This window comes from Candoia aspera, chromosome 3, assembly GCF_035149785.1.
Source record: "Candoia aspera isolate rCanAsp1 chromosome 3, rCanAsp1.hap2, whole genome shotgun sequence".
Classification (NCBI taxonomy): Eukaryota; Metazoa; Chordata; class Lepidosauria; order Squamata; family Boidae; genus Candoia; species Candoia aspera.
Window position 1 is genome coordinate 121,717,282 of NC_086155.1, and position 144,179 is coordinate 121,861,460.

The window sequence follows — 144,179 nt, forward strand, 5'->3', positions numbered from 1 at the left end:
AAAACTGACCTGAACCAGAAACCCAGTGATTCAGTCATCCTTACTTCCAATTCATTTATTGTTTTAAGTTAAAAGGTTTAGAACTAAGTGATTACTCATTGTGTCCTATTATATGATATGTTGAGTTCATATTTAATGATACTATAATGATCTATCTTTAGAATAAATACTACCTGAATTCTCTGCATGCAGTTCCAGTGTACTATTTTTAGATACATCAAAAAACAAAGTGATATAGTCTTTTATATTATAATCATTTCACAGCAAAATTTGTCCTTATATTTTTCTTTTAATGTCTCAGTCACCAACACTAAACACTTTAGAAAAAAATAAATATTTAAATTATCAAATTTAAGTGCCACCACCTGCATTTTATTATCATGCCTCTAAGATGTTTCTAAAATATAAAAGAAATTTGGAGGATCATATAGCTGCCAAAAATAGATTTTCAATGCAGAAAAGTCCATAATAACTACATATGGATTTCAATGCCTGCTGGTATTCCAGAAGAATGGGTTGAAGATAATATAGTTCTTCATATAAAAAATTATTAAACAGTTGCTTGCTTCAGATCCAGAGATTATCTTGATCAACCATAAAATTAGATTTCTGTATCAACTCCTCTCTATAAAAAACCATTTCTGGTGTGCTGAATTGGAACATGGTCGTAACAAAGGTGCTGGATATCCATTCTCTACATCAGGTTCCGCTTGCAGACACTTCTGGGTCTGCATATGCATTAAAGTTCCATCCTACAAAACAACAAATAGTATTTTATAATTTCTGGTAAAGATAGAGTACAATAGCCTTAGATTTGGAGATGCAATTCAGAGGTAAGAACATTCACTCATATGGTTAAGTACTACATTTTTGCAGTATTTTTCCCTGAAATGTGTAAAAAGCTGTCAATATAACCTTACAGTGATTACAAGTTGTCAAAGCTACAGATGCCTTTCTTGGCTACATCCCAAGAATATGGAATTTATCAATGCATCAAGAGTTGCATAAGAGTAATCAAAATAAGAATTATACAGTAGACAATTGAAAGGGGGATTGTCAATATCTGAAGTAGGACTTTTTTGAAACAAGGCAAGAAAGCAAATTTTCAAGCAATTTAAACATTTAATCTTTTTTTTAAAAACAGTTGCTTATTTATTTCTATTTTTTTCCTTTTGCTTTAAAAAGTATTTACTACATATAGTGCTTGAAGTTGCTAACCCAGCAATTTAATGTATATAGTCTGGTAACAAACTTTATAGTTGTATTTCTCATTGCTGTTGCTGTCATTGTTATTTTGGAGGGTTTAATAAAGCAAAACAAAAACAGTATTTTTAAAAACAGAAATGTCTGTTTTTTGAGGTAGAAATGTCAATGGTTGCAGAAAAGATGGGAAAAATAGGATGGAGGAACACAAGGCACTGAAGCACCCACCCCAAGAAGCAATGGGCAGAAGTACCCTTTTAGTATGAACCAAGAGGTGCCATTCAATATGAACCTCTACTGTTTTAATAGCCCATCTTCACTGCAGCTCAGACTTTTTGTTAACAAATCTTACTATTCTTACCTCTCTAAGGGTAAATTTCTGATTTTCAGGAATATTTTGGATACTGTCTTCACACAAGTACATTTTCAAAAAATCAGTTCCTGGATCAACAGCTGCACAGACTTCTGGATGATGGGTATTATAACGTATTTCATTGTGGGAGGTGTACTCAAAAAACTGTTAATCCCAAAATTTTAGAAAAGGGTAAGTAAATCTCAAAGTTTAACAGGCTATGCATTTCTATAACCAGAAGCACTGGAAACACAAGGGAGAGTAAAAGTATAAAAAGCCACATCTAGACCAAGTCTGAAATCCTTCAGATAATAATTACAGTGACATTCATTTATTTGTTTGTTTGTTTGAAAATTTTATATGGCCACCTCTATTATATAAAACAAAACTACAAATAATGAAAATACAAGATTAAAACTCGAACATCATCAGCACCATAATGGTACCCTCTCCAAAAATATGAAAAATGCCCAGCTCACCTCTCATCCTTACCCAACAACTGAAGGAAGAGCAGGTCTTTTGGTAGGCAAGGAAGGTAGGGGCCCTCCAGTTCTAAGGGGAAAGGCTGTGCCATAGGGTAGGCACAGCTACAGAAAAGACTTACTTCCTAGGTCCTACCAGATGACAACACTTAACAGAAGGGACCTGGAGCAAGCCCATCCTATCCAATATAGTAGGACGGGTACATGCTCTCAGAGAGAGGCAATCCCTCAAATAACCTGGCCTTGTGCCATACACGGTTTTAAAGGTGATAACCAGCTCCTTGAATTGCACCTGTAAAGGAACTAGGAGCCAGTGCAGCTTCAGCAGTAGTATCGTAAGACTAGTGTAAGGTGAACTGTGGGGCACCCAGAATTGCTTGTACCACTGCATTCTGAATCAGCTGAAATTGATGGGTGGTCTTCAAGGGAAGCCCCATGAACAGTGCATGGCAATAATCCAAAAAAGAAGTGACTAGGTGATGAGTGACAATAAACAAACAAATGTCTTCAGATCCAGGAATGGGTGGAATTGGTATCCAAGATGAATTTCTGCATGGGTGTGATGGATTTCGGGCCAGAGGAAGGAGGGAGCGCATTCCAAGGAGAAGACGCTGCCAGTCCAGGAGGGCCCCCAGTTGCACACCAACTCTGTCTGGGGGAGTGCACCCCATCAAGAGTTAATGATGACAACTCTCCAGATCCAGGGGACCCAAAAACCCAAAGTGACTCTGTCTTGCTAGGTTTTCTGTGCCAGCACTGCTCTTAATAAGCTGGGTCAGGTCCACGGTTGCCACGGTGGCTATAAACTCCCACTCCAGGCACAGAGAAGGCAGGTTGAAGTCCCCCAGAACTATCCATCTAGGGAACTCCACTGCCAACTCAGCCACAGGCAGAGATGTCACTACACCACAGGGAGGGAGGGAGGGAGGCAACCAGCAGCCCCAACTGACCCTTAGGGCCCAATTTCATAAGCAGGGGCTCACATCCAACTATGTTTGGGGCAGCACCCCAAAAGGCTACTAGAGACTCCCAGATGACAACAACCACATCCCCAACCTTGGAGTATTTTTAAAATTATTTGCCTTATCATATGAAAAATCTTCTTATAAAATAGTATTTCTTTCAGTAATAATAGTTCTTTATTTGTACTCTGCCTATCCCTGCTATTGTTTTGTGAAATGCTGGCTTCAGTAATTTTCAGCCTTCTCAAGCGGACCTTTGGGGCAGAATTTATGAGGACCTGATCAAATCCACTAAGAACAAACTTAGCCCCAACTTCCCAATACATGTGCATACCCAGAAGGTTCTTTGAACTTCTATTTAATTCTGGAAAGGGTTATGATGCAAGACTAGGTTTAATATAGGAGCTTATGCTCAAATCTGAGGAGGTTAGTATACAGTTAGATTAGGAGAAACAGCAGGACCACGCATTTAGAAGGAGAAAACTATTATCTGACACTTCAACAGAAATGAAAGTAGTATCTTACCTGATTTTGTCCCATGCCATGACACGGATATAATATGACTTTCTGTCCTGTTATTTCATGGTCGCTGGGAGGATTGTAATCGAAGCAATAATTTACCATCCCTCTATTTTTCAGCTAAGAGGCAACAAAATGCCATTAAAATACATCATCTCACAATCCAAACAACCCACCACTTATTGTGTTTGAGACAGAGACAGAGAGAAGTATAAGGTTCCCAATATAACTGCCTATTGAAATGTTGTAAATTATTATTGTATAACTTGCTCATTCTAGTTCTAGGTTCCTTGTATAAGAATATATTATTATCATTATTATTATCATCATTATTGTTATTATTATTATGAATTACAACTTTATGCTCATTGAGAATATATCCATGACTTAGGCAATACTTTGCTAGGAAAGTACTGTGCTGTAAACATAGTATTTCCCACTAAAAACCACTGCAGCATGAGCTGATCTTTTATTTATACTGAACTCAAAATGTCAGCCCCAAGAGCTATATAAAAGCAAGAATAATTTTCCCTTCAAGAAAATTTACAGTATCATCATAAGCACAGAACTTCACAACACGAGGATCTGCCAAGAACTGATAAAACTAATAGGGAAAAGGAACAGTAATATTAAGTGTGCCTGGATAAGAGCCTTTCAGCAAGATGAAAGACACCCCTGAAAAAATGGGTGGTGACCTTCTTGGTACGCAGCAACAGGCAAACCATTGTAGCCAGTTATATAGCCTACAACTGAATTTGATCAGTTGGACAAATATGACTTAGGGCAAATTTGTAAGTATGTTCACTCACTGTGGTCCAGATTTTCTTTTCCTATGCATGAATCATTTAGGTAGGCATAGACACAAGGGAGTAATTCCCAGGAAAATACCTTTCCTTTTAAAGGAGAGAATCATCCCTATGTCAGTATCAGAAATTATTTTAAATGGACCTTCAAATGTGAACCTATATCCAACAAGTGTTACATATGTCTTTATATAGTGGCCAGTAGGAAAGGACACGCTCAGCAAGCGTGCCATGAGATCTTCTTATACGTCCCCTCTGAAACAGCAGAGGGGAAAACTCCAGGTGTACCAATGTAAAAGTCCTCTTTGGGACTTTTCATGAGATACTCTGCCAGCACTACAGCGTATCTCCAGTTCTCAAGACAGAACAGATTAGGCACCCTTGCTAGATTGGACTACCATTCAGTGACTAACGATTGCGCAATGAAGTAGAAGCTTTTTCGTATCTCACAGAGGGCAGGCATGACAGAGAAAATGTGCTAATTTCATCAATAATATCTTCTTCCATGAGAAGAAACCGACATCAGGAGTTGTGGCGTGTGTGGGTATGTGTGAACCTACATCCTTTAAGGAAGGATGACTGTGAGCAGGCAGACCTATGTGCTTCAGTACAGAACAATTACTGGGAGGCACTGTGGTCTTACTTGTGGCCAGGATCTGGCTGTTTGCTGCTGAAAATAGGATGCTGCACTAGGCTGGGAACAAAAGCTGTTTTTATTCTTTCCAGCCTAACAAAAAGTTGGATCAAAGGTTATGTGAAGGGGGTTTGGACTGTTATTTGTCCTCCTTGTCAGCAGGATAGCTATCTTAAAGGGAAAAAAAGGCACAGGACCAAATCCAGAAAAAAATCCTCCTATGAAAGAGGCAGGCGGGCAGCAGTTCAGAATGCTGCCAGCTACTCCATTCTGAAGCCCTCCTGCTGGTCACATGACTCAAGAGTGGATCTACTCTGAAGTGGTTAGAAAGAATCCAGAAGGCATGCCCTATACCAGGGTTCTCCAAAGTGATCAGTATTGACCCTCAAGGGTCGATGGGACTATCTAGGCAGTCAGTATTGTTGTCGTTATTACTTATTTATTTGTAGTACTATTAAAGTAGTATTTATTAAATTATTTTTATATAATAAATGCTTGTGGGTCAATAAACAATCTGAAACTTCATGAAGGGGTTGATGAGCTAAATAATTTGGGGACTCCTGCTCTACACACTCTCCCTACTTTAGGTTTAAAATGTACTATATGTGAATCTATCAATTACACCACCCTCATCAACATTTAGAACTTATATACTTTATAGAAGCTCTAAAGCAATAGTTAGAATTATTATCCTAATGGAGATCAGTTACTGAGGGATGGTGACTTACCTAAGGCTACTTAGCATGTTAATGGCAGAAGTGAGATTATAACTGAGGACCTTTTGGCTATTGTCAGAATTTATTTATTTATATTTATAGTCATTTATTTGTACCGTGCACCATTGTAAAGGCACAGAAAAAGAAATAAAAGAGAAGTTTTTTCTTAAGCGCCCACAATAAAAACTTTCCCAGAAAATCAGTATAGCGTATAAAAGCAACAAACTTTCCAAGTTGTTTTTGGCACAGAGATACCTCTTCTATTGTGCCAGCTTAAGCAACTCTGCAAAAGTATTTTTGGGCGGCTAAAATCCATCTACCCAATAATATCATTTGCAATTCTCAATACTCTTTGTTCAAGTGATCCTACCTGTCTATCTTGAAGGACTATGAAAGCTTGGAACTTACTGAGATTTCCTTAAAAAGTAGTGTTTCACTTACCATCCCAAAGAAGCCAGGTCTGTCCTCTGGCACATGAAGTTCAGGATAAATATTCTCTAAATACCATTTAAAAGCCTTGCATTTTAGCTTATCTCGAAGCAGTTGTCTTTCTGTCACATCTCCGTAAGGTTCCTAAAGTTAAAACCCAGCGTAAAATTTCAAGAGAACAAGTTATATATTCCAGAGAAGCAAATGGGACCCTAATACAGTGAATTTTGCATTGAGTATGTCACATTTGTGCAATTTATAAATTATTAAGCTGGAGATAGCCCACTAGCCGTACGTTAAAGAAATTAGCCTAGTCAGCAGTTATTTGAGTAAATACATTAGCATTAAATTTTACTCTCAGAACTGCAGTCATTGGAATTATAATTTTGTCATCAAATTATTTACATTACTGTGCATGTTATTCATTAAAAAGCAGCCTATCATTTTTTAGCTTTCCAAGTAAGCCTTAAAAAAGATGGCATACTTTAAGCAGTTGATTCATTAAAGTCAATGCAACTCTTAAGACTGGCATAACTTTTTTCTAGCTTTGTGCAGAAATCAGAAAAACAACAGGCTGCTTTAGCAAGCAAGGCCACCCTACTGTGAGGTCCAAAGAACTTCTCATGAATCATTTTCCATACACAAACAGCCTTGCTACTCACAAGGATTATTTTTGTTCAAAAGGGCGACATTTTAATGTATTTATTCCTCTGGAATATTACCACCTTTGTTGAATAGACTAACAACATTTCAATCAGTGGTCAGTATATAATATGGTAGGAAAAAAATGCATTAAGGCAAATCAAATTGAATACCAAATGCTAAGAAATGTATTTTTTAAAAATTAAGTTATCTAAGCAAATTTCATACTCTTAGTTTGAAATATTTATTCTGCCCTTTCTATTATTTCATATAATTCATTCCAATTATGCAAAATCAGCCTTGGAAGGTTTAGCTACCTCACCAGCTTCAAAAAATTTAGGAGTTGTTTTTTCTTACATATACAAGCTTATCTTTAAAATTATAAGGGCTAGAAACTGCTGTTCTGCATTCCTGCAAAACATCAGCATACGCAGCTTTCTGCCAGTAATATTTTTCTGCACTCATCCTGCAAATTTTCAGCATATGCACTGTTCTCTTTGTTATTTTGTCGTTTTTTTTTAGCTTTGCCCTTTTATATTCTGAGATTCTAAATTTAGGCTCTCAGCTTCTCCAGGAATTTATCTATCTTCTGTAGTTATGCCTACAGTAAACTTACCAAGCGTGCATGTGGATTCCTGTGGTAGTAAAGTTCTTTGTACGAATCCATCCATACTTCTGCAGCCCGGACAGAGTTAGCTAAAGCTTTTGCCCGTGAATATGGAGCTTGCTTTGGAAAAACATGCCCTACATGAGAACAAGGATGGATTTCAAGACTTCCTCCACATTGCCAGATCTAAGAACAAAATCAGAAAGCAGATCTGTTATATATGCATAACTGTGCATCATTGTGGCATGCCTTCACCTTGGTGGTAGCTGTTCAAGAAAGTACTGTATCTCTGTGGTCTGGAAAACTGATCCTGTTCCTACCCTACTTCATTTCATCAACTCAAGGAATATACAGTGGTCCAAAAGTCCTAGACTTCTGGGACACCTTGTATATATGCATTTGACTACAGACATTAAGTATCATGCACCAACACTCTCAACTAATTATTCCATTATTTAAAAATTGATAACCCTATCCAGACAATATCATGAATAATGTTGGTAACACTGCATGCTGGTATTTCCTATTCTTGGATTTTTTTCCTCATGGGTTTTGTACATGTCAGTTTTTAAGTGAGATACAGTATGTAGTACAGGTAGTCCTTGGGGTACGACAGCAATTGGGACCGGGACTGCTGTTGCTAAGCGATGCAATCGTAAAGCATGACATCATGTGACTGCATTACTTAGCAACAATCCTGGCAGTCCTGGTTGCCGTCGTAACCCCAAGGCATGTGGGTCGTTAAGTGGGAAGCGTCAGGAGTCCCAAGTAAGGAGTGCAGGGTTGCCCCGGGGGTGGGAATGCTCTGGGGGGTGGGGGAGGCCAGGAGAGGGCTTGGAAGGCCTGGCGCAGGCCATGTGTGAGCGCAGGAAGGCTGTGGGAACTTACCAGAGAGACTTGCGACCTTCCCTGCCCATTTCTCCATTGAATTTGCTTGTGAGAAGTGGGCAGGAAAGGTTGCAAATGGTGATCACATGACTGTGGGATGCTGCAGCTGCCGTAAGGGCAAGCCAGTTGCCAAGCACCCAAATTGCCATCACATGACCATGGGGGCACTGCAACAGCTGGAACTTTGAGGACTGGTCATAAATACCACTCATTCAGCACCACTGCAACTTCGGTTGCTGAATTAGTGGTTGGTAAGTGAGAACTACCTGTATACATGCTGCTTTTAACATAATTAAAACTAGCCTTGAAAGGAAAACACAGGAGACATGGGCAGAATCATTTACAGGTAGTCCTCATTTAACAACCACAATTGGGACTGGCAACACTGTCACTACGCAACATGGTCATTACATAAAACACCACATGACTGCGCTGGACTACATGAATTCCGCTGCGGTCGTAAGCCAATCATTCGCAATCATTAGACGAGACATCACGTGACCACGACTGGCGATTTTACTGCCAGCTTCTCCATAGACTTTGCTTGTGGGAAGCTGACTGTGAAGCTCACAAATGGCAATCACATGACTAGGGAAGCTGCAACAGTCACTAGTTCAAGGACTGGTTGTAATGATAGTTTTCAGCACTGTTGTAACTTTGAATGGTCACTAAACAGGGCAGTCGTTAACTAAGGACTACCTGTATAATCTTTACAAAGAATGCATTAAGTAACTTAGCGATCAGAACTGCACATACAAGTCAACAGGTGATCAGGCTTCTGGTGGGAATGGCGAACTGAACAGCTGTGCCCGCGGGTTCAGTGGGTGGAGCTGACAACGCAGTAACTTTTTTCAGGCTCAGGCAGGTTTGCCTGAAACCCAGAAACGTTCTCCAGCTCAGCCTGGAATCATCCCACCTGTCCTCTGGACGGCTGCTTGCAGCCAAAAGATTGCAAACAGTGTTTGCGTTGGACTGGTAAGAGCCAGCTGGGAGGTGGGGACATCATCATTTTCCAAGCCATGCTGTAGCCTTAAAGGGGCACTAAGACCGGCCACCCCATTTCTAAATCACCAATTTGTTTTTTGTTTTGTTTTTTAGTATACGTACCCTGAGAGGCTTTCTACAGTGAGAAGCTGGCTCTCTTGGTGCTTAACATTATTTTTGGGATTACTTTTTAATTTTTTTTTAAGTTTTGGATTTCGTTTTCCTTCCAAATATAAAGGAGGATTGAGAATAAACAATTGTCTTCCTGTTATTACTTTTGAATTAAATTTGATGATATTTTCCTACACGTTGAATTGGCTGATTTGAACCTTCAGCTTTCTGTTTTCACTTTCCCTTGAGAACTGTCTGCTATCTCACTCTCACTTTATGTAAACACACTCTGGAACTCTTCCGTATCTTCGACTTTCGCTGGTTAAGCTCCTGGGGGCGCCATAATCTACTGTGTGAGACAGGGAGGATTTCAGACAGATTCTTTCTGACTTCCACCAAGATTTTAAACAGATTTCTTCTAACTTCTATCAAGCTTTTATGCAAGATATCCAGGACATGGTGGAAAACATGAGATCTAAAATGTGTCATCAGGTTGGGGATGTGGTGGATGAAACTGAGGAATTTAAGAGCAACAGAAAGGGTTTTTTTGAGACTGAGATTGGAATTTTTATCAAGATGCTGGATGAAGATTGTATAGTGGAGTTGGAGAGTCTAACAGAGTGATCTGCAAGCCATAAGTAAAATTGACTTTCTGGTGGAATGCCATGAAAAGAACCTGGAATCTTTGAGGCAGGCAGTTGGGCTGTTTGATTATTTCAAGAGGAAAGCTCTGCGCACGTTGTGGGGTTATGTAACTGCTCTGGTTTATTTTGAAGTGGGATAAGGGTTGAAGAATGTTCATCTGGTTTGCTTGAAGGATTTGATGGATGCTATTTGCTTTTAAAGATTTGGATTTCCTGTTTTGAATTGTCTTTGTTTTTTTGGGTTTATTGAGATTAAAATTATTAAAACTGTTGTATTAGGGTTAAAGAATGTTATCTGGTTTGCTTTAAGGATTTGATTAATGTTATTCCCTTTTAAAGATAGGGAATTACTGTTTTGAATTGTTTCTGTTTTTTGGGTTTATTAAGATTGGGATTATTAAAATTGTTATATTATTAAGTATAATAGCAGTCAATTTATGTGCTTTTTAATTTGATTCTTATTATAGTAGAAATGAATAGAATAGTGGTAGGAAGGGAATAATTAAATAGGTGTTATCTTCTGGAGGGGAGAAAGATGTTTAGGAGGTTTATATGAGCTTTTTTTTCTTTATTTTAATATAAGGGGGAGGAATAACTGTACTTAGTGATTTCTATTATGTGTTAAAGTGGAATGATTTACAGAAATAATGTGATTTAATATAGAGTAAGAGATTGATTATGGAAATTTTTGTATATCCTTACTGTTAAAAGTCGGAAGCCACATCTTTTTGTAAATTTGAAAATTTTTTCTCTTGTGTTTCCGAATCTTTTTAGTTTTTTTCTTTCTTTGCAGTTTGTAGTTTTTTGGTAGTTTTTATTCTTCTTTTGAAACTTAATAAAATTTGCTATGAAAAAAAGAACTGCACATACAAGTCAATAGGTGATCATGAAGATAAAGGAGATAGGAGAAGTTGCCAGGCATTTTACAATATTAAATATTAATTAGCTAATGTGTGCATCAGATGCATTCAATTAGATGTTATCTAAATTTCAAAGAGTATCAAATTAAACCTGTAACAGACTGAAGAGTTATAGTATGCATTAGTTTTTCTTTGAAACAAGATGAAATATAATTTCTTAAGCACTTAAGCACTCCATATTGAAGTTCTATAAGAGAAAACATCTAGACAAGCATTTCCCTCAATATGTGCAACTAGATTTGTGAATATCAGGGCTTAGCGTAGATGCAAGTAGAAATTGAAAGCTTTTGATGACTTTCCTGCTCAATATAAGATTTCAAGGAGCCTGGGACATTGGGCAATGCTTAATTTTTTGTATTCCTTCCCATAGTTTTAGCAGAAAAAGCCCTCAAATTCAAAACTTCTAACTCTGGTATTTTGAGATTCTGTTCTGTTCTCCCCTCTTTGTTTGGGAATTACAAATATTTTGCCATAAACCTAAATTATTCACCTATGGTCAAGTTCGATCAAATTTCACACTACCTAAGGAGCTTCACTTATTATGAATTACAAACACTTGTGTCTGGATATTACATTATGTAATAGGAAGTCTGCTATACAGTATTTATATTCCATTAATTTTAAATATGGATGATGTGCATCTATCACAGAGTTTGGAAAGAGTAGAACTGGGAGAATATTTTTACACTGATTAAATTGGAAGGACTGGCAGGAGCCAAATAAAACTGCTTTGATAGTCATGCTAAGCCTGTTGATCAACAAATAACCAATGACCTATTTAGACTACTAAAGTAAGATGTTATAGCTGCTTAGTTCTAGGTAGCAGAGGCAGAATAAATACTTGAACCAAACTTGAAAATTCATTAACAAGAAGGAACTGTCTTATTAACATGTTAGACTATATCACACCTTATCTTCTTTGAAAGAATTCCCTTTGTTAAGAAGACACACAGAATGAAGTGAGGCAAGGTGAAGAGGGATTGATTCTGGCAAGATTTCCAATATCATTACTTACCCGAAATGAAAATTCAAGGTTTTCCCCTCCCCAGACTTCCATGCCTGTGTCATAAGAGCCAAGATAGCTAAAATAATTCTTATTCACAGCAAAGAGTCCACCGGCCATAGTTGGAGACCTAACAGAGAAAACATGACTCCAGAATTAGTTGACACACCATTTCTCTTTACCAGGTTAGTATCACATATGAATCCATGTGTAAATACTATCCTCAGTGGTATAATATGAAGAGTACATCTATTTAACAAAATCTGATTGCTCAGTAGCTCAGAATGAAATAACAAATAGTCATGTTTTATTCAGAAAATAGGAAGGAAGCCTGGCAAGGCAAGCTTTGGTCGAAAATCATTCTGAAATTACATTATGCAGTTGCTAAATCATTTGTGATAGAATTCTTTAATAAGCTCTGGGATTTATTTTTCAGTTAGTAAATCTAAGTTGTTTAATATATGAAATGGGTAAAGCAGAAGTGAAGAAACTGGCCCTCAAAATATTGCTGAACAACATCTCTCAGCAGTCACCACACATGATAGCTGGACTACTTCTGGACAGAAGTAGGTATAGTAGCTCAACAGCAATCAAAAGGCTACAGTTTACTCATCCCTGGAGTAAGAATTACAAGGTATAAATGTGAAACGTGTAAAAATGCCTTTTATATATAAATGATGTATATATTCAAATTCTAATGATCCTCCAAGCAAATTAGGAAAAAGTAAATATGGCATTTTCCAGGACAATTTATAAGCAGTAACATGATAAAAATGATTTGGCAGGCTTTGGTGAAGCAGAGACACTTTTAAAAGAGAAAATGTACAGAAAACTGAAAAAGGAAGATCAGATTATCAAACTACATGTATTAATTTATTACTTAGTTATATTCCCATTCCTCTGGAGAAGTGTTTCTTAAACTATTTTCTGTGGAAGAACAGTGTTTCCTTGAAGATTTGAAGGTTTTCTGCAGACTAAAAATAAATAAATAATGCAACATTGGAAGATAATATCAGTTTTTAATTGAAAAGACAGTTAAAACCTTCTACTTTTTTTCAACATCTATTTCTGAAAATGATTTTCAGCACTCACCACAACCAAGACTAAATATCAAAATAGGCAGAGGCTGAGTATTATGCTGACTCTAAGACTTTCTTTAACAGAACATATGATTGCTCAAGAAATATGCCATCGTGTGTAAGCTCATACATCCTATTAAAATTTATAATTGATTCATTTACTATTCACCAATTATAATGGTTATAAATTATACTTAATGTATAATTCATGTAATTTATTATAAACCTCCTAATGTATACAGTGAGAGACAAAGTACTGCAAAGGACCTAGAATAGACTATATGGTTTATCCATTCCTTTTTTTTTTACCAGCCGCTAAAATAATCATTTGTTTTCATGACTGCACATAATGTTATGTTTTATTTTATAGAAAAGTATGGTTTTTTTTATAAAACTACAAAGTAAATTTTTACAAAAGCTTTATGAGGTTAGGTGGGATTAGAACGCTTCAATGTGCATATTATGAGTGATTGGGGAATTTAACCTACAATCTTCTTGGACCTAATAATCATACTAGCCATACAAGGAAAAAAGAGAAAAGTAATACTTTTATGTACCTTAATTTAAAAAAAAACAACATGATGGGGATGAAAAAGCAGGAGAACTAATAAAACGGATTTATTTTGATCTTTGCAAAAATGAAAGCAGTCCTGAACATCAATTCCAGCAAGATCTTGAAACATTATCAAGATTACTGAGATTTACAAATCACACATATACTCCAAGAAAATCATCATACATCACATTTAAAACTTAAGCTCCTGAATCCATATTTTAATAGTATATTTCAAAAACCTAATACACATACATACATACATATGTATAAACTTCATGTTTATCAATACTTTAAAACATTTGGCAATTCTTCATATCTGAATTTATTTTGAACTCAAGACAATTTTTTGAAAGTCAGAAAAGTTCCAAAATCCCAAATGTTCCAAAATCTTTGTGGTTAGCACTTTTAGTATCTTGTTACTGCTTGCAACTTTCCTTGGCCTGAGAATTTCTTGTTTCTAAATTATTATAGCTGAGCTTATCATTTTTGTTTTCCCTGGAAGATGTATTTGGGTAAGGAGATTATTGTCCCTCCAAAATGTCATAAGCTACAATAATTTAAGAACAAAAACAAATTAATAATAAAGAGATAATACCAGAGGCTTTTTGAAGTCTGCTGGCATCACCTCCTCCCACAGAGAGGGGTAGACAGTCTCCTAGACCCTTGTTCTCTGAAGGGGCCAGGAAGGACAGAAATCATACTCTCTCAGCCCAAACCATCTCACACGGTGGTTGTTGTGGGGAAAATAGGAGGCAAGAACATTATTTATGCTGCCTTGAATTGCACAAATAAAGACAGGATATAAATCTAATAAATAAAAAATAAATAAATGCTGGAAAACATCCTATCCACTATATCGGTGTCCACAGGCAAGAAGTGTGTCACCCAGTCACCTTATCAGACCCTACCAATGAAGAGTCAAGATTTTGGCAAAATGTTGCATTGAATGATTACAGTGGCCAAACAAGACATCACCCAGCTTAACTTTCCCTAAATGGGAGCTTATAAACCCAAACAAGTCCACAGACTGATAGTCTATCAACGGAATAAGGAATAAGTAAAGCCACTTCTCCTGCCTTACTGCCATACGTAGCCCTGAATTTGGGCTTGCCCCATGCTCTGTTTGTTTTTCATCTTCCTCCATCAACATTCCAGTGTAACAGTTACCACTTTCTTGGATCTGCACTGTAAACCAAGGGGCTAATTTATTGAGAGCGTGAACTGCATCCTGTTGCAGTGACTATCCAGGCAACTGCCTACCAAATCACTGCGAAAATCCCTAAACACCTTGTGGAATCCATCCAGATCTACAGAGGCCATAAAATGCTGAGCCCTCTTGAATTCACCCCTGAATGCAAGGGGAGTCAAGCACCCACCCTAAGCCCAAATCCAGCAGCTTGGGAAAGGATCCTGCTGGGTAGAAAAATCCTTAACTTGACCCTACAGCCCAGCTTAATATACCAGCATCCACACCCCATGAATGTACTGTATTTATGAATAAACATGTATACATACATATATATGAGTGTTTGTATATATATATGTATATATACATACACACAGACACACAAACAAATTTTAAGAGAATTACAACTCTTGAAACTGTATAGATATGATGATAATCTATTAGGAATTACTTTATTGGTAGAACTAAAAAACAGACAAAATTTGAATAATATTTAAAATATTATCTTCACTGCTGTTTAATTTTAAGCCAACACTGTTTCCTATACTGTTAAATATTTTATTTAAAATTATGTGAATATATAGCACTGTTCTTCAAAAAATATTCCTAACTAGTAACCAAATTGGAGCATGTGATCAATTCTGCTGCAGAATATATTCAGCTGAAACAGTCTTACCTCAAAAATCATGTTTCTAATCCTAAGAAGTCTTCTGTCTTCCCATTCCTTGAACTATCCAAGGAAAACATCTATTAAATTATTAACCTGCTTCTGGATCAGATAGGCAAGAATCCAGTCTGCCAAAGGCTGTAGATGTGCCAACATATAATTTTAGATTAGGAAATGCCCCACTTCCATTCCTTTAAAGTTATATTGTGTTTGAATATTAACATTGCTTGTCCTTTCACTGAAACAAGGAGAGATGTTGAATAGGAAATAAAAAGTCATCTAAGACTACTCAGTAGAAGATATCTCAAAACATGAAAATTTTGTTATTTCCAGGACTAAATTTTTACTTATTTCTCCCTGAATATAGAAGTGGATTTAACTCTAAGTAATCAACATCATGAGAGGCAAGAGATCTTACAGATTTATCAATTTATTGTTTTACAAATAATTACTGATTATGGACTTTTTTTTCCTAAATGAGGGCCAAAGATTTATTTTGGCAAAGGGCCACACTACTGCTTTCTCTATTCTGGGGAATCTCAAAGTTCAGAAAGTGACATGGAAGTGACAGTGGAAAGTTACCAATGGAAAAGGAACTTCAATTTTTGGCTTTCATTTTGCTTAGATTTGTGGTGATGTAATGGTATGAGGGAATGACCTTGGGAGACAGAAAGAAGAGCCTCAGGCTAAACAACCATTATGCAACAGTTACCTCAGTTCACAGAAGCAGAGGGAGCGTGGGAAGCATTTCAGAAGGGACCCTCCCTAGTTTTCTGGAGAGTAAAAGGAAAGGAGGGGAGGAATGCTTTCAGACTTGCAAGATTCTGTTCATGTAACCTTACAATAAAAACAGAGCTAGTATTCATTGTTATGCTTCTTGTCTGGACTATCTTGAAGGGCTAACAGATAGGTTCTGGATAGAGTTATATTTTTATTTAAATGAAATTTGAATGAACAAACTATAATACTGTGAACTTTTAGGAGATTGTAGGAGCCACAAAAATAGGGCTGGGGCCACATACAGTTGCCCATCCCTAATATACAGGAAGTGAACCCTAATACATTTTGCTTTTGACTCATTTATTCTACACCTAGAAACCACACTGGTTGAGTAACATTTTTACTTACTAGTTCTATTAAACCAAACATACCAATTGTAGGAAATGCCATCTTAGCTTTAGACTTAGTGTTACATTTTATTGTCTATAATATATCCTGAATTACTTTTTCACAGTATCTGACCTATTTCATAAGTAAACTATATTTCTAAAGCATGAGAGAAAATAAATCATTTGCCATAAGCTGTATTGATGCTGAACAGAGAACTACGTATTCAAACATAGTGAAATAAAGGAGGACAAAATTAAATTAGAGCTTATCAGCAGTAAGCAATTATTAACAGCACAGTGTTCAGTGGCAGAAACTGTGTACAATGATCCATCATTCTGACAAGGAAATACCATTTTTAAGAATAATTCGCCTGAGAAATATTACAATGAGTTCTAATCTTCAGCTACCAGTGTCTGAAGGATAATTTGACAGGTTTTAAAAATTCTTTTTATTTCAATTCACAACAACTTCCCACTACCTTAGTATCTCTACAGTATATGCTTATATGAAAAACCATGAATGAGGATGGCTGGAGCAAAGCTACCTTTCCCCCTTATGTTTTCAGAAATGTCTAGAAAAACCTAACAGGGAACATTTGTTAACTAACTTGCCAAATGAGCTGGGAAGTTAGGTTGCTTAATCATTAGATCTGTTCATAGATAAGTGTCCCAATACACCTTTACAAGCCTTCTAACCGCCTCTGAAAACTATTTTTATTCAATTTAGTTCTAATCCTTAGGGAAAGTACCGCAACGTTTTTCACATTATGCAAGAGCATAAAAAGTGCAAAACGCAAGTGCTACCTCCAAGAACTGGCTTAAAGAAAGGATTCCAGCCAGTCATGTCAAGCAGTTATTCTCTCTGATAGTTGATCTAAGTTTCATAAGTGGTAGACTGAAATGCTTTTACTCAATTCTATTGAGTGCTGAATACATTCAATTACTGACTGTACTGGGGTGAATAAATGAAATTAAATAATAAGGTTATGCTGCTGATCAGTAGGAAATCATGGGCTGGAATTGGGGTTAAGCTTGCTCTGCACAGTGCTCCACTTCCCTGGAAGCAAAGGACTGTAGAAATTCATTTTTCCTAGGATTTAAGCCCAATTCTCCAAAGCCCTGAGAGAACTGGATCTAGTAAGACAAAATTGGCAGAGAAAGTACAGTCACATCAATACACTTCTTTGATTTTATAACTCAGCTTTATTTTTGCTGTCATTCTCTGTCCCTCTCATTCTTTGTTTGTCTTCTCACTTTATTTACAGACCTACCACTCATGGACCTTGCTGCAAGCAACCTTATTTTGTTGCATTTAACAAAAGAAAAATCCTTTATAACTACGGTGTTGGTAGTACCACACATTCCAAACTTGCTGGGAGCCTATCCCCCTAGCAAAAGAGAAAAGTAGAATCACTTATTTAAAAGTTCAGTCCTGGAGAAATGTGAACTTCCTGTTCTATTCTATCCAGATACCAGGTGAGGGAAATACCTACTCCCTTAGACATAGAAGGCCAAACAGAAATTGCTGCTTTTTCTCATAATATGTTAATAACCAAATCTTAGTGCCTAAACCAGCTTCATATTTATATTATATTAACGATTCCCAAATTCAGGAAAGCCCCATCTCTAGCTCGATTTAATGCCCTCCCCACAGCTATTTTGGAAGGGAAATAAGGAAAACCCCATATGAAACTTGATATTGCCCCTTGACACGGGTGTCACAGAAACCACGGCCCATGTTCTTTTGTACTGTCAGTTCTACTGGGACATTAGCCACCAGTTGATTACCCCCCTCCCCCCTTTATTTAAATTCCCCGGGCACTCTGAGGACTTTTACTTGCATTATCTGTTAAATAACCAAGATAAATGTATTTCTCTGAAAGTAGCAAAATTCAGCTACATTATGTGTAAGCTTCGCTCATAAACGGTTGCCAACAGTTGTTGATATTCAGGGATAATTTTGCTTTGTTTGTTTTATAGAATGTATTTTTACTGGTCAATGATCGAAATAAAGTTTCTTTCTGTCTACTCCCCACTCAAGAACAGCCACCTGCCTGCATGAAACTCTATCCAGGACCCCAGGACCAGGGAAGAGGGGTGATAGGGTAAAGATCCTATGAAGGAATCTCCAGACTTGTGTTGGCATTGTGAAAAGCCTCTTCCTTCTTACTGCACATAGATTAACCATTTTTAGCATAAAGACAAAAGTAGGCCATGGGGCAAGAAGATAGCAAATTAATTTAACAAGCAGATTGGAAATACTGTTTCATCAATTCTCACTTCCACGCAATAAACAGCACAGAAGCACATTTTTCTACTCAGTGATTTTGACAAACATCCTTTCACCACAACAGACCACATACTATTGATTACCTTTCTATCCATATACTATATTACATGTCTTAAGATTTCTCCATCCATGTCCTCATCTTTAGTAAGCATTTTACCAAGGGATACAAATTCATATTCTTGCTCTTTGTCAAGCCCCACACAGTTGCACAAGATCAAGGAACCAAAAATTATACAGACTTTGGTAAGGTGCCTTAAATGCTAGTATTATGGGAAAATACAGAATCTTAGAAACTGAAAGAGGAATTTCCAACTCTTAATGAATTCATTAAGGCAGAGTCTCTTGGAACATTTTGAATTGAATGGTGTTCCCCGCAGTAACATATGGCTGCGAGAGCTGGACCATAAGGAAGGCTGAGAGAAGGAAGATAGATGCTTTTGAACTGTGGTGTTGGAGGAAAATTCTGAGAGTGCCTTGGACTGCCAGAAGATCAAACCAGTCCATACTCCAGGAAATCAAGCCAGACTGCTCACTTGAGGGAATGATATTAAAGGCCAAACTGAAATACTTTGGCCACCTAATGAAAAGACAGGACACCCTGGAGAAGATGCTGATGCTGGGGAGAGTGGAGGGCAAAAGGAAGAGGGGCCGACCAAGGGCAAGGTGGGTGGATGATATTCTAGAGGTGACGGACTTGTCCCTGGGGGAGCTGGGGGTGTTGACGACCGACAGGAAGCTCTGGCGTGGGCTGGTCCATGAAGTTACGAGGAGTCGGAAGCAACTAAACAAATAAACAACACAAGCAACAGAGTCTCTTGGAACATTTTGAATTGTTTCTCCCCAGATTTCTCCTAGTTTGGTGAGTACCCAAGTTAGCTGATGAGTATTTTACAATGTTGAATGCAAATACCAATTGTTATGAGAATATCTTATGAGTAAAATGTACTAGCTAAAGGGTTTTGCAATCACCTAGAAACACAACATCAGAGGACTGAAAGCCAATGGGATAGTTTCCCAAAAATCTAAGACCTTTTGGGCACTGGTGTCTTGATAAGACTCAGGCATGAATGCAGTAGGTATATTAGATGTGGATTACTCTCCTGAGTCCAAAGACTGAACATTTCATCAGCTGAGAACACTGAATATAAGTGAACAGGAGCTGAGGGACTTAGCACAGGAACAGAACAGATCAGACTTGCAAGAAAGAAATGCAGAAGCAGAAAGATCAAGTCCTAAGGGAAAAGTTGCTGAAGTCACTCTTAGCATCAGGAGACCAGTGGAAAGCAATGTAATCTGAGGACAAATCAAATCTCACCAAAGCAAGATGAGGCAGAAGAATCCTGAGAAGTTGGCACAAAGAAATTTCTTATACAAAAAACATCAGGCAGGGAAAAGAATCTTTGTAAATCTGTTTCCCATGAGAAAGCCTTCACGTCTACAAAGAGATCTTCATGGATTCTGTATTTGTGTCAAATGGGAAGAAGAATAAGAATTAAAGGAAAGGATTTTTGTGGGAAATTCCATAAAGAATTAGGGAGAGGGAACTGGCCTGTAGAACCAGATGTAGCAAGAAAAGATTTGTTAATTGCCCCATTAACAATTCCAGAACGTTATGCCTTTAAGTAATAGTTAAAAAGCTATGAATAACCTCTGATGCTATTACTAAAATCCACATTGTTTATTCCAATTATTAGTGCTGATCACACAAACTAATAGTAGTAATGGAACAACTAGGCCAAACTGGGCAAAAAATAAGTTAAATGTTTTTTTTTAATTTGTTCAATCATGTCCGATTCTTGGAGTCTCCCTGGACAACTCCCTGCAGTTTTCTTGGCAAGGTTTTCAGAAGTGGTTTGCCATTGCCTCCTTCCTAGGGCTGAGGGAGGGGAGAGCCCAAGGTCACCCAGCTGGCTTTGTGCCTAAGGCTGGACTAAAACTCCTGGTCTCCCGGTCTCTAGCCTGATGCCTTAACCACTACACCAAACTGGCTCTAAGTAAAACATAGCGAGGGCAAACAATCACAGGTCTGATTTTTAAAATAAAATTGCTAGTATGACAATCTAGCATGACAGTATTGGGTTCAGTTATTATTCATCCCGACGGGTTTATCATGATATAATTCAATTTCAAACAGAACTGAAAATCAACGTAACCTGATAACATCAGTCTTGGATCTTCGACGTTGCTGCTCCCGCTCTGGTATCACATGCCAAGTAAAGACCAGTCTCCAGTCAAATCCACCAATCTGTGGCTCTCCAGCATTTCCCAAGTATTCGAAAGTGTTCCAGTCAATCACATCAATCACAGGACAGACGACAGCTGTTGGCTCTTCTTTAATTCTATGCATGTTTACAAAGAAATATTGTTTGTATCCTAATGGTAGAAACTAAGAATGTTGAAAAGGATTGTAAAACACCATTAGCACAAGTATCCTTTTTCTACAGTAGTTTTCAGTTTTCCAAACTATTGCAGACATTTTATAATATTTTCCTAATAATTAAAGAAGTACTTAACCAATTTCTATCTTCAAAGTAACTAGTACAAAGATGCTTATGTCCAAAAGGTGCATTTGGACTGCACTCCCCAAAATTCCATCCAGCATAATTCCAAACAGATTTAGGTTGGGGGGAGACTAGCATATAGCATGAAAGAATAATTCTTGTGTATATTTTATTTTTTGTATATATTGTGTATATTTTCTGTGTATATTTTAATTTTTCTCAGCATTTCCAAGTATTTTTCCTAAGTATTCAATAGTTTTGGGGAAAAAACCACCACTCTCCATGGTGTAAGAAACCTTACATGTTTATTGTACCCCCCCATTGGGTTGGTCAAATAACATGCAAAGGTTTTCAAAACAGCTGAGTATATGGAGCCTCACGGCCTGCATAAGGAACTATGGAAAGAGATGAAGAATTATGTTTGCCCTTACACCCTCACACACAGCTGCTCTCATTAATAAAGGTGAAGGATAATTAAATATTACCTTCCATCCACTATTACATTGAGAATTTGACTTCAGTGCTATTGCAAGAGGCAAACAAGCATACATGTGCACATATTCTTTCAGCCAAGACTGAATAAACTTCACCTGTTATTTGTCTGCTGACATCAGCAGATCAGTTCAAAACTCTCAATTATCCCCTCTCTAAACTCTTCTATTTTACAGTTTACCCAAGGCATCTTACTACATAATCTGAGAGACTGGTTCTAGTCTAATTAAATACAACTGTGCATGTGTAATTAGTATCATACGTTCTAGCAATAAGTTTGGGTATGTTAAGCGGCTTAAACAAAGGACACAAAACCATCAGCAAATATATGAATGCCTGCAGGAGAGTGACAAGCAGAAAGCTTGTAACAGCCACGCTGTGTAAAAGGAAGGCAAACATAATACACTACTGCTGGTGATTTGAGGTTTTTTTTTAATTTAGTCATCCCACCATAGGTTTTTTTCTCCTTCTGAATCCAACAGAGCAGCCAATGTGACAAAGGGAACAACTCATCAAGATTTTAAATTTTAGAGGCAAAAATAATGTGGAATATTATTTCTCACTGACCGTTGCCTCTCTTCATCAAATAAATCAAGCTGGATCCAAAAAAAAAAAGAAACTTGTCAACCAATGTCCTCAGGTTTCACTTGGAAGATAAAACCATTATATTATGGATTACAGTAATTTGCTTTGCAGTAAATGAACTAATTAATAACTCAAACAGGTGCAAACAAAAACAAAAATGGAAGGAAATAAGTTATTTAGGTTCTGTCGCTATACATTTATTATGATTTTTATAATCATCTTTAAAAAAAAAAGATGAAAGGGATGAAAATTTGGAACAGATAAAATGAAACAAAGCTGAAGAATAATAGAACTTTCATCAATCCTAGCATTCACAAGCACTAAGGCTCATGTTACTCACTCTCCAGTCCAAGCAACTTCAAGGGTTCAGTGGCCACTCCTCCTGACGGTGCCTGTCAGTGAAATGGCCATACTCCCAGCAAGCTGCAGACTAACTGCCAAACAACCAAAGACAAAGATGAAGGACACAAAGGAGGAAAAAGAAGATGGAAGTCACAGATGGTGAAGAAAGAAGACCAAGTGAACTTGTATTTTATTAAAAGGATCCAAGCAGTTGTATTGGATTAAATTATGCATCTAGAATGCAAAAATCTGTAGCAGTATCTCAATAAGAACAGATTGGTTATCTTTTTAACTTCTCTCCCAATTTTTACTAGATAGCTGAAAGCAGCAGGTACAATTATTTCCAACATCAGGGTCTTATATTCTATCAAAAAATTATTTGCTTCCTGACCATTTCATTTTATACAAAGTTAACACTACTCTACAGCCTCTTTCCAGCTCATTTCTAATTCCAGCTCATTTTGTACAAGAACTCTATTTAAACAATAAGTCAATAAATCCTGCAGTTCTCAATCCCTCCTCAAGCTTGCAGTCAATTCATTTAAGTGAAGTTTGCACTGAGGGAGCAACAACAGCAACTTTAAAAAGGCATTTGGGCCAAACATGTACTTGCGTGGCATAAACCACCACATAGCACTATGTAGTTTGTGAACTGATATTGGCCTGCCAGGACTTCCCATATAGCCCACAGAGTGTCCAGCGGTGGCATTTCATCTACTCTTCATCTTATACTCTTGCAAAGGGGACATTAAGGTAGCACATGCAGGGCGCCTCTTCAAGACCTTTCTAGCATTCTGAAGTGTCACATCTCAGGAAGATGGTTATAGAAAGGACGAATGAAGCCAACTTTCTCAGAGTGGTCACTTCAAACATCTAGGTACTCTGGAAGCACAGTCTCCAGAACTTGCTTGCACCTCATCTTTCTCATCAGGAAAAGCAAGAATTCAGCAACACCAATCTAAGAGAGCTGCCACTTCAACATCACTGTAGTGGTTTCTCATGGGCAGCTATGAGATGTTAGAAGGCAGAGCTTTGGGGAGAGTATCTGGGGAATAATTTGGATCTTGAACACAGCTCCTGTACACAATGATGCAATAACTCATGTACACAGTGATGCAATAATGTATTGCTTTCAGGAAATGGATATTACTATTACAGTTTAATGATTTACCATTTAACACAAGTATATGGAGTTTGTAAATTTAGAAACCATAACTGGTAATATATGAATTATTCCAGATGATAGTTAAGTATAAAGAATGTAAGTAACTTTCATCCTAAATCTTACCCTATACTGCCATCTTGTGGAATATTCACATCATTAAGAATAAAAGTTATATCTTTGGTTATTTCAAAAAGGCTTCAAATATAAATGTTGTAAAATAAGACTCTACTAATATTCACTGGAGTCCATTCAGGTAAGTAAAATAATTAAATAAAATTGAACTATAACTTAATATAATTTCTACAAAATATTACATTTAATTATTACAGTAAGATTTAACAGACTAATCAGGAGAAGGGGGTATTGTTCCACCCAAATATCCATTAAACCAAAATAAGTCATTTGTGGTGACCTATATCATTTATAATGATGTCATTATACACGTGATGCAAACTGACACAAATGACATAAATATAATGTAATTTAGTGTACAATTACGTGCCTTGTCTGGGCTATTTTGAATGCAGTAACTTCTCTGTTGTTATTATTACATATATTTGGATGGAAATTTTGTTTGTTTCATTCAGGTTTGCTAAATAGGGATCCATTAAATCAGAGGTTTACAGTATTAACTATATGTGTGATTGAATACAGCCAGTATTCAGAAAGGAATTCACTCAAAAATTCCACCTGCCTTCTTTTTTTAAATCTCCACTTTTATTGCCACATGCTACTAAACCCACAGACTCTTTGTTTTGGTTTTTGGTTATTGAAAAGTATCTTAATTTCATGTTTTTGCTATTAGTGATGTAACAATATATGGGAAATATATGATGTGACAATATATGGGAAACCCTGCAAATGTTATACAAATATTGTAATTATCCCATACGTATAATGCATTTGTTTTCCTTCTTTCTTAAATCCCTTTCTCCCATGACTGTTATTCTCACACTGTCACACACTGTCTCACGTTCACGTAATGCAACATCATTATAATGAAGTCTCACTCCCTCAACACCAATAACCTATTTTGAAAACAACAGCATAGTATCTGGAGAATGTACGCATGACATGAAAATGTATACAACCTACAGCTACTCACTAAAATCATTATGACAGCGTAAACCAAGCTATACTTCTTTATTTTACACTGTCATAACAATTTCAGTAGATTGATTACACCTGAAATATAATATTCCCACATCATTTATTTATGTAACATGTTGAGAAGGTTATGTATTTAATCTTTTGAATCTTATTTGTGGTGCCCGTCATATTTTTGTTCACCATAAATCTGTTGTTCTCATATAATGTAAATAATTTAAGCACTAGTATCATGTATTGTAAGAAAGTCAAATGAAAATAAGCATCAAGATCCTTGTAGTCTAATATATTCTGTATTCATTAAAAGTAAAAAGAACAGAATGTGTAAAATACAAGGCATTCACTTTGGCTGTCACAGCCTAAAAAAACAACACAAATTATCAAACGTTTCTAATTTTGGAATTAATATGAAAAACATTTATTTATTTACCTTTCTAATAATGGTTCAAGCCACTCTTCATGGCATTCACAATGGCAATCGAGAAATGTAAGAACATCCCCTCTTGCTACTGACGCTCCCAGGAGCCTTGCTCGAACCAGCCCTTCTCTTTTATTTGCTCTGATAAGCCGTACCTTGCGCAAATTTGCCAGATAGTTTTCCAAAGATTCCTTTAAATGTTCTGTTGCAGAGAAATAACAATCTTACTGTTATCTAAAGAACTCATAGTAAACCAGTATACTTCTGCATGCACTTCGTTCCGCCTGAGCAGAGACTAAGCCAGACAAACAGCTTCCGACAGGAACGCAACTGAAAAAGCTTGCCTTGCCTGTCATTTGCAGCGGTACATTCAAAACACAATGTCTTTGAATCACCTGGCCCTCAAAATGGTTGTTTCAAGTGTTCTGAGCCTAAAACAAAATTTTCATGTTCCAAAAAACATTATTTTGTTGTTGGAATAACATAACTTGTTTTATTTAGAATGGCCAAAATAACTTGACCATTCAGAGTCCTCCTGCTGTGATTGGGCTGTTTTTTGTGACATCCATTTCAATCGTTATCAACCACCACTGTACGTTGTGATGAGAGGAAAGTAATATACAGTATGATGCTGAGTAAGTGTCACACAAACTTTTGTTCAAAATGCTCAGCTCTCTCTCAACCAGCTTGTACAACTTGTAGTGGTTAAGGCACTAGGCTAGAAACCAGGAGACTGAGTTCTAGTCCCACCTTAGGCACAAAGCCAGCTGGGTGACCTTGGGCCAGTCACTCTCTCTCAGTCCTAGGAAGGAGGCAAGGGCAAACCACTTCTGAAAATCAGCAGGGACTTGTCCAAGTAGTTGCCAGGAGTCAAAAAATGACTCGAAGGCACCAAAAAACCAACCAACCAACCAACCAACCACATACGCACAAACAAGAACTGTAATTACAATTACATCCCAAATCCACCTGATTTTGTAAGTCTTTAAAAGGGGAGACTAAGCTTTCAGTGTTGACTGATCCTGTCCATGATTTTTTTCCAAAGGAGAGGTAATGTCACATTTTCTGATTAACAGAATATACAATTAGATTTCAGAGATGTGTGATTTAGTAATTTTTTAGAATATTTACTTCTTGTGAACTCCCAGTCCTGCAACATCTTTCGACCTGGTATTCGGAGAACTGTTCACAAGACTTATTGGTAAACCTGCTTAATTCCTGTGCTGAGCACATATTTAACAAGGTAGTATTTAAAATGGATGGAAGATTAATACCATGGCATACAAATGATACTACATCATGGAGCATGAAAAATAATTTGCAATATTAAGCAAAGCTACATTGAAGGTATGTCATTTTCAAGATATCTCAGTACAAGCCCATTTTATACATAAATATTTAATCTTAACAAAATACTCTCAATCTTCATACCAATATATAATAATTAGGTAAAGGTAAAGGTTTCCCTTGACGTAAAGTCCAGTCGAATCCGACTCTAGGGGGCGGTGCTCATCTCCGTTTCTAAGCCTTGGAGCCGGCGTTGTCATAGACACTTCCGGGTCATGTGGCCAGCATGACGACTCGGAACGCCGTTACCTTCCCGCCGAAGCGGTACCTATTGATCTACTCACATTGGCATGTTTTCGAACTGCTAGGTGAGCAGGAGCTGGGACGAGCAATGGGAGCTCACCCCGCCGCGCGGTTTCGAACCGCCGACCTTCCGATCGACAGCTCAGCGGTTTAACCCGCAGCGCCACCGCGTCCCTTTTATATAATAATTAGCATAGGGAATTATATCTTGCTTCTTCAGACTTACAGTTTATGATGATAAAACTGTTGTTTCTTTTGTGAGACAGTTTTTTTTTCTTAAATTAATGAGGTAGCCAAATTTGTTTATGCTGTTCAAGAAGCAGAGAAAACTATTTTGGCTCTCTGTTCGGTTTGCTTATTTATTTATTCTTATTTGTAATAATATATTGTGCAATAATACAATGTTTATGATTACTCTTCATTTTTAAATGGGTCTGTCTTTCCTACTAATGCTGTTGGACTTTTTCCTTTCACTGGCAATCCTGTACCAGCAAAGTGTTTGTAGAAATACCTCCTCAGCTTACCTTTATCACTGTAATCATCTACAAGGATAATTTCCTCTAGAAGAATATCAGGAGATGTCTCAAGAACACTATGAACTGTCCTCAGAAGCGTTGACCAAGCTTCATTATAAAAAGCTATTACAACAGAAGTCTTTGGCAAGTTATAATAATCATATTTTTTCTCTTTACATCTATAAGAAAAGCACAAAGTATTACAATAATGAAAAACCAGGCATAAGTGTTCATTTTGTTCCTTATATTCCAATAACCACCTCATCAAGGTACTATAAAATTACACTGGATTGCCTTTAACTACAGAAAATAAATTATTATACCTATTTATAGCCAAATAGACAATCAGAAGCTGCACTCCAGTTCTACAACAGAATAGTACATGATTTATCTATGGTGAATGCGTTGTACTCTAATGTTAGCAATTTATACTCCCAAAAAGAAAACTGATGTGGCTAATTCTTTTTCTATGAGCAATCTTAGATCTTGCTATTAGAAAGTTCTGTAAACAAGAAACAGAGCCAAATATGTATAATGTAGGGTACTGAACTTGCAAAACTGAAAAAGTAGAAAACACTGTCAAAAACCACTACTAAGGCTGGATGATATCAGTCAAGAATAAGAAAACATTTACGAACATGTTTAAGGATCTGACACAATTGACACAATAATGACCTGACTCATGCATTCATGTAAAATGCAGATTTCAGATTTATTGCAGATGTGTACAGAATGAAAACACGATCAAACGATCTGCCAGTTCTTTGATCGTGGGTTCTGACAACATGGTTCTAAATGCATTTATCCAAAAGTCAGTCCCACAAATTCATTTATGTTTTACTGTTTTATTTAAACTTAAGACTACAATCAGAACTACAAGTCTTGAGAACTATTTCAATGGAATTGAGCTATGGAGTTTGCACAGGTTTATGAACATTTAAAAATGTCCTACTTCTCAAATCCTTAGACTCTAAAATATGAGGAAAATATCCTTCCCCAGACTTCCAGGGAAGCAACGATGGACTGAAGAGTAGAGCCGACAACCGCAGCGGAACAAGAACCTACCGAAAGGCAAGTTTCATTACACCGTGCATTTCCTTGTATCGTTGATGAAAGAAGTTCTACGTAAGCTAAGAACTTTAAAAAATTCTTATTTTTGGAATAAATAGCAAAAGGGTGATTAGAACATTGATTTTGGAAAGTTATAAACTAACTAAGGGGCCAGAGAGACTTGGAATAAAGTTTTGAAATTAATTATAAGAATCCTTCCTATGGGTTGTTTAAAATTTTAGAAAAAAAATATGAAGATTTTGAAACTAAGTGTAAGAAGTCTTCCTGTGGGAAAATGTTGTTGATTAGAAAAAAATATATAAGAGAGGACTTTGAAGGTTGGACTCTAGAGGGAACCAGAAAGAACTAAGGTTTATATTAAAGGAGAAGAGACCCATTAATACAGAATGGAGCAAATTAATCTGACTTTGAAAGAATTCTAGGATATTTGGGAACAATGCACTCAGAAATTACTCTTAAGATTGCCTGTTATTGTAAAAACAGATCTAAAAGAAGTTATAGAAGAAGAACAGATTCCACTGGACAAAGCAGACTAAGGCTGATTCAACTGTGGATCTGAAAGTGGATGTAAAAATGTCAGCCTACAAGAACAATATGGAAAAAGATCTCACACTGGACTTACAAATGAAACCAGCTGTCTTATTAACTAAAAGGGACATACAAGTAATAAATCAGAAGAGTGGCTTGGATAACTTTCTTATCTTGGATTTACAAAAGAGATGTGTTAAACTTAGGAAGGAATTTCTGAGAGGAGACAAAGTGAAAATGAAAAGAATCCTTCTGGGACACTTTTTAAAGGGATTAAAATTAAGATTCCTAAAATTAAACAGAAGGAATACAAAGTTGATTTATTTGACCAAGGTTAAAATGTTGTTTCTGGTCATTTTTTAATCGATTTATCTTGACTAAGACCGAATGATGAGGCTTAAAGATTTGTTTCTAGATAAGAGATAAAATACGGGAAGAAGAGATCCTTTGTTGAATTTTTAGAAAAAGTGATTAGTTACTGTGTTAAAAGTAAAGGAAACGAATATAAAATATAAAACTGGGTTATTTGGTTAAGGTTAAAATATTTGTTATTTCTGGTAACTCTTAATGGACTTTTGCTGATTAGGACTGAGTGACCAGGTTTTAAAATTTATTTATAGATAAGCGATGAAATATGGGAAGATTTATGGACTGAGGAATGTATGATATGAGGTTTTGCATCTTATGTTTTTATATTACAAGTCTGAATATAGGAACTGTCAAACTACTCTGTCAACTGCTTTGAAAGGCTTTTTGGCAAAAAAGAAGGTAACCGGATTACAGAAATTACTTTGACAATCCTGTCTGGATTTCATTCCTAGGGTCTGGGTTCACACAACAGTCTGGCCTACGCTGTGTTTGTACGTTGTGCATAGCCAGACAGTTAGGCTCATTAAGAAAATCACGCTTCAGTTAAACATGGATTAGCATGTTATATGAATGCATCTTTAACGTTGGGTTAGCTTGCTGTGTGAACCCAGCCAAATGCCCCCGAGAGGGTGAGCTCTACTTTGCAATCCTTGGCTTAACCTCGCTGGGTGCCTTTCGAGGGCGCGCCTCTCCCTAGTTCAGCGCCTTTGCAAATGCAATCACGAACTACGAAAACTCATCTTAAAAGTGCCCCGAGATGCTTCGCCGGGACTACGACTGCTAAAGTAAGTCCAGCAAGTCTATGTCTTGGCATTAAGCACAGCACGACTAAAGCACAACGGCCCCTCTCCTTGGGCCTCCCTCCCCCTCCTGCTAGCTGCGCCTGACTCCGGGGACGGAAGCGTCCTCCCTCGCGCGCTCCCCGGAATCCCGGCGGCGGCGGCGCCTCCTCCTGGCGCCCTCTGCACTCACAGCGGGTTGCGGCGCTCGGGCAGGCGGCGGTGGAGGGAGATGCGGTCGCTCAGGTAGATGTTGATCTGGTGCAGTTGGACGCTCTCCTCCTGAAGGCGTTGCTCGGCCTTGCTTAACCCCAGGCGCACCGGCCGGCCCAGCTCGCCCACCTCGGTCTCCCTGCCTAACGGCGGCTTGTCGTAGACAGGTCTGCGCAACCGTCGCTGGGCTACTTCGGGCGGCAAAGAAGGGGGCGCCGCTGCTTCTGGACTCTTTTCCGGGCCCGGCAGATCCCAGTGCCACAGCAACAGCACGCCCACCGCGCCGAGCCCCGAGAAGAGCGCCACAACGAGCGGCCATCCTCCTCGGCCGGCCCGGACTCGCCGGCCACGCCGCATCCCAACTTGGGCAGAAACTTCCTCGCCCAGGACCTTTCGGTGCTGCCCGCAAGACAAGTCCGCCCGGGCAAGGGGGGGCGGACCGAAGCAGCAATAAAAGTGAGGCAGAGAAGGACCGCCCCGCCGTGGCTGCTTTACCCGAACTAATCGCGGAAGCGGCTGCTGGCCTCCGAATCCTTGGCTTACAACGTGGCGGTGCAGGGCAAGCAGAGAAGCTGCGGCAGCGCGGCCTGCCCAGGGACGCTTGCTTTCTCCCGCCGCGGAGGAGAGTCGCCAAAGAGGAAAGCGAGGGTAAAAGGGAACTTGCTTTTATCTCTGAGCCTCAAACTTACCTTCTAGCAAACCTCACCCCCCTTGATGAATAAAAGATGGTCCAGGTTGAATTGCCACATAGAGGAGGAAAACCTTTTTCAGGAGAGGTCAGCCGGGGAAGGAAGGTAGCGGCTCCCTCTCCCCCCCAGCAGTTAAATTGGGTGGAAGGACCTTTCCAATAATGTTAAGGGGAAGGGGTTTTTAATGGGTGATTTTTGAGAAAGAGTTTAACCCCCTTCCCATGATGCCTCCTTTCCTCTATCTTAATGCAACCATCCAGTGGCACCTGTCTGCACATTCCATGGCTGGGTTCACACATCATGGTTATTTTTGTTGTATTAATCTTAGTGAGAAGCCAGTTTGGTGTGGTTAAGGCACCAGGCTAGAAACCAGGAAACTCTGAGTTCCAGTCCCACCTTAGATACAAAGCCAAGGCCCAAGGTCAACCAGCCCTTGGAAGGAGGCAAGGGCAAACCACTTCTGAAATCTTGCCAAGAAAACTGCAGGACTAGTCCAGGCAGTTGCAGGAGTCAACAATGACTCAAAGGCAGAAAAAAAAAGTATTAATCTTAAGTATTGCTTCCTATGTCATCATCTCAAAGTGGTGTACAAAATACAAGTACAAATAGCAAAAAGGTTGTGTGTGTGTATGTGCGTGTGTATGTCTATGGAAGGAGAAGAAAATTAGAAGCAACAACAAAATCCAGAAAAGACTTCAGTGAAGAATTAAGTTTTCAACAGGTACCTAAATGGTGTAACAGAACATGCCATGTGAATCATTCTAAGTTGTGGATTGCATAACAGTATACTGACAGCAAATTTACTCAGTTCATGCACCGTGCTAAACCGTAACCCATGATTTACAAAACACAATGGCCCTCATTCACACCACTTGAATGAGTCTCCTGCTACTCCCAAATTTGTCTGATGATCTGGTGGCAAATGACAGATGAAACCCTGGTTAAATGGAGAGTTAACAGAGAGTAAACCAGCTACCCTGGTTGCTCTGGGGAAAAAATCTGAAGTAGTCTGATTGGGGTTGGAGCCACCAAAGACAGAATGAAAAAAACGTCTTTTCTAATACCACCTTTTCCTCTAAAGGAGAAGAGGTGGGGGAAAAATATATGCTATACTATATTTGGCTCCCTTTTCAGCTTCATCCCCACTTTTCTAAACTGCCATAGCTGAGATCTACTGCATTTGCACAACAGAATTACTGCAGTAATTCAGTTTCCTGGGTTCACAGAACTTACTAAACTTACTAATATTCACATTTTAGTCAGGCATGTATTATGAATCTAGCTGAGCAGAATTCCTGTGTACATACCCTATGTTTTTATGCTGTTACAATTATAGTTAGAATTTTGAGTTCTGCTATCTAGGATATGCTTCTAAAACTTCCTACTTCGCTGCTTAAAAATGGCTCTTATATCTCTCCCCCACCCCCCATTGTTAGTATCCCAGACTGAGGGGGAAGAGAAAATTAAGCACAAAAACTTTTGTACTTTTTGAGAAACTTGAAGGACTACATACAACATAATCTTCATAAAAAGTGGAGCCATGAATGTAAAGAGAACCAAAGTTTGTACTTTGAAGACAAAAAGTGACAGGAATCCTTGAAACTAAAAGGAGAAGAGGGAATGAGAGGAGAAAAATGCAGAAACATTTAAAGGAACCCCAAATCTTTGATGCAGGTTCCTTTTTCAAATAGAAACAAAGATTGAACCCCTACTTACAAATGTAGGCCCAAGCCCTGCAGAGCCTGAGATAATTTGCAATCTGCAGGAGCAAATATACCCAGTTTGGTAGAAATTGAGCAGGGCCTGGAGTGTACAGATCTAAATGTACTTGTTTTTGCAGATTAAATTGCACAAACATATTAGCCTAATCCTGCAAAAACAGTTGCTTTAGCAGCAACTGCAGCAACATTTGATATGGTTGCAGAAAATAAATTGTATTGCATTGCAAATATTGCAAATTGGCTGAATGAGGTTTTTTTTAAAGAAAAATATTAGGCTTATTTGGAGCAAACCACTGAACAAGAATGAGGTTTTTTTATCTAAAGAAACATACAAATAGAGATGATCAATTGTAAAAGGAAATTGAAAAAGCACTGTGGAGTTACTGAAATGGAGATGCAGTGACTCAAAAGACTGATAGTCCCTCAGACCAGATCTTGCAAAAAGTCAACAATACTAATTTTATTAACAATACTAATAGCCAGGTTGGTCTAGTGATTAAGGTACCAGGCTAGAAATCAGGAGACAGAGAGTTCTAGTTTCACCTTAGATATGAATCCAGCTGGGTAACTTTGGGCTGATCACTCTCTCAGCCCAACTCACCTCACAGGGTTGCTGTTGTTGGGAAAATAGGAAGAAAGTATGTAAGTATGTTTCCCGCTTTGGGTTATTTATAGAAATAATGAAGGTGGGATTAAAAAATTTTTTTAAAAAAAAAACCCTAAACCAGTGGTTCCCAACCTTTTTGGCACCAGCGACTGGTTTCATGGAAGACAATTTTTCCATGGACCGGGGGGGATTGTTTTGGGATGATTCAAGTGCTTCCTCTTTTTCCTGACCTTTTATTATTTTTTCTTTGCGCCGTTTGGAGATAGCAGCCAATGGACTTGCTTTCTCTGACAGGAGGCGGAGCTCAGGCGGTAATGCGAGTGATGGGGAGCAGCTGTAAGTACTCAGGCTGTAAATTGGCTCGCCCACCACTCACCTCCTGCTGTGCAGCCCAGTTCCTAACAGGCCACGGACCGGCAGCAGTCAGCGGCCCCGGGGCTTGGGAACCCCTGCCCTAAACAATACTAAAGCTGTTTAAAAAACAGATTTTCATGAAACAAATATTAACAGCACACAAAACAGAAAGCTCTTCAAGGGACAATAGCTAGGAAATTTCTCCTTTATCATTAATAATTAAAATAAAAAGATTGTGATTACCTTCATTTACCATCTATTCAATAGCTTAGAATTAATAAGGTCCGTGAGACACTTATCCTGAGGTCTCTGCCTTAAGCTGCTTGTCTCCTGTGCTGAATCTGGCTGGAAATGAAACTACCTAAAGAAATTGCTGTCCAGATTTCAACCCATTTTTTTCTCTCAGTTGCCAGATGTTCTTTCCAGAGGGTGGTTACCACAGCTTCTGATTGGTGGATTCCCTGCTGCTTTATTCTGCCCACCCCTGCCAAGAAATCAAGTACTAATTGCTTTCCTTAGTGAATCTTTGAAGACATGGTTTCCATTGATAGATCTTTTATATGGCCCTCATCTTGGTATCTGCAGCTTATACTCATTATTTTTGGTCCTAGTTTATGTGGCAATGGGAAATAGTTAACTGAGCATATTTTATATGGCATCCTTTTCTGTACCTGAACAGATATCTTGGCTCCTCCACAGTCTTCTTTTCTCCAGACAGAACATCTTAAGATCTTTCAGCTTGGCTTCATAGGGCATGACCTCAAAGTACTGTCATTTTTGTTGTCTTTCTCTGAACCTATTCACACATATTTGATATAGTGCTGTTTCTGATGCAGCCCTAAATGGTGTTAGCCCATCTAGCAGGTATCTCACACTGCTGGTTCATGTTCAGCTTATTCTCAATGGCCAAGTCCTTCTCTAATATAGTTCTTCCAAGCCATAAATTCCCCATCTTATATGTGCGCCCTACATTTTCCCTCTCTAATAACTTACATGCTCCTTGTTGACTGGTATCTATTTTCCTATCAGCCGGCCTTCCAACCTGTCCAGCTTGGACTGCAATCCTATTCTGTCTTCCTGCTGAATTTCTGAATGCTATGGGCCAGCCAGTTGTGAGCCTTCCTTATGATAGTGCCATCCAAACCAAATTTTAACAGCTTGTTGGTGAAAACATGTGGGACCCTTATCAAAAACATTGCTAAAATCAAAGTCAAGAGACTGGAAGAATATGTTTACCTTTTTATGTGAAGACTATGCATGCTGTGCTTAAAAACAATGATATCATAGATGTGGGAGAGTCCCGTTACCCTTGCAGAGCAATCTGTTCAAATATTTTACAAGAACTACTTTAAAAAACCGAAATATGTACCATTCACGTAATAATCTGAGGAGTGTAAAATTTTCTACCCTGTTTTGTAGGAGGACACAGCGGGGGAGAAGGAAAGTTGTTATTAGCATTGGCACTACGTGCCTGAAGTAGGGAGGAGGGCTGTGTTGCAAGCAGAAGGCTTCCTAGGCTAATCCCCTTTCCCATATTAATTGAAACCACCCTTGTCTCTCCCCCCCTGCCGAAGGCCTCAGCAGCGCAGGAGCTTCGTCCGGATTCCTCCCTCCTCCTCCCCACGGGCGGAGCGGAGGAAGACAACAGACGGGTTCGGAAGGGGGCCAAGTCCGCCGATGGGGGAGTGCGGGGTGCCCGCTGGTGTCCAGTTGCTGCTTCGCGCTTGTGATCAGGGAGACTGCGAGTGCGCCCGACGATTACTAGTGGGACCTTCGCCAACCGCCGGGGCCGCTGAAGAAGCAGCGGCAGAGGCTGGGAGCGGCTCGGCCAGCGGAGGTGGGGTTGGGGCTGCGGCGGACATTCTTCCCGGCTCGGTGCCAGTGGACTGCACGGACGAGGCGGGCAACACCGGCCTGCAGTTCGCAGCGGCCGGGGGACACGAAGAGCTGGTGGGCTTCCTGCTGAGGCGGGGGGCCTCGGTGCAGAGCCGGAACCACTGCGGCTGGAGCCCGCTCATGCAAGCAGCCAGGTTAGCGCGGCGGGAGGAAGGGGGGTGGCCTCAGCTCGGCGGTCCGGGCTTGGCTGCGCTGGCTGCGTGGCTCGAGCGTGCTGCCTACAGCTCAAGCTCGGGATAAAAGAACGGGTGGAGCAGCTGATGGGGACTCCCCACAAGCCGCTCTTTCCCCAGCCGAAGGAGGATCTTGGCTTTTTGCGTAGTTTCCAGACCACTCTCCTTTGCCTTTTCAACTGGATTTTCCTAGGTCTTTGGTTTCTTCTGCGCCTGTTGTACAGTTTTATTCTACTGTTACATGTTCTGTTTTTTTTTTATTGCTTGTGTTTTCTTAGTACGGTAAAAAAACAGGTGAAATGTAGTATACAAATGCAACAATGCAGTGACGCAATCACATGTAAACCAACTTATATATCTTCATATCATCAATATCTAAAGTGACAGAAGTCACTATAGACTTCTAATTGTCACTTTAGATATCAAGCAGATACAAGATTTTATATTTTAGGTATATTGCCTGAACATAATGTATGAGCAAAGCAGATTGAAACACCACTGAGGATCTATTGCAACATTCAGTAGATTTGTGTCTTATTTTAGTTTCTTATAAAGCATTAGAGGGAGGCATTTAAATCTCAGATTCAGTGGCATGGAGAGGATTCTGGATCCTTATATAGTTTGCATTTTGTCCTGAGATCATTTCTTTCCAGCCATTTTCTCTTCTGCTAGTCTGAGAGTAGACAAAAATAGCAAATGAGAAGCAATTTTGGAGAGGAATCAGAGGCTGAAGGAGGATTCAGCACACTTCCCATCTATGCATGCTGTGCCTTAATGAAACTCCCAGGGTACTTAAGTGTTGTAAATAAAAACATAGAAACTCTGCTGCTGCATCATCTGGTTTGACACTGAAAGCCAAAACTATTGCAGCTCTGTTGGGTATAGTTTCAATTTCAGATCTGGTCATGCAGTCACATTGTGTTTCAAATGATCCTGAGATAGTGAAGAAAGCATAATAAAAATTTGAAAATATAATAAAACATGTAATATAATAAACTAGTACTATTGCTCACTGTTAAAAGAAAAACGGTGTTTAATGTTTCTTTTCTTTTTTTCATTCCATATAGTAGTTTCACACCGCAGAAGTAAAATATGCACAAGCCGAGCTGCTGTTTTACAACAGGCCTTAGCCCTTTGGGCAGGGTTTTAGGATCATTTACGGTAGCATGTGAAAGAACAAACTGCTTTTATGATAGTGGCCTTGAGTTTGTCCAATTTCTCCATCGTTACCACTTATCAAGATAAATGCCCAAAGACATCATTCTATCAAAAAAGTTTGATGCTTCCTCTGCTTTTCAAACATTGGAACATTTCCAAAGCTTTAGTTCATTTGGAACTAAAGTTGACCTTTGCTTAAAGAGTTGTGCCTCCTGACACCACAAATATTGCTGTTCTTAAATGTTCTTGTTATTATGTATACAGTTATACAAGGCTGCTATTCCCATATTTTTGGAACACACTGTATGAGCTTTAAGTAATATAGAAATTTATTCAAATGAAATGCCGCATGAGATATGCTGAAGCTGAGGCAAGCATGATGTTGAACCTGGCCACAGTATTTCTAGTTGGACTGAGAATCAAACTGGGGAGGTCCTTGTACACAAATATTCAGTCATTGAACTATTATAGTCTTCTACATTGGTAAGGCAGAATCCTTTTAAATCTAAATAATGCATATTTATTTTCTTGGATATTGTAATTTTTTTTTTCTTTTTCCCCAATCAAAGGTTTGGACATCTAAATGTGGCTCGCATCTTGCTGGAAAATGGAGCTGACCTTAATTCACAGAATAAATTGGGAGCCAGTGTACTCACCATAGCGTCCCGGGGTGGCCATATCAGTGTGGTTAAGCTGCTGCTGGAATCTGGTGCTTATATTGACAGTTATGATCACTTGAGTGTTAGCTTGGACAGCAGTAAAGAAGAAATGCCAGCTGTCACTCCCCTCATGACTGCTGTCCAACATGGACATGAGGCAGTAGTCCATCTTCTATTGGACTGGGGAGCTGATTGTAGTTACTCAGTGAAGACTACGGGCTGGACTCCCCTGATGTTGGCAGCTGTTAGTGGAAGAGTTAGTTTAGCCCAACAGCTTATGAACAAAGGAGCCAATCCTGATCATCTGAATATTCTGCATAAAACACCATATGAAGTATCTGTTGATTTCAAACATGAAGATATGATGGATTATCTGGCACCTTTGACAACAGTTAGACCTCAGACAGGTATGAGCTGCTTTCACTTTACCTTGAAGTTGAGTATTAATTTTTTTTTAATCAGATGACAGCAAAAAGGATACAGGTAATCCTCAACTTATGGCCATTTGTTTAGCAACTGTTTGAAGTTACAATGGCACTAGAAACGTGACTTGTGACCATTCCTCACACTTACGACTGTCGCAGCATCCCCACAGTCACATGATCAAAATTTGGGTGCTTGGCAACCAGCATGTACTTAAAACAGTTGCAGCTTCCCAGGGTCACATGATCATCATTTGCGACCTTCTCAGCCAGCTTCTGACAAGCAAAATCAATGGGGAACTGTGGAATTCACTTAACGACTGTGGTGATTCGCTTAACAAGCCCTGCAAAAAATGTCACAAAATTAGGTGCAGTCACATGATTCCTTGCTTAATGACCGCACCACTTAACTATGAATTTTCTGGTCCCTATTGTGGTCGTAAGTTGAGTACTACCTGTAGTGAGCTGAGCCAAGTCCACTGAGGCCTAAGCTACATAACGGATAAAATACTGTGTTGCTGTTCTTTTATTTTTTTTTACTTCAGTGAAAATACAGAGTACAGATTTTTCTGTTTAGAAAAATTCCCCTTTGTCATGTCAGATTAAAAAAGAACATAAAACCTGTAGTGTGGGTTGTTGTTGTTGTTAGTTGCCATTGAGTTGTTTACGACTCATGGCGACCCTATGTACAGTATAACAGAATGAAATGCTGTTCGGTCTTGTGCCGTATGCCTGACTGTTCCAATGTTTGCATCCACTGTTGTGGTAATTGTATCAATCCATCACATTGAAGGTCTTCCTCTTTTCTGCTGGCCCTCAACTTTACAAACATGATGTCCTTTTCAAGCGATTGGTCTTTCCTGACAATGTGCCCAAAGAATGAGAGTCTAAGCCTAGTTATCTTCACCTCTAGGGAACATTCTGGATGTATTTCTTCTAAAACTGATTTGTTTGTTTTTCTGGCAGTACATGGTATTTTCAATAATCTTCGCCAACATCACAATTCAAATGCATCAATAGTTCTTCTATCTTCCTTTTTTAATGTCCAACTTTCACAGGCATATTGAGAAGACCATGGCGTGAGTCAGACGGACCTTTGTTTTTAGACTGACATCTTTACTTCTGAAAACTTTAGATAGGTCATTGATGGCAGATTTTCCCAGTGCGATACATCATTTGATTTCTTGATTACTATTTCCCTTGGCATTGATCGTTGATCTGAGTAGAATGAAATCATTGACAACTTCAATTTCTTCTCCACTTATTGTGACATTGTTTATTGGTCCATTTGTGAGAATCTTCGTCTTCTTCACATTCAGGTGTAGTCCGTATTGCTGACTGCAATCTTTGACCTTCATCAGCAAGTACTTCAAGTTTTCTTCGCTTCCAGCAAGCAAAGTTGTATCGTCTGCATATCGCAGGTCACTAATGAGTCTTCCACCAATTCTGATACCCCGTTCTTCTTCATACATTCCTGCTTCTCAAATTATTTGTTCCGAGTACACATTGAATAAGTAGGGTGAAAGTATACAACCTTGCCGCACACCTTTTCCAATTTTGAACCACTCGGTGTCACCGTTTTCTGTTCTAATGACTGCCTCTTTATCCATGTACAGGTTCTGCATGAGTACAATTAAGTGCTCTGGAATTCCCATTTTCTGTAACATTAGCCATAACTTGAGGGACGCGGTGGCGCTGCGGGTTAAACCGCTGAGCTGTCGATCGGAAGGTCGGCGGTTCGAAACCGCGTGATGGGGTGAGCTCCCGTTGCTCGTCCCAGCTCCTGCTCACCTAGCAGTTCAAAAACATGCAAATGTGAGTAGATCAATAGGTACCGCTTCGGCGGGAAGGTAACGGCGTTCCGAGTCGTCATGCTGGCCACATGACCCGGAAGTGTCTATGACAACGCCGGCTCCAAGGCTTAGAAACGGAGATGAGCACCGCCCCCTAGAGTCGGATTCGACTGGACTTTACGTCAAGGGAAACCTTTACCTTTACCTAGCCATAACTTGTTATGGTCCACAGAGTCAAACGCCTTTGCGTAATCAATGAAGCAGAAGTAAACATCTTTCTGGTATTCTCTACATTCAGCCAAGATCCATCTGACATCAGCAATGATATCTCTCGTACCGCATCCTCTTCTAAATCCAGCCTGGGCTTCTGGTAGTTCTCTATCAATGTAAGGCTCCAAGCGTTGAATTATTTTCAGCAAAATTTTGCTAGCATGTGAAATCAACGAATTGTTTGAAAATTTCCACATTCTGTTTGATCTCCTTTCTTTGGAATGGGCATGAATATGGATCTCCTCCAGTCAGCTGGCCAGGTAGGTGTCTTCCAAACTTCTTGACATAGAAGAATAAGTGCTTCCACTGCTGCATCTGACTGTTGAAATATTTCAATTGGCAATTCATCAGTTCCTGGAGCCTTGTTTTTCGCCAATGCCTTCAGTGCAGCTTGAACTTCTTCCTTCCGTACCGATGGTTCTTGATCATATTCTACCTCCTGAAATAGCTGAACATCGACTAATTCTTTTTTATACAGTGATTCTGTATATTCCTTCCATCTTCTCTTAATACTACCCACATCATTTAATGTATTGCCCATAAAATCTTTACGGATAGCAACTCGGGGCTTGAATTTTCTCTTCAGCTCTTTCAGCTTGAGAAATGCTGATCGTGTTCTACCTCTTTGATTTTCTAGCTCTAGGACTTTGCATATTTCATCATAATATTTTTCCTTATCTTTTTGAGCTGCCCTTTGAAATTTTCTATTTAGCTCTCCTACTTTATTCTTTCTTCCATTAGCTTTAGCTACTCAGTGTTTAAGAGCAAGTTCCAGAGTCTCATCTGACATCCATTTGGATCTTTTCCTTCTTTCCTGCCTTTTTAATGATCTTTCACTTTCTTTGCATATTATGTTCTTAATGTCTTCCCACAACTCTTCTGGTCTTCGATCATCAGTGTTTAGAGCATCAAATCTATTTTTGAGGTGATCTCTAAATTCAGGTGGGATGTTTTCTGGATCATACTTTGGCACTCTTGGATTTGCTTTAACTTCCTTTAGCTTCAGCTTGAACTTGCACATAAGCAGTTGATGGTCTGTCCCGCAGTCAGCTCCTGGCCTTGTCGTAACTGATAGTATTGAGCTTCTCCATCTTCTCCTTCCACAAACGTAATCAATTTGATTTCTGCGTAATCCATCTGGCGAGGTCCATGTACTGTATATAGTCATCAACTATGTTGTTGGAAAAAAGTATTGCAAATAAATAAATCATTGGTCTTACAGAATTCTACCATGCGATCTCCAGTGTTGTTTCTGTCCCCAAGTGCATGATACATATTTTATGTATAGTCTGAGTTTATGCCTTGTACTAAATTGGAAATTATGATTTATAATCCAAAGTGACTGGGTGATGCCAAAAACAGTCAAACCGCATTGTAATTTCATACTGTAAAATGTATTTTGCTAAGTTAGGATTTTTTATAACTTTAATTATTGAATTCATGCATCACAGTAGTTAGCCAGAAACAAAAAAAGACCCATTATGACTTAGCATATGTGAGGCCGGTACATGTGCAGCTTAATTCTAAAGTGACTGCTCTGCATATAATTATAAACTATATTGTATTTTGTGATTTTGTGATTTTACAATTTTGTGATATTCTTTTAATAATCATTTATCTTTTTATAATGATTGTTGTTATTTATTCACCGCTTTCACCTCACTGTTGTATGCTGCCCAGAGTCACCTTGTGTGAGATGGGCGGCCATATAAATGTGAGCAATAAATAAATAAAATAAATAAATATAAGAAGGCTTTCTGGCTTAAACAGAGAAGCTACTCAGTTTATATGTTTGCTGAGCTGTTCCATAAATCACATACTGGTAGTCCTCACTTAACTATCAAAATTGGGACCAGCAACTTGGTCACTAAGTGCTGCAGTCCCTAAGCAGAAAATCATGTGTCCATGATGGGCTTACGTCTTTACTTCCCCTTCAGTGGCTAAGTGAAGCAACAGAGTTGCTAAGTGAAAAATCATGTGACCATGACTTAGGATATTACTCTGTTAACTCTGCTTGTTGCAAACTGGTTGCGAAGCACATGAATGGTGATCACATGACTGTGGAATGCAGTCATAAATGTGAGGATTGGTTGCAAAGATAATTTTTAGCACTGTCATAACTTCAAACAGTTGCTGCACAAGGCAGTCAGTAAGCAAGGACTATCTGTAGTAGGGGTTGTGCTTTACACTATACCTCCTTTCCCCCAAACAGACTACATTCTGGCTTAGCACAGTACATCAGTCCATGCTGAGATGTGATGATCTTAGCATAGGGATAAGCATACATTTCGGGGTAGTGAACACATTAGAACTTTGAGAGGATATCATGGGCTTTTCACAAAATGGCCACTATGGGATAGTTTGCCTGTTTACAGAATGGCTGCCATTACAGTTACAAAAAGGCAAACTGGAGAGGTTGCTCTTTTCCACTCTCATAACTTCCTCTCATTTTACTCGCTATTACCCTATTCACCCTTATTTTTTTCTGAGCAAATCAGCATACTGTACTGTACATTCAAAGAGTACTGGCTTGTATTTTCCTATCCATTTCAGTTTTATATTTATTATTATTTTGAATTGAATAATCTAAATAATAATAAAGTTAGGTGACGTAGAAACACATTGGGTTCCAGAGGTGGTATCTGTTGGAACATTGGTATCCATAAACACTACATTGACTAATTCATAATTCATAGCTTATAGGATTAATGCAACTTTGAATCCAACCATGGTGGCTTATTCAAAAAACAGTGGCTAAAACTAAGTATGGTTTGGTGCAGGAATGGGCAGCCTACAGACCGTGAATGAGTCCCAGTCCCCATTTTGTACTCCCCAGAGGATCTGCATATTTCATGAACTATGGCAACAGATTTACCTATGTTCAGTGGTTCAATGTGCTTTTGTTCTGTCACTAAAAAGTTGTACAACAGGTTCTGCAGTGGTTTAATTAACCTAATACAATGTTTTGCACTTTAAAATAATTACTAATTTCCCAGAAATGAACAATGTATTTAAAATTTCTTGGTCCCTGAGGAAGTCTCTTTAAAAAATATTTTTAATTGGGTACAAAAGCTAAAGAGAAATAAAAATAAAAAATAGACAAATTTTAAAGAAAAAAATAAAACTAAAACATAATAAAAACATACAGGCATGTATTCATGGATATATACACACATGGAAAAGAGTTCTACTCAGGCATTTCCATTAATGATAGCCATATTTCATTATAAGCATCCGTAGCTAATCTACATCAGTAAGTGATTCGTTTTTAAGTTAATAGCATCAACTCTGCAGACTATGGAATAATTAGGACCGTATGTTTATCTTTCCAATGCTGAAGAATAAATCTTTTCAGTATAAGTAGGGTATAGAGAATCCATTTTTTTTGTCTAGATGAATATCAATATAGTTCAAAAGAATATGGACATTTGAAAATATTAAATCTTATCCCCAAATTGAATTAATATATGTAATAACTTCCTCTCAAAATTTAACAGTTCTGGGATACTGTACAAACGTTTAAACGAATCATTAATGTCATTGCATTTCCACCAACATCACAATCTACTAAAGCCTTTTCTATGTAAATGAAATGGAGTCCAATAAGTCTAAATATTATTTTTGTTTAGTAAGACACAATCTAGGATCTGTTGAAGTTGTTGATATCCCATTGCCTAGGCAAAACAGAAATCTATGATTTTATATTCTATTTGAACATTGAAGTTTGCATATCATATTGATTTATCACCAATAGAAAATTATAAAGATTAATTGCAGTTTTTTGTATAATAGGATTTAATAACCACTTGTAGATTAGGGGTTTCTGAGGCTGAAAATGCCACAAGTGCAGACATTCAGATGGGACTTTGGTATCTTCGGTAGTCCTCAGGAATAAGCAACCTTGTATCTTCTTCATCCTAGCAGTTTCCTGCAGGTGCAAGGTCTACTTTTCAAATCAACGAATGCCATTTCATGCGATCAAATGCAGGAGCCAGGTCCAACTGGCTGATTTTCATGTCCGTGTTAATTGTGTCCTGTCACCTTTGCTTCGGTCTTCTGCGCGGGCATTTGCTATCAATGTTGAAGTAGGCGGTGCAGGAGATGGTGTGGGGTGCTGCTTGTAGAATATGGCCATACCACTGTAGGTGTTTTTCCCACATTTTCTCTGTTATTGGTTCAGTGCCCATCTGCTGCCAGACTGTATCATTGCTGATGTGGTCATGAAGGGAAACACCTAATGACCAAAAGAGCATGTGCATCTCCATGGCATGTAAAGGGCACTCAGCACTTTTGGTGGTTGCCAGCACTCAGCACCATATAGTGCTACTGGGCAGACCATCCTTTTATACACTTTTGATTTTAGGTGAATTGGCATACACCTATCACAGAGCATTCTGGTGATCTCCTTCCACTGCAGCCATGTTGCATTCACCCTTGCGTGCACTACCTCATTAATGCTGCTGTCTCTTTGCAGATGGCATCCTAAGTAAAGGAAGGAGTTTGTCTTCACTAGATCTTCACTACTATCTTTAATAGCTACTATCCAAATGTTTTCACTGCTTTTGTCTTTGGCAATTGAGAAATTGAAATACAAATTTTCAAGTAAATCAGTTTATTTAAAATATTGGTACTAATGTATTTTCTGTAGTGTTTCCACAAGTAATAGCTATGTGATATGTATCTGTCTTCTCCCTCACCAGATAAGCAGAAGAGACAACCTGATATCTTCCATGCTTTAAAAATGGGTAAGAGCTTAATAGTTTTAATACATATGGTTTTTAATACATCTGTGATCTGGTTCTTCTACTAGTGATTTGCAACCAAAGATTTCAGATCTTTATATGAACTTTGGCTACCAAGTTTGGTAGCTCCTTGTTATGTATAATTCTTCTTTCTGTCCTTCCATTCCATTAGTTTCTTTCCCTCCTCTATCTTCCTCTAGACTTCTGCTTTTTTCCCTCATTCATACAGACTATTCCATTTCTTTGTTCAATCCATCTCTCTTTTTCTTTGGCTCTTACCTCTGACTTTTTTAGACCCCTGTAACTTCTGCCCTCTTTCCTAGGCTGCTCTGTCTGCCTGTAGGATCTGAACAGGGCTATCAATGCCAGCAAGAGGACCTTAGGCTCAGAGTAGTCCATACTGCCAGCATTCACAGTCCTTATCAAAATTCAGGGTTGATTCTTTCACAAGCCCTCTTCTATTCAAACAGTAAGTTCTCAAATTGTGCGGGACCCACCTATATAAAGATTAATAATAGCAGTAGAAGATCAATTAATAGCAAATAATAGAACTAGAATTAACACTATATTTCCTTTTGAATGGTTCAAGTCAGTGTTATTCTCTCCACAGGAAATTTTCAGCTGGTGAAAGAGATTATTGATGAAGACCCAGCACAGTCCAATGTCATTAATGATGATGGTGCTTCTCCCCTGATGATTGCAGGTGTAACTGGACAGTTGCCCCTTATACAACTACTTGTTTCAAGAAACGTAGAGATTGACAAACAAGATAATGTTCATGGCTGGACAGCATTAATGCAAGCCACATATCATGGGTAAAAAAAATTATTTTGCTAATGTGATTTGAGAGAGGTTTTCTTTTTTCCTTAAAATTACTGTTGCCTTTTTGACTGCCCCCCTGCAGATCTCCTGGGATGAAACTATAATCCCTTTACGACTACCACCACCCAATATCATAAACACACAGAGTTAGTTTGGTTCATACTGACGGAGTTTTTAAAGGTTAATAAAAGAACTCCAAGCAGCTAACAATGATCTTGCAAAGTAGAAGTGTGAACCAAAAAGAAACTTGCACATTAAGCTTAATTTCATTCAGAAAAGAATTCAGTCTTCACACAGTAGTTAGATGAAGAGGGGGAAAAAAGGTAGCTTACATTTATTCAGTAGATCTGGATACAATTAGCTTCACAGTAGAAAGCACTTACTCATCACTGGTTCTTTGTAGACACATTTCTATGGAAAGAGAAATGTCTGCTTGCAAGCGAGATGAAAGGACGAGAGCTGCATTCCGCAGCACCACCTACTTGCAGGTGTGCCAAAAGGTAATAGAGATCATTAATCCCCAAACTCAAGAAGAAGAAGGAAATGGAAATCAGGTGATCCATGTGACATCCCACAAGCACAATAGAGATGCATTTACTAGAGAAAACCCCTTTTTATGCTTATGAGACAATGCTGAGTTGACCTCCTGATAATTCTCACACATACATTGTACTAAGCTATGATGTGGCTTATTCTTAATTCTATCATTAAATCATGATTTAGTGAGATGTAAGTTAAGTTATTCTATAGCTAATAGCTGCAGAGCCATATGTATGAAGTACCACATTTTCTTCCATTCTCCATGGAAGAATTTGTAGACAACATTATTATTTATGTTACAACCTTCAGGCAAGTCTATCACCTTTACTTAGAGAATGTTTTTCTGCCCATTTTCTGATAATGTTGGATCAGTTTTACAATTAGGCAAAACCAGATAACATACAAGGAAATTGTTCCTGTTCCAGTGGTTCTTGTTTTATTTATTTCTTTATACAAACACACTAAAGGTAATTGCTAAGGATTGTAGTGGCTGAATTTGTATGACACAATCGCAAATCAGCCAGCTGCTTTTAGTCTAATGTGCTGTATGAATCCAGCCTGTATGGTTAGTTTTTCTGTTGTGTGAAGCTTGAAAATTGAGTTAATTGGAAAACCATAATTCAGTCAATCAAGGATAAGTATGTCAGGTGAACATAGGCATCAGCTACCAAGCTGTTTAGGCCAAGCCAAGTTGCATTGTATAAAAGTGCAAGAAGGCAGCATAGAACCTTTGTTACTGGAGTTATAAGTAGTCTTGTAAATAGCAGCTAGGCTGATATTTCTGATAAGTAGAATTCATTGTGATGGTGGGTAACTGCAAAATAGATAGAACTATAAACAGAAAATCACTGTAAGAAACATACAAATATCAGTTCGGACAAGCAATATGTTGAACAAGCCCTAGAAGTATTGATGATAACTGGGTTGAAATACAGATGTGATATTTAGTATGTAGCTGGATTTCTTTGCTACTATAGAGATTTTTAGTGCAAGAACCAGCTATAAAAAACAGAAATAAACAACTGTTTAAGAGAGATTAGAGGTCAGGAGTAGGCAGAGTTCATGTCTTTCTAGTAACCTCTTCTAATATAATCTGTCTTTAATATATGTATGTAGCTTTTGTTCTGTTTTATTTAAAGAAATAAAGAAGTTGTTAAGTATTTATTAAATCAAGGAGCTGATGTCAACCTGCGTGCTAAAAACGGATATACAGCCTTTGACCTGATAATGCTGCTGAATGACCCAGGTACTTCTGTGTGCTTATCTTGTATATTGTGCTGTTCATTATAAGATAAGAATTTTGTCTTTACTAATACATTTAGAGTAGAAACACTTTACCAAGGTCACTGTGTGTGAATTTTACAGATGCAGAACTTGTGCGGTTGTTGGCCTCAGCCTGCATGCAGGAAAAGAATAAGCAGAACAGCAAAGTAACTGTGCCCTTTTCCAGAAACAAGCAGTCGGTAGATATTCCATTGTTGCCGGATGACAAGGGAGGATTGAAGGTATACAAATAATATACTTGCATTCTCAGTGAGACTTTGTTTAGACTTTGGAATCTACCAGCAGGCTCCAGCTACTTTCCATTCTGTCAGTTTGGGGGACAGTCTTGGACTTTTCCCCAGTAATATTTCCATCTATCTATCTATCTATCTATCTATCTATCTATCTATCTATCAGTCATATTTTTATTACTGCCCATCTCCCCCACTCGGGGGACCCTGGGCGGTTCACAATAAAACAGTATAAAATACAATAAAATCAGAATAATATCAATAAATATACATATAAAATATAATAAAATCCAAGTGATGGCAGATCTAATTCCACCCAAAGGGGACTGGAACCGGTCCCAGCAGGACCAGGGAACCAACCATCCCCAAGAGTGGCTCCTCCTCTCCCCACTCCAGGCATGGTGACAAAACCAGGTCTTCAGCAGTTTCCTGAAGTCCAGAAGAGAGGAGGCCAACCTCACTTCTGGGGGAAGAGTGTTCCAAAGGGCAGGAGCTGCTGCAGAGAATATCATTGTTTAATTGCCTCTGGCTCCTAGATACAGCCTTTTCATTCACATGAGCTTAGCCAAAGGAAGAGATTGAAAAAAGGACAGAGGGATGCATTCGAAGTTTCTCTAGGTTTCTTAAAATTAATACTAATTCATTTCAAATCATTTCCCTAATTATTTATCAGCCATATTATATGTCTAAGGAAAACAACATAATTACATTTTCTTTTCTAGTCATGGTGGAACAGAATGTCCAATAGATTTCGCAAACTGAAGATGACCCAAACCTTAAATCATGGATTTTCCTTGAATCAATCTGTACCTTTTCCAGAAGAATCAAAATCTCCATTTGACTGTACAATGAAGGCTGCATTACAAAATGATAACTCTGTAAATCATGATGGCACTACAGCTTGGGCAATAAAAAGCAAGTCTAATGGTAACAAATGTTAAATATTTACATCTGTATGTGTGTGTGTGTATACCCGCTCGCATAATCCAACAGATTTCAAGTTTAGATTTATGGGAAGATTTTGGAATCTTTTTTACAGGTTTTGTTGTACTTGATAAGGCTTTGCAAAGCATTTGAAAGGGACACCCCACAAAGCATTTTAGCACAAGCACATCCCCCTTTCTCAAAGCATTACAGCAGCTGCAGCCTCTGGAAAGCTTGCACAGTTGCTTCAAAGGTTGCTCCAGCTTTCTCTGTGTGTGTGTGTGTGTGTACAGCTGCACGGACAGCCGCTCCATTTAACACAGGTCCATGTACAAATAACTAAGAACAGTTTTCAGATCAGTTGGACAGACCTTCCAGAGAACATGCTGCTTTAAAACTTCTAGGATGGGTGGTTTGCTTGTATTAGCATGCTCTTGAGGTGCCCCTTTCAAATGTTTTATGTAGCTTCAATGTTTATATAAAAACATGTTAAAAAGTTGCCATAGGTTTTCACTGCATCAGGCTGATAGAGTAGATCAGTGTTTCTCAACCTTCATCTTCAAGTTGCCATGGTTGAGAAACACTGGACTAGATAAAGTCCAAGGTCTTACCACAGGGCCTTTGGTCTCACCAAAACCAGCTTTCATTCTTGTGAACTGTGTTTTTGGAAAGAGGGAAAGGAAGGGTAACTCTCCTCTTGGGCTGCTATCCATTTTCTACTGCAAGCATAGCCCCCCAAATTGAATGTTCCTCCAATAATATTTCTGATGGGTAGGAAATGTCAGGAAGAAGGGGTTACATAAAATAAAAAGCATTCAGTAATGTAATTCCTGAATTACATTTGCAATCCACGTAATGCAACTTGGACACAGGTTTGTCAGCCTAGGGAGACCTAACCTATTTCTTACCTTGAAAGGTTTCGTTAACAGAAACCAAGGAACTAGCATAAACAATAGAAACTAGATTCTCTGTGTTGCCTCTCAGAGGATTACAGCCTTTTGAAAGGGTATGGACAAAACAGAAAATGTGCTTTATTTCACATTCAAAAGAAAACATGGCAGTCCGAAAGTTCTGACGAACCAGTTCAAATTGTTTGATGAAATAAACATGGAACTTTGGGTTGTTCTCTATTTCATCAAAGCAAAGTCAAGGAAGTTGTCAGTGTTTCAGCTATGAGAAAAAGTGGGGATTCAGAGCAAACTTCTTGGGATGCAGAGATTTAGATAAGCATTAGGTAGCAGCAAAGACATACAGAAAACTCTAATTATTTGCTGCCTTCTAGTTCTAGTTGTCCTCTTGATTTTTGCAACCCAGAAATGGTATCCTTATCCTATCCTTTCCTGAACTCAAGAAAGAGTACAAGAGTAATTTAGATATTGGAGACTGAAGGGTCTGTGAGTGGCTTAATAGCATATGATACTCCAGTAAGCATGGATCCTGTTAGTTCCTTGTTTGGATGAGGTTGAAAATCCCATGTAAGATCAGGGTATATCTATAGTAACTATATAGTTTTAAAAGCAATAGAGATGGAAAGAAAATTTCTCTTTGTTTATTGCTCTAAATGATATTTTTAATATCTAAAAATAATAATGGAACACAAGAATTCATAGAATGCAGCAAATTGTACTCTGAATTGAAGTGAGCCATTATATTGCTGGGAGAAATTGTGGTGGCATATAATATATGCTACTTTTTTGAAAAAAATCATTTTGTAAGTTTACAGTGGCACAATTAACATTGGTGTGGATATGTTTTCCCTTCAGTTATCCACAGTGCAAAGGCTGGAAAGGATGATAAGTTTTTGACCACAGTGGTAAGTCAGCTTATACATCTACTACAACATATGAAATGTTGGCAGATTGCCCAGCAACTCTTGTGCAAAAAGGAATCAGTAGCCTTGTTCAGGCATTACCTTTGTGTGCTCAGTCCAGAAGAACACTGAACATCCCCTCCCGTCAAAGTGTCAGTCCTTTGAGGTATGCCAGGTAAGAAAACAGACTCCACAGTGACTGCTGGAACTTTATTAATGCAGAGTATAGCAACAGAATGTTGAAAGCTCCACAGAGTTTCTCTCTCCCCATCTTATACCCGAGAGAATCAAGGTGGGACAATCTTGAACTTCTTTCTCACCCCTACCTCTCTTTCAGATCTAAGCTGGTGTTTAGTAACTGCCCTTGCATTCCTTCTTCAAGCCTGTCTCCATACCCCTCTATACCTAGTTATAGGTAGTCCTTGTTTAGTGACCACAATTGGGACCTGCAACTCAATCGTTAAGCGAAGCGGTTGCGGTGAAACTATGAGTGTGCTTATGATCTTACTTCAGCTTTCCTTTGCTTTACAGACCTGCAAAGGTCATAAATGGGAGGACTGGTTGCAAGTTACTTTTTCATCACCATCATAACTGCAAACAGTCGCTAAATGAGGCAGTCACTAAACAAGGAGTACCTGTACACTGTTTATGTATGTGAGGAGACCGTACATGCTTACAGCCTAGCACTATATCCAATAGTGGCAGGTACCAGCTCACATGAAGTCCTCTGTGTGTATGAGAAGGTTCCCCATTATTGTTGGTCATGATGTAATCATGGAGACTACTTCTTTACTTATAGCAGTAGAATAGGAGAGGGAGAAGAGGGACTGGTCACCATTCCTTGCATTGAACATATTAAGTTAACGTTTCAACAGGACTAGCGGTTTCTTCATATCTGCTATTATTCCAACAATGAAATAGCAGCTACACCATTTTGTTGAAGAGCTATATAAAATATAGTATTCTTTTCTGTAATTAGACTAAGAAGCAATTGTATGCTGCAGATTGTTTGGATTGGAACAGTTAGTGCGGTTTGCTAAAGTATTTCCTCGAACTGTGCACTGTGATACTGTTAAGGAAGCAACCTGGCTTATGGCTGTAGATCATGAAAGAATGCTGTTGTTCCTTGAATTACCACGTACTAGGTCAAAAATTGTTTGCTAGAGAGTCAGATGGCCCTTTCAATCTGACAGATATGTTTTCTATCAATATATGAAAAATTGCTTCAGAAATTTTTAGTTAGGAAGTGTCCTAACAGTGACAGCATGGGGACCTTAAATGGGAGGAGCTACAAAAGTATAATGGCAAGGATTAGAATCTGTAGTGATTGTAACTTGTACTAGGAGAAATCCAGTTCCCAATGCTCAAAGATCTCACCTGTTGTGATTTTTGTTGCTTTTTGTTTCTTCTGGTCAGTTAAGAAGTGGGGCTCCATTTACACGGCTGCCCAATGACAAATTAAAAGCTGTTATTCCACCTTTCTTGCCACCTTCAAGTTTTGAGTTGTGGAATTCTGATAGAACACAGAACAAAGATGGTAGCAAAGAACAAACAAGACTTGGCCTTCCTCACAGAGCTACAAGTATTGACAATAGTGCTGACAAAGTAAGAGACAGATTTGTTTTTATTTAATTTTTTAATAGTCAGATTTCTGGGTTGTTTAAACATGTTGTTTATTCATCTATAAATTAAATTTAGTGTTTTGTATATATATAAATCGATATAAATCAAAATTGGTGTTTTGAAGTTTCCCTATACTTTATTTTCAACATTAATTTATTTACTAACCATATTTGTTAAATGCCCCAATGTTACAATTCTAGAGGTTGTACAACAATGTAAAAAGAAAGCAAAGATAGTAGAAGTAATATACATGTATAGAAGAACACCCATATAACATTCAGTTGTTATAGTCTTGGATTCTTTTAAAATAGTTACTCTTGTGATTAATAAAATATGTGCAGAAATTTAGACTGCAAAACTACACTCAGTTAAATAGAAGTACTATTAAATCCAATCAGGTTTATTTCTGAGAAAAAAAATGTAAGATATTGCGTAGCTGTTGTCTTTAAAAAACTCCAGAAAACAGGAATCACAAAATAAGTAATTAGATATATCCAGTTTATTTCTAAGGAGGTGAAAAACTTTTTGTTTCCACACAGCATGTAAAAATGGTTTTTAAAATTTTTTTGGAGGGTTTTGTTTAATTATTTGTTATAACTGGATCTCTGTCTATATAGAGAGGGGGGAGGGAGGGAGAGAGAGATATAAGCATCTTTAGAGCTTTTGAAACAATATTTCTATTATATCTGCAAAGGACACTTGCATTTGGTCATCCATTTACAGTTTTCATTGAGGAAGATTTCACCATCAGTCCCCAAACAACTTTTTAAATGGTTTGGCATTTGTCCAAGGTCTAACTTAAAAATTCTTAACTATCATGCTGCTTTGTCTCTCAGTGTTATCCAAAAACTAGGTTCATGAATGTATATGTTATGTCACTTGTCTTTATTATTCTGCAGTTCACTCATTTTGTTTTGTTGAATGCTTGAATCTATATGCACATTAATTTATTTTACAAATATTAGTAGAAAAAACTGTTTAAAACTGTACTTTTTTCCAGACATCCTTAAGTAGAAGTAGTAGACCAATTAAATTGTCCACTTTTGCAAGAAGACCTCCTACTCCCAGCAATTCAAGTAATTTCAACCATTCGCCTCATTCTTCTGGTGGATCCAGCAGCATAGGAGGAGTTAGCCGGCATGGTGGAGAACTGCATAATAAATCAGGTGTCTATACATTTTAAATGTAAAGAAATACAAATTTAGAAATAATTATATGAGATAGGCTATGCGGTGCTTTGGACATGAAGGCCAGAAAAGGCTTTGAAGTATATGGAGGTGCACATGTAGCATTTGACTGCAGAGGCTTAAATGAAACATATTTTTTCCTGGGATCAGGAGACAGCTATGGATGACAGAAGCTCCATCCCATCTTTCCTTCTCTAGCCTGCAGTGCTTGTGTGTTGCTTGTGACAGTAAAATGGAAACTAAGCAGGCCACAGAGAACAATCAGTTTTTCCTTCTGCCAGTCCACTAGGCTGGCTATCAAGTGACTTGATAAATGCAAGATGACATTGTATCATTTAATGAATAGGGAAAAAGAAGAGGTTGGCCTTTTATCTAGAGCAACTTGCATCCATGAATTATATTTACCTTTTTAAAAACCTTTGTTTCTGTGTGCCCTGGTAGCTGCTGATTACCTTCTCTTCAAGCCTTACTCACCTTTAATATTATCCCACTCACTCTTGTCTCCCAAACCTGGTATTTCTGTCCTGGACTTGAATCCATCTTGCATTTGGACCTGTAAATTCTGCTTGGCTTGTGACAAATTGTTAGACAATTGCTAAAATCCATCTCCTGTGCATGTATGCACAACTGAGTTGCCATTACCATATCAAATATTACATCACAGTTACATCTTTAAAAATAATTGATCTTAAATTTAAAAAGAAACACTTTTGTTAAACAGCTGGTTTTAATGCTACTTATTAAAACATCGTTTTTTTTTTCAGATTAGAAGAATAAAGTGTGATATGTTAGAATTTTAAAAATCTTTCTAATTGTTTTTAAGGTGGCAGTGCGGATAGTGTTTTATCTCAAATTGCGGCTCAAAGGAAAAAAGCTGCTGGTATATCTGAACCGAAACCAAGCCAACAGCAAATTACAGTAGGTTTAATTTCATCTTGTCCTCCTGATGTGGAAAATATGCAGACCATTGGAAACGGACATATTCTTAAGGTTAAGTTTATTATTCTTATCTCAAAGCTACCAAATAAGCATGTATTGTAATATATTTTTTTAGAAAAATGACATATAAATATATTTCTGGGTTAAACTCTGCCATGTAATAATAAAAATATATTACTATAATAAATATATATTATATTTCTATAATAAATACTTGTTTAGTGTATGCCTTCAAGTCTGTGTTGACTCTGGCAACTACCTGGACAAGTTCCTGCAGTTTTCTTGGCAAGATTTCAGAATTGGGTTGTATTGCCTGCTTCCTAGGGCTGAGAGAGAGAGACTGGCCCAAGGTCATCCAGCCGGCTTTGTGCCTCAGGTGGGACTAGAACTCACGGTCTCCCGGTTTCTAGCCTCATGCCTTAACCACTATACCAAACAGGCTCTCAATAAATGCAGTAATAAAGCTATTATTACACTCACAAAAGGTGTGAGGCATCTTAAACTTATTGATGTATTTATTATAGCATTTTAAAGAATTGCCTCCAAAATTTTTGATACAGGAACAACTAGTTTGGTTCTAGTACTGTATGCAAAATGATAATGCCAATAGTAATGGGACACTAACCTACGAATGCATCCTGAAGCCAGGGATGGCACAGGTAAACTCCTTTGTTGAAAGCAGAGCTCAGGAGTATATTAGTAGAGTTTCCAGGATGCACAGACTGTTTCTATATTCAACTGTATCTGGCTGATCACTATGATTTCACATCTTTGGCAGTGGCCAGATTATGTTCTTCAAGTGCAGCATATGCTCTCAAGATCAGAAGTTAAATGTTGACCCAACAAGATAAATATTCTGTTCCTGGATAAGAATTTTAGCTCTTCCTGTTGTCTGGCTTTATAACTATGCATCATTTGTTAGGTATATTCTTTGTTTTTCTCTTTGGTTTGTATCATTTAGTCTACGACTATAAATTGAATAAAGAAAACAAAACTTGTAGACATTTCCATATTTAACTGTTGTTCAGGGAAGGCTTAAAAGAAAGACTTGACTGAAAGCCAGATGGCCCAGTAGTGTGACTCAGTGATTGGTGCAGTGATTACTTGTTTCTGGCATAGTTGTTTAAACCCAGCTGCCATGGTTTGTAAACCATGGGTTATAGGTATAAGGCATACTTAAATTATACACTGATCAACTCATAAGCATAAGTAATGCAATTTCTTTGTCAGGTTGGCTGTTACCTGGTTACTAAAAATTAAATTGTACACAGTGCTCAGTTGTATCAGTGTTTTCTTGTTACTTCCTTTTAAATTACAATGCCTTGTGGGGGGCTGTCATTTTTTTCTGTTGAAACTACTTGTCCAGTGTAAAACCAATGTTCCAGTTTTACAAGAGAAGTCCTCATGAGGGAAGCAAGTAGTCTAAAGAGATACAGAAGGTTCTGTAGGCTTATGCTGCAATCTGAAGTATATGACTTTGGATATAACCGCCCAGAGTCATTTGTCAAGATGGGTGGTGAAGAAATGTGGTAAATAAATAAATATACATAAATGAAGCTCCTCTCAAACTGAGCTTGACTCCTTGTGATTTTGTGGACACTGCCATGTATTTTCTTGGCAATAACATGGAATAGTTTGACATAGCCTTCTTCCAGAATGTGCCCTAGTAGCTTCTTTGCACACCTATCCTAAACAGGTTTGACAATGCTTAGCCTTTTGAACATTGGCTAGGTACTGCCCCCTGCCATAAGCTTTGGGCATACTAACAAAATAAACATTTTTCAGAACCTCTCCTAGTAATGCTTATATTTGCCAATGCTGTTTTTCCACCTGTTTCTCCTCTCCCACCCAAGCATTCAAACTCATATTGAATAGAGGCAAGCAAATGCATAGTATATTTATGTTTAATGAGATCTGGATATGGGAATTCAGCTGCTGTGGTTATCATTGCCTGATGCCAAATGCAAAATTATATTGATCCTTGCAGATTGCTCAGTGTAAGAGTTCCACCTGCCTGTGACAAATATAGGCTTATTGCACCTATTCCATTCTGCACTGTACTCTTTCCTTAGTGATGCTCACAATAGAAGACAGTTGGCTTAATGTACTAAAATTCCTATATCTGCAAAGCTGCCTTTTATAATTGGGGAAATTTTTACCTTCAAAACATATGAAATGTACAGTAATTCTGTTCTAAGCATAAGGGAAGAGTTCATGCTCTGGAACATAATTTATAATTTTCCACCAATATTAGACATGTAGGGGAGAAATCAAAGCATAGTTTTCACTCTTCGATGAACAGAGGCCTTTCTATAGTTTTTTTTTAAATCAATGGCTGCTAAGAACATAGTATTTGAAGAAAGGAGGGTCTTCATTGCTGTGCCATATCCTGGTTTCTCACAGCCCCAAAGAAAATGTTAAAGAGCCTTTAGAACTAAAAGATGATTCATATCATTTTCTGATATTGTATTTTTTTAGCATAGATTTGAAGAGAAAGAAAAGCAGATATGTGTTAGAATATAAATAAATGTTTAAATGCATAAATAATGTTATATAAACTCTAGCAGGATACATTTTGCAATAAATTAAAATCGATTATAGAGGACAAGAAACAATTCCAGGAAATAGTTGTACAGTTTCCTCAACTTACATGTTTTCAGTTAACATGTATGTTTTACTTGACACGATAGATCAGCTGTGAGATATGCTGTATTTTCTATTTGTGTTCAGTAAATGCAAAATATTTACTACTAGCAGACTTTTTGAGCTCTTAAGAATAATCAGTATGGGCTTTTCTGGCACTAATCCATAAAGGAAGCTGTGTGTGCAAGTTGGAGGATGTAATGTTCCAGTTTTACAGCAAATATTTGTTGTGAAGCTCACAGCTATCTAAGCAGATGTCTCTATTTTCCAGTACTCAGAGTAGCTAATTACTACACTTTAATGACCATTAAGACAGTTTTTCTGGAGAGAAAAATATCCAATGGATGTGCTTAAGTTCTTTACATTATTTACTTGAATGTAAATACCTTGAAAAGTATCCGGAAGCTCCAGCTGGTCCAGAATCCAGCCATGTGGGCCATTTTTGGTGCCCCTAGAAGGGCACACGTAACATCGCTGCTGCACAAGTTGCATTGGGTGCCAGTTTGCTTCTGGGTCCAATTCAAGGTGTTGGTTATCACCCTACATGGCATGGGGCCAGGGTACCTGAGGGACAAATAAAATAAATAAATAAATAAATCTTTTATAAAATCGTATTAGATGTTTTAGTAACTGGAATGTTTTTGTATTTTTGTTAGGTAAAACAGAAATCGGACATGAACCAAAAACCTCCATCTGAGAATTCTTCTACATCGAAAAGCACATCCCCAACTCTCACACCATCACCATCACCATTACCATCCCCCAAGATTCAGAGTGCAGGGTCTTCACTTTCTTCCTCTCACAGGCAAGGAAAAAGCAGTGGTGGCTCCAGCAGTGGGACTTTAACTGATGAAGGTAAGTAGTTATAAGCTTTACAGCCAGCAATAACACTAAAGAATTTTTGTTAGATGAGATCATTTCAGAATGGCATTTGTATTTTGGATAGTCTCATGGGCAGAAAACACTGGATGCAGAATGAACATGAGCTTGGTAGACCATCACTGTGACTTATTTCTTACTCCTGGGGCAGAAGATGTACATCTCAACTCATCCTCCTGATGCTATGTTTAATCAGTATTCCATTTTCCCCATTGCTTTTGAGCAATGGCTTCCAGGCAACCGCAATAGAGAAGGTGAGAGATGGTGTTGTGCTCTGCTCAAAAGTATTCAAGATAGGAAGAGAGTAGTGGCAAGTGGAGTAGGAAGGCAAGTGGAGAAGAAATTGGGCAAGCCTGAAAGTCAGTATTGGTTGTGGACAGCAAGGAACAAACCATATAAAATCACCAATGTTCCCTGCATTTCACCTAGGCAAAATTTGGATGGGCAGTCCAACTCCCACTTGGCAGTACACAATGAAAAAGGATTTTATCACCCAGATAAGAGAATGCTTGTGTTCTCCTGTGCATATATGGAAATGTATTGTGTATTCACATAGCAAAAGTGGGGAAAAAATGAAATTATAATAATCAGGGAATGGAGGTGGTAAAATTCACAAGGTTCATTTCTCTTACATTACCTTTTGTACATGTCCTGTTTTCACATTGTGAATGTGATGGATATTCTATTATACTAACTGGTTTATTTAAAAGTCTTCTATGGCTGCCCATCTGAAGAAACACAACTCTGGGTGACTCACTATAGCAATTTAAACCAGAAAACAATAGAAACAAGTTGGGTTCATTGAGCAACTTTTGCAATTGGAATAAACAGTACCTGTTATAGTAGCGTTATACAGATTAAAGGAGCTGTCTTGCCCAGGATGTTAGGAAGCAGAATTCTTTTCACTCCCATCTTCATTTTCATAGTGGGTCAGGCATAACTGTGCAGCATGGTTCTACAATTCTTATAGTTCAATTAACATAAATTAAAACATTTAAAATGTTTCTTTAATTTAAAGATGAACTCACAGGCATCCTGAAAAAACTCTCACTTGAAAAGTATCAGCCTATCTTTGAAGAGCAAGAGGTAAAATTTTTCTTTTCTTTTTCATTTTTTGCTGCTGGAAACTTGGGAAACCTGGCTTGTATATAATAACACTATGGGAATTACTTTTTCAAAAATACTTATTTATTTCACAAAAATGTAATCTCAAAATTTATCCTCTGGCTTTTCAGAAACAGTATTTTAAAACAGGAATACAATAATCATAGCTACAAAGATGGTGATGGTTCTGTGGACTGCACACGACAGAGTTTCTGAATATGTCTTAATCCTGGTCAGAACTGTTAAGCTTTTAATTCTGCAAATGACATTTGGCTTCTATTTAATCTTATGTAGAAAATATTAGATTATTTTGGACCTGCATTTACTTTTTCGAATGTATTAAAAAACAAATTGCCTAAGGGATAGATCCTATCAATCCTCTATATGGGTATTTTGCTTGGACAGAGCTACACTTGGAGCATTCTAGAGCAAACACGGGAAATACATGGCCTGCAGGCGACCTGCAGCCCTCACCCCTCTTTTGGCAGCCAGCACAGCCTCTGGAGTAGGATGAGTGGAAGGGAGGGAGACAAAGATAAAACTTTTCGTCTCTCCAGTGATCCTTCTTCTGGGAGGGATGATTCTCTCTGAGAGTGTGTGTGTGTGTGTCTATATATCTATCTCACAACTCACATAATTTTTCTTTTAAAAATGCAAAAACAATTAATTCAACAACCTGTGGAAATAACATACTTTTATTACATGGCAACGGAGGTGACTTTTCCAGGAACAACAATTTTTAAAAACTTATGCAGAGAATTATATGTTCACATGCTTCATTTAGGTCTTCATTGGAAGTCACAGAAAAGAAACGTATCATTTTCCTAGGTCAGTGCCTCCAAAATATAAGTATAAACATTTAGGATATGTCTGTATGTATGTATTTGGAAAAAGTATATGGCCACCCATCTGAAACAAGTAACTCTGGATGGTTAACAACAATACATAAAAACCCTATTAATAAGAAACCAATATGAAACTGTCCAAAATACAATTAAGAATGATGATCAAGCTGTAGCCAAGGCACCCCCAAAACAAGTCACCCACCAACGGCGAATCAGATTCCATAATGTCCAGGCTCTAGTGCCTTTGAGCTCAAATAGAATAACTGGTGTTTTATGAACCATATTCTACTGAAACATAAACCTTTTATAATCTCTTAAACAGTTGCACTTTCTTGTTTTATTAGCTAAGTGTTCTACTCTTTTAATGTATTTTTCTAACTCTATTACTGGAAACAAAAGATAGAAACACATGGTCTCCATAAGCTTAAGCAAATTTAGTAATTGAAGGATAGGAGAAAATGTATAACGTTGATACATGTTTTAGAGTATTTAAAGTATGTTACAAACATTATTTCAGTGACCCTAACAACATTTCTAAAGTAGAACAATTAATATTAGAAGGTAGGCACTCAGGCTGAAAGGTACTTGCATAAAGCCAACTACTGAATTTGTATCAAAGTTAAGTTTAGAATCAGGATTTTCTAAGATACGTAACATTTGAGACAACTGAAAAATCAGTAGCAGTAAGAGACCTTCTTAAAAGAGTTGATGTATACAAAATTGCTTGGGATTTATATTTCCTGGAATCAGAGTAGTGGAGAAGAGTGCAGTGCCTTTTTCTTCTATTCCATTGGCTGCTTCATAATTTAAAAGAGAATAATATATTCGTGGATTCCTGTTTCAACAGGTGGATATGGAAGCTTTTCTCACTCTTACAGATGGAGATTTGAAGGAATTGGGAATTAAGACTGATGGTTCTAGACAACAAATTCTGGCAGCTATTTCAGAGTTAAATGCAGGAAAGGTAATTCTGAATATCTGATACTTTAGAAGAAGTACTGTATTCTTACTATTTTGCCTTTATGCGTTTTGTTTTCCAATGAGGAAGAGTCCATTCTGAAAAGAGTATCATAATGACTTACAGCACAGTTCTCATTGTTATATTGAGAAACTTTAACCTGTTAGAATCATTGAGGGATTCAGCCATTATAGGACTAGTATGCTGAGATGATACTTATATTCGTTAGAAATATAAGGTGGTTGTGGTTTGGCTTGGAATTTCAGAAGTGATGGAACCCCTTTTTATGTGTTTATTTCATGGCATTGCTGAAATATTTTGAGGCTTGTCATTGATCGATTGCACCTTGTCCAACCAGTCATTACTCTGATCTAGCAATACAATTTTGAATAGCATATACACTTCTCTTTAGGTCAAACACTTGTTATTTCACTCTACAAACACAGTTTATTTTGGTACTTCAGACAAAGTTTTGTTCAATATCTAGCAGGCCAAAATACATAGCTGGTAGGGTAGGTGATGTTTGTTTGTTTGTTTGTTTGTTTGTTTATCTATCTATCTATCTATCTATCTATCTATCTATCTATCTATCTATCTATCATATTTCTTTACTGCCCAACTCGTATTGCAACTCTGGGCGGTTTACAAGCAAATTAAAATAAAAGAATTAAAATATCATTAAAACAAATAGAGTATAAAATATAAATACACATAAATATAAACTATAAAATCCAAGATGGTGGAGTAACGGTGTCATCATTGGTCCCATCAAGGTGCCAACTGCCCCCATGATAGACTATCCCCCCTCCCACTCAAGCAAGGTGGCACAACCAGTTGGAAGGCCGGGAGAGCTGGGGCCTTCCTCACCTCTGGGGGTAACTTATTCCAGAGGGTGGGGGCTATGGCAGAGAAGGCCCTCTTCCTGGACCCTGCCAGTCGACAATCTCTCATGGACAGGGTCTGTAACATGCCCTCTCTGCCTGACCAGGTGGGACGGGCTGATGTAATGGGGGTGAGGCGGTCCCTCAGGCAACCTGGCCCCATGCCATGTAGGGCTTTAAAAATGATGATCAACACCTTGAATTGGACCTGGAAGCAAACTGGCAGCCAATGCAGCTTATGCAACAAAGGGGTTATATGCGTCCTCTTTGGGGCTCCCAAAACTGCTCATGTGACTGCATTCTGAACAACTTCCGAATATTCTTCAAGGTTAGCCCCACGTAGAGCTCATTGCAATAGTCTATGCAGGAGATGACTAGGGCATGAGTGACTGACCAGAGGGCCTCCTGATCCAGGAAGGGGCATAGCTGGTGCACAACACAAAGTTGTGCAAAGGCTCCCCTGGCCACGGCTGCCACCTGCTCTTTGAGCAGGAGTCGTGAGTTCAGGAGAACCCCTAGGTTCCGCACCGGATCTGTTTGGGGCAGTGCAACCCCATCCAGAACCAAAGATGGTAAGTTCCTGGATGCCAAGGAGCCCCCAACCCACAGCCACTCCATCTTACAAGGGTTCAGCTGAAGCCTGTCCTTCCCCATCTAGAACCCTACAGCCTCCAGGCACTGAAAGAGGATGGTCACAGCATCACTTCAGTCACCCAGGTTGGAGATGTATAATTGAATATCATCAGCATATTGATGATACCCTATCCTGTGGCAACGGATGATCTCACCCAGCGGTTTCATGTAGATGTTAAAAAGGAGCGGAGAGAGTAACTAACCCTGTGGCACCTCACAAAGGAGGGGCCGTGGGCCAGATCTCTTGCTCCCTAATGTTAGCTTGATGTAGCTCACGCTGAGCAGCTTTGATAACGTGTAATGGCCAGAAGCACTGACAGTCCTTTCCTTGATATCCTGAAACAAAGTATGTCCTAAAAGTAGATCTGTAGGTGGTTTGTCACTGTAATAACGTATTTAAATATACTAACTGAACTTTTGCTCCTTGTTTTAATTATGAATTTCAACAGGGACGAGAGAGAAAAATTTTACAGGAGACCATACACAACTTCCACTCATCTTTTGAAAGCAGTGTCAGCAACACAAGCCCTGGGAAACCACAGAGTATGTAGAGAACACTGAATATTACTAATACACCAATATTTGTCACATGTTCCTGGGATTCCTTTTTACTTTTCTTTATTAAATTCATGGAACAAATAAAGGAGAAAACAATACCAAAGTGAAATTCAATCATTTGAGATGTTATCGAACAATGTCATCCATTATTCGCGTAATAACAACATGGATTTTAAGGACATGAAACGAACATAGAAGAAGTTGCATGAAAATGTATATGTGATCCTTAGCAAGTTCCTGGATATCTTAAAACTAGTCTAGAGTTGGAGCCAGACTGAATATGTTTGAAGCTCATTTTAAGTGCTTTCAAATAAAAAAAAATACATGAAATAAAAATGGCAGATTAATCATTTACATTCTAGACAATATATCTGTTGGGTGGTGTTGGGCTCCAGGGTTTAGTGACCATGGTCTAGGCAACAGATTTCCTGACGTTTCACCGACAATTGTAGCTGGCATCTTCAGAGGCAAAGCCGTCTGCTATGCAGACCACAGGAAACTGAGCAGGGACTGACTGGGCTCCTGTCTTTATAGCCAGGTATAGCAGACCACCATGCCTCTGAAGGTGCCAGCCACAGTTGCCGGCGAAACATCAGGAAATCTGTTGTCTAGACCACAGTCGCTAAACCCTGAAGCCTAACACTGTCCAACAGATAACGGCCATGAAAGTGTACACCACTATATCAATCTATCTGTGTTTGTTTGATAGGACTTAGCCAAGTAGATTTACATAAAATTGTAGCTTGAATTTAGCATATTCTGTCTGTATTTTCAATATTTGCTATAAAATCCAATATATAGCATAACTGAAAGAATGTTAGTCACATATGGCTGAGTCAGAACTGAATCAGGCCATTTTAGGGAGATCATGTATTGTTTTCTAAGGGATTCCCTTAGATTCCCTTAGAATTCCTCAGTTTTGGATTCCCAAAACCAAATCTGGACCATTCTAAAGCTTTTGAAAGACTGCAGAAAGACAGTTTGTCTACAAACTACCATGCATTTATTTTTCTGTAGTGGACAACAGCAGGATAGGGTGAGAGGGAGAGAGATGTAATGACTGATCAGTGCAACTTCTAATCACAGGGAATGGCTTACTAGAAGTTTTCAGTCACAATGCTTGAGGGGATTTTCTGTAATTAGGTCTGTATTCTTTGTTATTTCTTTCTCATCTAAGCAGGAATATTTGAAGAGTTTTCATAGGTTGAGAAAGAGGAATTAAGACTGATGTAGCTCTGTGATTTGTACTCTTCTAACTGATTCAGCAAAATCCTGATCCTTTTTTAAAACACTTCCATTTCATGCCAAGTCATTCATTCAAAATCAGAATTCCTGCTTTTTCCAGACTTTTCCAGGGTGTTACCTGTTACCTTCCTACCCATCTGAGAAAGGCTTTCAGAGGATGACACCAAGGCCAGTGTCAGATCTCAGTTGATTGAATAAAAGTGGAAGAGACTGTAATTCTAAGCAGTCCTGTCAGCTCATGCTTTCTGTAGGATTAGTTTGCTGATTTTGCCTTAAATCTTGTTTGACTTCTACCCAGTGAAGAAAGGACATGGAATAAAAGTTTCAGTTAACTTTATTTCTACTTAGGGATATCAGATTTCAACTTTCTGTCTCTCTAAACTGAATGGGGAAAACATAGAGCCCCATAATTATTTCCATTGTCCTCCTTCTGTGCAGGGTGAGAATAAGAAGCAGATAATGCATACCAGTTATCCTACTCTGTATTTGGGGGAGGGGCAGGCACAGTGTTAATAGACTGGTTTTTCATTGGTTCATTCATTAGTGAAATAAAGATTAGCCCCTCACTTTACGCATATAATATATATGTTTCTGTTTATAGCACCCGGATGCTGGGTAAGACCACAGGAGCCATCTCCTACCAAGAGGTAAATTTTGAACTGAAGTGTCAGAAACATGGAATCCAGATCAAGTACACCTTTACAACATCTCATTGTGGAATATGCTGGAAAGATACTGTGTTAACAGCATATACTTTACTTCACTTGCAAAGTAGACTTGGCTTTAATAAAGCTGGTCATATTTGAATAGTGTGGTCATTATTTTACTGAAATAAGGAAAGAAAATATTACAGAATCTGTACAGGCACTGTAGTAGCTGACTAACAAGAAATTGTTATTTTTCAACCTGGAGGATGGGAGTTCCTTGAATAGGGATGAAAAATGAACTGGGAGCCAGTGAAGTTCATAAAGAAAAGGTGTGATGTGATTATATGCTTTAATTCCAACCAGTACTCTTGCTGTAGCATTTTGTATTATAAGAAGTTTCTTAATTGCCTTCAGGAGCAGCCTTGCGTGTAATGCGTTGCATTTATCTAAGTGGGAAGGTACCAGGGCAGGGATTCTGCAGCAAGGCATATTGCCTCAGCTGATAAAAGGTGCTTCACACACACAGGCCACTGGTGCCTTGAATGTCAAAGTTGGATTTAGAGAGACCCCCTAGCAACAAATGTTATAGGGGGAGAGCAGCTCTATCTAGAATAGACAGAACTCCACTTATCTTGATAGATAAACCATTCACTAACAGCACTGTTGTTTTGCATCTTTTTTTTGGCCCTAATCCAGTCCATCATTGCAGCCAGACACTGATTCAGCAGTTCCACTCCCTCACCTGGTTCCAATCAAACCGAAAAAGAATGCTCACTATCAGCAGCAGTAGACTGATCACATTTTAGTTTCAATCTCTGAATACCATCTTCCAAAGATGACATAAAAATTCATCCCAGCATTTCAGTATGCTGATTATGCAGTTCAGGTAGTCCTCACTTAGTGACCATAATTGGGACTGGAATTTTGGTCGCTAAGCAAAGCAGTCATCAAGCAAATCCTATCTGATTTTATGACCTTTTTGCAGCAGTTGTTAAGCGAATCACCACGGGTGTTAAGTGAACCATGTGGTTGTTAAGCAAATAATGCGGTCCCCCATTGATTTTGCTTGTCAGAAGCCACCCAGAAGGTCAGAAATGGTGATCATATTACCATGGGACAGAGCAATGGTCATAAAAGTGAACTAGTTGCCAAGCACCCAAATTGTGATCAAGTGACCACAGGGATGCTGCGATGGTCATAAGTGTGAGGACCAGTCATAAGTCGTTTTTTTCAGCAGCATTGTAAGTCCAAACTGTCACTAAATGATTGGTTGTTAAGTGAGGTTGTTGAGGACCACCTGTACTGTTGCAGACTCGTGGGTTTGAAAGGAACTTTATGCTCCCATGCCATGTTTTGCAAAGACCAGAATTTTAAAAATAAACTATGATAAGACCAAAATATTCAATCTTGCAAAGTATCCTAAGATATATCTCTGGAAGATGAATGGGCATGAACTGATCGTTTTATTGATTATGTCCCATCAAGTCAGTGTCAGCTCTTAGTAATCACATAGATAGATTTTCTCCAGGAGGATCTGTCCCCAACCTGGTCTTTCAAGTGTTTGCAGCTTCTTTTTCTGCATGGCAACATCAGCAATTAGACATCCCAAAGGCTTTAATCTAGCTACATTATAAACACCATTAGTACTCTGAAAGATCCTCAGCTCTTCTTCAGTAGCATGTTCAGTGCCATCTGACCTGAATGGGCCCATCATCTGACACTACATCATCAATGATTTTATATTTTGGGGCATGAACTAGATTGGGTCAAAATATTCCAACATCTGGGTATAGTCTTTCATGCTCTGGCAGTCACGTTCAGATTCTGTATTGCAGGGTGGTAAGAAGTCAATTCTGGCCTTCCAAGCCTCTGATTGATCCAGAGATGAATATATACTGACAGCAACTGAATTATTTATAGACAAAGCACAAATTCAGCTGCTTTATGATGCTCAGACAGAGCCCCTGAATAATATTGCAGTTCTGGAGTCCTTGCAATCAAAGTACCTTGGTATGTCCTAAATGTGGTTCTCCTTCAAGAAGCCTGTGTAATCAGAGTAGAAACTGCAAAGTGGACCAACATTTTAAATTATTGCTTAAAATTATCCTCTTAAAATTGCCTTTTTAAAAACAGGTAAGTCACATATCACTTGAAACCTTAATATGAGGAATATGATTTCTTTTCCAATTTCTCAAAATAATCCTCTTAGCAACACCCCAGGCCTGATACAACCATGCTTCAAAAATAGTAAAATTCTAAGATTTGGGACATAATTTAACATGACATTAACAACGTTATCACTAAAGAGAGCAGAGAGCCTTCTCTGCTGTTGCCCCTGCCCTATGGAACATTCTTCCCCCAGAGGTGAGGCAAGCCCCCACTCTCCCGACCTTCCGGAAAGGAGTGAAGACCTGGCTCTGCCATTACACGTGGGGTGGGAGGAGGAGTAACCAACCCTGGGGGTGGTTAGCACCCTGAAGACACTCCTATAAACTAAGAATTTTTTAACACCTATATCTTGGATTATATTTTTGTTTAAGAATATGGTTTTATTGTATTGTATTTTAATGATTTTTTATTTATTTTATATGAATTTATTCTGGTTTTATTGTAAACCACCTGGAGTTGCTCTTTGAGTGAGATGGGCAATAACTAAATTTGAAATATAAATAAATAAATTCCCCATAAATGTATTTTTGTACATTAAAATATTCCAAAAGGATGTCAATGATTTCACAAAACCAAATCATATGAGTACATGACCCTTCAAATTCTTTATACTGCCAACAGAGAAAATCTGACATCAATCCTTTCAAACACATTCTTTGGGATGTCCAGTAAACTTGAAATAAAATCTTTTGATGAATCAGTTTTACCATATGTACTCATGGATAAGCTGAGAATTTTGGGTACACCCAAAAAATTGGGTTTGGCTTATCTGGGGATAGGTTTATCCACAAGTATATACAGTAATTTTAAATCCATTGAAGCAAATTTGACATTTTTAAAGACCTGCAACCATTGATGTTCCATTATTGGGTGTTCCAGTTCTTTAATCCTTGAGCCGTAAGTGTCCTTAATGTCAACTTTTAAAATGTTCTTTAGTTTTTTATTTAAAAAAGATGTGGGTTTAATTTCAAACATTCAAACATTGATTCCTTCAAGTATATTAACACCTCAGGTTTCTCAGACACAGCCAAAGTATCTGGTCCATACTGAGAAAAACATGTTTGAGTTGATTCCACTGTTGTGAATTAGAGACAAAATTTCACCAGTTTGTACCCCTTCGAGAACAAGAACAGGGAGTACCTGGGAGTACCTGAGTACCCAAGACAAAATTCCACTTGAAGTCTAGAAAAATCTTTAAAATAATTGTTACAAAGTAATTGATTTTAAACATTTATTCTAGATTCTGCCCACAGCTTCCAGTAGAACACTTTGCCCTTTATTTTTAAATATTCATAAGCCTCAACATCAAAACCCAATCTATGACTCAACAAGACCCAAACATGTCTACCTGCTCATAATCAGCGAAGGGAATGCCCTGTCTACTATATATCAATCCTAGTAATTGCCAGGCCCCTAATGGAATTATATGCAGACTTTCAACAGAGCCCACAAACTTTCATTCCACATAGATGTAGCTGATAAAATATAAAAAAGTAAAGGTAAAGGTTTCCGGATTTGCCAGGTTCAAACTTCCAAATTCTTATCTGACTTGAGCTGCCAAATTTCATTCTAGGTTTCATTTGAGCTGCCAGTTTATTCGGTCTTTGATGCACAGAAATATCTGAGGAAGAGGCAGCATTTTTGGAATCAAAATATGATAATGTAGTTTATAGTAGCTTATTGCAGAAATTACTAAAGTATGAATTGCAGTCATTCTATTTTCAGGAAAGATGATTCCAACCACAGCTCTAATTCAGGTTTTCAGAAGCAGTGACATCTACAGCAGTATTTATAAAGTATAGATCTGCTCTTTCAGTAGGAGTGCAAATCTGTCTATAATGGATACATCTAGTTGGTGAAACCCCATTTTCAGATTATTGTTATAACAGAAAGCAGATTGCTCAACTATCATAAATTGTATCATCTGGATTTGAATTTCTGCATATTTCTGCTTTTTTTTTTTTTTGTCTGTGGATGTGTGTTGAAAATATATTGACATCCTGATAACAATCATTAAAGAAGAAAATATGTGAGAAAAACTGTTGATGCCATCTTTGCTGCAATCTGCTTCTAATTCTGGAGACAGAATGTGGAAGTTGTTCTGGCTAAATGCACCCTCAGCTCTTCTCCTGATATATTGTCATTAAAACACAGACCTTGCTATTTGGGAGGCCAGAGATTTTTCACTATAAACAAATTATTTGATCTGAGTAAATGTAGCACACTGGATACATTGAGGCCATTTCTTTTAGCAGTCAGGCTGCACTTTTATTTGAGCCCCCCCCCCCATTTAATATTTACATGAAGCTTCTGGGGGAGAGAATTCATCTGCACAGGATAGGACAGTAGAGTGATGATACCCAATTGTATATCATACCCCAGGCTGTGCATAATGCTGTCAATGTCTTGATCTAGTGTCTGAAAGTTGATAAGGTTGGGATTGGATGAAACAGGCTAAATCCAAGAATGATGGAATTATCATTTGTCACTGAAGTGCCCTGACAGCTTTGGAATTGTCTCTCAGTGGGGTGGCACTACCTTGAAAGAGCAGATCCATGGCTACTGCTGTGTGGAGAGGTAGAGGCCAAGACCAGGTGGGCTTTTGCCAGTTGCAATTCTACCTAGAGCAAGAGGATCTCACAACTGTAACTCACATCATAATCATCATTTGTCTGGACTAGTACAATGCCTGCTACGTGGGGATGCCTCTGAAGTCTGCCTGAAATTGGTCTAGAATTCAGCATGCCTGGTGTTGATTGATACACCCTGACATAAGTACATTATACTGGTGCTGCAGGCCCTGCAGTGGCTTCCTCTAAGCTTCTGAGGGCTATTCAAAGTGCTAGTTACAACCTATAAAGCACTATATCATTCACCACCCAAGTACTTGTAGGAGTGATAAGACTGTACTCACCTGATTGGGAAATTCCACGAAAAACTGGCTGATTCCCCATTTATGTGCAGGGAGGTGGGGCTGAGGCTAAGAGACGCATCTTTTCTATAAGTATCCTCCAAAATAGCCTCACCTTCAAATCTGATTGGCCTTGATGTTGTTGGCTTTCTATAAGCTTTTAAAAAATGAACTGTTTTGGAGGGTCTGTAGGCTGGAGAACATGGAGCAATGCCATCATTTCTTGGGGTTTCAATAATGTTTTTTAAAACTATTTATATCACTTCTGTAACTTTATTGTGGATGTTTTACTGTCAGGTGAACCACTGAGTCTTTGTAATTGTGGTGAATAAAAATGGAATAAATAAAACTGTAAACTAGATTGCATGATTTATAGAGAGAATTCTGATCTAATTTGGGTGGGGTTGATTACTTATTACTATTGTTACTTATTAATGACTATGCTCATTCCAATAGGGCTTTACAGAAATGAATGAATCAAACTGGATTGGAATTAGAAGTTGGGGTGATAGCTTGGTGGTAACTGTTGTGTGTTCAAAAAGCTTGCATTTTAACAGAGAAAAAAATTGAAGTGTGAAGTTATCCTAAGGACTATCTTTTGGTTTCATAGCATTATCCCTTAATTTCAACCATTCAAACACAGCAATATCTGTGATAGAATTCTACATATTTAGGATAATGGTAGCATATAACTTGCTATGGTGTACCCACTTGAAAATGCTCTCAGCTGGAAAATATACAAAAAGATGGAAAGCCCAATCCTATTTTTCCTTGTTTAATATTCTAATTCTGTATAGATAATTCAGATTCAGTTCATCTTCAGATTCAAATGTGGTAATACAATCAAGTCCTCACATAACTTTGAATGAAGAAAATGAAAAGCAAATATCCTATTTAATATTTTTATATATAAAATAATGTTACTGAATCCATAGGATGGCTACCATTAATTCCAATAGGGCTTATGTCCTGTAAATAAACTTCATGGATATACAATCACAAAGTTTTTTCATAATGGGGTAAGCTTTACTGATGGAATATATGTCTCACATAGATGATAAGGGAAGATGAGCTCTTCCAGAAAACAAACTTTCTACAAAATTCTGACATTCTAGATGTTAACCTAAAATATAGTTACTAGATAGCCAGATTTGGTTATCTATTAACCTCTATAGAACTCAGAATAAATACCATTGCATTTAGAATTTAAAGAATGACCCAAGACATTTTGCTTGCTGCCTAAGTGACAGAGGCTTTCCAACTCAAGATACGCAACCAGATTGGTAGTGTGTTTTGAAAAGTAGGAACCGGATAGTGTCCTCCATTGCATCTAAGGATAACCTGTACAGTACAATGCTGAAGCAGAGGTAATTCTGCGTGCGGACATCTCACTTCTGCTCCAACATCTGCCACCTGAACCTCCCTGACACTAAAGTCAGGGCCATATCTGGGAGTCTAGAGGGAGCGTTCAGATTGTATCTACATGAAAGGGTTTGTGTTTACTATCCTCAATAGTCGTCTTCTCCGGTCAAGACGAAAACTCGGAGGCAGGAACAAGCCACTTGTTTTAAAACACGTGATCGCTGAAGTTGAAAAAAATCGCTGAAGTTGAAAAAAAAATCCTGGGGAGCAAAAATCACACTAAATTGCTGTTTCTATTTTCTGAAGATAGCTGCTAGATTAAATATAAATCGATGTGCATGTGGATATTCAGTTTTCCCTTGAGGCTGAGAGATGCCTCATTTTAAGCAGGCAGGGGTAGGCTGATTAAGCGCTCGCTCGCCTATTTTCGCAACACCGACCGCCAAAATAGAGCCACCCCGACTCCTTCCGCCTCTACCAGGTGGGACCCCAGCAACGGGGAGAGGAGATGCGGCGACCGCGGGTGGCGTGAGGCGAAGAGGGGCGGGCTGAGCACGGCGCCTGCGCGTCGCAGTGGGACAGGCAGGATCGCTTCGGAGTAGACTCGCGGAAGGGCGGGAGCTAGGCTAGTTGAGGCGGCGGGTCGGCTGTTAGTGTGGTTGAGCGCGAGGCATGGCGGAGGCGGCGCTGCCAAACTCAGGTAGGACCTTCGGGAGCTTGGAAGGGCGGGGGGTCACCGCCGTCCACGGTTCCGTCTGGAGGAAAGCCGAACCCACGAGTGGAACAAGCCTGGGGTGACTGGGCGAGACCCGACCGTGGGAGGCCGGGTTTTCCGTCCCGTTCCCCGGAAGGGAGAAATAAGCCGGGGACTTCCGTTCCTAGGGCACTGTCTCTGTCAGCGGAGCCTCTGGCCACATTCTGCTCTTTGTCCCTTCCCGGAAAAGCTGAGGTCCTCTGAGGCCTGGAGGAGACTAGAATGTCTTGCGTGCAGCGACCGTGGGGGCAAGTTCTTGCCTTCGTTGACTGCAGACCGCGGCGGGGCTTAAGAGGCTGTGGGAGCAAGAACGGCTTCTTTATTTATTGTTGGTCCTCGCTTACACGCACCTATCTGGATAAGGCGCTATATACCAGCTCCGAACATATTACCAAGGCAATTAAATGGCATATATTTCCAAGTGAGAGACACTGGGAACGTGTCGTGCAAAGCATGGGGGAAGAAATGAATATTCATTCCAGCCGTGCTCTGTGCTGCTGCAGTGCTTCTTGCATCAACAGATGTGACGCTCATATAAAAGGGGCATCCTGACTATCCAGTCCAGATCTTTGCCAATGGGATAGAAAATATCAAAAGCTTGGAAAGCTTTTAAAACTTTAAAACAAGAAAATCAAAGGTCACCCTAAGGAATTGAGTTTATCTCCAGTTGCAGTGCAAACTGCATTATTGAGATGCTGTTTAGTTTTATCTGCACCAAAGATTGCAATTTCAGAAGATGAAGACTGTAGTCGCTGCCAGACGTTATATCTGAGCAACAGTATTTTAGAGTCCTTAACATACCTTTTCCTCATTTTCTGAAGTGAAACACTGTGATTAGATAGCTTGAAATGAGATTTATAAGTATAATTATTTCAGCTTTATTTGCTTAAAAATTTTTAACTTTGGATTAGTAAATGCTTTCTTTTAAAATATAGCTCTGCATTAAATATTTTCAGAGTAGTTTTCAGGAATTGTCTGTTATTAAAAGAATACTTACTTACCTAAAACTATAACAAGATATTCATGGAGAGTTTAACACTGCTACAGCTCAATAAGCATGTTAAATGTGATATTTAAAGATTATTTATTTACAAAATGTAACCAGTATATTTATAAAATACAGAATATTTCTGAATATTAATACTATACTGCTTATTAAAACAGTGCTGTTGTAATTGCTGTGTCTTACTGTTGGTTGAGAAAGTGCTAATATCATGGCTTAAGGAAACAATCAGCATAATTGTCTTTGACCATGAATGCATATTATTCTCCATTGGTTCACAAGAACCTTTTTCTAAAAGTGATGAATATTACCCCAAAGAGCCTACATTATTTACCCTAATTGATTCATGTCAACTTCCCTGAATAGTGGTATGCTTATCTGTTATCTGTTATCTGTTATTCTTTTTCTTAGGTGTCTTAAATCCAGATGCAACTGATTTTGTTCCAAGGGAAAGGCAAATTTTCAGTCCAAGTTGGAGCAATCAGTCCAGGCTGGAATTTGATTGTGATTCAAGCAGAAATTCTTTACCTCCTCCTGTTCAGCCTAGGCACAGTAAATGTGAAGATTCAGTTACAGATCATAACACTTTCTACAGTCTAGAAAGCCAGCAAAGATGTCAGCCAGATTCTTCACAATTCAACAGTATGGGTAAAACTAAAAGCAGTAGCTTACATAGTCAGCGGTGGCAAAGATCAAGAAATGATCGCACACATGGGAAAAATCAAATAAAGCAAATAACTGCAGGGAGCACAGAGGATTCTCCATGTTTAGACACTAGATTAATTGTAGGACGTAGGATGAATCATAGAGAATACAGCGATTTCTCTTCAGACAGTGAAAAAGAAGCTGCTACTGCAAATAACAGAGGAGCAAAGCCCAAGAAGACATATTTGATGCATTCACGTGGAAGAGGATTGAAAGAAAAAGAGAAACATCCACCTGAGAGGGAAAAAAGAATATCAACTAAGTGGAAAGAAAAGGACTTCGAAAATATACCAGCAGTAGATCTGACCCAATCAGACTCTTCTGAAGCATCTCTTGGAAAAGCAGTATCTGATGGCTTTTCTGACAATAGCGTTGCAAGAAGAAAATACCCTTTTGCAAACAGACATTTTAGGGAACCTGCATGGAATAAAGAGACTGGCAAAAAACAAGATACATCCAGAAGTAAAAATTCAAAACATGTTAAGAATGCATCCCTTCCACATCCTCCCAGAGAACGCACCAGTGAGAAGAGGAAAGAATCTGTGCTGCATGAAAGAGGCCCAAACTTAGTGAGTGTGGTAGAGAGACAGCCGTTCTGTGAAGCAGCTACACGTGATGGGAGGAAACCGCTTCTTCAAGAAGGATATAAAAACAGGCGCTGGAAAAAGCAAAACGATGCACCAAAGAACAAGGAAACTCATACAGGTAAATTTAGCAGTTCTTAATACAGCAGACTTATTAATGTAGACTTAATAAAGCCAAGTCATATGGTAGAAAGGTACTTTAGTAAAAAGCTTGTGGTATATAATTTGTGATTGTAATGTTGAAATACCAACCCATTGATAAAGAAGCAGAAACTTGCTTCTTGTAGTATTGTGTAGTATTATGCAAGTTGCCATCTCTTAATACACAAGGTTTTCTTTCTTTCTTCTGTCCATTCCACTCACTGCCCATGCCCCAAATTTTGCATAGCAATCCCCAAATCATTGTAGCAGTTAGGGATATGTACAGGACAGAAAATAATCACTTTCACTGGCAAATACTCTTCTGCCTTTTGAATAATATTGCTGGTTACTTTTTATTTATTCACTAAATTTTGTCACCAGCCATCTCCCCCAAGATTCAGTTTTTGATTCAGTTCAGGTTTTGAACTGAATGCGATAGTTTATTTGGTTTCCAATTAAAGCACTAATAGCTTTTAAAATGTGTCCTAGAGGACAATGTAATTGTTGGAGATTTATCATGAGTTCCTCTTAATGTCTAAAATCCTACGCAGTCTCAAGCTTGTAGGAGTCTTTGGGTGTATGGTGCAAGACACTCTTTGCTCATGTAAGATTATTGGTGAACGCTAAGAGAGTTAATCTTTGCCTTTGTGCAGTGGAACATGTCCCAAATTCTCTTTAGCATGCAAGCATGTAAAGTTCCACAGTAACTGAGGCAACTGAGACATAGTTCACACATTGTACCAAGGTATTGTTTGCTTAACTGTGTTTTGCCTAAGCCATATTTTGTTGGGTTCATACCTATTGTTAAACCATAAACCATGATTTACAAACCACAATGTGTGGGTTCACACTTTATTAAGCGGTGGTGTGGTTTGTGAAGTTTTGGCTTAATCTCTTGTGTGATTGTTGCCAATGTGTTAAGTGTTCTGTCACAATTGAACGTTTTGAAACTAATGAAGAATTTGAGAATGTTATTGTTTATAATAACTTCTTGAAATGCAATATCATTGGGAAGGCTCTGAATTAATATTGTAATGTCAGCAGCTGCATGAAGTTTTTCATCTTTCTTGTACTGCTGAGCAGCCTGGTGTTCTGTCACTGTCTGATGTTTAATGACAATTATACTCTTACTGCATAACTGAAATAGTGCTTGCAGGAAATCAGATTGCCTGCTGCAGTAATGAAAAAAAGTGGATATTTAGGTAATGATGCTGTTAGAGCCAGTATTTGAAAGAATGTGTATCTGAGAATAGTACAGTACGTGATGCTTTTTAATAGGTTGATGTTTGAAGGGGAGCATCGGAATGATTTGGCTACAGTGGGGGCAGATGTTCTATGTAAAAAGAAGCCTTTGACATAATAAAGAGGTTACTTTATTATGTGACAGGCTTTATATGCTAGTTCAGACCACACAGTCTCCATTACAATATTGTGCTTGCGTGAAGCCTGCCACTAAATTTTGCTACAAATATGCTACATTAATTGCAGGGAATTAATGTGGTTAGACTTCTGACTTATTTTGGTACCTGGATAAATATTTATATACTAAAATCTCTCCTAGGGTCTCTGATAGAGCAGCTTACCTCAGAAAAATATGAATGTATGGTATGTTGTGAGGTGATCCGTGTGGTAGCCCCAGTTTGGAGCTGTCAGAATTGCTATCATGTTTTCCACTTAAGCTGCATTAAGAAGTGGGCAAGATCTCCAGCAGCACAGACTGAAGGTTAGTATATTCTCCTGCTAAATGTATTAAGAAATTCATTATACTGGAATCAAACATTCTGGTTTTTTATATACAGTAAGCTAGATTCAAAGGGGTCAGACGTGACTCGGTGCTTGCACAGGGGACCTTTCACCTTTTTTTCAAGCTACATTATTAGAAGAATGCATCAGGTAACTTCATGCACAACAAATTTATTGGTTCAGTACATAAGATTGTATTTTCCAATCTATTGCTGCCTTTTGGTATATCAGGTGATCAAATATATCCTCAAATAAGTTGGGAAAATTAAATTTTGGGGGGTTGTTTGCTTGTTTTCTAGATGGTAACAGTGGCTGGCGATGCCCTGCATGTCAAAATGTTTCATCTCAAGTTCCTAGTATTTATACCTGTTTTTGTGGTGAGTGTTTTTTTCTGATTAGTTTCATAAGCAAACACATAGTCACAGGTCCTAAATGCCTGCTCTGTTTAGATACATAGGCTTGGTTTCTAAGAAAATAATGGAAGGAAAAAGTACATGCCCTCCTCTCTTTCACAGCTCCTTCAAACCTCTTTATACAGTCATCTTGAACAATTTGAGATTATTGAAACTCCTCAGGGAGTAGGCTATTAGTAGAGTATTTGCAGTATTTGGATCTGAAATGAGTAAAATTGCTTCAGATTTGGCTTGGCTAGGGGAGCCATATCATACTTATCAGGAACCCCTTAAAGGAGCCCTGTCTTTTTCTGGGTTTGCATGGTAATTGTGCAAGCTCAGGTTTGTTTTCCTGAGTCTATACAGCTACTGTACATGCTCTGGAAAAGGCATAGTTCTTTAAGGGGTTGCCTTACAACAGGGTTACTCACTCCTAAAATATGACCCCTGACTTTCCTCCCATTATTCTTCTTGGTTGACCCTGGGATTTGTACCAGAATACTTTATTTTTAAAAGTCATTATATATTTACTGTCAGACTGTAATCCAACCATTTGCAGCTGTGAAACAAAGTTTTGTGTGATCACTTGTTCTGTGTGGCAACTCTAAGACAAATTAATGTACTTTGGTTTAGTAGTGAATGGTATTTTTAGGATTTTAGAGATAAAGCTTGGATACTGTAGGTTATGCTTTTGAGAAATCCTTTTAAATTTTTATAAACTGCTGTATTGTTCTGGTATTTTTTACTATAATAGATGTTATTTACTTATAAATCTAATGCTATTTTTCCTCCAAATGCTATCTGCTAACAAAAACTGGAAGGTTGCCTTAGGAATAGTAAAATAAAGTAGTGATACAAAAATTGGGAAAAACGTTATGTGTATCCCTCTTTTTCTTCTGTGGGCATACACATATATATAGTTGTCATTTGCCAGTACTGCTAACAGTATTCATAACATATGCCTGTCCTGCATAATATGGATGCTGTCATGTTTCTCATTGCTATATGGCTTATTATCACTATGGAAACATTCAGCTCCATCTTTTAAAGAATGTGTGGACTAAAGTTAGAAACATTTAAGAATCATAGTAAGATACTAATAGTTATGAATGTAATTGTTTTAGTTCTTTAAGAGCTGAGATGCGTATTTTTAAATGTCTGTGATGGAAAAAAGTAAAGGTGCATACTAAAGGTTAAACTTGTTAGAGCCACTGAAAGCTGAATTTTTTTATTTTATTTATTTATCATGCTTATATGGCCATCCATCTCACAAGATGTGACTCTGGTGGTGTACAATAAAAAAAATTGTAGCAACACATACAATTTGTTCTGTTTATCATTATTGAATGGGAATTTATATAGATCAAGTAAACGTGGAGTGAGAGAAATAGAAAAGGAAAGATGATATAAAGTACAAGTACTACAAGAGTATCTGCTAGGGGCTTGACCTTGTTTACCATCCTCAGGCAATTTGAGTTAAATCTATTGTGTTAAAGACTTAAGTGTAGGGCTGATGTGACACAACATGCTTAGCCATGGTTTGCTAAGTTTTATTGAATAAGCTACAGTTGGCTGGGTTCACATAATACACTAAACATGGCTTACAATTCACATTATATTGCATGGAGCCAGTCTCTGTATATGTGTAGTGATTTGTTTTTTTGTGGAAAGTATAACATTTAAATGTTATAAATAAATATTTCTGGGTTCTTCCTAGGCCGGGTAAAAAATCCTGGATGGAATAGAAATGAAATACCACATAGTTGTGGAGAACTGTGTAGAAAGAAAAGATCAGCTCAAGATTGTCCACATTTATGTAATATGTAAGTCTGTTGATAATTTAAAAAAAAATGTTTAAGCCTCTTTATAGCTTGAATATTGGTTTCAGACAACATGGAGAACTACAGTCATCTTATCAGTTGGCCCCAAGATTCAAGTTAAAACAACAAATTTGTTCTTGTAATAACCTGGCTTAGCATGTCAACTGCTATCTACCTGTTTTTCATCTGTTCCTTTCTATCCTTTTAACTCCTTAAATTGCAGCTCTTTCTGAAACTTCATAATCACTTGAAAACATGAGTCTTGGCAAAGAATCAGTAAACTTATAAGAATAATTGCTTGATCGTTTTTCATAACATGTGCAGAATGTATACTTGCACAGAATTAACACATGTTGGTTCTAAATCAGAAATAAACATAATAATAATACACTAATTATATGGGAATATATGTTAGCATGTCTGGGTAAGAGTGAAATGAAAATACAGCACGTCTTTTGTTTGTTCGTTTGTTTTTTAGACTTTGTCATCCAGGACCTTGCCCATCCTGTCCTGCTTTTATGACCAAAAAATGTGAATGTGGACGCACAAGGTAATTTTAGTCTGCGTTAGAAAACTTACAACCTTATTTTTTATGTTATTTTTAAAGTGTCATTGGAGAATTAGAAATAATTTTGAAAAGCAATTAATGTTAAGTATAGCATGATATCTATTCTTGGGGAGTTGGCTTGTTCTTTCTAGGGGCCTAGTCTCCTAGACAACATATGAATATGTCTGCGCAGTTAACTTGTTTGTGAAGTGCCCTCCCTCATTTGGCTTCCAGCCAGTGCTTTTTAATGGCAATCAGTCTGTTACCAAAATTGGAATAGTGCTGTTAAAAAAAAAATTGTTGGGGAATTCATGGAAAAGGGATTAATATTTAGAATATGAAATTAAATATTTCTTTGTTTTCTGTAGAAACAATGAATAATTTTTACAGGTTTTACAGTAAAACTACAGCAGAAATAGACAGCACCCTTTTCATCATGACTGCCTAGCAATTGCATGATGCCTTTATGATCTACACCACAAGTAGCTCCTATGATTAATTGTGCCCCTGCTGTGTGTGATTTCCATAAATTAAAAATTTCCAGAGAGTTCACAGTTTAGGAATAATTTTGATAGAGCTAAAGAAGTGAAGTATAATTAATGAGTTTATCATTAACATTTTCTTTTTGTTGAAGTGCAAAATGCCAAAATTTGACAATCCTATTTTTTAAATTCTTAAAATACTTTTTCTTCAGGCTTTGGAGTAAAAATATACCCTTTCATTCAGACTGAGAAAACTAATGAAAGGCTAATATTGCAAGGCGATTCAGGTTTCCAATGTTATGTTACCTTACTGTGTAAACAGTATAATGTATAATGTTTAGCATTAATATGGTCTAGCATTCTAGATTAGATGAAACCTGAATTCAGACATAATGGTAAACTATTTTGTGCTTTGATGTGTGAACCCAGCTGTTGTGATTTATAAACCATGATTTATTACTTAAGTTCTGTAAACCCAGCCATTATACAGTATCTTACTATCCAGGCCATGGTGCTTACTGCAAGGTGTGAACCCAGTCTAAAGTTGCACTGTGCGCTTCCTCATTTTGTCCATGTAAATGAGTAGTATTTATAAATTGAATCCAGTCTTTGGAAAAGCTCCTCCTTTTCATGGAATTAACTAAGGTGCAGTGGTTGGAGGGAGCAGGATATTCACAAATTGCTCCTTGCCTCTGTGATCCCCACACTTTGGGGCCCCAAACCTTGAGGCCAGATCTTCAGGAGGGTTCAGCTGAAAGAAGGGATTTGTAAAAATATGTTTCCTCTTCTGTCCTGGTTTCGTGACTTTCTCAACCAATTGTAAACCTGAAAATTATCTATTGTTCATTGTACGTGAGTTTTGTTATAGTTAGCTCGTATTTTGTTTTAGGAAATCACCATATTTCATGTTGATGATAATCCATAAGGTAGTCCTAATATTAACAATGCAGGAAAGATGTGTAGTTTTCTTTTATAGGTTTAATATCTAGCTTATTTTAGATTAATCTGGTCAATATGCTATTCCAGACTTGAATTGCTATTTCATTATGTTATTCCATTGGAGCCAAGGGAAAAGAATTTGCAAGTTTTCCATAGTGGCCTGTCAGTTAGGAAAGACAAACGTTTCAGGCTGAAACTGAGACAGCTTGAGTATGCCATTCCATTGTTTGAGGTTTACAAAGTATTTTCTGTGGCTGAATCTTCCTGCTATTAGTGATGATCTGATATAATGGTACACTGTTTTTTAAGATTACTTCACAAACGATGTATCAAATAGAAGAGGGTTAATTCTGAGTATTTTTGCTTTTATTCTGTACATTTGGTTATATTGACATAGAGGCACACAGTTAATCTGAGCTTAATGAGAAATGCGTATCTGAAAGGGAGGAGATACATATTTTCCCCAACCCAGTAAACTATTAATTAAAAATAAAGAGTTTATACCATGTTAAAGATACTGATTTTATAATGTTTTATCAAGTTCACTTTTTATAAAGTTTTTCATGGACCAAAGATCAGTGCGTGAATGGTTTAGTTTTTATTTTAAGGTGCCAAAGACTTGTTTTTGCAGCAAAAGGCAAACACAGCTACCTTTCTTGAAACTGCTAATTTAAATTTAAATTTTGGAATAAATGCTGTGTGTGGCTACAACCATATAATTGTAAAGAATGGGTTTGAACTTTCCAGTGGTGCAAAAGCATATGTTTAACACACTGATGCTATAGTGCAGGAAGAATTTTTCTATTTAAATAAAGATCCCTATGGTTTGCACTATTATGAAATTATACTCCCCCTTAATTTAGCAAAGCCCTTAACAGAGCAAATATCAAAGCTTTCAGGGAGTTTCTTGCCTGCTAATATCAACAGCTTTTTGTTTAAAAAAATATTTAATCTTCAGTGGGAATATGAGTAAAGAGTTCAAGTCTGAATATAGAATTTGATCAATCATTGCTGATGACTGATTTGGTTTTCTTCTTCTATAGCCATTCAGTTCGCTGTGGGTATTCTACTGCAATTCAGTGTACTAATATATGTGGGAATATTTTGAATTGTGGTAAACATAATTGTACCCAGATATGCCATTCGGGAAAATGCCATTCATGTGAATTGTCTGTAAAACAAGGTGAGTGAGGATTTCATGAGAACTTTTTCAGTTCTTTATAAGTACTACTTGTGGGAGATTTACAGAATTACTGTTTATATAGAACCAATAACCTGTTGGGTTAGGTCTAGGTATGAACTGGTATATATATATAATTAAGTATATGACACTGGACTCTTTATGTCCTTTTACAGTTTGCATTAGAAAATAAAATTGCTATGGCAGTTGACATCACTATGTTGAAAAAATAGGATATGTAGTAGGCTAGAAATCATTGTCAAAAGAACTGTGTTTTTCTGTTTATTTCCACATGGTAGCAGTATCCTACCCCTGAAGGCTAAAAAAAGTCAGCTGATTACTAAAAATTCAAATATTATCTTAAATGTTAGCTTCTCTAGCAATTTCCTATACTACTTATGTTTCCTTTTTAGTCTTTTTGTACAGATTTTTAATAACAAAGCACCTTGTGACACATTAAAGATTAATAAAGTCCTTGAAAACTTAGGTTTTTTAGTCCTTATGCCATAAGGCCCTTTGTTTTGGTAGCTTTTGCTGTAATAGATTGCTCTTTGGAAATTATTACATCTTTAGCAGATGAACAGCACATCCTCAGTAAATTAACATGAGAACTGAATATTATAATACAACTTGTATGAGAAGAAACAAGCCATTACATGGAACAAAAGACTAATTAAATTGATTCAAATCTTCCTAGTCTTTGGGGCAGCAACGCAAACATAAACAGGTACCCCTCAGTATGTCTACGTGTCACTGCTGCTGTGCGAGGCATATTGGTTGCCATTCAGCTTCCAGGTACAATTCAAGGTGCTGGTTGTTACCTATAAAGCCTTTCGTGGCATAGGGCCTGGATATCTGAGGAACTGCCTATGTCCAGTTCTTTCTGCCCCTCCAGTACATTCTGCTAGAGTGGGCGCGCTACATGTATTCTTTATTAAATGTTTAATTATTAAATGTTTAATTTATTAAATTTATGGGACTGAGGAAGCGTGCCTTCTCTGTTGTGGCCCCTGCCCTCTGGAACCGCATCCCCAAGAGATAGGGACAGCACCCTTTCCCCTGGGGTTTTGAAAAGACCTGGCTTTGGTCTCAGGCGTGGGGTTAATGTGTTTGTGGGGGCCCTGTTTTTGTTTGTTTGTTTGTATGTTATTGTTGCAGCTGTTTTAGCCCAAGCTGTCTGTGTTGTTGTATGTTTCTAACTGATTTTATTGCCCTTGGGTTTGGTAAGCCACCCAGAGTCTGGAGTGGGCGGCTATAATTAAATTAAAATAATTAAATTTAAAAATTAAATTAAATTAATAAAAATGCTTTGTGGAACAATTATGGGAAGAAAGGTGGTTCACAGATGTTTTATTAAATAAGTATTCAGAATGAAAATCCAAAAATAATTTGTGGGAAAAAGATGAAAATAATTTTCAAGAGCATAAACATTTATAAAATAAATATATAGGAAAAATATGGACGAGTTCATTAATTTTTTATTAAATTTTTATGTGGCCCAAATACTAATGTGTTATTGTATATATATTATGCTTCCAAGGAAATGATTCTTTCTTCTCAGAAAAAAAGTCCTTTTCTTAAGCATCATTATTATAATCCTCTGATGCATTTTTCTGTTTAGTCTGTTACTGTGGGAGCACCTCTCGAGAAGTGTTATGTGGAGCAAGTGAAGATTGGTTTTCATGCCTGAGAACTTGTGGGAAGTAAGAAAATTGCTTATTTAGCATATTACCTATTTTTTCCAAATTTATGATCAGTATAACTTTACAAACAAATTATGGTTCTAATTTCAGAAAATTATCCTGTGGAATGCACAGTTGTGAGCAAGCGTGCCATCCACAGCCCTGCCAACCCTGTCCACGGCTTCCACAAATAGTGCACTGTTGCCCTTGTGGACAGACTCCTCTTAGTAAATTACTAGAGTTGGGGTGCACAGAACGTAAACTCTGCACAGATCCTATCCCATCATGTGGAAGAACATGTGGAAAACCTTTACCTTGTAGTAGCTATGGTAATTAAACATTGCTTGCTTCATATTTAAAAATGTATTGTGCTTTAATTATCACATTTGCAAAATCAAATATTAAAAGCATAATTTTGAACAAAAATAACTCATTTCCATGGTGATAAATTTCAGTTTAGAAGAACAGCCATTTTGACAGAAAGATGGAAAAGAAATTTGTGTTTATGGTTGATTTTATTTTTTATAATGAAAGATTGAAAGAATCAGTAAAGGACATAAGGGTGATAAAATATTCTGAATTTGGGCAGACTGGTTTTTTTTAATACTGTCAAAAGTAGGTCTTGGGAAAAAAATAGATATGGAAGAAAATAAAAAGGAAAGGAAGTAGAATGAAAGAAGAATGACTGCAGAAAGGTACAAGTTCTTTATCACAAAGTATAAATAGATTAATCTTCCAGCAGAATTATTGTGGAAAAGGATGTGGAACAGAATGAAATGAGTTACAGAATGCTTCAGAAGTGTGTGGGAAGCTAATGGGAATTATGAATTCACACACTTGGAATGAGGAAGTGAAAGAGACTATGGATGAAGGAAAACGAATACAAGCAAATGATATTGCTGCCAAAAATGATGAGAGATATATTGAAAATGCATATATAGAGGAAAAATTGTTGCCAAGAATGTAACCAAAGAAATCAAGGAAATCAAGATTAAAAGAGGCAGAGAAAGTAAAAAATGATTTGAAAATAACAAATGGTTTTGGAAGTGGCTGAAAAGAGCTAAACAAAGACTAGAGGAAACACTAGAGGAAATAGAATTAAATGATGAAATTATTGGGAATGGAAGTGAGGGAGTACTGGAAGGAATACCGTAGAGATATGTAAAGGACCAATGTCAATATGTCAAAGAGTAAATGTGAAACTCATGCAATGCAGGGTATACAGACCAGAGTTTTGCTCTTCAGGAAATCACTGAGACATGTTGATGCATAACAAAAAGCATAGTTGGAATATCCTAGAATACTAAAACGTGTGTTAAAAAAGCTTTTCAAATTTTGCATAGATGCTGTACATACATGTGAAAATCTCTGCCATGAAGGCGAATGTGGGCAGTGTTCTCGCACATCAAAGATCTACTGCAGATGTGCCTTAAAAATAAAGGTAATTATGAAAAAATATGAAGCAGAATGTCGAAAGTGAAAACTTCAGTTATCTTACACTTGCAGTATAAAAACTGATATATCTACTTGTTTCATACACAAGATTGTCTTGTAAAATCTTTTGTGTACTGTGTCTGCTCCAACATATTTATGGAACATTAATTGCATTTCCAATTATTTATTGCAATGTTGTTTAACAATTTCATCTAAAAGAGTGTGTGTGTATGTGTGTGTGTATGAGTGCTTTCAAGGCAGTTGTAGCTTTTCTGTACAGTGAAATCTTAATTTAATGGACCATTTAGGGGAAGGGGGGCATCCATTCTTCCCAAATTTTGTTAAATTTAAAATTGCATCATTGTGGCAATTTGCATATTTCTGTTAATAATGTCATTTCACAAATTATGCAAGTTGCCACAAATAAGATAATTATAAGGTAAATTTCATTTTATTTTTTAACTTCCTTGTCTGAACTACATTGTATGCAATGTATGCATTGTTATTTTGGGGTGATGTCCAGATGTCCAGTGTTGCATCTTAAGCTAGCTAATTAGGGGTGTACTAATTCAGATTTCCTTTGCATTTTTATATTTTGATACCTGGTACAGGTGGTACTTATGACCGGTCCTCAATGTTCCGGCTGTCCCAACCACCCCGCGGTCATGTGATCTGGGTGCTTGGCAACTGGCTTGCATTTAGAGTGGTTGCAGCAGCCCATGGTCATGTGATCGCCATTTGTAACCTTCCCTGCCAGCTTCCCCAAGCAGAGTAATTGGTGAAACTGGCAGGGAAGGTTGCAAGTCACTCTGGTAAGTCACACGTACCTTCCCCTGCCTGGCAGCAGCTGGCCCTGCCACGCTTGGGCCTCACAGGCCAGTTGCACACCTTCCCCTGCCCAGCAGCAGCCACCTCTGGCACCACTGCCTTGGCTACCTGCTGGCCTACTTGCAAGCTGCCTGGGACTTGCTTGAAAGATGAAAAGTCCCCTGTGCAAGCACTGAGTCATGTCTGACCCTTTGGGGGGACGCCGCTTTCACAATGTTTTCTTAGCAGACTATATCGGGGTGGTTTGCCATTGCCTTCCCCAGTTGTCACCTTCCCCCGGAAGCTGGGTACTCATTTTACTGACCTCGGAAGGATGGAAGGCTGAGTCGACCTGAGCCGGCTACCTGAGAATCCAGCTTCCACTGGGATCGAAGTCGGGTCATGGGGAGAGTTTCGGTTGCAATACTGCTGCCTACCACTCTGCGCCACACGAGGCTCTTGCTTAACAACCCATAATCCTCACTTAATGACAGCAACAGTGCCATCACTAAGTGATGCAGTCACATGACATCGCGCTTTATGACTGCATCATTTAGTGATGGAAATTCCGGTCTTAATTACCACTGTTAACCGAGGACTACCTGTATATGTTTTATATTTAATCCATAACTCATTATACTTATAGGATCTCCTATTTCTCAGATTTCTAGATGTAAATTGAATTTCAAATCAACTAAGAAAATGCATACTTTCCTATTATAAAATCTTGTAGAGTCAATAATATATTTTTATATAAAGGGAATTTTGCAACTGCTAATGTGGCTGTAAAGGATATCTTTTCTTTGTAAATAAATTCATGAGACTGTAAAGAACACATTGCAGCTTACAGCTTTATCTTCCTTGAATGTCAGTCTGATAGTGTAAATTATGTACAACCTAATTTCCTTTTTAGGAAGTTCCATGTGCCTCTCTCAAAAATCAAGGTAAATAATCTTAACATCGGTATACTAGCATATAATCAATATTAGATAGAGGCTTTTGGCTGCTGGCCATTAAAAGAGAAAAACTCACTTTTACTTGTAGGCTTTTTTCTATCATAGCCAATATTGGAAAGCCCATATATACAAAGAATATGAATAGCAGCTGTTACTATCTTTATATTTCATACCACAAATACTGTAGTTGGAAAAAGCCAGGGCTTATTGAATATATTATGCTGTGCTGTGTTTAAAAAAAAAACGTGGGTTTTAGCCAATGATGTCTATTTTCTATTAGAATGGAATGAAGGCAGAACAATGCATCTTCCTGTATACCATCAAAATCTCCGGGGGGTTTGAGGTCATGTAGGAAAGAGAACAAAAGATAAAAAATGAAAGATATCCTGTTAGAGGGATGGAAAGATCTTAATATGACACTATAGACGGCTAGCCATCAAGATTATGTTTTAGACATTTTCATGGAAGCTGAAAAAAACTATTTCACATGTATGAAATGCATAGATTATTCTTAGCTGCAGGATAATTGCATGATAACCTGCAATTATCAGTAATCACTTTCTACCTTTGCCCTTTCTAACATATGTTGAATATGAAGCAAAATAATTGTATATGCTTTATAGTTCAACTATATAGCAAATAAGGAGCTATTTTTTTTTCTTAATAACACTAAGTCCATAAAGCTGTTGGATTTTATTTTCCATGTATTTTGATTATAAAAGTTTTGCATTGTCTAAATATACCTAATAATGGGGAACATAAGGCATCATTAATTAACTTTCAATGTATAGTGATAATTTAAACATTTTCTTTTTTTTTAAGTTAAAGTTGCATTCTTGTGTGACAAAAGATGCAACAAGAAATTATCATGTGGACGACACAAGTGTAATGAAACATGTTGTGTGGTAAGTTCAAGAATGTGTGATACTAGGACTTTTGTCAGAATGATTAAATTGTTCTTACAGTTGTGTGGATCTAGCAAGGTTGATCAATAACCACAGTGCACAGTCATCCTGGATTTGACTAAAAATCTGTTGGAGAATTGTTTTTTAGTGACTGAAACTATGAATTGGTTGAATACATGAATTGGAAATAGTTATTCTTATTGATAATTATGCTCTGACTTCTGATTTTATCCAGTGGGCACTCAAGATAACTGACAAAAAACAAGGCGGTTGCAATCTAATGGAAATATTTAATATTATTATTCATTAATTCAATTCAATGAAAAAGTCTTACTAAACCATTTTGTCTCTTTTTCCTAAAATCAGAAAGAGTGGGACTGAACACAACTTTTCAGAGGTCCTTCCTAGGTTTAATGCCAAGGCAGGTTCACATTGAGATAGGTGGTTCTTTTAGTAGTCATGACCTCAAGCCATGTAGGCCTTTAAATAACAAGTGTAGTACCTTAAATGATGTCCAAAAAACAACTGGCAGCCTGTTCAGGTCTTTTGGTCATAATGGGCATTTGCTATAGTGTGCCAGTTAGCAGCTTAGCTTCCTTAGTTTGCACCAATGAAGTTTGTGAACTCTCCTCAGAGCGTGCTTAGAAAAATTGTAGTGTAATGAAGGCGTGTTTGTCAGAGCTGACCAGCTCAGTACAGGTAGATCCTCGCTTACCAATTGCCTTGTTCAGCAACCGTTTGAAGTTACAAAGGTGCTGAAAAAATAACTTTACGACCAGCGCCTGCATTTACGACCTTTGCAGCATCCCTCAGTCATGTGATCACCATTATAGTCAGTACATGTTGTCCTGTGTCTGACTGTTATTCCACCCCCCCCCCCGCCTTTGCAAAGCAGATTGGAAGGGAAGGGATTACAAGACAGTAAGCAAGGACACAATGGGGAATACGCATTGAAAGCAATGCGCTGGTGCTGGCAGCCATGAGCACACCATGCAAACAGCCTGGTGTATGTGCCTGTTCACACTCTTGTAATCTCTTCCTCTCCAATCTCTGCACTCTGGGGGGGGAGGTTGAAGAAAAAAACGAAGCGATTTCTGTAGGAAACCTCTCCTGTGTCTGACCTGTTTGTCTCCCCTCACAGAGCAGAGAGATTGGAGAGGAAGGGATTACAAGACAGTGAGCAGGCACACAGTGAGGAATACAGCGGGCTGTTTCCATAGCGCGCTCACGACTGCCAGTGCCATGCATTGTTTTCAATGTGTATTCCCCATTGTTTCCTTGCTTACTCTCTTGTAATCCCTTCCTCTCTACTGAAAAGAAATACAAACATTAATTCCATTTTTGTTAATTATCCCAGCTCCACGGTGACCATTCCAAAGGGCTGAGGAGTGGTCAGGAGGTAAACAAAAGCAGTGCCTGAAACTGAGTAGTCTTGTCGGTTTCAAACCAGCTAGCCCAGCACTGCTGGGTGAGCATTCCAAAGGGCGGGGGAGTAGGGAAAAGGAAAGCACAGTCACAGTCACTTGATCTCCCACTTAGCAACCACTTCACTTAGCAACAAAGTTGCCAGTCCCAATTTTGATTGCTAAATGAAGACTACCTATAATGGTAACACTTAGCTGTCACAGCGTCCCCACAGTCACGTGATCAAAATTTGGGTGCTTGGCAACCAGCATGTATTTATGACGGTTGCGGTGTCCCGGGGTCACATGATCACCATGTGTGACCTTCCCAGCCAGCTTTCGACAAGCAAAATCAATTGGGAACCATGCGATTCACTTAACCATATGATTTGCTTAATGACCATGTGATTCACTAAACAAATGCCGTGATTTGCTTAATGACTGCTGCAAAAAATGTAAAACCGGATGCAGTCATGTGATGCCTTGCTTAACGATTGCACCGCTTAACGAATTTCCCTGTCCCTATTGTGGTCGTAAGTCGAGGACTACCTGTATAATATTGGTCTTCTCACTGCCTCTTTTACGTAGGGAAGGATACCATAAAGCATTAATACCTTCTTTAATCATAAGGCCAGCCCTCTCCAGTTGATTTAACCCGCTTTGAGGGACATTGATCAGACAAACATATGGTAACATTAATCATACCAAGCATGATCTACCTGCTTGATATTCACAAACTGAAAAGAATCCAGGTTAACAAGATAGATGGTCGCCGCTGTCAGATCATCATGTTCTGCCCCAAGATTAAAGTCCAGGTTAAGGCAAATTTGGCTGTATCAATAAAAAATATTACAAACTGCTCACAGCAAGCCATTGACTGTTTTGCTCTCCCTCCCCAGCATTCTGGTGTTGGAGGTGCCACACAGTACAGAAATCCAGTTCTGGCCTATTTAGATAGATGCCCTGGAGATGCATAAGTAAACATTTTTCAATCACTTAACAGAATATTGCCCCAAATGAGGTTTAGTCCACACTTCATCTGACCCACCTGAAGATTTCTTCCATGTTCCATCTCTTGTTGTTAATGGTCAGTATTAAGATCAATACACTGAAAATTGTATTGTCCGTGCAAGATCATTTAGTGGCTGTTTCATCTTCTTCTTGAGATTACACTCCCATTGAAAATCCAGTTCAAGCTCTGGCAATGCTCACCAATCTAAGAGAATCTGTAGGATTGTCTGCCTCCACATCTCTTTGCCCGTATATTAAAGTACCCTCTGGGGCCCCTCTTCCATTGTTTGTGTCTTCTGAGATGTGGGCGATAGCTAAAGAAGGCTTCCTCAATTGTTGAAGGCTTTACATGGAGGCTTTCTGGCACTTGCTGTGTTCCTTTCGATACTGGATAAAACAATGGCTTATAGTTGCTAGAAAATTATTTTGAAAGGAGGATTAAAAAACGCTTTCTCAGTATAGTATTCCAAATTCTCATTATAAAATACTACTTTTCAACTGTCATGCCAGTCAGTATTGGGAAAAGATAGGTATATGCCAATACTTCTGACTGAATACTGATTTGGAAAATCTATGTCTAGTGAAGTCTCCTAATTGTTTGTCATTTTTTAGTTCCTGAGTATGTTGTTTTTTTTCTTTTCTTTTTTTTAGGATAAGGAGCACAAGTGCTCTTTGATTTGTGGCCATAAACTCAATTGTGGTATCCATAGATGTGAGGAACCTTGTCACCGTGGCAATTGTCAGAAGTGTTGGCAGACCAGTGAGCATTTGTTATGATTACCTGTAGCTTCTCAGTTTGTAATAATTTGTTTAAAATAACATTCTTTTGATGCTTAAGTACATTACGCATAACCCAATAAAAGTTAGTGACTAAGCCCTGTGGTATTTGCTTTAGGCATCTATTTTTGTTTAAGTGCCTGCTATTTATGAAGATATGGTCTGTTTCATTGGGAGTTTTCTTACTGATTTACTTGAATGCGATCTCCGCCCCTACTATGTTTAGACTGCAGTCTTGCTCACTGTTACACATAAAAATATCTTAAAGAAGTCAGAATACCATTTGTAGCAAAGCCTTCTCAGATCCCAGATAATTTTAATAACTGTTGGTTGCTTGCAGGACTACTCTTTCTGGGTATAGTGCTTGAGGTAGTTACTGAGGGTACAACTGAATATACTCATGATCATTCCTAATTATCTAAATCCATTTTGACTTGTTTGTCTTAGATTTGACATCCGGTAGCATTGACTGAGCAATGGGGGTGGGGCGGGCAGGAAGAATGAGTTATAGTTGCAAATCTTTTATCTTTTCTAGTTTGTTTCATATTAGTAGCTGTGATCCAAGGAAAGGATGTGGCTGCTTTAAAATTTTGTGAACAGGTGCTACTTTTGCACTCCTGTGCTTTCCAAAGCACCTTTTGGGAATCTCATCAAAAGCACTGCGTAGTTCTATTAAGTATTCAGAAGTAATTTATTTTAGCTTTGTTTTCCTCTAGGTTTTGAGGAATTAACTTGTTATTGTGGTGGATCAGTGATTTATCCCCCAGTACCTTGTGGCACTCGACCACCAGAATGTAAAAATTCATGTACCAGACCTCATGAATGTGATCATCCAGGTAAGATATACATTTAAACTGTTTTTACTTGCTAAAGGTGCAAAACATTTTCATATGCTTGGTGTAGGAAACAAAATAAATGCTGGTTTGTATTTTGAATTCAAATTTTGAGGTCAGATGATTCCTGAGTTCCATGATATTACAGTAACATTTTATGATTAGTGTTGAGGCATTCAGATTGTCTTTGAAATTTCAGTTTATAACCAGTGCTGTCATTCTGCTAGCAGAAAGCTTCTATTGCTTTCTATGCCACATTTTCATCCATGTGTGAGAGTCACAGCCAGTAGTTTAATTTCACAAGTCCTGTCACAAATTATTGCACAAACCATTGTACAAGTCAGTGCAGCTTGATTAGGCTAGATACAGCCGTGTTAGATGTTTTACTAGAGATTGCAGAGCTGCTAAGAGAACAGTGGAAGTACCTTTTCCAGCTAGTGTCTTTTGGACAAGTACACTCTAATTAAAAATGATGCCAGAATTTCCAGTAGAGAGATTAAGTCTGTTCTGAAATCCCAGCTTAGACTTTGTTTGCTAATAAAGGGCTACCATCCTTTGCTGTTTGGATCAAGATCAAGTGTGACAGTTCTTTGTTTTTAGGATCCATATGGCTCTGAATGTTTTTATTTTTCTTTGATGCCTGGCACAGAATGTGTAAGTTATGACTTTAATTTGTTATACTTACGCTTGGATACCTGGACATATTTATTTAGCTTTATAAAGGTTATTGTTGTAAAGCAATTTTGAGTACTTTTAAAATGTTAGAATGGCTGCTGATTTAATTCAGAAGGAAAAGAAACACAGTTTGGATGGGGCTGTAACTTCACACCTTCATGAAGTTTTTTATACAGTAAATTGAAACATAAAATTGGCTTACCCTCATACTTCAACAATAGAACATGGAAATATGAATGATGAAATAACATATACTAAAATGTATTACGTGTTTGTTATTGGAGAGCTTTCCTATGTTTATATTTCCTTTTTCTATGTCTGTAGTATATCATTCCTGTCATAGTGAAGAGAAATGTCCACCATGTACATACCTTGTTCAGAAATGGTGCATGGGAAGGCATGAAGTAAGTGTATATTGTCCTTTACCTTTGTTAGGGATAAATTTTATTATTTTTTTCTTTTTCTAATATATGCTTTATGGTATGGGGAGAAAAGTTTCAGGCAAATTTTTCATTCCTAATTTCTTCCTGAAAATTGCACAATTTATAAAACTTAATTGTTTTGTAAACTTCATTAACCGTCAAATGTAATACATTTAATAGGTAATTTTGAGAGTTTTAGAAGTTACAATTAGTACTTCAGGTATAAACAAGCAAAAATCCAATTTTGAATATATTTAATTGGCTGTGCCATTAAAACCTAACCTAATACATATAATCCCCAATAGTAGATGAAACTGCAGCTACAAATGTGGTAAATTTTCACTTTCACCAAACATAGCATTGTAGATGGGTTTATTTTATTGTTCCCTTTGATTTAATAAAACAAAAAGGAACCAAGAAAAGAGAAGAAGAGAAGAACAATTAGATGAGTTTATCTTACTGCAACATATCTCACTGCAGTGAAGTAATCTGAAGTTTCAGGTAACTTGTGATGAACCCATTCAGCGACTTTGGTTGGGGTGTGTATGCTTCCACTATGACTGGCAGAGAGTTTTCATTCAAGATGATAGTAATCATCAAGTTACAGTGATAGTGTATCTACTTTTTAAATAGGCAATTTCAAAGTAGATCCTTTCTAACTTGGCTAGTGTCCATCTCTTTGCTTCTTTCTTTCTAATTCAGTTACGGAGCAATATTCCTTGTTACCTCACTGATATTTCCTGTGGTCTTTCCTGTGATCGCATGTTAAAATGTGGAATGCACAAATGTAAAAGGATCTGTCACAAGGGGGAGTGCCTCATAGATGAAGAGTGTAGACAGCCATGCACTATTCTTAGACTTCACTGTAATCATCCATGTACGTCTCCATGCCATCCATCTTTACCTTGTCCTACAACTTCTTGCAGTTCAAAGGTAGGTGGCTTTGAAAATTCCTTACAGCTCTCAAGCAAGCACAGATGTCATTTCAGCAAATAACCTAAGTATTTCAAATAAATGTTTTATTAGTTTTTTCCTGAAATATTTGCTGTCTATTTGTAGGTTCCAAATTGTATTGTTTATCTAAAAGAGACACTAAGCTAATTGTCCAAATCTCATTTAAGTCTTCCTTTCATCCTAAAATTTCTTAATGTTTAATTTAATTTATATTATTGAATTACTGAAGTAGATTGATCTTGGGCTTCAAATGGTTAAATTATCTTAGATTATCCTAAGAAAGTTGACATCCTAGCTACCCAGGCTGCCTTTTCCATAGTTCGTTTATTTCCTTTATTTGTATGCTGCCCATTCCCAAAGGCTCTGGTGGCTAACAATCAGAAATACCACTAAGCCAAAGAAAAAAACTCAAAAAGAATATATAAAGCCACCCATAAACCAAGTAAGTATCAAAATTATACAAGAGAAACATGCATCCACCAAATTCAGCTCTGCAATCACAGCATGCTCTGTTCCTGTGAAGGAACAGACCAGATCTCTGTGGAAAGGGAATTCCCTAGTATGATCAAAAATGCCAGCTTTCAGAACCCCATTTGATGGCATTCTCTTATAGTCAGGACCTGGAGGGTTTTGACTTCTTTCAATCTGATTGAATGGGCAGAAGAATATGGGAGAATATGTTCCCACAGATAACCCAGCCCACATAGGGCCCTAAAAGTGACAACCAGCACCCAGAAGCCAACTGGCAACCAATACAGTTCCCAAAGCAATAAGGTCATTCAAATCTATTGGGATATACCCATCACTACTTGGGCTGTGGTATTTTGTACCAGCTGTAGCTTCTGAATACTTTACAAAGGCAGCCCTATACAGAACTTGTTACAGTAATCCAAGTGGGAAGTGATTAAGGCACCTATGCTTTAATCAGTCCAGGCATGGCTGCAATTGCCACTGAAGATATAACTGCAAAAGTCCTTCTGGCCACAGCAGCCACCTGCTGACTGAATAGGACCTAGGAATCCAAGAGAACTCCCAAATACCTCTGAATAGGGGAATCAAAGATGATCTTTCCCTGAAATTGTTTAGCTACAACCACAAAACTCCTCTGTCTTGGAGGGATTAAGTCCCTACTTTCCCATCCTGACTCTAATGGCTTCTAGACACACAGTTTATAGTTTTACTGCAGAACCTGTTTGGCCGGGGCCCATGATGTATAGCTGGGTATTATCACAATATTCATGATCGTTGGCCCCTTGATCTGACCTTCCTCAGTGGTTAAAAAGAAGTGGAGAGAGTAGAGAGGCCTGAGGCACTCTACAAGTAAAGGTCTCTGGACAGATCTCCCCCACCACCCCTGACTGGTTGTACAGTTTGTTGAGTCTTCCTCACTGCAATTTGAATAAGATGCATAATATCTCATAGATTTTGCCTTAAAACTCTTCTAGTCTGCTCAGCATAAATTTTAGCAGATAATTAGAATTGCTTAGTGTCATAATTATGATGTTGGAAAACTAAGCTGTCTTGAAATCAACAAAGGAATCCATTCTGGTCAGTAAAAGTGCACTTTGTTGCTTCTTCAGATTAGGAATTGAAATGTTAAATTTCTGTGATACTAATTACTGTTTTTCTGATGTTATAGGTTGAACTTCAGTGTGAGTGTGGAAGAAAAAAAGAGTCTATGATTTGTTCAGAAGCAGCAAGTACTTATCAAAGGTCTGTTAAGGCAATGATCTGCATTTTTTTTTACTGCACAGAAGCAGAAGAATCAAAGAATCTTGTATAGCTGTGATTTCATTTCTTTCTGAATGTATTCTTACAGTACCAATTAATCCAGCTGTCATGGACAAGAAGAGGAGTATTGTAAAATTAGGAGTAACTCATTTTATTCCCTTGGTTCATATTGAACGCCCTAATGAGTTCTGTCACTCTGAATTGGGTAGCTGTGTAATATATACTACATACAAATGTTAGAGTTCTTTCTCCTGGGAGATCTTTTAACATTCTACAGCAGCAGACTGGTGTTTCTAGTGCCAGAGATAATTTTGGCTCTGTATGAAGTTGCTAATACTTGATACTTTATATGATTCACACTATATATATAACAGGATATATCCAATCTTATGACAGTGGAATTCCTGTCATTCATTTCTCAGAAGCAAATTGGTAGCAGGGAGAATGAGAAAGGAGAATAAATTAATTCTACTGACAAATGCTGTTAATTCTGCAGACCTGTAACAAGGAGCTCAGTCTGGATTACCTGAGAGCCAGCCAAGAACATCTCTTTACAGATTTGTATTAATAGCAAATATTTGAATAGTTAAATATAAAGGGGAGCATTATCTAATTTTTACAGTCACATATTTTGAGTGAAAAAAATAAGTTCTGATATTCTTGAAATCATAACACTAAAACCTGTTGGGAAACAAAGTAATGTGATAGTGTAGTTAAGATCACAAATGTGTGGTCTGAGTATTAGATGCTAGTTTGAGTTTTTCAGATTGCTGAAATGATGCCACAGTTTCATTCATAGGATTTATTTTTCCATTGTCTCTGAGAGAGGCAATAATTTAGTTTGGAATGGCAAAGATTTCTGAAATTTCTTTGCAGTGTATATTCAGCCATTATCCTTACTGCACATAGTAAATTTTAGTACCTTCTTTAAAAGAACTGTGTATATTTCGTACAATATTCCCTTCTTCATTTTTTTTTCCAGAATAGCTGCAATATCTATTGCCTCTAAGTTAACAGATCCACAGCTTGGAGATTCAGTAGAGATAAGTAGATTGATTACCAAAAAAGAAATGAAGCAAAGCAGGTAACTGAATCATGGATCAAAAACAATGGGGGAAGACTTTTTAAAGTCAGCTAGAGTTTGGCTTTTATGCTGTTTGCTAGAGTATATATTAGTTACATTTTAGTTGATAGATGCAACTTAATTGGTATGCCTTTAACTGATTTTATTTATTTATTTATTTATTTTCCAAATTTTGTCACTGCCCATCTCACAAGAAGTAACTCTGGGCAGTTTACAATAAAACTAAAAATAAATACAAATTAAAATACAGTGAAAACTGTACTTCTCAAATATAAATATAAAATATAAAATCCAAGATGGTAATATTAAAAGTTCTTAATTTAAATTTGCAAATTCATAAATAGGGCACTAACCCCACCCCCAGGATTTTGTTTCATTATATAAAATTGAAATTAATATACTACCTTAATATTTGAAATGGAAAGATAGACAATAAAATAATCAAATATGATACTTAAATAGCAATTTTGGCTTGGAGGCGTGCCTGCAGAACTTGTTTTGTAATACGCAAGTTATGTTTAATCCATTATTGTTGCTAATTTGAGATTATCAGTTGCATTTTCTGTATTAAGGTCTGCATCATGTGCTAAACATGGTGAATTTAAGCACTTATTCTATGAAGAACTCTTTCTTTGTGCATAAATGCAATAGAGTTTTCAAAGAAGCATCTTTCATATGTCTGTATCTTGTTCCTTTAGGTTGCAGTGTGATGAAGAATGTTTGGCTCTTGAAAGAAACAGGTAGGTAATTACCTTATTGATTTTAAACAACAAACAGTATGTGAAGTGCATGTGACTGGAAGGAAATAGGGTAATCTCTTACATTAAATTAAACATTGGGATTTGACTATTGCTAGGCTGGGTAACATTCATTTATCTGTTTGTTTATTTATAGACGGTTTGCTGAGGCTCTTCATATAGACGACAGTTCTGACCCTTTCAATGTTCGTGTCTCTGCACCCAAGTACAGTGATACGTTAAAAGAGGATGGAAGGTATGCATCATTACTTTTTACAGGCTTCTCTGTGGCATGTAATTTTCTCACATAATCACGCATTGTGTTGACTTTTGTAAGGATATTAAAACCTGAAAATTATTTGGATTGCTTTCCTAGCTATTAAAGGTGTGTTTTTTAAATTTGCTCTGATTTGTGACTCTTTTCCCTCGCCATGATTCAGAAATCATTTGAATGTTTTTCTAACAAAGTTTCCATTAAAGTTGAAGGAATTTTCAGAGTCAAAGGTACATATGATGGCAGCAGACCAATGCTAAGAGAAGGTTTATCCTGTTGCATGAAAAAATGTGGCTGAGGGGCTGATTCTAAGAACCGATGGACATTTGGACAATACAATTTGGAATCTTTTTGTATTTGCTGTTCTTCTTCTGTACTTGCTTTTCCTTCAGCCAGTTTTCTTCCAGGATCTAAGTTTGGTTTGATGGAAATATAAGGCAGACAGGCCAGTCAAAAATGATTAGGTATTTCTATCCATACACTTCTGTTGCCATTTGTGTTGTACCTACTATTTTATTTATGATTCGTACAACATGGATTTGAACTCACAGTCCTGCTGTCAAATATAATTTGGCCTGTAGTCACAAAACAACTGGTCGTTAAGCTTGTTATTTCTCTATAATGTTAATACTACAGACCATTCTCTCCTCCAAGTCCTGCTGTGCTGCCTAATTGTGGTACAGGTAGTCTTCATTTAGCGACCACAATTGAGACCAGCAACTTGGTTGTTAAGCAAAGTGGTTGCTAAGTGAAGCCGCAACTGTACTTAAGAACTTACTTCAGCTTTCCTTTGCTTTACAGACCTACAAAGGTTGTAAATGCAAGGATTGCTTGCAAGGTTATTTTTTAATTGCTGTCATAACTGCAAATGGTCACTATATGAGGCAGTCACTAAACAAGGACTACTTGTGGTGGGGTGTTCCTGGGAGGGATAAGAAAAGAATGCCAGAAATGTATGCCAGGAGTGTGCCTCATCCCCATTACATCAACCCATCCCACCTGATCATGCAGACAGGGCATGTTGCGGACCCCATCGATAAGGGAGTTCCGTTTGGCAGGGTCCAGGAAGCAGGCCTTCTCTGCGGTAACTTCCGCCCTCTGGAACATTCTGCCCCTGGAGGTGAGGCTAGCCCCATTGCTCCTGACCTTCCGGAAGAACCTGAAGACTTGGCTCTGTCGCCTTGCTTGGGGCTGGGGGGAAGTAGTTACTCCTGGGGATGGCTGGCGCCTTAGAGTGCTCCTTACACACAGGGATTGTGCTAGATCATCTGCCACTTGGATTTTATTTTTATTTTATATTTATATGTGGTGATTGAATTTATATTTTATACATTTGTATTTATATTTTATGCTTGCTGTTTTAATTGTTCGTTTTTATTGTAAACAGCCCAGAATCCCTCTTGTGGGGGAAGATGGGCAGTGGCAAAAGTTTGAATTAATAATAATAATCATCATCATCATACCAGCAGAATCACCGAAGATGTAAAGGTCATCCCAACTGCCCAGATAAAAGAATACCAGAAAATCAGTATGTGTTCCATTGATTATAGAAAGGCCTTTGATTATGTTGACCATGTCAAACTGTGGAACAAGCTTGGAAAAATGGGAAACCCAGAACATCTCATTGCCCTCATGCAGAATCTATACACAGACCAGGAAAGCACAGTCTGGACAGAACATGGTGAAACAGACTGACTCCAGATTGACAAAGAAGAGGGACAAGGATGTATACTCTCCTGTTATTTATTCTATCTGTTTGCTGAATATATTTCAAATGAAGCTGGATTATAAGAAGATAAGCATGGTTTTAAAACTGGAGGAAGAAGCATCAATAATCTGTGCTATGCTAACAACACTTCTCTGATAGCTGAAAATGCAAATGATTTGAAAGCTCTACTAATGAAAATCAAGGAGCACAGTGAAAAAATGGGACTAAGGTTAAATATAAAGAAGACCAAGCTCATGACAACAGGTACAGAAACCAGCCATAAAATTAATAATGAAGATTTTGAAGTGGTGGATAGCTTTTGCCTTTTAGGATCAGCTATCAACAGTGAAAGAACCAGCAGTCAAGAAATACATCATAAACTAGCACTTGATAGAATAGCCTTAAAGGCCTTGGAAAAGATACTCAGATGCTGTATGTGTATGTACCTACAAAGAACAGAATAGAGTACGCAGTGGTTTTCCTTGAGACAGTCTATGGAAGCAAAAGTTGGACTTTGAAGCAGGGTAGAGAGAACATTAATACTTTTGAAGTTTGGTGTTGGAGAAGACTTCCGAGTATACTGTGGATAACCAAGGAAACAAACAAATGGATCAATGCAGTATTCTCACTTGAGGCACAAATGACCAGGCTGTACTTGAGCCACATTATGCGACAACCTAGCTCTCTTGAGAAGACTGTAAAGCTGGGAAAGGTGGACGGAAAGAGAAGAGGACAACCAGCAGTAAGGTGGATGAACTCAGTTACAAGGGCAATAGGTCCACTATTGGAAGACCTGAAGAACTAGGCTGTGGATAGATCATCATGGAGAAAATCTATGTGGTTGCTAAGAGGCAACACCAATGTGGTGGCACATGATCAGTTACTGCCCATTCTAATGATATATATTCACAATCCACAGTGTACAACATTGTGTTCAACATTAGTAAAGGCATTGTAAATCATTGATAAGCTTGTTCTAACTACTATAAAATACCCCAAAGGATTATTTTTCCTCCTTGTCTGCATAGATTTTGGGGAGACTATACTTTCATTTTTTTAAATTATTCTTAAAATACATGGGATGATCTATCTTGGAGTGTAAAAACCAATTTCCTTCTCTAAGAAATAGCGTACTTAAAATTCATGGAAGATCAGAAACTTTTGATAATATACTCAGTTTATGCTGGGGGGGAAAAAGCTCTAAAGTTAGGTTGAAAAAAACCCTTCAGTTACAGAGCTGTTGTCCTTGTCCTTTTAAATTATTGTTAATTACTATTTCTTTTTGCTGCAGAAAAGATTTAAAGTTTGTCAGTGAAGTTGAGAAAGAAATGAAAGCCCTTATAGAAGCAGTCAATAAGGTTGGTAATGAAGAAAACCTGTTTATTTCTAAGTATATAAAGTCTTAAATCTTAGACCAAAACCAATACAGTAGTATATAAAAATCACATTTAGCTGCCATTTGGAAACTATTCCAGAATCTTTGGAACCCCCAGGAGGAATATTCCTTCATGACAAAGAAGGATGCTATTAAATCATAATAATAGCAAGTAAAGATTCATAGTTTACCCTCCATTTGGCTTCGTTTGAGACTTGCAGGGGCAAATCTAGAATATATTCCTTCAGAATGTCCCAGATGTAATTTAATGTAGGACATGAGCTGTTGAGGAGGAATATAGATGTTAAATAATAAAATGTATAATGATCCACCTAGGGGCTTAGAGAGATGGAAATGGGGGACAAACAGGTAAAGCAGAACTCATAGATCATAAACTTAGCACCTAACAGGTAGTCCTCAAGTTATGACTGCAGTTGAGACCAGAATTGCCATTGCTAAGCAATGCAGTCATAAAACGTGACATCACATGACTGCATCACTTGGTGATAGCAGTCCAGGCAGTCCCAGTTGTTGTTGTAACCCCAGACGTGTGGGTTGTTAAGTGGGAAGCTGGGAAGCGGAGAGAACCCCAGGTAAAGAGTGCAAGCGTGCTGCAGAGGGGTGGGAGAGGCCCTGGGAGGCCCAGTGCAGGCTGCGCATGAGTTGGGGTGCTGTGGTGCAGCACGAGCTCAGGAAGTCTGGGGAAACAGCACACAGGGAGGCTGGAGAAAGAGGGCGTGCTGTGCATCTGTGCGAGCGCAGGAAGGCCAGGGAAAGAGGGCACAGGGTGCCTGCGTGCAAGCATAGAGAGGCCAGGGAAAGGGTGTGGGGGGGTGCAAGCGAAGGGGAGAAGGAGGGCATGGTGCATGCAAGTGAAGAAAGGCTGGGGGTGGGGGAGACTTATCCGAGCGACTTGCAGACGTCCCTGCTGGCTTCCTCATTGACTTTGCTTGGGGGAAGCTGGCAGGGAAAGTCGCAAATGACAATCACCTGACCACAGGACACTGCAACCAGTTGTATGTGCGATCTGGTTGCCAAGCACTCAAAATGTGTTCACATGACCGTGGGGGCACTGCAACAGCCAGAAATTCAAGGACCAGTCATAAGTCCCTTTGTTAAGCGCCTGGCTGCTGAATGAATGGTCATAATTCAAGGACTACTTGTACAAAGACCACCATGAGAATGCTTATCATAGGAACTGAGGTTGCCTTTAAAATAAAATACTTGAAACCTTCTGATTCTAGAGCTCAAGTTCCCAGGTCTCTTATATAAGACTGGTGTCATATTTCTTGATTTCACTTCAGAAGAAAGGGTGTTTCTGTGTGAAACACCAACCCGCAATGTTTTTCAAGTTTAATAATTTAAAATATGGGCATTTATTTCAGCTCTGTTTAATTATAAAATCATTTATTGTAAGAATATAATTAAAACAGGAGATTTGCATAACATGTATATAAATATAAAAAATGTAAACGTATAAAATATAAAATGGATATAATATAAATAAGAAACCTTCTGGGACCCTAACCTCAGATTTTATTTTATTTTATTTTTTGTTTAGTGATTAGTTGTCATACAAAGAAATTGGCTATATTCAAAGAAAATCATTGCCCAGTTCTCCATGCAGAAGGAAAACATAGATGGTATGGTTCAGTTTTCTCCAGACTTCATCAAAATAATATATCTCTCTAATACAGAGCAAGCACACAAAGAAGAGTCATTGTTTCCCACCCATGAACCGAGAACACCGTCGAATCATCCACGAACTTGCTCAGGTTTACGGCATTGAGAGTGTGAGCTATGATAACGAACCAAAGCGCAATGTTGTTATCAGTGCGGTGAAGTATGTTGTTCTGTTTTCTTGTTATAAATGGCATAATTTCTATGTTCTGTATTTGAACCAATTTGATTTTACGCTGATATTGTGCAAACATTTTAAGGATTCTTTGTGTGCCAGGAATTTTAATATATATTTCGTGTTTAGGAAAGATGTATTCCCATGATCACTTCTTCATTGAAAATGTCCTTGATTATGTAGTTTCTCTTTATATATTGGAACATTTTAATAATTTGATCAAATCATAATTTCAAACAAAACAAGAATCCACATAAATACCATGAATTATGTAGGCTCGTTCCCCTGTGTCTCTGTAGTCTGTAGATGTCAGTTTTTTGAAAAAAGCCTGTTTCTGTGCCTCAGTGTATCTGGCGTTTGTTACTAACATTTCTGTATGGCACGAGTGCTTTTTTATTCCTCCTGAATGGTGTTATTTAATGAAAGCATTAATCTAACCTGAAAACCTATTTACTAATATAGAGCTATATTAAAAATGCTTTTCCCCTCACCTACAAAATTCATGTAATCCAAAATAGGAGTGGCGGTAATGCAATAAGAAGAGTAGTCTGTTGCATCATATAGGCATCATATAACAAAACTCGTTGATATTATGGCTTTCTTTCTTTAGAGGGAAATCAGTTTGCCCAGCAGTTACTCTGACATCACTACTTACCAAGGAGAAGCAGGCCAGGCCCCCCCCACCTATTCCTCATCACAAACAGTCAGAAAAGTAAGTACCATTTCTTTCAAATATCTGTGTTGATTTAGTATACATTTATTGATAGTTTATCTGAGACTGGGCATGAATGTATTCATCTGTAACATGCCTGTTGGTATCCACTTTGTTCCAGTAAGAAAGCAAAGAGATGGCAATAACACACATAATTTACACAGATTCTTCCCGCCATCAATTTTTTGAGACTAAACTTGAAACTTAAACTTTATTATGGCCAAACCAGCATAGAACAATCCAAGGTAAAAAGACAAGTTTGAACCAGAAGATAAAAGTTAAGAGCCAGGCACTGGCCTGTACCTTCATCATACCTAAAAAAGAAATCAGCAAATTTCCCTTTGGCTCATTGCAATCTACATACTCCTTGGCAGTTTAAAATGTATTTCACAGCATCTTGTGTTTTTTATTATTGTTATTGTTACTGTTATCATTATCATTTAAATTTACATAAGATATAAGTAGGACAAGCCTCAGAATTCTCAAAATTAACAAAAAGGCTACCCTTAGAAAGTTGGAAGGATCTACTTCTCAAAGCAGGAAACTTGAAAGAAGGTTCATCGTGGTATATACTTCTCACCCTCATTCTCCCATTTATTATTTTGATTAGATACTTCTGTAACACAAAGGATGGCTTTCCTTCTTTTGTGGATGCCATCCTGAGGAGAGGAGACAAAGCATTAAGCAGTAGTGATGGCTGTGCTAAATGGTGGAAGAAAAGGACTAATGAAAAGGAAGTAACTACATGAAGGAGTGGGGACAAAAGAAGTGGCTAGTGGGGAAAAATTGCTGTGATGAGAACAGATAAGATATAAAGACACATAGAGCTGTTAATCTCTCTGGAAGCATACTTATGTAGAGTAGTCTCCTTGTTTCAGATCTCCTTTCTCCTTGTTTGTGGAAGGGTTGGCTAAGACTCACTCATGTGACCAGGAAACTTCCTTCTCCTTAGAGTAATTTGATCCTGCCAACCCAAAAAAAGTGTTGTTGCACAAGTCAAGTATACAAGAGTACTCCTGAAAGGGAAGGTCATAGATTTTCTTTTTTTTTTTACCCAAAATGTTTGTGTTTTTACTGAATTCTTTTAACATTTTGCGGTTACTTTCAGGCATGGGAATAGCAGCACAGAGAGACGATTCAAAGAAGAGACAGTTATTGACTATTTTGATGTACAGGACTGATCAGATTTACATGGAATTATGCTGTTGAAAATTGGAAGTGAAGCTACAAATGTGTTCAGGATCATTTTTGTCAAAATACATTCTGTTTTTGTGTATTTGAAGTTCATCATGCAAACAGCAGAAAAAAAGGAATGGTTCATCATTTTTAAGTATGGCAAGGTAGAATATTAATAACCATTTGTGGTTGAATAATTTTTAATGGGATGTGGTCACAATTGTATATGTGCATCTACAGCCAGCTTCGTATGTAAATCTTTGAGCGGTTCATCAGAGGTATGTAAGGAGTTCTTGGTACAACATAGATTCTTTTTCATGTTTGTGGGTCACAAGGAGTAGTACAAGGGGTAGTACCGGCAAGCATGGCTTATTCTTCCTCTCTTACAGTCATAAATATGTGAGGGAAGAACACCCAAAAAAAACTAGTATAAAAATTTCAGCAGAAAGAAACATACAGTAATTGTGTGAGTGAGAGTTCAGATTATATTGATAAATTCAGATGAACTGCTAAAAAACTAAGGTTAAAATCATACACAACAAGAACTAGTCCATTAAGAGTTTCAGATTCATGCAGTTAGTCACAATAGAATTGATGAGTCAAGAAACTGGCAATCATAGTTTGTTTCTTAACTTTGGTTGCCTTTTTCATTGCTCTTTCTTTTAAATGCTAGATACTTTCAGATGGTGAGTATATAGTATGGAAGGAATTCTGTGGTTCTTCTAATGTGACTACAATACAATTCCCAGCAGCTCAAGACAGCATAGTCAGCAGTAAAGGATGTGCTGGAGAGCCATAGCTTTTCTACTCCGTATATGGTTAGGAGAATGTTCACTTAGTAAATTTATACTTTTTGCATGAAAATTTGTTTTCCTTTTTCTTAGTTAAAAGTAGTGTATAGAATTATGTTTGACTGTGGTGATAACACAGCTATGTTTAAATTGGTGATTCTCAGCACAGAAAGAAATTATGGACATGCATAAATGAATGAAGTGGTGGTGGAAAGTTTTCAACAATGTTCTGTTCCTGGAGAGCTTTCAATTTCCTTAATATCTTCCTTCTATTTCATTTTCCTTGTGCAAGAAATTTCTGATGTTAAAAATGTGTTATCAGGCCACCACCATGGTGTGGAAGAATATTATATGAAGATAATTCAGTTGCTTTGATTTTGTAAATTGGTAGCCTGTTTCCACAAAATGTCTGTGACATCTTACTCATGTAGGATATCCTGATGTTTTCTGGATAATATTTTTGGTTCATTAATACATTGCAAATATATTAATTTCTGGTTTATATTTCAGTGAGAAAAATAACATGAATACACATTTTATGGCTTGAGAATTGTAACATGAGAAATGGTCATATCACAAATTTAGGAATATGATTGAAGGACCATACACAGAGGAGTTGAGTTAAATAATATGACATGTATTTACACTTATTATAATGAATTCTAGTTACTTGCTCATATATATTTAGGTAGCCCATGACAAAATACAAACTAGCATTCTTATAGACATGTCTTATCAAAGGAATGATAGAACATCAATAATTTGTTATGTAGAACCCTCTTGGCAATATGCCTGAAAGTTAAGCATTTTTCTGCCTTTTCCAAATACCCCAGAACACAGTCCATTCCATTTTACTACTGATATGCTGAAATTGTGCTGGTACCTCTCCAGTGTATAAGTTGGTTTCCTGCACTATAGGGACTGTGCATACATGAAAAGTTCTTGTGTCTCCAAAAGGTATAGACAGAGTATATTAAATTGGTTGATGAGTTACCACGTTTGCTTGAATGCTAGGTATATGTGAACTTCAAATAAAACTAAAGAAGAATGTAGATCTATTGGAATGTATGTCAATGTGGAGTCCAAGTGCTCATCCAATAAACTACAATATAAGCCAATTGTATCTTTACAGAGGAAGGATGTAGATGCACATTTCTATTCATTGCTTGTTCTAAACAGAATTTTTATATCTGCATAAACTGATAAGTACAGGGTACTAACTAAAAGCAATATTTGCTTGTGTATGTGCACTTGTTAATAAGGAGTCACATACGCTGAAAAGTTTATTCATTTTCAGTACTTTGCACTTTTTATTTATGTGACTTGTGGTTTCAGAGTGATCGATCCTGCTGTTGCTTGGTGAAAAAGTGCCATAAAAACATTAAGGGGTTAAACAGGTATTTATTTTTAGTGGTTTGGCTAAACCTTGATATTTTCACGAAGAGTTGATCTCTCAGCTCTTTTTAAATTAAAATTTTCATTTATTCATTTCTGATTTAGTTTTTGCAATTATGACTAACTGAGAGGGAGAAGTCTGTTTAGAACAAGTCTTTGTACACTGTTCTTTCCTAAAATTATGGACAGTGCAATTGAGTTTATATATGCAAATAGTGCAGATGAAAATTCAGGAATGTGGCTTAGTAATAGGTGTATATATATATATATATGTATTCAGAACTGCTCAGACTATTCAATGTTCTGTGTGCTTTGACTTCTGTATAATCTAATGTGAAAAGTACTATGGAAACCATTCTTAATGCCATTTCACATGATACAACTTATGATGAAGTAAAAAAAAATACTGGTATATGATTAATTTTTAATACATTATTTCAGTCTTTACATTCACAAATATACACATTCTGCTTGCTTTCAATTTCAGTGGTGTAATAAATGGCTGACTTTATGAATCTGAAATAGAAGTCTGTAATAAAGTACAAAATCTCTGATGGGTATTTTTTAATCTTTAAAGTTCTTGTGAATTGTATAAAAATGGAGGCTGCTGAAATGCTATAAGTCAATGACATTCAGGGGAACATCCTTATACTTTAAAAGTGAATTCCAGATCATCCTAAACTAAATCACACATGTCAACTTTTTTTTTAACATTTGTATGTAAAAGACAAGTGCTAAGAGTGGTCCAAAGCACAGTTGAACAACTATCTGAAAATTAAACTTCAATATGTAGCTGAGGGACAATTACTGTATTTCAATTGTAGTGCAATGCTCTGAATTTCAGTTCAGGATTAATTTCTGTAGGTTCCTAGAACTTAATCTGAAAATAAGTAAGATTTCTCAAGATTTCCCTGTTTGAGCTTATAGCTTATAGATATTCCCTGATATTTCCCTCACCAGACTTCCCAATATTGGAAAGAAAAGGTACAACAGGTTGGGCAGAGTGCAAGCTAATAAGGAAATATTTTTTTTAACAACAAAATTGCAGAATTTACTACAGTACGCTGACTAATAGGATTGTACATGGATGGTCCATGTGCTTTAAATATAATAAATTTAGTTGACCTAAGAGTCTTACTATAGATACTGTAAATATTTCAAATGGCAAATTGATCACATATACATCACATTAATGCCTTTTTCAGGTTAAAGACTGAATACAATTTGACATACAAATTTTAGAACATCCAAAGATGGTAATTGTGATTTGGATCCAAAGAACAGCCTTTTCAAGCTTGGAACACTTCTGGAATAATTGGAAACTGTCAGCATTTCCTATCTGAAACATTTTTGGATTGGACTAGTATTGACTGCAGTTGTCAAATTAGGTTGCATTTATTATATTACTAATTTTAATGATGCCATACATTTATAAAAGAAAATGAAACTCTGAAAAACTTTCATATATATCATTGCTCTACAAGCCATAATATCAGAATACACAATGCAGCATCTTAGATCTGTTTTCAAGTCTTTATCAAGGTATTGTGCAAGTAAACTAAAAATTAAAAGGAAAGCGATAGAAGATTGTTAAACTGCAAGTACCATTATATTTTTATTTTTGACGAAATTTGTGCTCAGCATAATTAAAATCTTCATCGGAAAGCAATCCATTGCAGAATGTCTAGAATATTTTACATTAAAATCATGAAGATCTTGCCCTTACAGGTTTTCTTTTCAGGACATGTTGAGCCATTCTTTTTCTCAGCCTCTGGAGATGGAGTGGTGGTATTTGCCTCTCCATTTCCATTTCAGGATTCACAAATTTGAGAATAGGAGAGTTGAAGGATCTTGAAGTTTTAAGAAAAACTCTGTCTTCCTTGACTGACGATTCAGTTTCTGCTTTCTGCACAGAAAAGCCAAGACCAGGAAGGAAAAGAAACATACTTATTTGCTTGTTTATACCCCATCATTCTCTCTGATGAGTATGTAAAATTCTTAACAAAATTTTAAGAACAAAAACGTAAATATATAATCATGCTAATATTAAGGTACGTTAAAATTTTATCTAGATTTAATTTCATATTCTCATTAATCCAATTTAGGCAATCTTTAATCTTTCTTCCTTGGAGTCAGAAGTAGGGAAGTAAATGAAGAGCTGGGGGTCATATAGATATTGAACAGCCTAGGATTAAATAAATTATTCCCCAGCATTACCTCTGGGCATAGCTTGAGAAGAAGGACTGAATTAATTTTAAAACAGTGCCCCAGCCAGCCAACCCAAAAGGATATCAAGAGATCTTGCAGAACAGTCACATTCCCCACAGCAAAGGATATCCACCAAGACAGGCAAAGCAGTTTCAGTGCTATATCCTAGCCAAAATCCCACCAAAATCTATCATTCAGAAGTCTTTGAAATGTGAGGCCACTAGCTTCTCAATTGCTTTTACAAGAAATGTAGCATTTTAGACTGGTCTATAATTGTACAAATCTTCCAAATCAAAGCAGTGTTTCTTCAGTAGAGATCTTTTTACTGTTCCTTTCAGACAGGATATAATACCTTGTCTGCAACACCTCCTTGTCTATTCCTACCAAAAGACATGTTTCACCTCCTTTAATCATGGGGCCAGTCTCTCCAGGTAGATTGGGGATGGGGGGACAAAACTTGAGTAAGCATATTTTTCCACGTACTTGTCCTCATTATCAAGATCATAAATGAAAATCTACAGGATGGACAAGTGATTGTCAAGGTTATGTATCTATGTTCAGCCCCAACAATGAACACTGACAGAATAGACTGTCTCAAAGGATTATGCAAATTGTTTACAGAGAATCACCAACTGTTTCTTCCCTCCGATACCTTGATGGGGGAGGTAACATATCAAACCTAATACTGTCATTAGAAATCACTGCTAATTTTAAAAGTTTATATTATATTGGCTACCTTGGAAAACACTGTGCAAGATACGTAGCTGTCAGCAATGAATTGAAATACATAATTGAATATCTTTATTACAGTCTTTGACCAGCCTTGATACAGTATTGAAATGCTGGTCCCAGAAAGAGATTAAGCTGCATTACTGTCTGCAATACTGTCAGGTCGCTCTTGACATTTTTAATCGATAACAAAATGTGTTAAAGTATATATTCACATAATGCAAGATAATATTGTTGTTTATTCGTTCAGTTGCTTCCGACTCTTCGTGACTTCATGGACCAGCCCACGCCAGAGCTTCCTGTTGGTCGTCAACACCCCCAGCTCCCCCAGGGACGAATCCATCACCTCTAAAATATCATCCATCCATCTTGCCCTTGGTCGGCCCCTCTTCCTTTTGCCCTCCACTCTCCCTAGCATCAGCATCTTCTCCAGGGTGTCCTGTCTTCTCATTATGTGGCCAAAGTATTTCAGTTTTGCCTTTAATATCAGTCCCTCAAGTGAGCAGTCTGGCTTTATTTCCTGGAGGATGGACTGGTTTGATCTTCTTGCAGTCCAAGGCACTCTCAGAATTTTCCTCCAACACCACAGTTCCAAAGCATCTATCTTCCTTCGCTCAGCCTTCCTTATGGTCCAGCTCTCACAGCCATATGTTACTACTGGGAATACCATTGCTTTAACTATGCGGACCTTTGTTAGTGTGATGTCTCTGCTCTTAACTATTTTATCGAGACTTGTCATTGCTCTTCTCCCAAGAATTAAACGTAAATAAAGATAATATTGATATTGATACTCTCTCAATACCATATTATCCTTATTATCATAGTATCTTGAAAAATGTCGTTTTTAGATTTGTGCTTACAAAGGCCAGCAAATTAAAAGTTAAGAGAGGATAGATATAAAAAATACAATAGCTTTATAATCAGGACAAAAATATGTAAGAGATTCCTTTAAGCAACTCAAACATATACCAATGAAGGGCATTGCCACAGAAAAAAATGACTTCTTAAATAATTTTGTCATTTTGTTCTGAGAAGGAATATGTATAATTTTAATTCTATAAAGCCAATAGAGAAGATGTGAGGAACATATTTAATTTCAATCAACAAGACTTTTGTGGAAACTCTGTTTCTTTCATTCTTATCCTACTTGCTTTCCATGTGCTTTTAGAACATTCCTATCACAGTTGTCAGATGGTCAGTGCAATTACTGAAACTTAAATAAAGAAAAGCAAAAGTACTAAGATGGTTATTTAGGAATTTTTAAAGTGAAACAAGTGCTTAAATGGATCTCATGAATATGCATTGCAGCTACAGGGAAACAAAATCCTAATGAAAGAAAGCAAAAAGGAAAATGTAGGAGGGTAAAAGGCAAAGGCAAGAAACTGTTTAAGGGGAAGAAGCCAATGTAGGAATAGAACAGGAGAATGTAATATGATTAGAATATATGTAAAATGCAAAACATTAGCATACATTTTCAGACTCCTATGCCTGATGGAAAATTTCTGAAGGCTGATGTATACTTAACATGACATTAGTTATGTTGGGGCTGTTCTTTTTTCAAGGTTTTATTTATTTGATTGCCTTTTTACTCATTTGAACACAAATCAATTAACAATAATAATTTCAGATTTTTATGAAAAATATAATTTGTCTATATTTGTATTTTCCTCAATACTATATAAGTAAATGACAAAGTCTCCCTTGAGTCAAGCTTGACTCCTGGTGACTACATGAACACATCCTTATTACTTCCATAAAACAAAAATAATTTACTATTTCTTTCATCTAGGATTTTTGACTTCCCAGACTAGTCTATAACCTTGGGATTTCCTACTGATCTCAAATCCATATACTAACCAGGTTTGACCTGGCTTAGTTTTCCAAGGTTAGCAAAGGCCAACTAGGTATTGTCATCTGCAGGGACAAAAAATCAGGAAAGATCTGTAAGCAACTTTTTTGACTAACTTTATTAAAAAGGTCCAAAAGTTCATGAGCTGCAGCTCACTTAATCAATTACTGTTGATGATGGGCTGATGATGATCAGCCCATGAAAGCTTATGCCTTTTCATGAAATGTGTTAGAAGAGGTGCTACCAGAGGTGCACTCTATTTTGAACTTGCATGTAAATAAAGCATTGGGACCCAACTTCAGTATTTTTGTATCACATCTTACTTTACCATGCTTTATTGCTTTAAGCAGTTTCCTTGTAGCTTAGCACTGTTACCAGAACTGTGCTGAACTGAAGGTGATGGGGACAGCTTAGAACACTTGCACAAACAGAGCAAGGAAAGATTTCCCTCTCCACAGACCTTCCTCCCACTCCTTTTTTATGAAACATACTTGCTCATTTCTTCTCCAGGAACACACACAGTTCTAATAAACACATGGTGACGATATTCCACAGGGCTATAATTAACTTCACTGTCAGAGTTGTTCCTACCTCAAATGGTACAAGACACAGTGAAGAACGATAAGGAGACCCAGCTACTTCTTGATCCGTAGACTGAAAGCTGCATGTTGAGCTGCAGCCATGCTTTTCATTTAATGAAGGTCACCTCTGTCACAGAAATCCAAATAGAAATGAACTGTATGGTAGCTCCTCAAAGGAGTGAAGGAACCTTTGTCTATTGCCCAAGTTTTTCTTAGACACTTGCCATAATTTCCCACCTTCTTGTCTAATTCCAGTATTAATGTCCTGGCTTCCTGTAAATTAACACCAAGAGCAATACTGGGATCTCTATCAGTTGTTCAAGACAAATTGAACTCACTCATTAGGAAAATACCATGAACTTTTTTCTTACCAGGAAGGCAACTGGCTGTATAATGATTCTTCTTCCTTGCACATGAAGAATTCCCAAGATATTCCAACTCCTATTCAAGTCTCTCTGTCTTTTGAAAGTACTGTTGCCAGCTGGTGCCTGCAAGGAACCATCAAGAAAATATGAAAGTACAAAAATATATCAGATTTCACTGAGGCAGAGACTGCAATGCACAATACATGACTTACAGTCCGTGGTCTTTCAGAGATGTATGTCATGAAAATATCTACTGCGAAATTAAAGGGAAAAAGTCTGTAATCTGCAGAAGAAAAAAGAGTGCTGTTCGGGTATTGAAAAACCAGACAAAGGTATGAAAAGTTAAACATTTTGTTCTAGTTCTCTGTGATTTGATACTTCTTGGTGATGTATTTATTTATTTGGTAAATTTATATACAGTAATCACCCATCTCACATCCGTGACTGAGTGGCATACAAAGTTAAAAACACAAAACAAAACAAAATAACTCAAAATTAAAAAACAATAAAAACATTAAAACCACTTAAAAATCCCATAATCTGCAGGATAGCACACTCAGTTTCCCTAGCAATACAGTCTCTTTGCAGGCCCCATCCAATTAAGAATGTAAGGAAGAGTCAATATGGTAATTAAGATGATAACATTTTAGCAATGGTACATAGGTAGCTGGAGCACAAGTGCAAATGGAATGGCCAGCAGTGGTCAACTGGAGCTCATGACTGTATGCAATCTGTAGTCCTAGTTGTGCAGTCCATAGAATGTTCCAGAACTGGTGGCAATGATTTTGAGCAGTATAATAAATTGCTGTTTTTTAGCAAACTAAGAAATAGGTCTTAAGCTACACTTATTTTGAGTCCCCTACTTCCAGATCCAGTGTCCCTAAAACAGGTTGAAAATTTAGTCCTGTCCTCTCCAGGAACACAACTGACACTCATCACATCACATTACCTGAAAGCTTCTAAGGTCTAATTTGGAAAAAAAAAGTGGTGCAAAAAAGATTAGAAAGATTTCTTCTGTTCCAAGAAAGTGCAGTATCAATGAAAATGGATCAAGTTTTGCTTTCAGGTGGAATGTTTGCTGCACAGTAGCACAAACACTCTCACACTTGTGATATTTACTCACCATATGTTTTTAGCCATCTGTATATTGATATTCATTTATGCCACAGAACAGGGGTTCCAGAATGTTCCCTTATACAGATAACTGCATCATCAGCAAGAGCTTTTGCAGCAGTGGTTAGCACTACAGTGTCAAAGGGCCTGCACACATGATTCCTGCCGCAGAACCCCAATGTTAATTTAAAATTAAGTCTTAATTAAAAATGGTTGAAATTGTGCAAGATCACCACCCTTTGCTAAGATTTTGTTTTCTCTTTCCAAATTTTGTATGATTTGTGACAAAAAAAGAGAAAGGCTTGGCAATTGCCCAAGTTTTTGGCCATTTTTTAAAAAAATGTTATTTTTTGGGTGCCTACTTCAAGGACCATCTGCACTATCTTTGCAGACCAAGAGTAGTTCCTAGACTATAGATTTTGAACCATTGTGGTATTTTTTTTTCTGCAGAAATGGTACTTCAAGACCAGAAATTAAAGCTTGAATGATTGTGATCAATTATCTCTTATTATCCCTCTGATCTTACTCTACTAATCTGGATATACTGCACTTACGAGCATTTACAAATACATACCAGCTAGCTGCTGTAATGTGTAAACTACCATTATTCTTAGCCCACTGCTACCTCATGAGGAATTATGGGTATGTTATATTATTACTGCAAGGTTAAAAGAAATAGAAGGGGGTGGTCCTTTGTCTGAGTATGACAGCTGAGAATCAAGAGTGAGATTCATTTGCGACATTTTAGTTCTCAATACCAGAGTTCTAGGCTAAATTGGAAACTCTAGAAATGTTGAAGTGTAAGATACTAGTTTTTCTGTTTCTGATATACAGAGAAACTTCTGTCATCCAGCATCACGTGCAGGAAGAATGCTTAAGCAATTTAAGGTAAATCCCAAAACTGATCTTGATGTATTCCATGCTTTCCAGAAGGCTCCCAATCTTTCCCTCATAGATTATTTCCACTGTCTTTTTTAACTTGATGTCACATAACTCCTTGTGCTATAACTTTTTCCACAATTATTTTTTACCCCACCCCAAATTCCTATCTCAAGAGGATTTTGGTTTGATCTATATTCAGAGACAGCCAGCTTGGTGTAGTGCTTAAGGCATTGGGCTAGAAACCAGGAGACTGGGAGTTCTAGTCCTGCCTTGGGCACAAACCCAGCTGGGTGACCTTGGGCCAGTCACTCTCTCAGCCCTAGGAAGGAGGCAATGGCACTTCTGAAAAACCTTGCCAATAAAAATGCAGGGACTAGTTCAGGTAGTCTCCAGGAGTCAACGCTGACTCAAAGGCATGCGCACGCACACACACACACATACAGATTGCTGGCTTTCACCTGACTCCCAGACAGATTTCTTCCCGACTTCTCCAGCCCAGTTAATATTGCATATTTACCAGCTGGTATGTGGCTTGGGTGTCCTTCCATAGCGTCATTCCTTGGCTTGTTTTTCCTTCCTAATATCCTGTTCGACCAATCCAGAAACTGAAGAATGGGACGCAGAAAAATGAAATACAGGCAGAGTAGGGTTTTCTATTTAAAAGAGAAAACAGTTATTAAACCTAAGTGGGCTAAAATGTGAGAAAGAAATGCCAGTACTTTAACTGTAAAGTACTGAGTTAATCAAGAAAGACAAGTTATATCCCGTGTAGATTCCTATGAATGTAGATTCTACATTCATAGCTTTACTGTCTGAGTATATTTCATTGCTTATTGATGCAGAATATTTATTCTACTATATTCAACATTGAGTACAGGACATACATAACATATTAAATAATTCTGACTAAATAAAAGTTGAATATTTTAAAACATCTCATCAAGCAGACAGCTTTCAAAGCTGGTAGATAAAACAACTGGTAATAATAATTTTTCATAAACTTCCTACAAATTATCTAGGTTTTGCATGTAGTGGCATCACTAACACCAAAATATGACCTCTGAAGATTTATTAGACTGAAAGTTACATTAGAGTGGAGTGACTAATGCAACTAGCATTAGGTAAGCAAATAAATAAATAAAGCCTTAATCTTTCCAGATAACCCCAAGCATATTGCCACCAGAATTCAACAAGGAACATATATTATTGAATGCTGGTTTCAAACAAGGGAGGAGTTCTGACGTGTATAACAAAACCCTGGTATTAAGGCAAGGTCTTTGTGATGACCTAAGGCAGCAGGAAGATTCATCCATACTGTTGGAGATGATAACAAATCAGTATGCCTCATGTTAGCATATTTGTGAGTTGCTCTAGGATGCAGACTCTATGTGAGAGGAAGCTGTTTGTTGCCATTCCCGCTTCCTCTCTCTCTCGTCCTCCTTCTTCCCCATCTGGGAAGAAGCATGCTTGGTTCTCTCTCCATCTTGGGCCTAAAGCCATGTGCTTGCCCCTTTCTTCCATGCAGCTCTTAGCAGCTATAGGGCTAAGAGTTCATTAAGTTTAGGGAAAGAACAGAAGAAACAAAGAATCTTCATTTTCCCACCAAAGATGGATGTAACTGAACCAAGAATAAAATCAGTAAGACTCTTTTTACTTATCTTAAACCTACTTTGTCTAAGCATATAATACTTTATGCTTGGGAGTGCTAAGTGTGTAAGATCAATAACCTGTGTTTCTCTGACGTGCTCATTAAAGCTATTTAAGATAATATTCTTTTTCTGTGTGTAGCTTCTCTGCTGTGTTAAGCTCTGCTCCATTCAGTGGTCCTAGCTGTCCACTAATGGCTTCAGATACAACTGGATGCCCTCTGGTTATGTTCTGGTCATTCATTTTAACAGCTGCTCTCAACAGCTGCAAGGAAGAAAATGGTAAGATAGTATCTGTTTCTTATTAATCATAATACAAAGAACTTCCTAGGTTTTTCTGCTCTTCTTTTCCTCTCACCCAACAGTTGACAAACTGTATGCATATCCAGCCACCATTAGTCCATGCTTAGGGGCATAACTGAAGTGGACTTAGTATTAGAATTTGGATTGTTAATTTTTGTGTATGTTTTTTTTTTATTTTATTTGTTTCCAAACCCACTTATACATATTTTGTATTTGTATTCATATATTATACATACATACATGTTAATTTTTGTTTAATAGGCTTAAATTTATAGCAGTTCTGATGGCATCACTGAAGGAAAGTGAAATGTTTTGTATTCCTTCCATGAATGGGTTTGCTTACTTATTGTAAATTTTTCACCACCATAGTTCCTATAGGCATCTTACTGAGAAATATCTTTGTCTCCATTGTTGTCTTCTCTTAACACATCTATTGAATCCTGTGATTAAGCAAGCCTCAAGAAAGCAGCTAATCCAGTAAACCACCATGTGGCCTGTGAAGCTGATGATTCTTTGAAAATGGTTCTGTTTGGAGAAAAAAAAATCAGGAGATGGAAAATAATCAGGCATGTTAAAGGTAAGATGTTACATGACAGAATTTGGAAACAGTACTTGAAATCAGTTAAAAGAGTTTGTTGATGGGTCAACTTGGAAGAATTTCATTTCAGAAGCTCTTTTGTTTTTGCTTTTTTGTTTTTTTTGTCACTGTCACTGATTATTGGACTGTTATTTGTTTAAGAAACAAATTCTCCCACTTTGTATCCCAGTCTTCCTCAGTTTGATGCTCTCCAGATGTGCAGTTCCAACATATCTGGAGGCCAGCAAGTTGGGGAAAGCTGCTACACAACATATAAGCTACCATCAACAATGGAACAGCAGATCAATGCACCCAATTATGCAGCCAATGTTAGTATCGCAGTATTTCAGACTATTTATTTAATAGATCTGCAAAGAAAAATCCATATCATTTTTGTTTCAAATTCCCTAACAAATGAAGTCTTTGTGCTTAATGTCTGCTACTTTACAAATACTTTATGCAAATTAGTTAATAATTTGTTTTTTGGTGCCTTCAAGTCAGTGTTGACTCCTGGCAACTGCCTGGACAAGTCCCTGCAGTTTTCTTGGTAAGATTTTTCAGAAGTGCCTTGCCTTTGCCTCCTTCCTAGGGCTAAGAGAGAATGACTGGTCCAAGGTCCCCCAGGTGGCTTCGTGCCTAAGGCACACAGTCTTCCAGGTTCTAGCCTGATGCCTTAACCACTACACCAAACTGGCTAATTTGTTTGCTTAATCCAAATTTTCCTGATGTTTCTTGTATTTCCATTTATTTATTAGATTTATACCCTACTTTTCTTTAGGTGCTCAAGGTGGTATACATAGCATTTCTGAGTCCAATTTTTCCAAGCTAGAATTTTACTTAGATACTGTGACTTATCTGAAGCCATCTGGTGAACATCCAAGGCTGAGAGTGGACTTAAATCCAAGTCTACCTACTCCTCACCCAATACCTTAAGCACTACAATACATTGGTAGAAATTTCTCCTGTGAAGAGTGCTTTTATATTAATGTACCCAGTGTAAGCTTTTAAAAACTTACTATTCTTTTTTTAATGCAATTCTCAGAGCATGCATTCTTTTTTGGATTAATTGGTGTTTTGGGCAGATTTTTTTTCTGGGAAGCATAGTTGCTAGCAGACATTGATGAATACTATCATCTGTGCCAAAATATAGTCTGTTTTGCTGGATTTTTCAAGGGGAGAAGTGGCCTCATGATGAGCCATAATAATGCCCAGTTTTCCAGCTTTCACCTAAAGCAAAAAAGAAACAGCTACTGTTCCATCTATTTCATCAGAAAACAGCTACTGGTTCCTGCTTTCATTGTTCTTAGTTAACAAATGAACAATCTTAATGATAATTACTTTTGGAAATCTGCACCCATATACATTCATGACAGCTTTCTTTTATATCTCTGCACAGTCATAAACAATAGACACATATTAAATCCATTGTGACTGATGGATTGTTGACCATGGATATTTTCTAAATACCCACACAGGCAACATGCTGTGAAAGAAATTGTTACATAGGTCCATGGCAATAAAAAAATCATTGTGTTACAGGATATTTTCCTGTGTGTGAAAAAAATGAATTGAGTGTCCACATGGGAATAAATTATAGATGACATGGAATGATGATTATGGTTAGAATAACAGGTGAAACTGAATTATGAATAGTATTAATATTGCAAAAAATTTACTGATTCTCTATAGATAGTAAGAAGATAAATAATTTATTTTTTTTACTGATTTTAGTGATGTTAAATTCTTATCACCAGGGATCTTACCAGGATGGATTACTTTCTCCATTGCCTTATCATTTTCACCTTGAGAGTTCTTAGTATAAGATGTTTTGCAAAAACCCACCTAACAAACAACTGTAGAATAAATGAAACAGCAAATACCAAGGCTCCCTGTTTAGAAAAGAAAAAAGTCCTATATCAATATATACTGTAATGGAAAAACCAATATGGATGATATCACCAATGGGGAAGAACTTTTGAGGAACTCAGAGGGCAAACCACCAGATCTCTTGAAGATATTTTCACAGCTCTAGACAGAAAGCACATTTCCTGGTGTCTCGGTAGTCAAGAATTCAATAGATTGGTGGCAAAATAATCTGAATAAATATATAAGGAGCACCTGAGAGCATGCTCCCTTTTATACTGAGAAGCATATCCTAAAGGCCAGAAAAATTATACGATTGCAGAATAATTACTAGTACTGTGTGCAGTGAAACTACTAAAAATGCTTGATCCTTACTATCTTGACATAAATCCTAAAAGAAAGATCAATATTATCTCTATATTGCAAATGCAGGAGGAGGCTAACAATGAGAGCTATTCTATAGTGGGTTATGACTGAGATATGTGAGGAAGTGAAGCTGGGGTTACTGTCTGCACTTGGGAAAAGCAGCTGCAGCCAGGCAGAAAGGCTTCCTGCCCCCACTTCCCCAAGACTCAGCACAGCTCATGCTTTTCCCCAAAGGGCTATAAAAGTTTACAGCCTCAGAAACTTGAAAGATGGGCTCATTCGTTCATTCCCTCACTCACAGTTTACTTACAAGCATCCACTCCAGCATTCCAGCTGCCTGGCTAATTGAGCCACACCCTGACATTTTTAGGAACGTGACATCCAGAGTCAGCCTCACTCCACCCAGGCCTTTAGCTTACAAAACCGAACACTAAGATGGTGGTGGGGTGGGCGAGGTTGTAGGAGAAAAGGAGTTAAGAAAACGGTAAGCAGACGAGAGGTGACTGTCCTAACAGTCAGGAATCACGCTGAGATGAGGAGTAGGTCTCTAGTGTTTATTACCGCTACATAAAACAGAATCCTAACAAACTGAAGAAGCGTGGGAAAAACCCAGACAGATAAACCCCAAAAGCTAAGGTGGATCTGATCTGTGTCTCTTTGAATGGCTGCTTCATTCCTCAGTACTACGCATGCGTTTTCCCCCCTGGATAGAGGCCCCCTCCTGCTCGCCATCAGTACTCATGACATCACCCTCCCCTCCAGATTCACATTCCATTTCAACCCCCTCCCTTCCAGAGGCTTGATAAGAGTCTAGGTCTCCTTCTAAGCTCCCATGGGAACTGGGCAACGATGGAAATTCTTCAAAGGAAAACTCCTCCAAGGACAAATCAGTGCTGCTCTCCAGGTCTGATAACGCTTCTGGCCCAGGTGGCTGCTGCTGGAAAACAGCTAGATAATTAGAAGAGTCGTCCCCCCTCCCCCCTGGGAAATGCAAGCCCGAGATGGAGGGCTGTGGTTCCCCCCATCCTCTGTTACTGGTGTCAAGGCTTCGGGCAGGGGTGGAAACTGCAAACTTACGAACTCCTCTGCCTGCTCAGCCAAGTAAAGAATCTCTGGTAGAGTGCAAGGCTTGGGTTTGTGAGGGAAAAGCTGATGGAATCGATGAACCAGCGTTGGTGCATGCACATCTCTGGCATTCTCCCACGTGCGCTCTTCCTCAGGGTACCCTTTCCAGTGTATGAAATATTGGATGCCCCTTCCCCTCCTCCTAGAGTCCAGAATTTCCTCGACTTCGTATTCCTCCTCCCCCTCCACAATTACTGGGGGTGGGGGGCGGTTGCGATCGTAAGGCACTTGTGGGAGGGTCCTTGGCTAGCAAGGCTCTGTGAAACACTGGATGGACTTTCATGGATGCTGGTAGCTGTAAACGATAAGCCACTGGATTTATCTGCTGTACCACAGTGAAAGGGCCCACAAACTTAGAGTCCAATTTCTTGGAGGGTCTGGTAGAATTCAAAAACTTGGTAGAGAGCCACACTCTGTCTTCTACTGCAATCGCTGGCCCTTCCTGTCTGTGAGCATCTGCAGCTCTCTTGTAAGCACTCTTTGCCCTGTTCAGCTGCTCCTTTAACAACTCCTGTGCAGCTTGTTGATCTTTAAGAAAATCAGCCGCGGCTGGAACAGTTCCCTGCTGGGAGGAGGTGGGCAACACCCGAGGGTTAACCCCGTAGAGTCCCTGGAAAGGGGACATCTTGGTAGAGGACTGTACAGAATTATTATATGTAAATTCTGCCATGGGGAGCAGGGCTGGCCAATTGTCTTGCTGATAAGTGGTGTAACACCTGAGATACTGCTATAACCACTGGTTAATTTTCTCAGCTTGCCCATTACTAGCAGGATGATGCGCTGATGACAGGTGGATCTGGACCCCTAATGACTGGAAAAGGGCCCTCCAGAACCTGGAAGTGAACTGTGGGCCTCTGTCACTCACCAAGTGATTCACCATGCCTCTATACCTAAAAACATGGTCCATGAACAACTGCACTGTGGCTGGTGCAGATGGGAGGCCCTTGCAAGGAATAAAATGCACCATTTTAGTGAAAAGGTCCACCACCACTAGTATGGAAGTCAGCCCCTGGACTGGGGGTAAATCAGTGATGAAATCCATAGAGATTGTATCCCAAGGCCTACTGGGGGTGGGTAGGGGTTGCAAAAGTCCTGTGGGCTTCCCTGGGAAAGGCTTGGCTCATCTACAGGTATGACAAGAAGCAACACAACCCTTTATGTCTGCAGTCATCTTAGGCCACCAGTAGTCTATCAGAGCTCTATGGAGAGTTTTGAAAACACCTCCGTGGCCTGCCGTTTGATGGTCATGGCAAAGTCTCAGTACTTCTTCCCTCAATGAAGGGGGAATGTATAATCACCCGCTATGCCAGAGGATTCCTGCCTCCACATCAAATGGGGAGGCAGTGTCTTGCGGGTCCCTCTGGAGGTCATCCATCCTGGCCCTGGCATATGGGTCCTGTTGCTGCTGAGCTCTGACTCTTGTAAATAGGTCCTCTGCTTGTCTGCCTGCTGCTAAAATCTCTGTCTGGTTCCCCCTCATAGACTGAACAAAGTTGTGAGGTTGTAGTATAGTAGCCTGGACCTCCTGGTGAGTAGCGGGGGTTGCCTGAATGGATCGAGACAAGGCATCTGCCAAACAGTTCTGCACCCCGGGAACATAAGAAATAACAAAATTGAAATGGGAGAAAAACTGGCTCCATCTGATTTGGTGTGGGGTGAGGGATCTGGTGTTTTGTAGAAGCTGTAAATTCTTGTGATCAGTGCAAACTTTCACAGGAAAGGTTGCACCTTCTAGCCAGTGCCTCCACTCTTGAAATGCTGCTTTAATTGCCAGCAACTCTTTGTGAAAAACATCATAGTTTCTCTCTGCTGGTGAGAGCATGCAGGAGAAAAGTGCACAAGGGAGCAGTGTTTTTCCTTCTTTGTCATTATATTGCAATAAAACAGCCGTGATAGCAAAATCTGAAGCATCTGAATGCATTATGAATTGCTTTGTGGGATCAGGGTGCTTTAAAAGCAGCTGGGATGCAAAGAGTTGCTTAAATTCTTGGAAGGCTGCTTGCTCTCTCTCCCCCCAAATGAATTTTGATCCTTTCTTCAAAAGCTGTGTGAGGGGTTTAGCCCTGTCACTAAATTTATTTATGAATCTCCTGTAGAAATTGGTGAATCCTAGGAATCTTGTACATCTTTCACATTGCGGGGGGGGGGGGGGGGGGCTGCCAAGAGAGAATTGCCTGGACCTTTGAAGGATCCATGGATATGCCTTCTGTTGTTATTCTATAGCCCAGGAAATGTAATTCAGTTAAATCGAAGGCACACTTCTCTAGCTTGGCGAATAGCTTGTTCTCTCTTAGTCTTTGTAAGACATTACGTACATGGGTTACATGAGTTGTAGCATCCTCAGAGAAAATTAATATGTCATCTAGATAAATGACCAGAGATTTATCTAGTAAATCAGAGAAAATTTTATTCATAAATCTGGAAAATATGGCTCCTGCATTAGACAAGCCAAAGGGCAAAACAAGGTACTCAAATTTACCAAACCTGGTGTCAAAGGCAGTCAGATATTCATGCCCCTCTTTCATCCAGATCAGATTGTACGCATTCCTGAGGTCTAACCTAGTAAAAATGTGTGCTTTCTGTAAGTGATCCAGCAGATCAGATATTAAGGGCAGAGGGTAATTTTCTTTTATTGTGAGTTTATTTAAAAAACTGAAATCGTGGACCACTCGCATGGGTGCCTCCTGGTTTGCTGGTGCCAATGGGTCAGGCTTCTTTGGTACGAAGAAGGTAGGAGCAGATGCTGGGGAAGTAGATGGTCAGATGAACCCCTTTTGGAGATTAGAATCCAAGTAATCCTTTAAGGTGGCTAGTTCTTTGGGGGACATAGGATATTGTTTCCTTGCTGGAATCTTGGCTCCTGGTATCAACTCAATGGTGCAATCACAGTCCCTATGGGGGGGTAGTGCTGTGGCCTCTTGTTCGCTGAAAACCTCTGCAAAATCTGCATACTTGGCTGGCAACTGGACCCCCCCCCCGCTTCCGGTTGCTGGAGAGAGGAGAGCGGCTTGAATCTTGTGGTGCTGGCATTCCTTAGCTGGGAAGGAGATTGCTCCCATAGTCCAGTTCAACAATGGGTTGTGGATCTTCAGCCAAGGTGTGCCCAGGACTACAGGCACATTAAGTGATGCAGTAACATAAAGTTGGATCCACTCAGTGTGGTCTCCCATTGTTAGTTGCACAGGTTCTGTGAACCTTCTAATTGGCCCTGCCTTGAGGGGCTGGCCGTCAACGGTCTCCACTTCTATGGGATGTGGCAATTCTATGGTCAGGATGTTGAAGTCTTGTATGGTCTGTACATCAATAAAATTGGTTGAAGCTCCTGAATCCACAAGGGCCTCTAGCTTGACCTGGTGCTCTGGGTTTACGTGCATTATTACTGGTAAGTAGTAAAAGAAGTGCCTGGAATCCTCGGAATGAGCCCTCCTTAATCGATTGATGGTCTCCCTGCTGAGCTCTGTGGAGGGAGACCGATGGAGTTTCCCTGGTTGGAAGTAGAGGCGGAGGTGGCTCTTGTTTCAGCTGCTTGCCCTGGGGCTCTTATGGAATTTGCTTGGCTTCTCGCTGGGCAAGCTCTCACCATGTGCCCCTGGACTCCGCAGTAGAAACAGAGGGCTCTCTCTCTCTCCTTCTCTGCCTCTCAGCCTCGGAAGTAAGCCTCCTGCTCACCCCGATCTGCATTGGCTCCTCTGGTCCTGAGTAAGGAGATGCTGCGGAGAGAGCTGGAAATCCTGGAAGCGTCCTGAGGCCCCTGCCTCTCCCCGGCTGCATCTGTCTGAGCTCTTCTAGCCTGGCATCTATGACCACAGACAACTGATATAAGGCTTCTAGGGTAGCTGGTGTTCCCTGGCGCACTAATTCATTCTTAATTTCTTCATCCAGCCCCTGTTTGAATTGGTCTTTCAAGGCACTCTCATTCCAGTCCAGATCTCCTGCTAACAGCTTGAAATCAGCAATGTAGATTCCCACTCTCTTGTTGCCTTGCTTGAGCTTCTGAATTTCCCGGCTGGCAGTGACCTCTCTGATCGGGTCATCAAAGTGTGCTTGGAACCCTGCCAGAAAATTCTGGTAGTCGTTGAGAATTGGGTCATTGTTCTCCACCATGGGAATAGCCCATTTGTCTGCTGGTCCCTTTAGCAGACTTAGGATGAAGGTGACTCTGGTTCTGTCTGTGGGAAACTCTGCTGGTCTGCTGTCGAAAAACATTGTGCACTGTGTGAGAAAGGTTCTCAACTGTCCTGCTTCTCCTCCAAACCTCTCTGGTAGACTGCCCTGGGATCTCAAGACTCCTGGTGGAGCTGCTGCTGCTGCTGCTGCTGGCACCAGTTGTGGGTTAATCGGAGCTGGTTGTTGTAACTGCTGTGGCATGGCAGCTTGTAATGTGTTGATCTGGAGATCTACTTGTTGTTGGTGTCGTTGCAGGGCTGCTGCCAATTGTTGGATGGCTTGCCAAATTTCCTGGTTTTCCGAAGACATTTTCCAAATGTCTCTCCTTTATTTTTCTTTGTTCCTCCCTCTTTCGATAAGAGTAGGTGTTTGTTAGGATTGATGTCCTAACAGTCAGAAATCATGCTGAGATGAGGAGTAGGTCTCTAGTGTTTATTACTGCTACATAAAACAGAATCCTAACAAACTGAAGAAGCGTGGGAAAAACCCAGACAGATAAACCCCAAAAGTTAAGGCAGTCTGATCTGTGTCTCTTTGAATGGCTGCTTAATTCCTCAGTACTACGCATGCGTTTTCCACCCTGGATAGAGGCCCCCTCCTGCTCGCCATCAGTACTCATGACAGTGACATCCAGAAACTAACAACTATTATAGGCAGGCAAGAGGGCTATCAGTCAACTGCCAGGACTACAAGCTACAGTAAGCAGCATATCCCAGTGGGATTCCTGCCTGGAGCTTGGCTTGGGAGCTCAGCTGGAGTGCTCAGAAGCAACACTGCTTAAGAGCAAGCTTGGAGCTTGGCCTGGAGCTCAGCAGCAACCGAAGAAAAGGAGGAACCACACTGAGGCAGCCCCTCATCCCAACTACTGCAAGAGCTTTCGGAGGGAGACAAAGGTTGTATGCCACTTTACCAATTTTGAGACTTTTGTTTGTTTTAAGGACTGACTATTAAAGACCTATTTATGAGGCTACATCAACTTGCAAGGCCTAGGAGGGTGGAATTAATCTAGAGCAACAGCCTATTGTTGGGGAAGGTGCGTGACACAATAAAGCATTGTGTAAAATACAGGTATCTCCTATGCTGTCGTGTGTCTAGTTCTTGGAAAACAAAGAACCGTCACAAGATACAATTTGATTTTATAACTCATATTATTCTTATGGCTACCCTTTACTATGAGGCAACTTTTGTTTTCAGAAAAACATTTCTGCCCTGCTACCCCAGCATATGAATATTTGTTTTAAATCAATTATATCTATTCCTCATCTTTTTAAAAAACTGCTATTAGTAGAACTGAGGTTTTGCAGATTTCATTTATTTCACCTGAACAGATGGAAATTCTGGACAAATTAAGGAATTAAGGATTATCTCTGAATCCATACATCACACCATTCTTGAGAGACCGCAGAAAAAGACCAGACCACACTGATTCTATGTGACAAAAATTACATACACACACCATACAGTTATTCTAATAAGTTGCCTTCTCCATCTGACTAAAATAAAAATTTTGTTTCTTTTACAAAACAATTCTTATGAGAATTCTATAGCATTTGCTGAAAGTCTCCGCCTCTAATCAACAAAAAAGTGATAAATCTAACAGTCTAAGTTTTCCCAATGAACCTCCCAAATCTTAAAAAAAAACACCTTACCACCATAGATGTGTTTTGTAATCTTCTTTCTATTTCTGTGATAATTATGCAGGAGTCAGGACCTGTGGAGTGACTGAAATGTTGTGTGATCCAGAAAAGGGCAATTTGCACCGCAAAGATAAACACTTGGGAAATCATGTTCTGCATAAATAGGAAGGAAAGACAATTATTCTGAACTGGTAGTGAGTTTATGACTTATATCTATAGAAATCTAAAACATAAAAAACAGGGGGTTGTTCAAGGCTGTAAGAATATAAATGTGAGACCACTGCTAGGGAAACCACAAGATCATAATGATTCTCTCAGGTCCCTACTGATGAAGTCATAATTATATGCATGCTTTCATCTCTTTTGCGGAGGGTTGACCATTACCTTTGATTATTTGGTTCTAATGACATGCCAACTCTTTTATTTTCCTCTTTATGAATGCACAGTCTTCCTAGCCTATCTTTCTTTTAATTCATCTCAATTATTGTCCCACCATTCTTCAATATAACTAGAAACATGTTGGCTTTCAAAAGACAGCTGAATTAGAAATATTCATGTACATACAGCCTTCTATCTTATCCCCATTTCAGAAACCAACTTCCCAAGCTTATCAATTATTTGTTTAGCTGGGGTTTATGAGAGTTCTACATGTAATAAGGAAGGAAAGAAAAAAATCCTAAATTTTGCTAAAAAATTTTACGTGCAAGGAGTCAGATAGATCTTAAGCAAAAAAAAAAAAACTTTATTCAAAGGAAAGACTTAAAAGAATTGTAGGGAAAAATATACCATAATCACACATAAAATATTCAGCTGCTGAACATACTGGAAATTAAAGCTCATACTCTTCTATCAAAAATCAATCATTTATGATTGAAGGTTTGAGAGGATATCATTTTTATTTAATAGAAAGAACAGGATAGGTTAAACCTTTTCTATAGTGATTATGATACGTAAAGAACATTCAGTGTTAGTATATAGTTTAAATAATTTGCATGTAAACACAAGGGAATCATTTATTAAAATTCTTTTGCTTTGAGTGCTTTAGATTATGCTCTTCCATCCCTTATCCCCATGTTACTTTTATACAGTAGTTGCTGTGATCTCATGCCAATTAAGGTTTTGGAGATTTGAGTTAGTATTTTAAATTGGTTCTGGAAACTGGTTCATGAAGCTCTTTTTATTGAATTATAATTAAGTCTATAATTAATTATAATTAATTATAAATGTTATCAATGCTTCCATTTGTAGTAACTTTCCCCATTTCTTTTTCCTCAGCATTAACATTTTCCAGCTTACTCATCCAAAACCTACCTGTTGCTGAACTTCATGAAAGCTATATGTATCTCTGTTCCTATATAGCGATAAACATGTATATGCTTCTACATTTGTGGTCCTCTCTTTAGATTATCTCCCTTTATTATTGTTTATTTGATGTGTGCTCTGAATATGTGGTACAGCTGCAACCAGAACTCACAAATCTAAGAAAAGAGTTATCAAACTACTGCCTCCTGATACACTGAATACACATTACATATGTCTCCTGAGGCTTCAAAACATCTTTCTTCTCTCTCTCCCTCTCCCTCTCCCTGTCCCTCTCTCTTTTTCACTAGATCAAGCCTATCAATTATGACACTGAAGTTTAGGTGGGTCAGTAGGTGACAGAGATTGTATTGGATTTATGAGTAAGCAGTGAATTGGTCAGTTCTGTAGATGATACTAACTATTCAGGATGATGAAAAAAAGTAACTGTGAAGACCTCCAGAAGGACCTCATTAACCTGGGTGAATGTCAACCAAGTGGCCAATGCAGTTCAGTTTAAATAAATACAAAGTGAAGCACAGTGTGGCAAAAGACACAGACTTCACGTATGCAATGATCTGTAACTAACCCAAAAAACCTTGAAGTCATTGTAGATAGCTCAGTGAAGATACTGGCTTAGTGTATGGCAGTTGAGAAAAAAGCAAATTCCATGCATCAAGAAAAGGTAGTTATTAGAAGAGCTTTACAAGTCAAACTGGTCATTGACTATATTTTCTATTAAATAAAGTGTAAGAACTGACCCTGTTGGTCCCAATAAAGACTCATGCACAGTTGGAATATGCAGAATTCAGATTTATTGAGATTAGTGTATAGATCAAGAGAAAAGATGCGACTGAAAGCTTTCCTGCCTAAACTAGCTAATAAAAACTTTCCATTTACCCCTCTCCCCGCTTCCTATCTCTTCCCACCTAATTCCAATGGTCAGCCATGGCAGGCACAGATGTCTTCTGGCAGTATGACCTTGAGGGAGGGACTTTGGTTCCCTCTGTTCCAGCCCAAACAGAAAAGATTCACACTCCTTGCAGTTCCCCCTCCCATCTGGTGCTTGTCACAGGTTGACTCATCATGGCAGACTAACACGATCAGACAATTCAGCAATCATTTGATTGTGGAGTCTGACATAATGACTTTTATAAGATATATAAGGTGGTTGACAAAGTTCCTTTTAAATAACAGTATAACCAGGCACATACAGTAATTGTTGTAATGTATGATTATGAGCCAGAAGGAACCAAGAACTGTTTTTTGATGTATTAATATTTGTAGTTTCCCTGTAAATTAGTAGGCACTAGGCAATCCATGGAAATGAAATATGCTGAAATAAGTAGTTATGATGGTTTTCCAGTGAAACTCTATCAACATTCAATGGGGCCTTCTCTATGCCCATTAGGCATTAGGCATTAGTCAGCCCTTCAAGGTAGACCAGACTAGGAAACCAAATTATGAATATTAGTCCTACTTTTATTATAAGGTTACAGTAACAGAATCTTACAAGTCCGAATACACTTCCCCCCTCTCTCCCTTTATCTTCATGGGGATGAAGGAGGGTCTTGTCTTTTATCGGATGGTTGTCTTGGTTGCGGCTCTTCCGCCTGTTCCTCAAGGTTGTTCCTTCTGCCCATTACAGGATGTCTCCTTTAGGTTAAACTATAGTGAGCCAAGTTTTGCTTCTCAGCTTGTTAATCTTTAGCTGCTTCGGTTATTACAGGCATTGTCAGCCCCCTCCTGGCTGAAATACTAAGACCAGGCATGACAAACAAAACACAGGGCTTCATTCAAAGAGAGCATTGGTCATCGGGGCTTTGGATTGTGCCCAGAGGGACACATCCTGCCTAGATCAAATGTTCTGAGGGGTGCACTGAGATGAAGACTGATCACCAACACGGAGGCACCCATAGCAAGCTAGCAAAGGGATGTGTAAGAACTTTTGATCTCCCCTAAAAGCACCTTGTACTTTCCTCCTGGGAATAAATAACATGTGATTTGTTTAGCCCATGCAGTATCCCTTCTTTCTATATTCAGATACAAGCTTTAAGACATTGCTTTATAAATCTTATACTAGGAATTATCAGAAAAGGGATTGAAAAAACAGTCAACATTGTTATGTTGTTACATAAATTTATGGTATGCCCAGACCTGAATAATGTGTACTGGTCTGCTTACCACATTTATAAAAGGATAAAATGCAGCTGAAAAAAGTACAGAAGAATTCAATCAAAATAATCTGTCAGCTTGACCATTTCCTTATCAAGAAAAGGCTAGAACAGTTGAAACTCTTTAACCTGGAAAAAGGCATATGAAGGGCAACATGGTCAAGGTGTATAAAATTATACATGGTATGGAAAAAGTGGGCCGAGATAAGATTTTCTCCTCCTTTTAACCCACAGGAACTGGGAATCTCTTAAGCCACAGGAGGAGTGTTTATTCAATAAAATTGATCAGAAGGAGAATTAGAACAGACAAACAAACAATCAGAACTTCTTTACGTGGCTCATTTGCTTCTTCATCTCAGCATCCTGGACCAAGGAATAATATGCAATGTCACAGCAACAGGTGCAGTGTATTCCAAATGCGTGCAACTTCCATGGCCTGAAGATCAGCCACCACCCCTTTTTCTCTTTGTTTGTTACTGAGCCTGACAAAAGCTGTTGGAAAACCTGAAAGCTTGTGTATTTTCTGCTTTGAGTTTGCATAATTAAAAAAGTTACTTTAACATGATTCTAGAAGTATTGTAAAAGTTCTAAAATTAATATCCAGTGAACTGATATCATAGTTTAAAACTTTATTGAATGAAGGAGTCAGCACAGGAAATTGATTAAAAATATCGCCTTGTTTTACTTATTAGGGCACATAGAAAATACAGTTTTGCAGTTTCCATCGTGAAGGTCTATGAAAGACTTAAACCCGTACATCATAGATAACCTAAAGAGCTCTGTTTTGTTTTATTGACAATTTCTTCTTGCTCTGAAGAAAATGTTGAAAATGTTCAGATTTAAGCCATTGCCTTGCAGTAGAGCCCCAAGACCCATTTCCTCAAGCCATAACAATTCTTGGGGATTTGGGCCCAGTTTGGGGATTCAGCATGTGTCCTCCCTTCTAGCACTGCTCATAAGGGAGAATTATGGCGAGACCTTAGTATACGCTGCAGGTCAGGTGATATTCCCTAAGTTGCCATACTGTATTTGGCTTATCTGCTGATTTGAAGACCAAGAAGTGTTGCTTTGTAATCATAGGTGATTGTCTTTCAGTCATCAGCACAGCGGACACTAAGTACCTTCAAAGCTTACATATTTCAAGGGTACTTTTAATATAAAGACTTCTAATCTCAAATTTTGTTGTCCTGACCCCTTCTCATCAAGTGTTATAATCATTATCTCTCTTGGAAAACAAACCAGCCTCGTCAACCACCCTTTGGTAATCAGGGTGGCTTCAACTACTATAGGTCTGGATGGGCTGCTAAGGAAAAAGCTAGTATTTTGTCCTGTTCTGGCCAGGGGTCATGCACAGCCCTCCCTGGAGGTTTGCCCGCCTCACCTGCTAGCCTTCCCTGGGAGGAGCTGGTGGTGGCGATGGACTGAGGGCAAAGACCTTGTGGGATTAAGGGGTGGTTGGAAGAAGAAGGGAAGGGAAGGGAAGGGAAGGGAAAGGATTGTAGTCCTATGCATGTTGGGCTGTTTTTGTCCCCATCCACCACAGGCATGCAAAGTGGCCTCCAACCCCATTTCTTAGCTTTGGATGACATAGGCAAGGGGAGGCTTGGAACTGGAGCATTTTGCACCATGATTGGTATTTTGCAATGGCTGCTGCTACTCCAAGGACTGTGTCACACACCCCCTTCCTCACATGATACTTTGTCACCATTGTGCACAGTCCAGCTTCACTAGCTTGCTCTAATGGTGACAGCGGGCCGGGCTTAGTCAGGTAACATTGCAGAACAGCAGGTCGGACGTCTTTTATCCTAGGAGCAGAAACTCGCCCAGAGGTTGCTTGGCTGTCCTGAGCCCTCTCTCGTTGTCTGGGCACAAGGTGCTCCCTATACACACACAAGGAGCTCTCATGTCGCATAGGCAGATTTGTCAGGGAAAGAGAATGTAGACCAGAGCAGAAAATATGTTAGAAACTGCTGGCCATAAGGGGCAGTGGAATTTCAGTGTTTAAGTGCTCCAGTCAAACCATTTTCCATAACTACTTAAGGGATCCCATTAATGATAATCTCTAAATAAATATCTCTAACTTTCTATCTCTAATAAAAAGTTCTCTAAAATCTTTTCAGCCCAAATAGAAGTCCAAGCACTAAAACACTGAAATTGTCCATTTGACACATTCTAGTGACTGAGCAATGATACCTTCCTGTAGTACTTTATCTACTTTTTTTTCCTACTCCTACACAATTTGCCATTTGCTGTGAAAGCCTGTCTCATAAACTGGCAGGCATAATACCTTCAGGCAGGGAAATAGCGAAGAATTAGGCATGCTGGAATAGAAAAGACTTATAGGGCATCAGCCCCAGTTCCTTCTCATTCAAAAGTTGGATATATTTCCTGGAGTGGGCTTAGAGAAGACTGCTTTCACTGTTCCACATATTACTGTCTAGTTTTGTTGGCTTTATCCCTATTGGAAGGAGGAGCTTGACAGCAGTCCGCATTGTTGGAGGTCCTGGCAAATTGGCATGCCTCATTAGCATGTAAATGAGTTTGTCCCATGATGCAACTCTCTGTGCTTCTCAGGGAAGCTATTTGTTGGCACTCCTGCTTCCTCCCTCTCTCTCTTCCTCCTACTTCCACCAACTGAGGAGGCAGCAAGCATGCTGCTCTCTCTCCCTCCATTATGGCCACATGCTTGGGCCTTGAAGAAGGATTTTTCCCATTTTGCCCATGCAGCTCTTAACAGCTATGAAGGCTAAGGGTTCATTAAGATTAGGGAACAGAAGAAACAAAGAATCTTCATTTTTCCACCAAAGATGGATGTAACTGAACCAAGAATAAAATCAGTAAGACTCTTTTTACTTTTAAACTTACTTCATCTAAGCGTGTGACTATGCTTGGTAGGGCTGAGTGTGTCAGATCAAAAACCTGTATTTCTCTAACATGCTCATTAAAGCTATTTTGATAATATTCTTTTTCTGTGCATAGCTTCTCCACTGTGTTAAGCTCTGCTCCATTCAGAGGTCCTAGCAGCCCACTAATGGCTTCACGCACAAGCCTTTCCATCCCTGTTTCTTTTCTTTCCCTCCCAGGCTTTGAGGCAACTGGGCCACCCCTGCACTCTAGCTACAAAAGGAAAAGCCTTCAGCACCTGGCAATGGATGTGTCAGGAAGAGACACATTGGTGTGCATGGGAAAGACAGAAAGGAGAGGCTTGTAGGGGAGCTGAGTAAATCAGAAGATGCCCAGGACAAAGTCAACGTTGTGAGTATTTGGGACTGGAGCCTGCAAGCAGAGGTGCCTGGAGGTGCAAAGAAGCAGAAACTGTTTCGAGAGTGAGCAGCTGAAAACTGGGGGCAGCACTGAGAGGCAGGAACAGTCAGGCCAATGTCTTGAGCAGTACCTGTAGTCTGCTAGTGCTGGTAGCCAGCTTTCCCCTCCCATTCAAGAATGGAGATGCCAAAGTCTCAGCAGTGTCTCTGGCCAGAGGTGATGATACTTGGCTGAAAAGCCTAGAAAATGCCAGCCCACTGAGGCAGCCAAATCTCAGGCTAGGACTCAGCTGAGGAGACAATCATCTTCTGTCTCCACACTCCACACTCAGAGTGTCATGAGTACTGATGGTAAGCAGGAGGAGGCCCCTATCCAGGGGCGAAAACACATGCGTAGTTTAGAGCGTTTGAGCTCTCATTCAAAGAGACACAGAACAGACCTACCTTGACTTTTAGGAGTTTATCTGTCTGGGTTTTCCCACGCTTCTTCAGTTTGGTAGGATTTTCTGTCTACTATAGCAAAAATAAAGCACTAGAGACTGAGGCTAGTCTCAGCGTAGTTCTTGCTTAGTCAGGACACAGAGGAGCACCTGGAGCAGGGCTAGCTAAGACCTGGCAATTAACACAGGTCTGGGCAATTCAAGCCCACCTGTAAAAGAAAAGGGGGAAGAGGAGGAAAAGTAGTTCATAGGTACTCAGAAACTATAGATCCAGGCATAGTAAGAAACTTACAGAATAAGATACACAGTAAATAAGATTTGGAAAGTAAGTGGAAATCTTCAACTTTGTTTGAAAATAAATCTACATTTTTGTGTAGTAAGTCTCCCCTGCAACAGAGACAAAACTCCACTTCTTTCTTGAAAAACGCCATCATAATCCTTTTAAGGTTTGAGAGACAGCATGGTACTGGAGAGGAAAGAATAAAGTTTGTATTTCCATTCCTAATCCCGATGCTGGTGGGTATGCGGTCTGGTCAAAGAGATTGTTACAAGCAGCAGCTGAGTCTCCTTATTGCTATATGCATTAGCTGGTTGCTGAGAAAATTATGTATTTAAGTAATCACAGCATACATTTAACATTACTTTTTTTCCCACTAATGAAATCTCAGTGTCTCTCTGTATCTCTCATATTCATATCCATAGATTGCTGGATATATCTACACAGCCAACGCAGCATGTCTTTCCTTGCTTCTTCAATATAAGGTTTATCTTGAGGATTAATATCTTCTCTCTTGCGGTGGCAAAGCCATGAGTCTGCCCAGGATATATTTTCACTTCAAAATCAACTTTGCATTCCTGTTCCAGCTTCTTCGTTAGCTGAGTAATCTGTAACAGAAAACCCCCTTTTATTACTGGTATGGAACTATTTTCATTTTCTGTGGTATCCAGAGCCCCCTTATCTTCTCTCACCTCATTGGGAGCTGAGACACTTATATCCTCAGCCTATATTTCCTGGGATATTCCTATCTGTATAGTAATCAAATACATAACTTTATTGCAATTCAGTATAGAGAAACCTGGCACCCATAAATACTATAGTACTATTTTTGGATGAACTATAAACATTCAATGATTAACATGGGTTTACATGATGACACATGTTATATAGCTTAAAATATGAAAAATCCTGTTATGATTAATAATACTATTTTAAGACTTGCAGTACAATTGCAAGAATGGCTTACTTTGCCTTCTCACATTAATCCCAAACACTCTTATTATTTCTCAATTCACAAAGATCCCTTGCTGAGGAGTGACTCTTTTAAAAAGGCAAACTGTCTGGAACATAGAAGATAATGGTATGTTTAGGCATGTTTTATGTCCTTTAAGTATCTGAAAGAATCATCAACTACATCCATCCAGAATAGCCAAGACTCCATAAAGGGAAGAATTGTAAACCAATTCCCACTGATATAATCCTTTTTCATACTATTTTATATTATGTGGAATGTGATTCTAAAACTGAGCATCCAGAAACAATGTCTTACTTGCTCAAGAGGAACAAGCACATCCTTCTCTGCAGCAATGAAAAATGTGGGACTATTCAGGTTGAAATTGTCCTCCATTAAAATGACCACTCCTAAAATATATTTGACAAAAAGTTATAATATTAGTAGTGAATGGCATCATAAAACCCCCTTTTTATTGTGCAAACAGTTCAAATACAGAGAGATTATGTCCAAATTACCTACTCACAGTATTCGTTTCAACTAAATCTTCTATAGACAAATAGACTTGAAAAGTAAATTGTCTTTAAGAATATAAGAAGAGCCTTGAAGGTTCATACCAAGAATTGTCTATTAGTCCAGGCCAGCAACATGTCTGTCAGAGTAAGAAGCGGGACATGAAGGGGCTAGTGATTGATATTCAATGGCCCCCTGCCTTAGAATGTGGAATTTGCCCCACAAGACCTTCACTCTGCCCATAAATTCTGCATTTTGAATTAACAGGATATGGGGCATTTCCATACTCAGTGATGGCTGAGTTATCCTATAAGACCCAGAATTCCTAATGTGAAAATGGCTATATTCCCTAAATGATTACATTCTTTTTCAGATAAATGTATCCCAACCTACTTATATAACTTTTTCTCTTATCTCTAATTCCCTTGAAAATGATAATCTGCACAGACTGCATTGCATTAAACACATACCACAGATGGACACGCCTGCAGCAAATACACAATATTTCAACATCAGATGATGCACAGCAGATCCACCCCAACAAAATCCAATGACTCTTATCTTCTCCACATTACATTTTTCCTTCAAATATTTCAAGACAACGTCAGTTTCTCTAGGACACAAAAAGTAAGTGAGCAACGAAATCAAGCAGAAAACTAGTAATCCTGATAGGAGGGAAACACCTAAAAGCACAGAGAGTCAGACCCAGGATGGCCATACCAAGAATGGAAGAGCTCCTTCTATTCACAAAAAATGCCAGGATCTAGTAGTAGTACAGGGTAAAGGAGGCTGGGAGGCGATCTTTGGTGGTTCCCCTTCCCTGCAATTCTTGTATCCTGCCTTTCAGCCCAAACCACAGAGAACAGCTTCTGAGAAGGCTGCAAGGAGGAGGAATTACAAAGCCTGTACCTTTTACGTCCTTTTGCTCCAGCACAACCCAACTTTGCTAAGCACCATTCTAGATTCAGTGAAGGACATGTAGTGAAATGGGGTGAATGGACAGCTGAGGTTTAATAGAACTGGAATGAGTACTGGAAACAGCCATAAAAGTCAGTGGCAAAGTTTTCAGGTGCATTGTCAGTACTTCATCCTTCATAGTGTCCAGGGCTGTCTCATTCCCAAAACTAGCACAGAAACCAAACTGATAAAATTCTAGAGAACTAGCATAATACAAGACAGGATGATGATGATGATGATGATGATGATTTTATCTGTTGGAGGTCCCAGCAAATCAGCATGCCTCATTAGCATGTGGATGAGTTCACTCTAGGAAGCGAATTCTCTATGTGCTTCTGGAGGATGCTGTTTATAGTCCCTCCCACTTCCTCTCAGTCTACCTCCTTCCACTATCGGGGAAGGCAGAATGCATGCTGCTCTCCCTCCATCTTGGGCCATACGGTGGGCCTAGAAATCAGGAGGTTCCCCCTTTCTCCATGCAGCCTTCAGCAGCAAGGAGGGCTGAGGGTCCATTTAGTTTAGGGAACAAAAAGAAAGAACAAGAATAATCATTTTTCCTCTGAATGGATGTGATTGGACCGAATAAAATGAGTAAGATTTTCTTTTACTTACTTTTGAACCTACTTTGTCTAAGTGTGTAATTCTTTATGCTTGGGAGGGCTAAGTGTGTAAGATTAATAACCTATATTTCTCCAATGTGCTCATTAATGCTATTTTAGATAATACTCTTTTTCTGTGCACAGCTTTTTCACTGTATTAAGCTCTGCTCCATTCAGTGGTCCTAGCTGTCCACTAATGGCTTCATTATCATCCTGCCTTTTATGTATATGTATATCTGTGTCTGTGTCTGTGTGTGTATACACAGACATGTGGACTCAAGGTGGCAAACATAGCTAATACTCCTGCCACCTATTTTCCCCACAACATAGAGAACAAGACAGTATTATTATTATTATATACATACATATACGTGTACATGTATGTGTACATGTATGTGTACATATATATATGTATATGTCTCTCTTTATATATACTGTATATATACATACACACACATACATATACATGTCAACTCAAGGTAGCGAACATACATAATACTCCTGCCACCTATTTTTTCCACAACAACACTGTGAGGTGGGTTGGGCTTTCATGACTAAGGCAGGCCTAGAATTCATGAAATGTGCTGAAAAAAGTGTGGGGGATACCAGCTATGATATATTAAAATCAGCAGGATCTGAAGAGGTTTTTGTGTGCTTTTTTGGTAGGAATTAAATTGTTTAAATTGTTTTGATAAAGGATATAATACTAGAATCAAGTGGAGTTCAGCAGCTTATCTCTCTCCTATATATCCTATACTGGATGACAACTGAACGGTTGCAATCAGCAAAAATGTTGGTTTGTAGTGTAATCATTAGGTAGCATTAGGCTGCCTTGACAGCAAATGGGGAAGCTTTATACAATTTATAACTTTCTTATAAAGAAATAATAAAATTTGATTAAAATCTCTATCTGCAAATCCTTCCTTGATATATATAGTTTAAACTGATGAGACATCTGTCAATCTGAAATTTGTGCAGAAGAAAGAGTAAATACCCTTCAAGATAAAAGCTTACTTGTCTATATTCTTGGGATCTCGTGATTTTAGCCAGTTACTTAATTGAGACCAATCATCAGATGGTTTCCAAGGTTCTTGTTCCTCAAAAAAGTCTGGACAAATTGCACTGCACAAAAAATAAATAGAAAATATTTATTGAAACCTTCCTTATTTAACAGTCACCTATAATACAGATAATTCCCCCACTCTTACAAACCTTCTTTGTGAGAAAGAAACAATAACATGTCTTAAACAATGGAGTTGTTAAATTGGATAAATAGCAAACAAAATACAAAAGAAACCCCCACCCACATTCAGTTTAATACAATCAGGGAAGAAAGGATACATTCAGAACATGCTAGAAGCAGAAGCTGTATTATTGGCATTAATTTTAAATACACGCTTTGCATAGTGATTGATCTGTCATTTCTTAATAGGTTTTATTTTATAAAGCTAACAATTAACCACCAGGTAAATTAGCCCCAGGTGAATTAACACAGAAATCATTGTTATCTTGCTGTATTTCACATGCTATACTTTGATTACCTTATACACATCTTATTGCTGTTATGTATATAAACTTGGACATGCAAAGTACATTTAAATGAATAGATTAGAAGGCACCCTGAGTTCAAAACCACCCTATATAAAAGAGAGAAGACTATGATGGAGAGAAATAAAATCCATTTCTTACATGTATCCATTGGAAGCAATCAAATCAGCAATATATCTGATATTTGGGAGTCGCCATCCAAATATGTCATGAATCACAATCACAGCTGCGTCGGTCTGAACAGAGGGCATCATCAAGTAGGCCTTGATATGCTCGATTGACACTTCATGCCCGAGAGGTTGATAGTCAAACTTGTCTCCAAGGTCAGAAGGACAAAATTTAGGCTTATCTGCCATCTATAAAATGTAACGCAAAGTTTAACCCATCTTGGAGACAATTCCTTTGTGTGCCTGCAGATACTGTTGCCTGCAGCTGATGGGGTGCGTGCATACTCTGTAACTTACAGCCTTAAAAATGGAACAGCTTACTGTAGAAGCACTGAGATTGTTTGTTAAAATAATTTACCAATAATTTAAAAGATAATATATTTAGGATTAGACATCCCAATCTTAAAAAGGAAATAACATGCTTCATTGATCTTGACCACAAAGTTACATTCATGCTTTTTTTCATTACAAAACTGCCATACATCCGTATAGCCACAAAAAGACATGTATTTACCATAATACGACGCCTGCAACCTAAAGTATGCTATCAGCAAAGGAGAATGAAGGTTACTTAAGTTTTCATGCAGAAGTGAGCAGATCAGTTTTCCAGTCAGTGCAAGGTTTTGATAATGGGGTTCTTGGAATATGTAGGTAGTCACTTGGAGACTTTGGTTGGGTTTGCACAGCAGCACTAATTCCACTGAATAGAGCATTACTTGTTTCTTTCTTCTTTTTCTATGGTGCTCATGTTTTATTCTTTTCCTCATTTGATTTACCCCTACTTGCTTTGAGTAGTATGTTTCTGCATGTATTCTCTTTCCTAAGACCAGGATTCATTTTTCCTCTGGGTCTTACTATCATCTTGTAGTCACCTGTGATTGTGATTATGCACAGTAATATATTGAGCGACTTAATGAGAAAGAGACAGATCAAGATTTGTCCTTTCTGGATATTGTGTGAACAAAGCTAGGAGCAGGGATGCCACAATCAGGGTAGGATTTTTTTTAAAATAGCTTTATTTGTTAGAAATGCAGATAGAAGTAAGCTGAGTGTTGTGAAGGTTTATGTTACTTTTCCAATCTATATATAGGATTGAGAGAGAGAAAGAAATGTGATCATCCCTGCGTAGTTTAAACTACTCTAAAACAAAGGTGCTGCTTTCTATTAAGGGACACTCTTAGCATAAATGGACAGTCATCTGCTTCCAGCTGAGAGCAAGGTGAAGACCTTTGGATTGGACTGTCAGTCAGATGCAAGAAGTAGGCTTGACTGTTAGACCTAGTGGAATGTTTTGCACAGCACAAGTCAGACCTACTTACCTTTGTCTTTGGGTTTTCTTTGTAAGCAGATTCCTACACATCGGTGGCTGTTTGATTTGCCTTTGTTTAGGGTCTTGCCCATGGAATGTTGCTGAACATGTCTATGTTTACTTGACCTGGCTTTGCAAACCTTATTTTTATAATAATACATTTTAGAGACTGAAGTACTCTAGTGTCCTGCTTGAGTAGACAAAACAAACTTCATCTTGAGAAGGGAGAGAAAACTTGGGATGGAAATTCAGGGGTTCCCTCTTAAAGGTTTCCCCCCCCCCCCCAGCATTGCTCAGGCCCCAAAGGCTGCCAATGCAATCATTAGATCCTCCAGATGTAACAGAAATATCTTATTCTCAGGTGCTATTAAATTATGTAATGCCAACTGATGAGGTCTTTTGCTGTTTGGCACCCAATTCCACCCTTACTGCAACGCTTCCCATCTTAAAACTATTCAGTCAAGTTATTTAGAATTTTATTATGGATCCCCCATTCTACCTCACTTGCTTGTTTGAAAATTTGTCACTGAAAGTACTGGCTAATTCAGTCCTTTGGGGACCCATCACTGGTCCCATTTATCTTTGTTGACAACTTTGTTTCCTCTTGGAAAACAATGTTAAAGATCTTTCTTTCTCCAGCTTCTCCACTCCATTTTTAATATCACTTGGCCCTGGTAGAACTCTCCAAGTAGTTAGACAAAGAATCTTCCATTTGGGTGATCAGAATAATAGAGCTCTTCTTATTTTTTTCCAAGGACCTCTTTTACAGCCGTTTTGTTCACCTTCATAACATCCTTTCTCTCACACATGGAAGAGATTTCACCCTGACAGAGCCTAATTCCTCACCATGTCTGCAGACAGAGGGAAAATTTAACAATATCTGGAGTGTTTTTATATTTGCTCAGAGTCCACTATTGAATAGGTTGCTTACATTTTACTCCATTGCCCTCTTTATAAGAATTAGCATGTAGCCCTTATATATTTGCTTTTTACTGGCTGTACCAGTTGGCCAGAAATTGAAATGGTTCATCTCCTACTTTCAGGCTTTTAATTGAAGGTTTCCAGCAATGCTGCCAAATTGTGCTCAATCACAATTGCCATTAGAAGATTCTGGGCTTGGCCTAGTATGGATACTGTATTATTTTCTCCAATCTCCCTTCACCATACTATTTCTTTTGCTATGTATGTATTTGTTTTATTGCTTTATTTTTACTTTTTCCCCTTATTTTTTAATCTTTGACCATAAAACAGTATAGTCATAGTCATAGCCCAGGCCTGAACCCTGTCTAGAAAGAGACCTGGTCATCTACTTTCCTGGGGCCCTCTGTAGCTAGATTCCCACCAGTTGGCCAATAGCCTTCTCTAAAAGGAGAAGGCTGGAGACTGGTGATAGTTACTGAAAATGGCTGGCTCCAGGAGGCATGCCACAGGCTCCCTGCTCTACACAGACAACACAACTTTGAATTCAAGTATTTGTTTCCCCTTAATTAGCATTCCTATTTCATTGCTGTTTCATACTTGCTGCCCTCTCAGATTTTCATTCCTGTTTAGATGAAACATTTGGTTTTTGGTTTCCTGAATTTGTATTTAGAACAGTGTGACCACAGCACAATCACTTCCCCAAATGATTGACACTTTAATTAAGCACTATATCTGACTTAAAGGTAAAAGTAAAGGTTTCCCTTGACATTAAGTCCAGTCGTGTCCGACTCTAGGGGGCGGTGCTCATCTCCGTTTCAAAGCCGAAGAGCCGGCATTTGTCCGTAGACACTTCCGTGGTCATGTGGCCGGCATGACTAAATGGAATGCCGTTACCTGCCTGCCAAAGCGGTACCTATTAATCTACTCACATTTGCATGTTTTCGAACTGCTAGGTTGGCAGGAGCTGGGACTAGCAATGGGAGCTCACCCCGTCACGCGGATTCGAACCGCCAACCTTCCGATCGGCAAGCTCAGCAGTTCAGCGGTTCTTTTCACAGAATTTAGAGAGTAAAAAGCCCATATTTTAAGATGGGTTTAATTAATTCCATAAATGCCAATTAAAACCTGAAATCTCCATGAAAAGAAGAAAGCATACATTCACAAGAAATGATGAATCCCTTTATATTATCTTTCCAATACGCAGTGCAAACCGGTCTGAACATAATTTCTTAATTGAAGATACCTCAATGAATCACCCATCACTGTTCTGCTAAATGGATATACAACTACTGTACATTAGTTACATTCAAGCAAACCTCGTTCAATCCAACGTTTCCACTTTGATTCACTGAGCCATTTGTTTCTTCTATATGTCTCTTTACTTTCTCCTTCTGTGATGTAGCACCCTTAGGAGCATCTTTACTAATAGATTTCACTTCAATATATTCATGAAGGGGAGAATGGCATATGATATCCCAACCACATACTGGATCTCTTATATACATACATATCATGTTATTCTTTTTGAGGATAAGCAACATTATGCAAAGTACAGAAGAGGAATAAGAAATTGCAAGCCAATTAAATTAAAGACATGAGCTTTTTTTTTAAAAAAAGCTAAAACTAGGCAATGCCAAGATCATTCACTGTACCTCTCTATGCTTTTAACCTTGGAAACTATCCCTGCTTCTACCACATCCCTCCATTGCCTTTTATTCTTTAAACTTCTCATGCCTCTCTTTCTGAAGATCTCATCAATTCCATACAACCCCTACATTCTCAGTCTTCCCCTTCTTCTCCACCCATTCACTTCTCCTTTCTATGTTTGTTTTGAGGTTTGATTCTTATTTGTTCTCTCCTTATGTTCAAACCATCTCAGTGTCCCTCTTTGGAATGGTTCAGTCACTTTTTTGTCAATCCATATTCAGTCTTCATGCACTGAGTGCTGACCCACTTTCTTCTTGTTTTCGCCCGTCCACCTCTTCGGCAACCAATTCCCACTGCAGTCAACGTACCTTTGTACTTTTCTCTACGCACCCAATTGTCCCTTATAATGCGAAGTAGGAAGAAGCACACTCATATACTCACCCATTTTCACTTCTTTTGACAAGCACCCATTCCTTGCAACCACATACTACCAATTACCTTTCTAGCAGGATTTCTACACTTTAAAATTTCTTTGTCCGTTTTCCTGTCTTTAGTAAGTATTTATCAAGGTTCACAAGTTTGTCTCCTTGCTCCAATTTTCACCACTCCGATATATCCTGCAATTGGTCTTTCTATTACCGCTCTCACACGCATCCTTGATTTTGTAACATCATCTTTCAAGTCCATTATCCTCATTGTATCATGCACTATATCTAACATTCACTGCAAATGATTTGGAATCTCTCTTCACCAGCAGCAAGGCATCATCTATATCCAAAGTATTTGTATCTGCAGTTAACACACCTCTGTCACAACACGCATTCTTACATGTTTATCCATAAATACATTACAGAATAATACAGCATTTCAGCTACCCATTTAATCTTTCTCCAGAAAACAGTTTGACGTATCAGATTTGATTCCAACATACCTGAAATGGAGAGTCCAATTTCAGATTCCTGGAAATGATTTTTTTAAGGCAGTCTGCTTGGCTGCTGGTGAATGTTGCAGCTTCTTTCACCCTGCTTGGTGCAGCTCCACTGAAAGTCAGGCAAAAGAATTTGCTTATTACAAAACAGCTCAAAGGTTGACAAAGGGTAACTCAGCCCCTAAGTGGGAAGGATTTCAACAACTCCTCCTCCATGGCTGTCCTCCAGGGTATCGTGCTTGTGTCTCATGTTTTTGTATCACTGGGTTCTTTATTCCTCATCCCAGCTTTTCAGGAGAAACCACAGTTTTGGGATGTAACACTGTTGTGTATTTTGAGAAGAGTTTTGGTGATATTTAAAGACATGGCCTTTGGGGAGTTGTTGGGAGGAAATAAGGCTATTGCTTAGCTGAATTCATGCTACCACTGCGTTCAAGGCATGGCTGTTGTGTTCCTTTTTGTATGACCTGCCACAGATTGTGTTACTGTTAATACATGTTCATTCAGAGACCTGTAGTTTCCCACTGTTTTTCGTGCTGATCATTCAGTAAAAGCACAGTGGCTTGTCACAACTCTGTTCTGTTTCGATGTTGCCAGGTTTTTAAATAACGCTGCATTCTTCTTTTAGTTGTCTGCTGGCTTATATACGTGTTTACAGTCCCATACAATCATCTCTCCTTATATATTACCCACACATCCTTCTTCAAGCTACCCATCTCAGAGTAATCCCTCCCAGTAAAGAGAGGTGGACAGCCACTCCGAAAAAGCCTCGTTTAGTAGCAGCATCCAATGGCACCATTTCTTAAGATTTTTTTTTCTGCCAGCTGAAAATATTTTGATCTCTCGCTATTAAATCTATGTTGTACTTTTGACCTTATTGTCAGTTTTGTTTTCAGTTGTTATATATACAGTGCTTTTGATTTTGTGTTTTGCATGGATCATTTTGTATACATTTCTCTTTATACTGATTGATTGTAAGATGCCCTGAACTTTAAGTTATGAGGTAGCATACAGTACAAACATTTTAAAGGATTGGACTCATTTTACTGTGGCAAGTTGTCAGACCTATTTTTGTCTCATTTTTCTCTTTTGACATGAACATCCTGTTCCTTTGCTCCTTGTTTCCTGATAGACTAAGGTATAGCAAATGGCTCAAGCACACCCTAGTTTGTTGCTGTCCTAAGTAGGGATTTAATCCTACACACACTGTTCCCCTTCTGAAATAATTGCTAAAGGCCACATTGTTCTTGCCTCTTGGAGATGTCTCATATAAAGTGTCTTTTGAATAAAAGTAGCACTATAGATAGTTAAAAACTGGCTGAGGAAAATTAGGGAGATTCAGTTATAGTATGTTATTTTCCATGAAGGGATGAAGAGAGAATGAATAAGAGTTCCTCAGTGTGAGGGAATGAAAGCGTAATAAGTAAGCAACTATGTTAAATTGTGTCCACCGATGTTTAGAAAATGAATTATCTCTTTTGGCTAACTCATAAAGTAAATGACTCATTTTCTAAACATTGTTGGAATTGCAATAATCATTTTGGATCATTCTGCCACATTTGGTGGCAAAGTTGTAAACAATTTTGGAAGACTTATTATAGAATGACACAAATTTTAAAGGTTGAATTTTCTCTTTCCTGCCAGCTGT

At 38.3% G+C, this 144,179-nt stretch overlaps 3 protein-coding genes and 1 pseudogene across 5 annotated transcripts; 2 read left to right on the top strand and 2 right to left on the bottom strand.

The window, feature by feature from the left end:
- Positions 1–269: 269 nt before the first annotated feature.
- Positions 270–30,881, bottom strand: GALNT12 (polypeptide N-acetylgalactosaminyltransferase 12). Its single transcript, XM_063298741.1, has 10 exons — positions 30,442–30,881; positions 27,511–27,680; positions 25,409–25,598; positions 20,940–21,125; positions 11,912–12,029; positions 7,359–7,535; positions 6,113–6,244; positions 3,525–3,638; positions 1,565–1,720; positions 270–752 (listed from the first exon to the last, which is right to left on the bottom strand). Exons 1-10 carry the CDS (start codon positions 30,816–30,818, stop codon positions 615–617), a joined length of 1,758 nt encoding a protein of 585 aa, XP_063154811.1. The 5' UTR covers positions 30,819–30,881; the 3' UTR covers positions 270–614.
- A 4,564-nt stretch (positions 30,882–35,445) lies between these two features.
- Positions 35,446–64,857, top strand: ANKS6 (ankyrin repeat and sterile alpha motif domain containing 6). 2 transcript variants are annotated; one of them, XM_063298743.1, is made up of 16 exons: positions 35,446–35,862; positions 37,629–38,125; positions 44,904–44,948; positions 45,556–45,760; positions 47,447–47,553; positions 47,673–47,812; positions 48,544–48,748; positions 50,509–50,558; positions 51,972–52,160; positions 53,179–53,344; positions 54,189–54,283; positions 57,604–57,802; positions 58,845–58,912; positions 60,623–60,739; positions 62,697–62,790; positions 64,652–64,857. In XM_063298743.1, exons 1-16 carry the CDS (start codon positions 35,510–35,512, stop codon positions 64,699–64,701), a joined length of 2,580 nt encoding a protein of 859 aa, XP_063154813.1. In that variant the 5' UTR covers positions 35,446–35,509; the 3' UTR covers positions 64,702–64,857. The 2 variants fall into 2 exon arrangements, with proteins under 2 accessions (XP_063154813.1, XP_063154812.1); XM_063298742.1 differs by having other exon boundaries at positions 35,447–35,862; positions 54,189–54,355.
- Positions 64,858–71,721: 6,864 nt separating this feature from the next.
- Positions 71,722–106,683, top strand: NFX1 (nuclear transcription factor, X-box binding 1). 2 transcript variants are annotated; one of them, XM_063298744.1, is made up of 24 exons: positions 71,722–71,839; positions 73,308–74,306; positions 75,888–76,049; positions 76,369–76,446; positions 78,179–78,284; positions 78,760–78,831; positions 81,293–81,432; positions 83,051–83,132; positions 83,223–83,440; positions 84,455–84,552; positions 86,266–86,296; positions 87,131–87,213; positions 90,279–90,387; positions 91,121–91,240; positions 92,237–92,316; positions 93,037–93,267; positions 94,928–95,001; positions 96,002–96,103; positions 96,802–96,843; positions 96,998–97,096; positions 100,114–100,180; positions 101,895–102,040; positions 102,663–102,764; positions 103,873–106,683. In XM_063298744.1, exons 1-24 carry the CDS (start codon positions 71,812–71,814, stop codon positions 103,943–103,945), a joined length of 3,342 nt encoding a protein of 1,113 aa, XP_063154814.1. In that variant the 5' UTR covers positions 71,722–71,811; the 3' UTR covers positions 103,946–106,683. The 2 variants fall into 2 exon arrangements, 1 of the variants encoding a protein (XP_063154814.1); XR_010067618.1 differs by lacking the exons at positions 100,114–100,180; positions 103,873–106,683 and having other exon boundaries at positions 102,663–102,761.
- A 26,679-nt stretch (positions 106,684–133,362) lies between these two features.
- LOC134493916 (carboxymethylenebutenolidase homolog) lies at positions 133,363–142,642 on the bottom strand (annotated as a pseudogene).
- Between the last annotated feature and the right edge of the window lie 1,537 nt (positions 142,643–144,179).

Coding starts and splice junctions, on each gene's coding strand:
- GALNT12 (XM_063298741.1), bottom strand. CDS start 30,818: ATGCGGCGTGGCCGGCGAGTCCGGGCCGGCCGAGGAGGATGGCCGCTC. Junction 7,536..11,911: donor ACCTTGAATTTTCATTTCGG/GTAAGTAATGAT, acceptor TTTTGTTCTTAG/ATCTGGCAATGTGGAGGAAG. Junction 1,721..3,524: donor ATGGCATGGGACAAAATCAG/GTAAGATACTAC, acceptor TGGGATTAACAG/TTTTTTGAGTACACCTCCCA.
- ANKS6 (XM_063298742.1), top strand. CDS start 35,510: ATGGGGGAGTGCGGGGTGCCCGCTGGTGTCCAGTTGCTGCTTCGCGCT. Junction 35,863..37,628: donor CCGCTCATGCAAGCAGCCAG/GTTAGCGCGGCG, acceptor CCCCAATCAAAG/GTTTGGACATCTAAATGTGG. Junction 57,803..58,844: donor TGGGACTTTAACTGATGAAG/GTAAGTAGTTAT, acceptor TTTAATTTAAAG/ATGAACTCACAGGCATCCTG.
- NFX1 (XM_063298744.1), top strand. CDS start 71,812: ATGGCGGAGGCGGCGCTGCCAAACTCAG. Junction 71,840..73,307: donor GGCGGCGCTGCCAAACTCAG/GTAGGACCTTCG, acceptor TCTTTTTCTTAG/GTGTCTTAAATCCAGATGCA. Junction 93,268..94,927: donor CAACTTCTTGCAGTTCAAAG/GTAGGTGGCTTT, acceptor CTGATGTTATAG/GTTGAACTTCAGTGTGAGTG.